The sequence below is a fragment of the Vipera ursinii genome (assembly GCF_947247035.1).
Source record: "Vipera ursinii genome assembly, chromosome: 4".
Taxonomy (NCBI): Eukaryota; Metazoa; Chordata; class Lepidosauria; order Squamata; family Viperidae; genus Vipera; species Vipera ursinii.
In genome coordinates this window covers 119,501,493-119,641,311 of record NC_139514.1, presented here as the reverse complement: position 1 = coordinate 119,641,311, position 139,819 = coordinate 119,501,493, and the positions used below count along the sequence as shown (strand labels likewise).

The 139,819-nt window shown below is 47.4% G+C and overlaps 6 protein-coding genes across 15 annotated transcripts in view; 4 read left to right on the top strand and 2 right to left on the bottom strand.

The window, feature by feature from the left end:
• The window catches only part of MTG1 (mitochondrial ribosome associated GTPase 1), an 8,554-nt gene extending 947 nt beyond the window's left edge, over positions 1 to 7,607 (top strand). The window contains exons 3-12 of one of the 6 annotated variants that reach the window (XR_014492537.1): positions 712 to 814; positions 1,218 to 1,298; positions 1,572 to 1,628; positions 3,544 to 3,634; positions 4,146 to 4,207; positions 4,911 to 5,007; positions 5,920 to 6,001; positions 6,088 to 6,200; positions 6,408 to 6,580; positions 7,166 to 7,607. Coding sequence is in view for 4 of the 6 variants with exons in the window: in XM_083362777.1 (XP_083218903.1) it covers positions 712 to 814; positions 1,218 to 1,298; positions 1,572 to 1,628; positions 3,544 to 3,634; positions 4,146 to 4,207; positions 4,911 to 5,007; positions 5,920 to 6,001; positions 6,088 to 6,200; positions 6,408 to 6,526 (805 nt within the window). In the remaining 2 variants the exon portion in view is untranslated. Of the gene's footprint in view, positions 1 to 711; positions 815 to 1,217; positions 1,299 to 1,571; positions 1,629 to 3,543; positions 3,635 to 4,145; positions 4,208 to 4,910; positions 5,008 to 5,919; positions 6,002 to 6,087; positions 6,201 to 6,407; positions 7,129 to 7,161 lie in introns of those variants that run through there. The other 5 variants (XR_014492538.1, XM_083362778.1, XM_083362779.1 and 2 more) reach the window with 5 other exon arrangements.
• Positions 7,608 to 15,138: 7,531 nt separating this feature from the next.
• On the top strand, positions 15,139 to 28,592 carry CHUK (component of inhibitor of nuclear factor kappa B kinase complex). The gene is made up of 21 exons (XM_083362078.1): positions 15,139 to 15,322; positions 15,462 to 15,556; positions 16,015 to 16,129; positions 16,718 to 16,787; positions 17,060 to 17,148; positions 17,870 to 17,959; positions 18,067 to 18,191; positions 18,651 to 18,758; positions 19,141 to 19,276; positions 19,679 to 19,873; positions 20,406 to 20,508; positions 20,910 to 21,033; positions 21,453 to 21,604; positions 22,165 to 22,226; positions 23,093 to 23,202; positions 23,949 to 23,998; positions 24,708 to 24,804; positions 25,871 to 26,018; positions 26,948 to 27,081; positions 27,562 to 27,661; positions 28,227 to 28,592. The coding sequence occupies exons 1-21, from the start codon at positions 15,188 to 15,190 to the stop codon at positions 28,251 to 28,253; spliced, it is 2,265 nt and encodes a 754-aa protein (XP_083218204.1). The 5' UTR covers positions 15,139 to 15,187; the 3' UTR covers positions 28,254 to 28,592.
• On the bottom strand, positions 23,103 to 36,334 carry ERICH6B (glutamate rich 6B; the record flags this gene model as incomplete). 4 transcript variants are annotated; one of them, XM_083362080.1, is made up of 9 exons in its annotated part: positions 36,017 to 36,334; positions 35,429 to 35,568; positions 34,594 to 34,658; positions 34,277 to 34,404; positions 33,814 to 33,902; positions 33,077 to 33,225; positions 31,846 to 32,074; positions 29,254 to 30,388; positions 23,103 to 23,200 (listed from the first exon to the last, which is right to left on the bottom strand). In XM_083362080.1, the coding sequence occupies exons 5-8, from the start codon at positions 33,871 to 33,873 to the stop codon at positions 30,158 to 30,160; spliced, it is 669 nt and encodes a 222-aa protein (XP_083218206.1). In that variant the 5' UTR covers positions 33,874 to 33,902; positions 34,277 to 34,404; positions 34,594 to 34,658; positions 35,429 to 35,568; positions 36,017 to 36,334. The 4 variants fall into 4 exon arrangements, with proteins under 4 accessions (XP_083218206.1, XP_083218205.1, XP_083218207.1 ...); XM_083362079.1 differs by having other exon boundaries at positions 36,021 to 36,334; XM_083362081.1 differs by having other exon boundaries at positions 31,933 to 32,074; positions 36,021 to 36,334.
• A 9,341-nt stretch (positions 36,335 to 45,675) lies between these two features.
• On the top strand, positions 45,676 to 65,300 carry COG3 (component of oligomeric golgi complex 3). The gene is made up of 23 exons (XM_083362243.1): positions 45,676 to 45,847; positions 46,975 to 47,121; positions 48,164 to 48,225; positions 48,617 to 48,782; positions 49,464 to 49,538; positions 50,389 to 50,481; positions 50,981 to 51,106; positions 51,815 to 51,895; positions 52,604 to 52,647; positions 55,508 to 55,634; positions 56,298 to 56,389; positions 56,575 to 56,714; positions 57,249 to 57,409; positions 58,212 to 58,317; positions 59,033 to 59,157; positions 59,817 to 59,906; positions 60,135 to 60,255; positions 61,704 to 61,792; positions 61,894 to 62,028; positions 62,279 to 62,354; positions 63,071 to 63,198; positions 63,413 to 63,511; positions 63,751 to 65,300. The coding sequence occupies exons 1-23, from the start codon at positions 45,713 to 45,715 to the stop codon at positions 63,778 to 63,780; spliced, it is 2,448 nt and encodes an 815-aa protein (XP_083218369.1). The 5' UTR covers positions 45,676 to 45,712; the 3' UTR covers positions 63,781 to 65,300.
• Positions 65,301 to 70,468: 5,168 nt separating this feature from the next.
• Positions 70,469 to 82,693, top strand: MXD4 (MAX dimerization protein 4). The gene is made up of 6 exons (XM_083361923.1): positions 70,469 to 70,616; positions 70,698 to 70,785; positions 72,466 to 72,495; positions 76,217 to 76,331; positions 77,992 to 78,151; positions 81,796 to 82,693. Exons 1-6 carry the CDS (start codon positions 70,553 to 70,555, stop codon positions 81,936 to 81,938), a joined length of 600 nt encoding a protein of 199 aa, XP_083218049.1. The 5' UTR covers positions 70,469 to 70,552; the 3' UTR covers positions 81,939 to 82,693.
• A 20,814-nt stretch (positions 82,694 to 103,507) lies between these two features.
• On the bottom strand, positions 103,508 to 137,585 carry NAT8L (N-acetyltransferase 8 like; the record flags this gene model as incomplete). Of its 2 annotated transcripts, XR_014492388.1 has the most annotated exons (4): positions 112,315 to 112,577; positions 113,492 to 113,543; positions 113,769 to 113,955; positions 124,947 to 125,132. XR_014492388.1 is itself a non-coding variant. In XM_083361589.1 (3 exons), the coding sequence occupies 3 exons, from the start codon at positions 137,583 to 137,585 to the stop codon at positions 103,626 to 103,628; spliced, it is 891 nt and encodes a 296-aa protein (XP_083217715.1). In that variant the 3' UTR covers positions 103,508 to 103,625. The 2 variants fall into 2 exon arrangements, 1 of the variants encoding a protein (XP_083217715.1); XM_083361589.1 differs by lacking the exons at positions 112,315 to 112,577; positions 113,492 to 113,543; positions 113,769 to 113,955 and adding exons at positions 103,508 to 103,993; positions 137,228 to 137,585 and having other exon boundaries at positions 124,947 to 125,111.
• Between the last annotated feature and the right edge of the window lie 2,234 nt (positions 137,586 to 139,819).

The window sequence follows — 139,819 nt, the reverse complement described above, 5'->3', positions numbered from 1 at the left end:
CCACAAGAGAGGCCGACTTCACCTGTCAGATGCTGTGGGTTGTGTTTGTCTCTCGGCTGAAGGAACAGCCACAAAACCCGGCAGGGAGACGGGCAGGATCAGAGACCACCCAGTTGGTCACGTGCCCCGCCTGCATCATCTCAGTCGTCCTCTTCCAGATACCCTAGATTGTCCACGTGGAATATTTTTGGGGGCCAAAACATCACTTCTGTACCAGAACCCCTGGGCCGCCTTAGCAGTGGGGTGACCGTGAGGTAGAAGCCAGGTCATGAGAACGTGCCCTTGGTAAACAATAAGTAGCACATCCTATTGTTGGGAAAGGAAGCTCTTTTTATGGGCTCACAATCCAGCATTTTGTTCAGTTCTGACTTCCAGCCCTTTGTTTTAGAAACACCGGCTGCCCTTTTCCACGGTTTCCCCAGCTCTACGTTGGTGAGGCAGGGTTTACCTTTGTGGGATCCATGCTGGTTTTCTCTTCTTCGGTTGTGGTAGTTGCTTTCTTCCATTGACTCCCAATTCTGCCACTTTGTTTAAAACAGACACGAAGCTGGCCAGCCTATAATTTCCTCTGTCCTTCCCAAGTTATGAATTTGAGAGTGGTGGGAGTTGGGCTGCGGTGCTGCCTTCACCTACCACTTTATTTTTCATTTGAAACGCAATCTTCATTGTGCATCTGGATTGTGGGCCTTTGTTTCCTTAGCACACGCACATTCCTCTTTCCGGGCGGAATCCTGCCTTGAACGAGGTCCTGGGCATCCGTCCACATTTGTTGGTGTTGAATAAAATGGATTTGGCAGATCTGACCCATAAGTCGGTAAGTAGAGTCTTGCCCGTTTTCCCTCTTACACAGATGCTGCAGGCTGCACCAGAGTTTGAAAAACGCCCAAATAAGAATGTGGGAGGGCGGGTAGTTCTTTTAGCTTAGATTAGACAGGGACGTTGGTCCTGCCAAACGGTTCATGCTACGGTAACTTTGCAGTAGGGAATCTGAACTGCTGCTGTTTTTATTTTGCGCCTGATGTTCAGATTTCAGGTCTGCTTTGGCCTGTTTGATAACACCTGGCTCCTCCAGGCTCTTGTCTTATTGATTTAATTAAGAGATTAATTAGCCTCTTGCCTTACTAAAACATTTAGTTAGGCGGGGGGGGGGGTATAATGTATCTAAATTATAATGGCAACACTAATACTTCTTTTGAATCTCTTTGATGGACTTTTAGAGAATTCTGGAGCTTTTGGAACAGCAAGGTTTGCAGCACGTTGTCTTCACCGACTGCTTAACAGACGAAAATATCAAGAAGGTACAATTCCAGTGGGCAACATTACATTCTATCACGATGAGGCTGGACAATGAGAGTTCTTTATTCTGGAACCATTCCCCCTATTCTGTACCTTTCTTGAATGAATGAATGAATACTTGACCTTGGCTGTAATCGGTTTTACCTCATGGAAGAGCTACGTAGGGGAGAGGGAGGCAAAGAGAGAAAGATAAGTAGGCATGTAGCCTTAGTTCCCCGCTCCAAGAGCGAAACAGACCTGCAGTTGCACTGAATCTGTCTTTTCTTTTATTGTAGCTTATTCCCATTCTCACAGGACTGATCAAAAACAGTCAGCGTTATCAGAGGGCAGAGGTGAGTTAAACTGGATATTCTGAATAACAAAAACATTGCTGTGCTTTTCCTGCATACTTAAATAACCACTTGGTTAATAACAAAAAGGATTATCCTGCTCTTTTCTCTGGCAGTGTTCCTGATGTGTGGAGCTGGATCATTTTTAAGGGGATTTACTACCCCCCCCTTGTCCCCTGCACGGCATATTTGTGCACCTCCCCCTTAGCCTTGGCGACCACCCTGGACAGGTCCCTGCAGCTTTCTTGGCCAGGCTCTTCAGGAGAGGTTTGCCCTGGCCGCCTTCCTAGGGCTGAGAGAAGGTGACTGGCCCGACTTCACCCAGCTGCTTTTGTGCCTAAACTGGAATTAGAACTGACAGTCTCTTGGATTCTAGCCTGATGCCTTCACCACTCTGCCAGGCAAACTGCCCTCTCTATCTCCTGTAACTTTAGATAATCGTGACCTGAAGATCGTGGGCTCACTTTATTCAGGACAACGCTTGTCCTGTCAGAAGGACTTATTTATTTATTTATTTATTTTATTATATTTATATACCGCCCTTTCCCGAAGGACTCAGGGCGGTTTACAGGGTGATTAAAACAAAAAATACAAAAGTTAAAAACAGTTTAAAAAATTATATCCATCCCTGAACAAATAAAACCCCAGTTAAAATTAAAATTAAAATTCTCAGGTCTTCAGGTCCCGGCGGAATGAGCGAAGGTCGGGGGCAGTCCTAAGCTCCACTGGCAGCTGGTTCCAAAGGGCAGGCGCACCCACTGAGAAGGCCCTATCCCCGGGTGTTGTCCGCCGGCAATCTCTTACCGGTGGTACCCTGAGAAGACCCTCCCTGTGGGAGCGCACTGGACGAAGGGAGCTTGATGCCGGCAGCAGGTGTTCCCTCAGATATCCCGGACCCAAGCCATTTAGGGCTTTATAGGTCATCACCAGCACCTTGAATCTCACCCGGAGGGCACCCGGGAGCCAATGCAGCTCGCGGAGAAGAGGTGTTACATGGGAGTATTGGGAAACCCCCATCACAACCTGCACGGCCGCATTCTGCACCAGCTGAAGCCTTTGAGTGGTCCTCAAGGGCAGCCCCATGTAGAGAGCGTTGCAGTAGTCTAAACGGGAGGTCACGAGCGCATGAGTGACTGTGCGTAGGGCATCCCGGTCCAGATAGGGTCGCAACTGGCGCACCAGGCGAACCTAGGCAAAAGCCCCCCTGGTCACGGCTCCTATGTGGTCTTCAAAATTGAGTCGTGAATCCAGGAGGACGCCCAAGTTGCGAGCCCTATCAACGGGGGGGTAACACCTCACCCCCCATCGTTAGAGGTGGACTTGATGATCCTTCTTTACTTTCCTCCCTAAAATTAAATAAAATGGCAAATAATTGCCTGGATGAAGACAATAATGAATCAGAGCAGACTTTCTTTAGAGGACCCATGTGCTCTCTCTATAATATATGCACTTATTAACAAATTCCTCAAGAGAAATTCTAAATTTTAGGTTAACAAATTATTGAGTATTTTCCTGCATTATGCTTTAAAAGATTAGCCCCCTCAGCTTCCATCTTTTCCAGCACCTGGGAATATCTCTTTTTGAAATGCAGATTTCATTAAGAACAGATATTCATGCCTAACAGTTGTTCAGTGCAAAGGCTCCGGTACATACAGAGTGGGCTTTTGTAGGTTGCGCCTTTCCAGCCTCATAAGCATCCCAAAAGAGAGAAGAAATGTTTCCTAGGGGTTGGTACAACCCCAGGTTTCAACGATCATTGGCCTGAAGTTAATGGGATCCTAGATATTGAGAAGGATGTTTCCATATATGTCCCTCTGTAGAAATCTGTCAACAATTTGGGCTGCCACCCCTGTTTCTTTTCTTGCTCAGGCCAAATGTGTTTTCAAGGGTACTTTGAGCTGTTTCTTATTGGTTCCAGAATGTGGATAACAACATCATGGTAATCGGCGTGCCAAATGTGGGGAAATCCTCAATCATCAATTCACTGAGAAACCTTCACCTCAAAAAAGGTATTTCCTGTGGCCTCTGATCAAACAAATCGATACACTTAAATGGAGCATCCAGTAGAATCGGTACACAAGAAGAACCATCGTGGGCACGGTTATAATCTGAAAACAGTGCTGGTCTGGTTCAGCTTTGTGGAATGCTTCACATTAGTGATTAAGTCTTTTGAAAGACCTCTTTAATAACCTGGTTTTTAAAGTAAGTTCTTGGAAGCCAAGGAAAGAGTTCTTGGAGCGCTGCAGTTTTTCAGAAGTCTATCCTGCAGTGGTGGAAAAAACAGTCTTGACATATGGACACAGAGGGTGGGGGGGGGCATCCCCACTTGGTTGCCAGGGAAGAAATGGATCACTGGGTTGACCTCAGTAGCCAAGTTCCGCTTTTGGTCGTGGTCGATTACTGACCTAAAGCCAGGGGAGAGTAAGTTCCTCGGACAGTGACCAACAGAAGATGCTGGGCGCTGCCATCTTCAATGCACATAATTGTGTTTTTATCTTCCTTCCTTTCCCTGCGACAAAGGAAAAGCCTCACCAGTCGGTGGGGCACCCGGGATAACCAAAGCGGTTCTGACCAGGATCCAGGTAATCCAATAATTTCTGCGCCAAATGGGGACAAAGGTACAGATTTGGGTTCTTATCTGAAATATTGATTCTTAAGTGACGAACACTCGAATACAGTACAAGGTGAATGAAGGGTGCCCGAAAGAGCTGGTCATTTTCCACAAAGCTTGGGAGATGGACCTTGTTTGCCATCCCATCTTCTATCTCGCCACTGACCGATAACAGGGTTGATGTTCTTAGTTGATTGGCTTCTCGCTTCCTTCCCACTGGAGAGGACTATCTGGAAGGGACAGTGGAGGTTAATAACGTGGCGTACTCCCAACACCTTGGACTGGGAGGTGCATGTCTATATAATTTTAAGATTAAATTGAGCCTATATTTCAGGCTTTCATGAAAATAAAGAATTGCAATCAAATCTGGTAACCAGTTTCTGGATTATAACAGTTTTTAAAGCAATATGTCTCAAATATTGGTACCATAGGTCCTGAGACCCACTTTGATGTAGTGATTAAAGATTCTAAATGCTGAGAGTTTAATCCTGTTTTAGGCATAAAAGTTGGTTGAGCGACCTTGCTCTTATTAGTCATGGTGGGTAACTCCAAAAACGCAAAGGAAATCGATGTCTTCAGTCATCTCTTAAACACATAGCAAACCACCGTGTCCCGTGATTCTCTGGGGCGGTTTTTGAGATTGTAAAACTGAATCTGATATCTTCGTATTCCAGGTGTCTGAAAAGCCCCTCGTGTACTTGCTGGATACTCCTGGGGTGCTGTCTCCCCAAATTGAGTCCGTTGAGACAGGGCTGAAGCTGGCGCTATGTGGTGAGCGGACTCTGTGTAGTCTTACAGTGTGGGGCACCCCGTTTGGGAGGTGGCTAGTAGGCCGGCACAATATATCTCACCTCCACCCCATCTACGCCTTGGTTTTTAGCTATTTCAACATTAATGTTAAGGTTCTAGTTTGATTCCTATAATTGTTGTCTTCTGTTATTTAGAGTATCGTAAGCTGCCCAGAGCTGCTAGGTAGAGAGTCGGGTAGCACACACATTTCATAAATAAATCAGATTAAGGACTTGGACTGGATTCGAGAGAACTAGATTCAAGTTCACCCTCAACCACGAAACCTCATTGGGAGATGTTGGGTCGGCCCTCCTCCCCTCGGCCAGATTGTAGGGAAGGTTGAATGAAGGGGAGCCCCCCCCCCGGAAGCCATCCTGAGGCCCTGAAGAAAAGGCAGGCCAGGCAGCTGAGTGGATTTCTGGGAACGGAGAGGTAAAGCGGTGGGGCTGGTGAGCGAGGGGGCCCTGCTGGAGGAGCCCAGGAAGGCAGAGGAGCCGGTTGGTTGCCAAGGGAGTAGACCAGTCAGCCACCGCCTTGCCCGGCTCTCTTGACTCGGACTCCTCTTTCCCTGTGGCGCTTCTGTGCAGCGTCTGCTCCTTCCCGTAGCCGAGCGCTACCCTGGGTGAAACTTACAACGCGGAGGGTGGGGCGACGTTTGCCGTTTCCGCAGCCCTGGGAGCCCAGTTTTTGCAGTCTCTGCTTAATGCCTGTAGAGTTCAGGCGTGCTGCATCCTCTCCAAATTAGCGTCCACCTTAAGAAGTCTGATCTTCCGGCTCTGCCGCTCTATGCCTGGAACTCTTTGGGTGTCTGCCCTGCTTTGCCGGCAGGAACGACCTGCACGTCTTCCTGCCCTGCTGGCTGACTGCCTGCCTACCTGTTTTCCCTCTGCCCAGGAGCAATTCTCGACCACCTGGTTGGAGTGGAGACCATCGCCGATTATCTTCTTTATGTACTGAACCAGCAGCAGCAGTTCAGGTGAGGGGGACCCTGGGCTCGGGCGTGGGGGGCGCTCGGGGGCTCCCTCCGCAAGCCTCAGGGATCTTCTCCCTCCCGTTCTGCAGTTACGTGGAGCGATACGGGCTGAGTGGCCCCTGCGATGAAGTGGGGAGTGTACTCAAGAGCATAGCACGGCACCTGGGCAAGGTGCAAAAAATCCAGGTGCTGACTGGCACGGGTGAGTCCTGTCCTCTTGTCCCTGGGCAGCTGGGTGCGCACGGAAACCGGGCGCTCTGAGCAGGAAGGGCGGATTCCGCACGAGTGCTGAACGGAGCAGTGTCAGCTTTTGGGAACCAGACTGGTCTGGGCCGACAGAGACGGGAGGGGTTTCTCCCCCCCCCCCTTTGGGAGGAAAGACTAGACGGGCTTTTCCTTCTTTCGGCAGGGAACGTGAATGTATTGGTCCCCAATTACAACGCGGCAGCCTGTGAGTTTATCTACACGTTCCGCAAAGGGCTTCTGGGGAAAGTAATGCTTGACCAAGTGAGGGAGATCCTTGAGTGACCTCGCTCTGGAGCTTTCTTCTGGAAAGTTCCAAGGATCTACCAGGACCAGGAGGTAGGAGCGACCCTTAAGAAGGCCAGTGTGACCTTGCCGATACCTCTGGGCTGTAGATGTATGCAGATGTATACAGCTGCCTGTGCTGCTCTGTGAAGATGTTTGCTTCCTCCAGAGGCTCAGCTGGGTTGGGCCTTGCAATATCAAGGTGGCTCTTACAGCCGGTCCTTTTGGGGGCAGGAGGTTTTGCAAGCTTCCCCTGGAAGGCTCCCCCCTCGGACCTTTTCTTCGCTAATCCTAGATCATTTCCCATCCATTTCCCAATCCTCCCTGGCGTGTCTTCAGTGGACGGGCGCCAGCTTCTCTTGGATGACGAAGCAATAGCTGGAGAGATCTGTTGTTTGTCTCCTGTTGCTTAAAAAAAATTGAAGCAGACTGCATCGCTTTGGTTCAAACCACATAAGCCACGGTTCACAAATGCTACTATTTTAAAATGAAATTAATACGTTGTTGCAAGTTAAATGATTGCTATCCCATGTTTTGTAACAAAGCTGCGTTTTGGCTTCCCTTTTTGGATATTGTGAATAAACAATTTAACTTTGCTCTTCCATTGTTGTTGCACCAACTTCCCTCCTGCTAAGGAAGAAAGAACAGTATAACTCCACCCAGGATGCAGAAGACAAAAATGGATAAAACGATGAAGTGAACATGTAAAGTGACTTATGAAGGAGAGAGAGCCGTGTTCCGATTTCTGAGGGGCTGCCCCAAAGAAGAGGGGAGGGGGTCAACCTGTTCCCCACAGCACCAGAAGGCAGGGCAAGAAATAACAGGTGGGAACTAATCAGAGAGAAAAGCAACCTAGAACTAAGGAGGAATTTTCTGACAGGCAGAACGATTAACCAGTGGAGGGGCTTCCCTCCGGAGGCCGTCAAGAAGAGACCGGGCAGCCATTTGCCCCAAACAGTATAGGGTCTCCTGCCAGAGCAGGGGGTTGGACTAGAAGACCTCCAAGGTCCCTTCTGACTATTATTCTATTTTCCTAATTGCAGCCCTTTTTATCTCTGATAAAGTCTTAATTTGTATCAAGTCAGCTTTTTGATTGTCTTTTGCAAGACAGAGACCAATACACGGTCTTCTAATCAACAGCGGAATACTATAAAGGTTGCATAAAACAGATGGCGGCTTCCATCTCATGATGCTTCCTGTACACATCTTCAAATTGTACAAATCCGCCCCCCCCCATTCAAAATATCATGACAAGCAGTTGCTGAAGTCACATCCCAAGGTCCTTCCTCAAAGTTGGAATCCAAGTTGAGACAGACACGGCTAATTTTTTCTTTGCCAAGAATAACTCAGATTGCTCCCGATGACTCTTGTTCTGGCTCCTGTCTTTCAACAGTTGCCAGAAGACAGGCCGTCTCTGGGGGCCTCTCCTGTATGAATGCAAGGGGGGGCGAAAAATAAGGCCCTTTGGCTCCCTGCACTGCAGCTGTGAAGATCAAAGCGTCGTCCCATCTTTCAAGAGGCAACTGGACTTTCGTGTTTTTTTTCCCTTGAGGATGTTTCCCTTCTAATCCAAGAAGCTCCTTCAGTTCTGGAGCTCTGAAGTGCAGAAACTTCTTGGATGAGAAGCAAAACATTTTCAAGGAAAAAAACCAAGAAGTTCCAGTTGCCTTTTGGAAAAGCACCTGTTGCACCACCGTGACCTGGATGGTTGGGAGTCTCCACAGACATCAAAGCGCTGTGGTGGCACAAGGGATGCCTGGCTGGGCATACGGATTGTGGAAAGGATCTTGGCATCGTCCCTGATCATAAGCGGAATAACCGTCCCCAGCGCAGAAAGGTGGTCGCGTCGGAGTGGCAAAGCACTTCTGCAACCGCCAGGATGAGTCCAGGCGCTCACCAGGAGTCAAAAACTGACACGAAGGCACACACGTACACCATCCGGTGCAAAAAAAAAAGTTTACATTGGCTGCAGCATCTTCACCCGCTCATCATTGGAAGCAAAACCTGTATATTTTCCCTTAGAATCCAAAATATCATACGTACAGACCAGGCTATTGTAGTGACTTTTATTAAATGAACTGAACACCAGCAAGTAAATGAACATCAGGAACCATTCCTAGTTCTCTTTGCGCCCAGACATCGCAGGTGTTGAAATGCATGAAAAAGTTTTTCTTACATCATTTTGGAGTTGGGGAGCGTCTCTTGATGAATGAGATAAATTGGGGCAAAGGTCTATTCAGAGCAGCATTCTCTGTGACCCAGCATCCATTCAGCTGCATCAGGAAAGTTCGTTTCCAGGGAAAACCGCCTTGCCTCGTTCTCTCACAGCTGGCATTTTAAGATACCTCTCTTGTACGCAGTTCAGAATGCCTGGCCTTCGAGCCTTAATAGCTCTGCAAAATTGTCTAATCCATTTTATAATCATCTCAAGAGCCTTCATAATATCTGAGGGCAGCAAATGTCATATTAACCATGGAAAGCTGTTTATTGGAATTGAATCTCCCTACTGAATTTCTGAAAACTCTGGCAAGTTTTCAAAAACGTGGCAGTCTGGCTCAAGGGACGTGGCCGACCCAATTAGCTGCTTCCCCAAAATGATTTTTTACTGGACTTTGAGGGCAGAAATAGCCCAGCCAAAAGGAGAACAGACATTTTCAGCATCTTCCAGCTGTTGCAAAGGCATTTGAGAAGATTTTCCACAGGAAATAAAATCACATTCATGACAACAATAACAACAAAAATGGCAGCCTGTCCAGATCAATGCCCATCCCAACCCTTTCTGCCCTTGACCATCGTCGCCTTCTGCCTACTTGGAGAACGTGGCTGCCTCTGAGCAGTTTGGATGTTTGCACCAATACGGCAGCTGCCCCTTTCGGCCAGTTCAAAACACAATGCAAGAAGAGTGTTGTGTATTACACGTTGGGCTTCTCTCCGTTTTGGCCAAAATAAGAGCCACGTGTTACATACCAACCTCTCTCAGTTAAAGGAGGATAAGGAAACAGGCTTGAATTACAATTGATTTTTTTTCAATAGCAGCCTTGAACATGATACAGCTGATAATATTTAGCTATTGTCCCCTCACTTGAACCTCACAACTACCTTGTGATTTATAAATTGGGCTCTAAGAGGAATGGGTAGCCAAAAATTGCCCATAGCTGAATCCGACTTCAGTCGGACTCTTCCATGTCCGACATATTCTCTATGTTGCCACACCAACTTCTGCAAATCCATGTGGGTGGATCTGGCGTGGAATGACTCCGAAGTTAAGCTCCTTTGCTGTACAAGGCACCGGAGGGAGAGATTGTTCCCTAGAGATCCACTGTATAAAAATAGCATTAAATTCTTGGCAGAAGGTCTGAAGGCCTTTATGTCTTCGTCGTTAGAAAAGAGCTGCATAAAGAATTTGAATATGGTCCACGAAGAGTGGGTAGGGATGCCACATCTCAGAATGTCCACCAGCAGACACTGACCATTAATTAACCATTCTCCCCTCCCCTTTGGATTGACTTTAGGATAGCAGTCTCAATAAATAACTAAAAACGGGAAAACAGCCAGGACAGGAGTGGGTTGTAATGTATTTTGGCACCGTTGAGTAAATCGTGGTAGGGAGACTCGGGGGGGGGCAGGTCACTTGTGGGGGGCTCAGGGAGAGGCCCTGAGCGTCAGAGGGCCCGAGGCACCAGGGCCACACACCAGAGGGAGGCTGAGACGCAGAGGAGGGGCCAGGGCTGGGGGTGGTGAATGCTCCTTGCCGTGTTGTTGCTGGGCTGCATCTCCCCGTATGCGGGGCTGTCCGGCCCCGCCATGCTCATCCCAGCAGCCGCAGCAGCTGCTGCAGCTCCTCCCGCAGCAGCGGCCGCCACGCGCAGGGCTGTCCCTGAGGACCTGTAACGGGGCGCGGACTTGGACCGCCGGGAGGTGCCCCGCGCACTTCCCCGGGCTGACCCACGAGCTCCACCCCGGCCCCCTTTGCAGGCAACGCTGTCCATGAAAATGGCCAGCAGGAAGAGGAGAGTCCAGCAGACGGCCGGGCTGCACTTCACCCTCATGGTCTCCAGGAAGCGGGCCGGATCTGCAAAATGAAGGGGAGAGAGGGGGTCTTGTCAGCACTTGGAGGAGAACCCGGCCGGGGCTGCCCGGGGCCCTCTGCTTTTAGATTTAACCCCAGAAAGCCGGGAGTTTCTCTGCCTTTGTGTAGACCCGGCATAAAGCGGGAGGGCTGCTGTTGCTTGGAGACTGGCAGCCCTCGGTTTGCCTCAAGAAATAATCTAGAGCTATCCAGTTTCTCATCAGACAAGGGTGGACAGGATAACAGAGTTGGAAAAGGGGCCTTGGCGGAGCGGTGGTCCAGCCCCCTGCTGAAACAGGAGACCCCATACCATGCCATCCCAGAAAAGTGGCCGTCCAGTCTGTTCTGGGAAACCTCAGTGATGCAGCACCCACCACTTCTGGAGGCAGGTTGTTCCACTGGTCCGTTTTCTATCGGGGAATTCCTCCTTAGTTCCAGGTTGCCTCTCCTTGATTAGCTTCCATCCCTTGCTTCTTGTCCTGCCTTGGGGGGGGGGCTTTGGAGAAACAGGTCGGCCCTCCCCTTCTTTGCAGCAGTCCATTAAATACTGGAAGGGGGCAATCGCATCCCCCCCCCTCCTTTTCTCTAGACTGGCCAATCCCTGCAACCCTTCTTCATACGTTTTAGCCTAATTGTCTTTGTTGCTCTTCTCTGCACCCTAGGGTCTCGGGGTCGTTCCCCCCCCCCTTTTCCTTCTAACCTGCTGACCAGAACTGGGTGCAGAGTCCCGAGGGTACCAAAGCGGTCCAAGGGTTACTGACAGCTCGCCCGATCTTGGGGCTGCAAGCTCTCTGACTGCCGTGAGGTTCACCTGTCTGCTAAGGCTGACACGGGGTGATTTTTTTAATGCAACCGAAATATGGTGGCTTGTTTACTTGCGGCTTGGCGTGAAGTGTGAACGCATCTCTGTGTAGCCTATTGGGAAGCCACGGTTAAAGAAGCCGATTTAGAGCCGCAAATTTCACCGCAGATTCCGATTGATTCAAGGGATCGGCCCCCTCCCCCCAAGGAGCAGCAGGGCTGGGGAAGGGTTGCCCCCCACCTCTTTCCCCGAGGAACCCGCCGCCCCCTCCCCAATGGAGCGCTGCTCCCGGGGGGGCTGCGGAGGAGACGGACCCCGAGAGCCCCCCTCCCCCAAGGCCGGAACCGGCATTTCCTTCCCTCGCCCAGCAGGGGGGAGATGACCCTCCTCCCGCTCCCAGCCCCCCCCCCGCCGGCTTTAGCGCAGAAGAGGCGCCCCCTCCCCGAGCCGCCCGACGGGTACCGCGCTCGCCCTCCGTGGCTCCGGGCTTTGCCTCCGCTGCTTCGGCCGCCTCCCTCCGCCCGTCCGCCAGCAGAAGAAGCCGCCGCCGCCCCGACAGCCCCGCGCTCGGCCTCCTGCGCGGCCCCGGCAAGGCGGCTCTTCGTCACTGCGCGCCGCCGCCCCTCGCGCCCCCTCCCCTCGCGCCCCCCCGGGGGGGCCCAGCACGCATCCCCCCCCGCGCCCCGGCAAGGAGGGGGTCTCCCGAGAGGCCGGGGCTGCCCTCCAGGCACGGGGACCCTCCTGGGGGAGACCAGGAAATCCTGAGAAATGGAGAGCCCCCCCCCCAAATCCTTGGAAAGGCTGCCGGATGGGGAGGGAATCGGGGCACCCCCAATAACCAGGGAGACGGGATCCTTCTCCCTCTGGTGTGGCTTAGGGGGAAAGCAGGGACCCTTCGCTCTTTCAATTTGAAGCCGGTTCTCAGCATTTTAAAATGTGCATTTATTTAGTGTATTTTTTATGCGTTGGCAATTCTGGAAGCGTGCCAGCAGCCCAGCATCAAAACCAGCATTTCTAAAAGCCCCCCAAAATAAATACCGTGAGTAAACCCACCCGTAAGGGCCCAAGGAAAGCAACCCCTTTGTCACCAGTGCACCCCAACATTCCCAGCCAGCCTCCATCCTGTGCTGGGAGGGAGGAGGGAGGCAGCTGCAAAGGGAGGAGCAGCGACTGCCCCCTTCCAGAGCCCCCCCATGGCATTCTCCAATGGGGCCACCCATTCTACTCAGGGCACCCTGCTGAGGATAGAAAAACAGGGTTGCGATGGAGGCCACCCTTGTGCTATGAAAGGCAGGGTTTTGCATCATTGCAGCCGACACACCCTGACCCTACTGTGTGCAGAGGGGAGGGGTGGTCCCTCAAGCGGGCCCACGCAGGGCCTTAGAGGGGAGGACCGTCTCTGCATCTTGAGCCACATTTGGCAGCAGCTACAGGCAACCAGGACGGCAACCGTGGGAGCCTTCCCGGGAAGGCAGGAAAACTATTCCGGCTTGGATCAAATGCAGCTTTCGCATGCTCAGGAGCAGCCCCACCAGGAGCAGAGCTCTGAAGGAAAAGATCCCCGTTTCATTTCCCCCTTTGTTTCTCCCATCACCCTTTTCGCCCCCGGAAACCTGTGCCCCTCGCCCTGGACCTGCTCGTTAAGCTTTTGAGCTGTTGCCTCAGTCCCAGTTTATTTATGAATGAGACCTTATGCAAGAAGTCAATCAAAACAAATTGCTGCATTTAAGGACAGCAGCATGTCTATTTGGGTGTTTGGCGACGAGACTGTCTCCCAGAGTGATCGCTTAAAGATGAGCCAGCAGTGTGCAGCGGCAGCCAAAAAAGCTAATGCAATCCTTGGTTGCATAAACAGAGGCACAGAGTCAAGGTCACATGAATACCACTTTATGAGGCTGTGGTAAGACCACACCTGGAGTACTGCATACAGCTTTGGTCACCACATTGCAGAAAAGATGTCGAGACTCTGGAAAGACTGCAGAACACAGCAACAAAGATGATTAAGGGCCTGGAGGCTAAAACACAGAAGAACTGGGTTTCAGGAATTGGGTCTATCTAGTGAAAACGCGGACGCAGTGGCTCAGTGGGTTAGGACGCTGAACTTGTCGATCAGAAGGTCGGCAGTTTGGCGGGTCGAATCCCGAGTGCCGCGTAACAGAGTGAGCGCCTGTTACTCATCCCAGCTTCTGCCAACCTAGCAGTTCAAAAGCACGTAAAAATGCAAGTAGAAAAATAGGGACCACTACGGTGGGAAGGTAACAGCGTTCCGTGCATCTTTGGCGTCCAGTCATGCCGGCCACATGACCACGGAGATGTCCTCTGACAAGCGCTGGCTCTTTGGCTTTGAAACGGAGATGAGCACCGGCCCCTAGAGTCGGAAACGACTAGCACGCATGTGCGGGGGAACCTTTACCTTTACCTTAGTGAAAAGAAGGAACTAGGGATGACATGACACGGGTCTTCCAGTATTTGAGGGGCTGCCACAAAGAATAGGGGGATCAACTTCTTCTCAAAAGCCCCTGAAGGCAGGACAAGAAGCAACGGATGGAAACTAATCAAGGAGAGAAGCAACCTGGAAGTAAGGAGGAACTTCCTGACTGTTAGAACAATTAACCAGTGGAACAGAAGTTGCCTCCAGAAGTTGTGGGAGCTGCATCACTGGAGGTTTTCAAGAAGAGACTGGATTGCCATCAGTCTGAAATGGTCTAGGGTTTCCTGCTTGAGCAGAGGGTTGGACTAGATGACCTCCAAGGTCCCTTCCAAGCTCTATTCTCCGTAAGTGGTGAGTAGAATATGCAAACAACGAGCGACATAGAGTTTGCTTCAACCTCGACTCTGGTTTAATTAACAGTCGGCTTTTCAAGAGTTACGAGGCAAGTAGCAAAAGGCAACTCTTTATGGCTGCCCACTCAAGTTCAGTGACTTTAGACGGCTCTAAAAAAATGGTGCACTTCCTGGTCTTTCCCCAAGTAGAAATAAAAGGTAAAGATCAGGTTTTTGGCTTTGAACCTTAACACGCGAGCACGCCTCGCTGAGAGGAAAAGGACCCGGAGCGGCCGGAATGATGGCGGGGAGGCAACTTGGCAAAAGGAAAAACTGAAGTGCTGGACAGATGGACTAAAGCGCAGGATCCGAAAGGCCGCCAGATGGCGCTATTCCGCCACGATTCAAAAACAGAATCCGCCGAAGATCTTCCAAAGGGGATCGAAGGTGGATTCCCAATCTGGGCTACGCGTGGAAACTGTTTTCAAAAAAACCCCACACGAAAAGCAGAATTTGCACGCGGGGGGGGAGCCCGCTCTTCGGGTCTCCAGAGACCGCCCTCCGCTTCTCCCCCGAGCTGCTCGGGAAGGCGGGCCCGCCGGGGGCGCCCTAAAGCCCCTCCGGGAAGGAAAGGCGCGCCGGGACGGCCTTGGCGGGGGCGGCGGGCACGAAACGCTCCTTCCCGCGGCAGCCTCAACCCCCCCCCGGCACGACCCCCGGCGCTGGAGGCCTCGGGCAAGCGGGGACGGCGCCCTCTGCCAAGGAGAGCGGAGCCCGGACGGCCAGCGGGCTTCTCGGCCTCGCCCCGGGCTCCGGGCTGCGGGTCCCCCGCGCGGAGGGCGGCGGCGGCCGGGAGCCCGTCTGTCTTCGGAGAGCGAGGGCGGCGGCTGCTCGGGGCGCCGGGCAGGAGGCCGTGCCGACGGGGCGTGGGGACGACCGCTCCGCCGCTGCCCCGGGAGAGCCGGCCCCGGAAGAGGCGGAGCGGCGGCGGCGGCGGCGTCGGGCCTGCTGGGCGTCGGCGTCGGGCATGGAGCGGCTGCCGGCGGGCGCGGCGGTGGCGCTGCGGGGCGGCTGGCCGGGGGCCACGGGCTGCGGGCCCTGGGAGATGCGCGAGCGGCTGGGCAGCGGCGGCTTCGGCACCGTCTCGCTCTACCAGCACCGGGTGGGCGCCGCGGGCCGCCTCCGGGAAGGGCGGGGAGGGGGGAGGGCGGCGTCCCGGGGCCGCCCCCGGCGCGCCGAAGCCCCGGCCCGCTTTAACGCCGCGCCCTCCGGCGCTCCCTTCCCCTCCGCCCCGTCTGCAGGAGTCCGGCGCCCGGATGGCGGTGAAGGCCTGCCGCCTGGAGCTGAGCGCGCAGCAGCAGGAGCGCTGGCGCCACGAGCTGCAGATCCTGCGCGGGTCCGTCCGGGGCTGGGAGGGGGGAGGGAGGGAGGGGGCGGTCGGGGGTCCCCTTCCCCCGCCGCCTGCCCCGCACCTGCCCCGCGCTCCCTCTGGCCCCCTTTGGAGGCTCCGGATGTTAGTCTGTCCCTGACCCTTGTTTGTTTGCATCCCGCCTTTATTATCTTTACCAATAACTCAAGGCCGGGAAGACACACCCGCCCCAGCCTGCCTTCCGCCTCCTCCGCCTCCTCCCCGCACCCTGCCAGCCGGGTGGGGCAGAGAGGGGGGGGGCTGGCCCAGAGTCACCCAGCCAGACCTTAGGACTGAGGCAGGACTAGAACTCGCCACCCCCCCTTTGCCCTGCTTCATGAAGCGCTGCCGGGCTGCTCCTGGCCGGAGCCTTGGGGGTCTCTCTAGCAGGAGGAGCCCCTTCCCGGAGGCCCCTCTCAGGGCTCCGCTCCCCTTCCTCTCCGCAGCTTGGACCACCCGAATGTGGTGAAGGCCCAGGACCTGCCGGAGGAGCTGGACTTCCTGGTGAACGCCGTGCCTCTCTTGGCCATGGAGTACTGCTCCAGAGGAGACCTCAGGAAGGCAAGCCCCCCCCAGCCCCCCCCCCCCCGAGGGTGGCCGAGCTGCTGGATCCGCCCGGGGTGCTCGCCTCCCGCTCGGCTGCTCCCTGCAGAAACCCAGGAGAGAGCCCGGGCCCCAGTCGGGAGGCCGCTGGAGCCCCCTTCCCACTTGAGGACGTCCGGAGGGGGTCCCCACCAATTTGACCGTGAGGGAAGAGAGCTGAGCTTTCCTTCTCCGGTTCTCTCCGTGGCCTCTAAATCGTAGAAGCAGATAAAACTGCGCTGGGCTTCCGCTCTTTCGTGACCTTCCGGGGCTTAAGGAAATCCCTCCTTTGAGGTCGTTACCAATTTTGGGGCCCGGACGTTGAGCCACAGAGCCGAACTCTGATGGCACCGGGGGTCTCCCCCTCTTTTGTGCTTTGCCTTGTAATTGTTCATTATTTCGCTTCATTGACAGTCAGCCCTCGTTTTCTTGGCCCAAACGTGGGCTGTGTTCTCCAACACAGAGCTTGCTAGTAACGTTTTTTGTCCTCGGAGCTACGTATGCGTCGGTTATTAAATAGAACGGTTTTTCTAACCTTCGTATTATTACCACTTTTTGCTCTTGTAGCTGCTGAACGCTCCTGAAAATTGCTGCGGTCTTAAGGAAAGCCAAGTCCTTTCTGTGCTGAGTGACATTGGTATGTCAGCTGTGCTTTTCCACGATAAAGTGATTTAAAAGTGTTTTGTTTCCCAGTCGTGTTATGGTGCCTCCAAGTTCATTTAAAAAGCCCGCCAGTTCTGAATACACACCAATAATTAATCTTTATTTGTTTAGACCACGGAAGGGCTTTGGGATAGAGCTTAGAGCATCTTCTGGATTTTCCACTGTTGTCAAAAGGATGAAAGCCAAATCAGAAAGTGTCTCTTATTTTTTTTTTCTAAACGTGTGCTTTTTTCCTATAATTTCTAGGATCTGGCATCCAGTATTTACATGAAAACAGAATAATTCATAGAGATCTTAAACCAGAAAATATTGTCCTTCAGGATGAAGCCGGGAAGGTAAGTGAAACGCTCGCAAGAGTTCAGGAGGCTGTGGTCGGATTCTCCGTCCTTCTCTCTTTCCAGGAAACGGGCCACGGAAAGGGGAATCGTATCCCTTGGCAGGTTCCCCCCCCACCCCGTCCTGACCTGCCCCTCCCCACCTCTGCCAGGAGGAGACCCCGAGTGGTTGGGGGAGCCAGGCCCTCCTGCCTTTGGGGCTGGGCCTCCCTCGCCTTCTCCACCCGCAGGTCCTCTCCTCCTCCCTGCTCCTTTGAACCACAAGGTGCCCTTGACTTTGGCTCAGTCACCAGGAGACCCCGAGTTCTAGTCCTGCCCTAGGCACAAAAGGTGGGTGACTTTGGGCACTCCCCCCTCTCTCAGCCCAGCCCACCTCACAAGGTTGTTGTGGGGAAAGTAGGTGGAGGAGGGAATATTAGGTATGTTCATTGCTTTTAATTAGTTATACCGACAGTAAAGGTGGAATGTAAATAAATACGGGTCCACCCATGGTGGCTGGAGGAGCTGGTTCTCCAGCATCAGAACAACGTCTGAAAGGGCATTTCAGCTGCTCGCTCCTTCCTTCCTTCCTTCCTTCCCATCCGATCAAAGCAGAGGCTCTCCCTGTCTCTCCCCCCCCCATTTCAGAGGCTCGGCTAGGGAAGAAAATGGAGAAAAACAGCCACTTCTCAGTGAAGAAGCTCGGGTGAAAAAATGACTTGCCGTGTGATTTAATTGCCAGGTAACCTACAAGATCATAGACCTCGGATATGCCAAGGATCTGGATCAGGGAAGTTTATGCACGTCTTTCGTGGGGACCTTACAGTACTTGGTGAGATTTAAGCACAAATTGCCGTGTGTTCTGTTCTTCACTCTCCAAAGTGTGTGGGGGGCGCTCTGTCGTTGATTCTTCTCCCCATTTCTGCTGTTTTGTTTAAGGCCCCCGAACTCTTCGACAACAGCCCTTACTCCGTGACTGTGGACTTCTGGAGCTTTGGGACGCTGATCTTCGAGTGCATTACGGGCTTCAGGCCTTTCCTGCACAACCAGCAGCCTTTCACCTGGTACGTTTCTCTGGCTCAGTTGTGTGTGTGTGTGGGGGCAGTGCGGACACGGCCAGCGCGTTTGCCAAAGAGCGGCTGGTGTCGTTTCTCTGCATACACGGGGACACCCAGGCAGCCTCAGGGGAGGCAGGAGGGAAAGAAATTCAGCTCCCTGACAAATGTTCTTTCTCCACCAGCTGTAGATCCAGGAAGAGCTTTTTTAGGGGAATCCCAAGCTGGGCATGGCTCTTTTGGGGAGGGGGAACCATTCATAAGCATTTTGAAGGGTCTCAAGGGCTCTTCTGGAGGTCATCCATCCTGCTAGAGGCATCATAGGCTCTGAGATACCAACTATTTTTCCTTCTATTTATGTGTAGATAGATAGAGAGAGAATGAGAGAGAAAGAGAGAATATATGTAGGCACAGCTGATTATTACTTTCTAGTCCTTGATCTCCATCTTCCTTGCTCTTTTCCCGGAGGCATGAAAAAATCAAGAGGAAAGACCCCAAATGCATTTTTGCATGGGAGGAGATGACTGGGGAAGTTAGATTTAGCGCTTATTTGCCAACTCCAAACAGCTTGTGCAGGTAACATTCTATCTTTTCTCCTTAATTAATAGAATTCCTTCCTGCATTAAACCATCCATCCTTCCTTCCTTCCTTCCTTCCTTCCTTCCTTCCGTAAGAACCAAGTCCTCCAAGTCCTTTGAATCTCCAACAGGTCGGGGTCTATTCCACTTTTGGGGGGGGGAAATACCTCATTCCAGAAGGAAAAGCTACAGAGGGGGTCCCCGTAGATGCCATTGTTTAATCGAAGCGAGCTGGGGCACACCAGTCCTGCCGGATCAAACCCCCAAGGCAGACGCCGTGAGAGACGGGCGGTCCTTCCAGCAGCCAGGCCACGTGGTGAGGCGAGGATGGAGGTGGCCCGTCTGGTGGGCTTATGCTCTTATTTTGTTTTATGGCTTAGTACGATTGTAGAAACCATGGAGCACTGGCTTCAGCTGATGCTGACTTGGGATCCACAGCAAAGGGGAGGCGGGATCGATCCCAACACCAACAGCTACAGATGTTTTCAAGTGATGGAGCAATTGTTAAGCCTGAAGGTAAGAAGGGGCCACATTACAAACTTCAGTCAAAAAGATTGATTACGATTACAATCGTTTTGTAAGCTTTCGTTTGCTTCTTTTATTGAATTTCAAAATATTTAGAGCTGGTAACACCAAGACAAAATATTCCTTCCTTTCTGAAAGGAAGGAAATTAATTAAATTAAGTAAACTTTTATTTTTAAAATAACACTAACATGATTAGAAATTTGGCCAAGAAACTAGTTGTTACAAAAAAAAAACACCCTACTGCTTCGATCATACTGTAGCTTTTTCTTTTTTTTTAATTTTATTTTGAGCATCTTAAACCTGTCTTCACGGGGGCTGGTAAAAAACCTTCAAAAGTAAACGTTTTCAAATATGGAGTGCTTTGCTGTTTCTTTGTGGCATTTTGTTTTCAGATCGTCCACATCTTAAACATGACGTCTGCCAAGATCCTCAGTTACTCTCTGCATCCAGAGGAAAGTCTTCATTCCCTGCAAGTTCGGATTGAATCTGACACTGGAATAAGCTCAGGAAACCAGGAGCTTCTCCTTGAAATGGGGAGCTGCTTAGACCCCCGGAAACCGGCCTCTCAGTGTGTCATCGACGGCGTAGTAAGATTTCTGATAAATGGGATCTCTTGTGGGGACATCTTGGATAGGACCGTTCACAGCAGCCAGGCAGAACGTGAGGATTTATGTCACTCCAATTTCCACAAAGTCCAGTTTGTGGAAATGGTTTGCTGCCACTTACTTTATTTCCTGTGAGGCTTTTCATAAATAGCTCTGGTAAAATGCATCCTTTTCTTCCGTTAAATTATATTTTTGCAAGACTACGAAAGGCTGCAAAGTTTTGACAGAATAAGTTAGTGCTTGCAAGGCGGAGGCACCTTAGCCCAATAAGTGCTTGTTAATCCTTTAAAGAAAACGCCTGGATCAGAACTAGCTTCTTCCAGCTCCTTTTTTAAGACTTGTAAAATAAATTAAGTCGTTACAGAATTTTTTCACTCCGTGAGCGTGTATATATCATATATGTATGAGTTTATTCATCTATTCTTGCATGTTGTTACTGCTTATCTGGATTATTGGTACTTTCTCAAGGTTGGCAAGGAAATGTTTTGATTTGATAATTTCTCTTCTTTGCCAGAAAGGCTGGGATAGCTACATGGTATATTTATTTGATAAAAGCAAAACTACATACGAAGGCCCTTTCGCCTCTAGGACGCTTTCTGATTCTGTAAATTATATTGGTAAGTTTGTCCCAGTTCAGTAATAATTATTATTCTAAGACTCAGCTACAGCATATTTAGGAAAAATATTCTGCAATTGTCTTTGAGACCTTATTAAAATATCAAAGTATAAAAAACACTAGCACTCAGTCGGAAGAATGTACAAGCTTCTGTTCCTGACCCATTCATCGTTTTCTTTGAATTTGTAAACAATTGTGTGCAAATTGTAAATATTGAATTCCAAGATGCAAAAGTATGTCGTGTTCAACTCAGTAATAAGCAGGGATTGTGTCAGCTTTGGTTACATCACAAATATTCTTAAATTCAGTGTCTCCCTTCCCTTCCCTTCTTCTAACTTCTAGTTCTTAGTATACTAATAAGGGTAATATACTAATAAGGCAATTTTTTTCCTTTACTTTCAGTCAAGGACAGCAAAATTCAGCTGCCCGTTTTCCAGCTTCGAAAGATCTGGGCTGAAGCCGTGCACTACGTCATTGGCCTGAAGGAAGACTACAGCCGCCTCTTCCAGGGCCAGAGAGCTGCCATGTAAGTCCCAGCTGCCCCTGAGAAAGCGCTGCGGTTGGGAGGGGCTCGGACGAACGAGCAGATACAATCAGCAGCCCTTCCGCTCTTTTCTGTGGCCCCCAGTGATAGGTAGGGGTGTCCATTGGGGAGTCCCAAATAGCCGTAGCACTTAGGCTTATATACCGCTTCACAGTGCTCTACAGCCCCCCTCTAAGCGGTTTAGAGAGTCAGCCTGTTGCCCCCAACAATCTGGGTCCTCATTTTACCGACCTCGGAAGGACGGAAGGCTGAGTTAACCTTGAGCCGGTCAGGATCGAACTCCTGGCTGTGGGCAGAGTTAGCCAGCAATGCTGCATTCTAACCCTTGCTCTCTACCCATGTATGTTTATATGTAGTTATGACAGAGATTAACGCAAACTTCTCTTTGTCCCAATTTCCAGGTTGAGTCTTCTGAGGTACAACACCAATTTAACCAACAGGAAAAACAACATGATCTCAGCATCACAGCAATTGAAAGCCAAACTGAATTTCTTCCAGCAAAGTATCCACTTGGACCTGGAACGATACAGTGCCCAAATGACCTTTGGAATCTGTAAGCCTGGTTAACGTTTAGGGATGCCACCCAGTCAATGTCATTTCTCTCTCTCTCTCTCTCTCTCTCTCTCTCTCTCTCTCTCTCTCTCTCTCTCTCTCTCTCTCTCTCCCTCCCCCCCCCTCTCTCTCTCTCTCTCTCTCACACACACACTCACACACACACACACACACAGCTTCTCTGGTGCTGTCCATCCACATTATCGGGATTGAACAGGATCTTATAGCTGAAAGTGTGAGCCGGTTCATCATCTTAACCATCTACATCCTATAACTTTCCTAAATCCAGAAATCTAGATCCTTGTTTCCTACCTCTTTCTTGTCTGAAATGTACAAAATATGTTAAAATAGCTAAAATCTAATCAAAGGGATGAAGGAATCCAGGCTGAATAAGGGCATGTCAGTGAAGATAAGCTGTTGATGGTGGAGCATTTATTGGCCATTTGCAAAATTCATTAGTATTGCTACTTCTGTTGTGAAGCATTGCTTCTTTCACAACAAGCGTTGCTCATTTTCAGAGAATACGGTGTCTTTAAATTAACTCCAGTGTATTTCTTTAAGCCTCAGAGAAAATGTTAAAGGCTTGGAAAGACATGGAAGAAAAAGCTTCGTTGTGCGAAAAGGTATGGGTCAAAAGCAGAATGTATTGTTTTAAACCTATTGCTCCTATTGTTCTTGTCCCCATCACCCTTATTAAAATGAATTTTTATTTTTGAGGTAGTACCTTATCCAGGTACAGAAAAAAGATAGGAATTTAATCCAAATTAAATAATTGAAAATGAAGATAGGAAAGTGATCAAAAGCTTTCCATTATCCAAAGAGGAATGCATTGCTTTACATCCAAATTTATGTATGTATTTTTTAATTCTGAGACAGCAGCTCGTGAATAGGGAAAGAACAGGAAGCTAATAAAAATTAAGCACCCCTTTCTCGTTCTGCGTTTCATTATCACTAATCTGGCACTATCCTCAAATAAACCTGCCCTTTAGAGTGTGCTCAGCCGTGGGGAAAATCTGATCAAAGTGGTATTTAGAGGCACGCTGCCTCGAACTCAGAAATAACCTTCAGTCCGTGAAGAAGACCTCCTGTTTTCCCAAGGTCTCTTAAATTGAGAACATTCAGATCTTTTCCATTTTTACTGTTTATTATTCAAAATGTAGTCTATCTAGCCCTAGGCGCTACTTGGTGTGGATGTTTCTCTACCTAAGCAACGGTTAAGACCTGTGGACTTCAACTCCCGGAATCCCCCAGCCAGGAATCCTGGGAGTTGAAGTCCATTCATCTTAACGTTGCCAAGGTTGAGAGAGGCTGCTCCAGCCAGGGAGCATCCAGCCTCAATTGGAAACTCCAGCGAAGGAGGCGCCACGTGGCAAATCCTTTTATGGTGCCCGTGGGGCATCCAGCTATGTGATTATATTCAGTGTGGGGGAAAATCCCCACAAGATCCTTCAGTCTATCAGAGAGAGGGAATTTTACTTCCCCTGTGCAGGTGGCAGATATCGGGTCCCTGGATGAACAGATCATGGCGCTGCACACTGAAATTGTGGAGCTGCAGAGAAGCCTCCACGTGCGACGTCAAAACGATGTCATGGAAAATCTGTAAGAAAACAAACTCCTCATTACGCAACTGACTGAGCAGCGGAGGCTTTTATTGGTGTTAAGCTCTCCAAAGCATCGTTAATGGCACCCTAGTTAATAAGCCTTGCATCTGCCCAAAAACATTATAAATAAAATTTCTGTCTCTTGATTTGGCCACTCGGAGTCTCCTCTGGCCGGGGTCACCCACAAATACCGCCCCCATAATCCCCTGCCTCTCGTGCGGATGCACTCCCATGTCGCCAGTCTCCTCTGCTGGGTTCCACAAAACAGGCCATCAGTCACGTGGGTGACCCGCCTGACAGCCGTCACGAGTTACAACCCTGCTGGGCAGGCTCCATTAGAATTGTAACTCAAGGACTACCTGTATTTTTTTTTAAAAAAAAGGATACAGCATTTATATGTTTAGCACAATTCTTGAATTAGAAGTGGAACTCTGTGCCCATGGATTCCTTTTCCGGTGAGTTGCAATGTTAAAATCCACCATGGTACTTACCAGGTGGCCCACCGAGCTGGCCTGAGTGGAAAGTTTGGCTGAGTTGAGTGTGCTAAACATTTACAAACAAAACATCATCCAGCCTTAAGAGCATCAATGGTGGTTTTGCTGCTGCTCCTGTTGCACAAGTGTTCCTGGGCAGAACGATAAAATATCCTGCCGTTTTATTGAGGGTAAACACCTTGACGCTCCCACTCTTACTGACAAGTTAATCTCTCTCTCTCTCTCTCTCTCTTTTCTCTCCCCCCGCCAGGGAGCAGAGAGCCATAGAACTCTACAAGCAACTGAAGTCGAGGCCTCCAGGTAGGGCAAAGTCACAGGGAGGCACAGAAGGGATGAGGGGTCTTAAGTAGGAAGTCGGCCAAGGGGCCCGACTGGATGGGCTCAGCAGACTTGGGAACACAAAAGACTTAGTGCACAAAGTGAAATCGCTGGATCCTCTGCCTCTTTTTTCGCTCTGTGTCTTTCTTCGCTGGTTTTCTAACTTCGTAATGGTCATTTCTAGCTGTTCCTGCTTTGAGGGTGAAAATTTAGAATATAGAGGCTGTTCCTACGCTGATGCTACTGACTCCTATCTGGTCAGATAATTCATCATTCCCTTAAATGGAGCTTTAGCAGTCTCTGGAGCACTTTGGGTTGAGGGAATATTAAAAGATACAATATTGGAAGTCTTGTTCGATGTCAACAAAATTTTATAGTCACATTTACTAGGATTTCTGATGTATCTAACAGTTACAAATATGTTATTCGTGTTATTAAGGGTAATGTAGAATAGAATGGAATGGAATAGGAATAGAGCCGGAAGGGACCTTGGAGGTCTTCTAGTCCAGCCCCTGATCGAGCAGGGGAACCTAGACCATCTCGGACAAGTGTCTGTCCAGCCTCTTCTTAAAACCCTCCAGGGATGGAGCGCCCACGATTGAAAGCGTTTGGCTTTTCTAAACGGCACCTGGATTGCCCGTGCTTTTGTACATGGAGGAAGTTTCCTATTGGGAGAGATCTCTCTTTTCAGACCACGTCTACAGCGACAGCACAGAGATGGTGAAGATCATAGTCCAGACGGTTCAGAGTCAAGACTGGGTCCTCAAGGAGCTCTTCAGGCACCTGAGGTAATCGGCCGTAATCACACCTGGGATCCACCACAACTTTCCTTCCCCCCCCCCCCCGTTCCGTGCCCAGGTTGCAGGGTGACCACGATCCAATTGGACGATCGCTTGGACTTCGTTACCTCTTCTCTGTCAATCTGCTTCACCTTTTGCCTTTCTTCGTTAAAAAGATACTAAAAATGTGACACTCGCCCGTTCCAGCTGTATTTCTAGTTGATCAAAGCTTGTTCAAAGTTTGAAAATACGCTTCCTTGAATTGATCTGCTGTTTCTTGCGAAAGGAAAAAGCCTCCTTGGAAAAGGCGGGCTCTGAAACCCCAGTGGACAGTCCAGGGGCCAAAATTGGCTCCGGAGAATGCAGGACGTCCAGGGTGGCAAGGCGGCCGTAGCGTCTCCTCTCAGAGGAACGGGTAAAAAACATCCTTGGCATATTTTCCATTTGATTGCCAAAAGGGGGAAACGTTGCTGGAAATGACGGACTGAATTTATTGTAGTGTGTCATAGTGTATTAACTGTCTTTGTTACTATTTTTAGCTCAGTTTTAATAATGATTTTAGGTTCTTTATGTGGTTTATTTATTACTAATTAATGAATTTTAGAAAGTATCGCTTGCGATTTATTTTAATTCCTGATTTCCTTAGCTGAATTATTAATTTGTCCTTTGTTCTTTTTTTCATGCGTTCTCTTGTATTTGTTCATACGTTTTCTTTAAAGCGTTCAATAAAGGGGGGGAAGCAAGTAAGCACCGAGACGCAGGGCCGCTGAAGCCAGAGCACTTTTCCCCCCACTAAGAGCTTAACGTCTCTTCAAGAGGGCGGCAATAGATGTTACTGTTTCTCTGAGGGAAACTGAGTCTGGGAAAGTGTTTTATTGAAAAGGTGGCTGAGCGCTGAGCCAAAACATTTGTGTGAAAACAGTGGGAAAAGAAGGGGATTGAAAGGAGATAGCTAGAGAAATTACGGTTGTTACGGAGGTCGCATCGTCCCTAGAAATATTCCTGAATTTGTCCTTGATTTGCCCCGGGTGGCCTCCTACCACCGTCTCCTCACTCTCTTCTCTTTAAACCACAGCAAATTGCTGGGCTGCAAACAGAAAATCATCGACTTGCTTCCCAAGATCGACGTGGCTCTGAACAGCATCAAGGAGGCCGACAACTCAGTCATGCAAATGCAGGGGAAACGGCAGAGGGAGATCTGGCATTTGCTGAAAATTGCTTGCGTAAGGATTTGGATTCCCACCGGGGAATCAACCGGCCACGTGGATGAATATTTAATACAGCCTGTCGATGTTACATTATAAACCAGCGTTGCATTTGTGTATCGGTTTGCCGACATCGCTAACGTATAGGCAGAATTTGGTACAAATGCTACTTGTGTCTGATGGTTAAGCGGAGAGACATTCTCACGAGTCTGTCTGTTTCCAAAGCCTGTCAGAAATATTTGGCTAACTTCTTCCCTAGAATTCAGAGGCTTAGCCAGAAAAGCTGAGTACAGATTTGGGCAGGACAGGACATGTGAGGGTGACTCTTAAGACCCCATTTTATACCCCTAGATCAGGCAGGGCCAAGATATTTTGGCACAAAAGATCACGTCTGAAAATTTGGGTGGCGCTGATTCTGACGACATTCAGATGTCACCAGCCACACCCTTGTGGGTTGGTCACCTCTGCACCACCTGCTAAATGTCAACCCTGACTGGGTTTGCGCCGTCCTGACCGCCTCATTTCCCACAGCTGTTTTAAAGCTTGAGAGCCACACCGCGGCCACTAGATCAGCTGCGTTCGTAAGACAGAGCTGGCCCCGCAGTCCCAGTCAGTCCATTCACCCTTCGAATGCCAGCATTGCAACGTTACACAATTTTTCATTCTTGAGTGGCCAGAAGAGGGAAATGGGGCACCATTGACGCCCCTGACGGGGGAAAAAGGGTCCTCGGCGTTCAGGATGCCGCTCTCCAGAGTGCAGTGAGTGCCAAACGATGGCAGAGAGCTCGGTCACCTGGACCAGCTTTTCTGCTGACACCACAAACCATGTTCCTCATGACCCCCATTTACAGCATCTCCCAATCAGGGTCATTTGAGAATAAGCGCAGTAGCCTTGCAGGGTGCAAATCCTCCGCTAAAGGCAGGCCTCTCTTTCCTTTTCCTTGTAGACACAAACTGCTGCGCGATCGGCCAGCTCCAGCGTGGAGAGTCCCGTCCCGTCTTCGGTGCCTATCTGGCTCTCCCAGACTGCTACGGCAAACATGCTGCAGCCTTTGCCTTTTGCGGAAGCCTCTAGAAACACGTAAGAGGAGGGGAAGGCGGCCCTTCCTTCCTGCTGGAAACCCCCCCCCCTCCCTCAGAGCTGCCAATTGGCACCCCTGCCAGGGAACGCCGTACCTTAATTAAACAAAGAGTTTAGTGAAGAGGGCAATATACCAATGCTTCACTGTGTGAAAAAGCCATATGCTCTGAATGCACAGTTAGTAGAATAAAGAATATCTGTATGATATGAAACTGAAGTTTAAAGGAGAAAAGAACGCTTGAAAATAGGGTCACAACTTAAAGACTATCATTGCGGACTTCATTAAGGTGGTAAGTCGAGGACTAATTTTAATTCATGTCGCAAAATATCTTTTCATCCTCCGGAAAGAAATACCTGGAATTGTGACTGCTTAAGAAAAGGAAGGTCCTGATTTTAATTGGTGTGTTTAAGTAGTTTCCTTCATGGTTAGGAGTACTTGGGATAGACAGCAGCCATTTTTGTTTTGTTTTTTCCTGGCAGGTTGAATTTTGCACATTTGTTAGAAGAAAATCTAAGCTACCTTGACAGTTTTAGCGCTGTTATACAAGAAGCAAGACACGGCCAAAATAGCAGCGTGATGGTGAGTCCAGGCTTCCCTTTGACACGCCTACTTGCAATATATAATTCACTTATTAGGAAGAAAAGACAGCCTGGAAAGTGGGTTATTCGCTAATTCAGCAAGAGAATCTCATCTAGAAATACCCAAAACTTTTCATGAGTATTTTTAGAGGGGGTGGGGGTAAATAAAGTTGAGGTGATTTTTAGCAAGTTTTCCCCCCAGTTTCATCCTATTAACTACAAGTGGGGTGGATAATTGATGCATCACTTGATCTTATGTGACGAATCCTCCACTAATTTCCTCAAAGGAATTTTGAGGGTCTCTGAAGGAATTTTGGAAACACACCAGCTCCGTGAGATGCAGTGGGGGGGACGATGAGTCCCATCCTGTGAGTAAAAAGGAATAATACAAGTGAATTTTCCAGGCTCCGGTCCTTTTAATAAGGCCAGCAGTGGGAAAAACACAGTTAACTTTATTTGGTATTTTAAATGACCTCTTCTGTGCGAGAGAACTGTAAGAAAACACAGAGATTGTTGCATAACAATGCCAAGAGCACTTCGGATTATTGCCCTGTTTTCTTTTGCAGAGTCTCGACTGGAGTTGGCTGAATTAGGGCGTCTAACGTTGCACATCCGTATTTGCAAAAATGGGCCTTTTAACCTAAAATACCTCTTTTTAATTAAAGAAGGACCCAGATCGAAGATCTTGCATCATTATCCAGTTCTGGAGGTTTGGGGAAAGTGGCCTTGCTTCTGCCTCTAAAGCGGGGGTGTCAAAGTGCCGCCCCACGGGCCGGTTGCATCATACGGAGGCCGCGCCCGCCCCATCTCTGGCAATGGAAAAAACGCGTGATATATCGCGACACGTCACGTGACGCGGCGAGTTTGACACCCACGGATAGAAGGCCTTTAATCATACGGTCCGTAATGCATTTTAAATAAATACCCCCCCCCCCCAAAAAAAATCACATTGTAGTGTGGAAAATTAGGGAAACGTGTTAAAGCAGAAATAATGGCAAATGCAAAATAAATTATCTGTTATATACTGTATTAATAAAAGAGAATATATGTAGCTCAGGGTTGAACTGTGAAGTCCTTGGTGCTCTCTGAGTTTGGTTGTTTTCTTGCAGGCATTTCATGACCCAGCTAGGCAATATTGTCAGTAATGCATTGATGGTGTTACCTAGTTTGGTAATGAAACATCTGCAGGAAAACAACAAAACTCGGAAAGCACCAAAGACTCCATATGGTTTATTACACACCTCCTGAATTGTTCTCTTTTCTATGGTCCTTATAGAAAATATTCATAGTGTATTTCTAATGAACGACATTGGGAGTATTTTTGTAATATATTAAGCATTTATTTTTTTGTTTTTACTTTGAAAATATCTGACACATACCTTCCACTTAAAAACAATAGCTTACAAATGTCACAAATAAAATAATCTCAACAAGTAAGAAAGTCTTTTATGTTTTTGTTAGAAAATTAGAAAGGGTTTCGAACCATCTGTGAATAAAGTTAATAGCTTAATAAGCTAAATAATTCTCTCAACGTTGAGAGTAATTTTGCAAAACTCTTTGCCATTTTGACTTAATGGGAAGTAAGAGTATTACCTGAGGTTCATGTCGTTCGGTGGAGCTAATCCGGAGGTGGTAGTAATTAAGGCACTGGGCTAGAAAGCAGGAGACGGTGAGTTCTAGTCCTGCGCCTTGGGTGAAAAGCCACCGCTCTCTCCGCCCTAGGCAGGAGGCAGTGGTGAACCGCTTCTGAGAAATCTTGCCAAGAAAACCGCAGGGATCTTTTCCAGGCAGTCTCCAGAAACTGTGTGTAAGGGGGGGGGGAGGAAAAAGCTGAGTCACCCATGCTGTGAACTCCAATGAAAAAGCAGCTTAGGGCATGTTTGCGACACGACTTCTCATGTTACACTTCGTGACCAGGTGGGGTAGGAGGGGCAGCACGCAGTTCCTAGGCCAGAGAGGGGCTGCTGGAAGGAGCCCCCATCGGGTCAGCTTGCGAGGTAGGCCAGCCAAGCAGCACACCCAGAAAAACTGTCTGACTTTACTGTAAGGTTACATTAACAGAATATCTGGCAAGCTTGAAAGTACAAATCCTCCCCCTTCGCTTTTGCAACCCAAGAAACCAGGCGGTGAATCCACGTTGTGGAAGCTCTCCGGGAAGGCTGTCGGTGGCATTTGTGCCATTGTAAATACCACTTGCCACGCACCCAAATTCTGATGACGTGACTGCAACGGTCACAAGTGCGAAGGCTGGTTGTAAAGTCGCTGTTCATAGTGCCCTCTTCATAACTTTGAACAGCCGTTGAACGAAACGGTCTTTTAAGTAGAGCCTCTTGGTTCAAGTGTGATAACGCAGCCTTAAGTGTGTTACATAAAGAGACACGAAAAGATAAAACTACAGCATAGATGGAGGGAAGCTTTAATGCTTTCTGTAGGAAGCTTCACTTCACGTAGATTCTGTACCACTGAACTATTAGATTGGCTTCCCGCAATTAACAGGCTAATTTCTCTCCTTGGGTTGTATCTTTCTGTGCTGTCCTTGCATCCTTCTGTACACCTTCGATATAAGATGCAGGTCTGCAGCAGCTTTTGAGGGATCCGAGTCCAGTTTCTTGAGCAGCTTCTTCACCCGGGTCAAGATGCTGCTGATCTTCTGAAGCAAGGCAGGACTCACGAGGTCCTCGGTGGTTCCACATCGCTGGAGAACCCAAAGCATCCTTGAATCCTTCAGCTGCAGAGGACCATTAGGAACAAGACAACATGGGCTGAGAGAGAACGCAGGGACCATGAACTCTATTCTTACAACGTTATTAACCCATAATGCTTCCTTGGTTCACGCGCTTGCTTATACACATCCAACAAGTTACCTTCTACATTCAGAAGAATAAATAACGTGTACCTTCTTTCCATCCCCAAAGCTGCCTGCCAACCAACTCGTTTTATCTTTTACAACTAGGTTTTTCGCACTGATCAAAAGAAAGACTTCATTTCCAAAAGAACTGGAGTCCGTGACAATCTCTTCCTGTGACCTTTCAAAGGTGAATTTCTAAGAGTGAAATACAAAAACCCGCAACATACCTACATACGCAAACCCAAATGATGGCTATAAAGTGAAGAAAGAAAAGCTGAGTATAATTGTAGTGATTAAAAGAAGAGTGATGAAGAAGAAAACAAAGACCCATCGAATAACAAAATAGAATAGAAGTCAATTCTTAAGTTCATTTCCGGAATTATGAAAGGCAGCCTTGGGACACAGAGAGACATCCAGAAATATTTCCATTTCAAATAGGAAGGAAAGATCATTTTTCTCTGCCTCCTTCATAGGAGGTGTGACTCCCTTGTCATATTATTTATTTGTGTGTTCATTAAACAAATTTATAGAGCCGTCCCACTCACGTATAGGGACCCCAGGCAGCTCACAACATTTAAAAATCCCACCGTGTGACAAAACCCCCTTAAAAGAAGCCCCCCACCCCCAAGGCAGCAGCCGCACAGTCAAATCGGTCTCTGGATCGGCACTCTTTCCACTCGGGGTCACCACGGAGAAAATCAGGTCTTTAGGGCCCTGTGGAGGATCGACAGCAGCAGGCTGGGGGGGGCAGCCGTGCCTCACGGGATATGATGATCCTTAAAGAGGGGGCCACCACCGAGAAGGCCCTTTTTCATGTATTTGTTGGTTTATTTCTTTGTAAAATTTATTGGTCGCCCATCTAACCCCTGGGTAACTCTGGGCAGCTTACAATTATGTATACAGTTAAAACATAAAAATTGAAATCAGACATTGAAACCTAAGGACATGGGGGGGGAGAGAGACTGGGGGAGGGAGTGGGATTGCTATTACTTGATCAACTCCCTCCGTGCGCTGATCCCCCACTGGGCCCCCAAGCCTGACTGGCAAAGCCAGGCCATGAAGGGCTTTAGAGGGGGCCCGGGGCCCCTTGAACTGCCCCCAGGAAGCAGACTGGCCTCTTCACGGCCCCACCCGATGGCCGTCCCTGACCCGGTGGAGGGGGTCCTTGCCCTCGTAAGAGGGGTCTCCCTGCCCCTTACGATGCAGGCAATGCCGACCCACTTTCTAGGTCTCCACCCGTAAGCAACGCTTGCTTTTAGTAAATGATAAAAAGAAAGCGCTCCCCACGGAAGTTGAGTCCGCGTGACCTCGCACCAGAAAGTGCCCCCCACACTCACTCTTAGCCGCGCACCAACGTTGAGGCGGAGACAGTCGTGAGCCTTTGCAAACGTGAGGAAAACCTGATCCTGGGCTTTAATTTTCACCTGGATGTAAACATTGAGCTGCAGACGGACAGGCTGGAAAGGAGGCGCGTGGACGTGAGCCCCGTGGTCCCACCAGTTCCAGAACTTCTGCCGCTGCCCTTTCTCATCAAAGACGGAGCCCTTGCAAAGGTCCAGGCTCAGCCTGAGGCGGAAAAGGCAAAATTAAAATGTGGCCGAAGGGTGTGTGTGTGTGTGTGTGTTGGATTTCCAGTGGGGGGAGGATGCGGGCAGCAGCAAACACCCATCCCCGTAGTATTTATCACCATCCTACACCTTCCATAAAAAGCTTCGTAAACATTTTTAACAGTTGCAGGTAATGCTGCCTCACCTTGCTGAGAACATTAAGGTCTGCATTAAGCTCTTACATTAAGAAACGTCCGCAGGGGACTAAAAATCATAGTTTGGCTCTCAAAGCTTTGTTCCACACCTTCTCCATGTTGACAGTCCAGACAATCTGAATTCTGATTTAAGATCTATAGAGGCCGTTTCAGCTTATGCCCCCTTGTGTAGTGACCATTTAAAGTTGCATCTGCGCCGGTCCTCATACTTACAGCGGTTGCAGCGTCTCCGTGGTCACCTGATCAAAATTCGGGCACTCGGCAACTGGCAGGTCTCTACCACGGCTGCGGCGGCATCCCTCTCACCCTGGGACGAGGTGACGGCCACCGACCACCCTCCCAGCCGGCTCCCAACCCGGGAAGGCAACGGGAGAAGCCGGGGTTCGCTTAAGGACCGCCCAGCTCGCTTCACAGCCGCTGTGTTTTCCTCAACGACCAGGGCAAGGAAGGTTGTAAAGTTGGGCGACTCACTTAACGGCTGCCTGGCTTAGCCATGGCTAGTAAGTCCGGTCCCAACTGTGGTGGTAACTTGAGAACCACCTCCTGTCCGTTCTGGGAGGAGGTTTCTGCTCCCCTGTGGGCACTTACTTTACACCTGGCCCTTCAAGAAGGCCTGGGGATACGGCAGGATGGGAGACTGGCCGGGGCCAAGCCTGCAGCTCCCCCCCCCCCCGGGAGCCCCTTGCGGCTTTTCCTTTGGGGTCGCCCTCCTTGCCCTGCGCTGTTCCACGCTGCTGGAAGCTCTTCCCTCCCTCCCTGTTACCTCTCCTTCCTTCCTTCCTCCCTCCCTCCCTCCCTCCAATCACCTGAGCTTTCCCTTCTGCTGGTCGTGTGCTGCGTAGCCCTGGTTCGTGAAGAAGGCCAGAATTTCGTTGCCCTGGGTGTCACGAAGGACGCTGTAGGTGAACTGGGTCTCGCTCAGGTAAGTAATGAGGATGGCCAGGCGGCCTGACGGGTAATTGAGTGGGAGCTAAGGAAGGATATTGTTCATTCAGGGTGCCGGATAGATTCATGGCTTAATAACATACATTTACCTTAGTAACACGGTCTTCCTTTTTATTTTTGTAATTTTTATTTCACTTACATTTGTTTTTATTGACAAAACTATTCTTGGTTGCTTATGCTAAAACGTCCAGCTGAATGGAAGAGCTCAGCAGCAAACGTTACAATTGGGGACAATTGTTAGAGAGGCAGCTCAAAAAGGGGTCGCCCTGCCCCCCCTCCGCCAAGCCCAGGGCTGACCCTAGAGATCAATGAGGAATTGCCCTCCCCCAGCAAGGCTCGCTTGCGCCAGGCACCCCGGTAGCCCTTAGACACCTCACTCGGATCCCATCCGGCGCTTTCGTGCCCCCGAGAAAGGGATGTTCAGCTAGGCCCTCTCCTCTTTCTCTAAATCAGGGGTGTCCAACCTTGGCGACCTCGAGGCTTGGGAAGTTCAGTTACCGGAATTCCTTGGCTGGAGATTGCCGGGAGTTGAACCCCACAAGCCTTAAAGCCGCCAAGGTTGGACGCCCTGCTCTAAACCTGGTTTATTGGCAGATATTAGACTTGGCCCGTTCCATCTGGGAGGAGGAGCAAGAAGATCTTTCCATCCTGATAGCATCTTTTCACAGGCTTGGAGTGATGGCAGAGCTGAGGAAGAAAGCAGAAGAAACAGGAAAGGCCAGAGTCCTCCAGAAACGGGGTCCTCGCCTCCGACCACGCGGCCTCCCGCTGCCAACACGCGGCACAGCCACCGAAAGGAATGAGCCCTGGGAGGACCAGACATTAACACTCTGTGGTGGCTCAGGACTGGAGGAGGGGGCTCTCCCGGGGGCTCCTGGGCAGGAGAGGCGCCTGCCTAAACTGCCAGGCGGCCGTGGGGGTGGTGTCGGCATGCAGAGCGCAGCCCCCCGATTCCCTCCCTTTGAGCCAGAGAAGAGGGACCCAGTGTGCCCCATCCGCCTCTTGAGTGAGCCTTCAGGCTCCCAAACGGGGGGACCCCGTCGGGGAGGAGATCCGCCCACCTTTAACTGCTCAGCTTTGAATTCGGGGTCCACCTCCAGCAGCTCTTTGGGGTCTGGATAGCGTGTCTCTAGGTTCGTGGTTTCTGGCCGGGGTGGGTGGTCCGAGAACTTGAAATGAATTTTGATGCCTGAAATACGTTGAAGAGCAGATTAAACAGTTTAGAGCTTCAAGAAGTTCAGGATTTCACAGGGGGGGGAAGGAAGGAAAGAGCCTTTCCCATTTTTCCACTGGCAATTCTGGAGATGCGGGGGGGGGGTGGTAATTTGGAGAAATGAAATGATGGCAGACAGGCACCGAAGGGTTACAGAGTACTCACATTGGCCCAATTGTATATATTGCATAAATATCTTTCTGTATCTCTCAAAGCCTCGTTCTTGTAACCTAGGAGAAAAAATATTTGAAAATGAGCCATCGGTAGGCAGACTAAGATGTTTATGCCATAAAAGCAGCTGAAGAAAACGGGCATGAGGACAGCTAAGCAAAGAAATGAAATACGTTGATCAAGCACATCGGAGAAAGCCCGTGGCTCTCGGTTTTTCTACTGAGCCAAAGAGCAGAGACGGGCAATTTTCCTTCGACCTCTTTGCGGCCCTTCCCCGTCTTACTTTATGGGAAAGGGCGTTTTTCATTCAGTAGGAATATGCTAGTTTGCAAACTTAAGGCCTCCACAACTGGGCCGCAATCAATCTGCGCGTCTACTGAAATTCCACATCTTTGCAGCCCTGATCTGATAACATCACTGGAGGTTTTTAAGAAGAGATTGGACAGCCATTTGACCAGAATAGTATAGGGTCTCCTGCTTGAGCAGTGGGTTGGACTAGAAGACCTCCAAGGTCCCTTCCAGCTCTGTTAACTCTGTTATCTGGAAACATGTCGGGTTTATTTAAATAAGTCATTCCCCAGTACACTGCTTCTTATATAGACTATTCTTACCTCGCCAGACTTAAAATGTGGCCACACCCAGTGCTTTATTTTTGGAATTGTGTCCACCTGACAAAAGCACACTAAGATAGGGGAAAAATATTTTGCAGGGGATGGTGGACATTTTAGCATTCGGTGTGGACTGCAAGAATCTAGATGACCACTAGAGGGTAGCAAGGAGCTAGAGTTTCAGAGAGGAGACGGAGCTGTTCAGCTAGAAGGCGGCCTACTCTTCCATCAGCATCCTTTTAGTCTTGCTCTCCAGCGACCCCCGGTGGTGAGGACGGATGTCGATCTCACTGGCTCGCCTCTCCATCAGCTCCTGTATCACAGACTGGAAAACCTCCTTGTAGGTCCTGCAACACAGAAACTGCAAAGGGGTCCGAGGTTCAGAGGAGGGAGGGCCGCCCCTGGCCCTACGGGGGGTCCGGCCTCGACCTTTTCAGTATTTAACCATCTCCAGGAGAGGAAAGGCTTATTTTGTCTCCCAACGTGGCTCTGGTTTCGTTGGTTTTTGGCAGCAGTCGTTACGTGGATCAATAAATTGCTAACGGGTGTGGTTTTACCGAAAACTGGAAATAAGGCCTCTGAGGGATCAGGAGGGATACAGGCTGTGAAAGCCAGCGTGCACAATTTTGTCTCCTCCAAAACTAACGGTCCTACAGAGACACTTTATGCCATTAACAATGGATAATTGTACAGTTTTACACAGTATAAGGTTTCGTCCAAAGTTTTACCAGGAAAAACCCGGTTCTTTGAGCAATTGGTCCATCAGGAAACCCCAATCACCATTCAGATAGATATTTAGAAAGACAGACCTACATGATCCATTTTCTCTGGTGTCTCCTCCAGTTCCTCTGGGGAGGGCAAAGGCTTCAGGAGGGAGGTGCAAAACTCACAGCAACCGATCAGGCACAGGTCGGTGACCGAATGTTCCTCAAAGAAACAAGGCGTTAATCAAGGTTTAATCAACAGTGCAAAAAGTTTTGTAGGTAAACCTGATTATACCCAGGTCACCCAGTATAACACACCGCTTCTACATTTATGAAAATCATAGTTTTCATTTAGCGAGAAGCTCACATTCACAACTGGGTAGAAAAACAGTCAATGTTGTGACTGAGTAGGATTTCTTTTCAGTTGTGATGGTGTGCATAGAGGGTTATGGAGGAGACCCTGAGGGAAACACGCAGCAAATATTAGCAGAACGTGAAATTAGCCCTGGAGAACAGGAGGCGGTGAGGGAGAAGCTGAAGACGGCCCCACCTTGACTGTCTTTGGTGAAAAGGGAAGGGAAGGGGGCACCAGCATCCAAGGCCGAGGCCAGCCTTCTTTCTGGACAGGCGGGGATGGACATCGCAGGGCTTGCTACAATTCTACTTTATCAGAATAGGCTATAATAACAAGACCTTGTAGTAACTAAGGGCAGGTGGAGAAAGGAGCTGACGGATCAGTGCTTATTGGAAAGGGACCTGCCTGAGACTCGGCTAAGAAAGTTTGGGGGCTTCAGGCTTCATGGTGGCACGTTCCTCTCCTCTCCGTGGACACGGCTGCCCCCCGCCCCAAATGCCCAGGATGGAGAGCGGACGCTGTGGCCAGAGAGGAGGGGGGGCGTGCTGGCACTCTCAAGTGGTAGTCAACAGGACTGCGGACTTCGCCTACATCGAACTGAAGTGTGGTAGAAGAGCTGCCTGGCCAGGCTCACCGCGGCAGAGGCCAGAAAACGCGGCTTTTGAAGTGGAGCAGGGAAGTCTAGTGGCAGAGTCCCCCCCGTGGCAGATGAGGTCAGCCAGAAGGGGGGTCCTGCCTGCCTCAAGCCCCCTCGGTGAGAGCACCAAGCATTGCCTGCCCACCGTCAGCTGGTCCTTGCAGAAGAGCTCAAGGCCTAAGAATCGCTCCGCTGCATCCACCAACTTCCTGTCTCAACGTCTCTACCAGCCGCCGCCGCTGCTGCTGCTGATGATGATGATGATGACTCTGCATGTATGCTGAGGGCTTATGCACCGCAGACAAAGTCCTTGCGTGTCTCGGCACACTTTGCCAAATAAAGCTATTCTATACTCTACCCTGCCCTACTCTATCCTGTTCTATTCTGGAGTTTTTTGAGAAGACCTTGAACCACCATTTGACCAGGATGGTATAAGGTCTCCTGCCTGAGCAGGGGGTTGGACTAGAAGACCTCCAAGGTCCCTTCCAACTCTGCTATTCTATTCTATTCTATTCTATTCTATTCTATTCTATTCTATTCTATTCTATTCTATTCTATTCTATTCTATTCTATTCTATTCTATTCTATTCTATTCTATTCTATTCTATTCTATTCTTAAATAATTGATTCCTCATCTGCTCCCCTGACACCTGGGACAGTATTAGCATTTAATGAGACTCTTTTAAAACTGTTTTTTTTATCTACCAGCCATATAAATTCTCTTAAATAAAACTAAATAAATAAATAATTTTCTGGGGCTTGGTTGTTTTGCCATTGTTGAATTATTTGGAATCTTGAATAGAAATGCTGGGTTTTCTTAAGCCTCGGATTTATCTCTTTGGATAATTTTGCAGAGGTAAGCCCTTGCATCTGCTTTCCATACAAAAAGCTTTGAATTTGCTTGGTGTGTTGTGTTATTTTTAGCTGCAAAATGTCCTGAATTTGCAGCAAAAGCTGGATAATCTTGCTTCAGGGGAAGAAATAATAAATCTGAAATCTCACCTCATCTAGGACAAAAGACTTTATCTTCTCCTCATCTGAAGTGCTTTCTTTGAGGTTGACAAAGCAGTGCATGAAAAGGATTTCATTAGAGAAGAAAAAGGAAAAAAACAACAAAGTCCCCATAGAAGAGAAACCCCCACTCACTCACCAGCACTGATGAGGTTACCTGGTCGGGTTATGAAATGTTTGCAAGCAAACATCCAAGCTCAGACAGCAGCAAAGACTCCAAAGTTTGTCTTTTTTCACAAAAGAACATGCCAGGTAAAATGAAATATAAAAACTATCTGGGAAATATTCTGACTAAATCAGAGTTATACTTACTCACATAACCATTTTAAATAGAAAACCAAGCTTTCTAACTCTGGAAAAAAACCCACAAAAATAATGAGAAATATTTACCAATTTAGGATCTGAACACTCGGCTCTAGGAAAATATAATTTTAAAAAAATCCCCCAAAACATATAAACCTTTTGTCAACTTTGAAAATGAGCGTGGCTGCAGCCATTTTCTCTACTCATTTTCGGTTGACACGTAGCACGGAGGGAGGGGGGTTTACTATGTGCTTCGCTAGACAAAACATATTTTGTCCCGTGGGAACCAAGGTCATCGGCCATTCCCAGGACTGCAGGCTGGGCGTTTTGTGAAAAGCCCGCCCAGAAGATGTATTGGGGGACGTAGTAGCTTGCATAGGTTTAGGGGTGGGATTTCTTAACTTTGTACTGGGGAATATTGTTACGTGTCTATTCAGACTTGTTTTCACTTTTGAAGTGTTGATACTTTATATCAATAAACATGCTTGATGAAGACTTTTCCTTCAACAAAAGTCTTCATCAACATGTTCTTTGAGGAAGTTCTGCTTTATTTGTCTCTGTCTGTCAGAACCATGACTCCCCTTATTTGGCTTTATTTGGATGATCTAATTACGGTAATTAGACACAAGTATCTTTTCACCTCTATCATGTACACATTCCTACTCTAGCAATTATGAATGTTGTTGGCTATACTCTAGTAGTACAATGTTTTGAACCTTGGCCATTTTAAGATGTGTGGACTTCAACTCCCAGAACTCTCCAGCCAGGAAAGCAAGGCAAAGGAATTCTGGGAGTTGAAGTCCACACCTCAAAATGGCCGAGGTTCAGAAACACTGCTCTGGTATGTAATGTGCAGCGATTTATAAAGCAAAGAATGGATGTGACAGATTTTGGTGGTACTCTAGAAAGCCCGGTGTGGAACAGCTCAGGGTTTCAGAAGACCTTTGAAACAGGCAACCGTCAACTTACAACAGCTCATTTAGTGACCGTTCCAAGTTACAACAGCACTGAAAAAAGTGACTTATGACCATTTTTCACATGGCTGTTGCAGCATCCCTGTGGTCATGTGATCACAATTCGGACACTTGGCAACTGGTCCAAATCGGTGACAGTCACCGTGTCCTGGCGTCACTTGATCCCCTTTTGCGACCTTCTGACCAGCAAAGTGAATGGGGAAGCCCGATTCACTTAACAACTGTGTTAGTAGCTGAACAACTGCAATGATTCACTTAACAACTCTGTCAAGGAAAGCTGTAAAATGGGGCAAAACTCACTTAATAACCGCCTCACTGATAAACAGATATTCTGGGCTGAGTTGTGGTCATAAGTCAAGGACTAGCAGAACACAGCCTACCTTGAGTCTCCAGCTCAGTCTCACATACTCCTCCTTCTTCCGAGTGACACAATACTTCTGCTGAATAACAACAACAACAACAACAACAGCAAAGCTATCGGAGTCCTGAAGAGATATCAGTCAGAAAGGGAGGCCTTCCGGAGAAGCCAGGCCGGCCCTGGGGCCCGAAAGGGAGCTTCGAGACGGAGGGATCCCTCGCTCGGTCCTTCCTTGAGCCAAAGGGAGCCTCGGGGATCCTTCCGCCTGAGCGTGGCGGCCCTTCCCTTCTCCGCTCTTCCTCTCGCGATGCTTGCGGGTGAGCAGGGGGAAAGGAAGAGGCTGCCTCTGCCATCCGGAGAGGGAATTGTCAAGAAAAGGAAGCCGAAAGCTTTCAAAACGTGGCAGGAGCTACTTAGGAAACTTCCATCTTTTCTCCCCGTGAACTGCCTCCCTTCCGGGCAAGACAGGGGACAGGTGGCCAGAGCAGCTATTTTTCCAATTCGCCCTGGATACTCTAGGTTCCAACAGATGCCGGCAGCATTTTCAAACAATGGCCTGTCTGGATACTCCTAAAGACTTCCTTCCTTCCTTCCTTCCTTCCTTCCTTCCTTCCTTCCTTCCTTCCTTCCTTCCTCCCTCCCTCCCTCCCTCCCTCCCTCCCTCTCTACACAATTGGTTATTTTAATATAAAATTTATTATATCTGTTAATGTTTTTAAATCAGATGATAGATGGCACACATTAAAAATGAAATTTAGTTGCTTGTTCTCAAAGTGTACACATACACAACACACATTGAAACATATTATATACAACACACATACACACACACACACACACACACATATATATATGTACACCCTTACATATAAGTAACATATAAATATAAAGCCCTGTCCATCTTCAATACATAACGGAAGGAGGAAGCTTTAGAGTTGACGACTATATGGGGAAAAACCTGTGACCGAATCTGGATGTTCGACTTCGGGTACCACGGAGCCCCCTCCTCCCAGAAGGTAACAAAGAAAATAGGTTGTGAAGAGGGTGTGTGGTGTCACAGACAATCCTGTGGACCCTGCTCAAGCAACGCTTCTGTGCCATGTCCTGGATGGGAGGGAGGGGACTGCCAATGATCTTTTCTGCTGTCCTCACCACTCTCTGCACTGAAGCAGGGATGCTTCCAAACCAGGCTGCGATGCTGTATGACAGGATGCTCTCGATCGTCCCTCTGTAGAAAGTGGTGAGGGCAGGGGAAGGAAGACGTGCTTTTCTCATAAATCCTAATGGGATTGGAATTGATACCGTACCAGCTTCAGGAATATTAAGGAAATACCGCCATTTTTTTGCAACTTACTGGTTTCGGTGGTCTCACTTTCCTCTTTTCTATCTGTACTTCTCGGCTCCTTCTCTATTTCTACATGAGAGATATTATGGCAAGACTCAAACTCAACGATTTATCAAGAGAATTGCATTAATGTTTGCATACTGGAGGCCACCCAGCCCATCTTTGAACACATCTATGGCAGAGAATCAGCCTCTTCTCCAAGGCATCAATTTCCTCGCTGAATTGCTCTTCCTAACTGCAGGGGGCAGAGGAGGGGGCTCTGCCCATCACTCATTTCCTTGTTCCCAGCCCTCCCCTTGGAAGCCCAGACTCTCAGCCCAGCTTCCTCCAGAACTTACCCGGCTCACTAGAGTCTTCAGAGCTGACGGAGTAGCTCCATTCAGTCTGAGTCTCCAAATCAGCAACTTCTCGTTTTCTGCAGGAAAACAAATCCAGGAAGAAATTTCCTATCAGGAGGCATCGCACGGATGTCCTGTTGTTATCAGAGGGACTATTTATTCACTTAACTGTTATACTAATGTATGTTGTTGTTGTTAGTTGCGAAGTCGTGTCCGACCCATCGCGACCCTATGGACACCGTTCCTCCAGGCCTTCCTGTCCTCTACCATCTTCTGGAGTCCATTTAAGCTCACGCCTACTGCTTCAGTGACTCCATCCGCCCACCTCCTTCTCTGTCGTCCCCTTCTTCTATTGCTCTCAATCTTTCCCAACATTAGGCTCTTCTCCAGTGAGTCCTTCCTTCTCATTAGGTGGCCAAAATCCATATTTAATTAATATAAGTGTACATAATTATTAAATAACAAATTGCACCAAAATACAGTTTTACAAGTCCATGAATTAACTAAATATATCACAATCTTCTCTGTAAAGCAGTTGATACTACTGTAATTAGCATGCCTTATACCAGAAGAAACCAGTCTGAAATATCAAATCAATCTGCAGCAACCAAATCTACAAATGTTTTTCCAAAATATGCAGTTATTTATTAAATTTATATGCTGCTCATCTTTCTATCCAATTATAAATGGGCAGAGCTTCAGTTATACTTTTGGGGCTACCATCTTGACTTTGTTGTCCTTATTCTGCAGACATGCCAGTGAAATATATAACTTGATAACATTATCAAGTATAGGATGGAAAGAGAGAAAAAATGATGCATATTAGTGTTTATTGTCTATTCCATTTCAGAATTACTTCATCTGCAAATGTTTTCAAAATGCTTAGACAAATATATTAAATCCATTTCACAAAAATAAATTATTTAAAAAATATATGTGTACATTCCTGGAAGTAAGGCCAATGAGAACAGCTGAAAATGTATACTGTATTCATTCATTCATTCATTCATTCATTCATTCATTCATTCATTCATTCTATATATTATAAATCTGTCAAATTAGTGTGTGTTGATGTATTTATGTTGGTAACAATGCCAAAATAAGCACTGCCTCTTACTTGGGTAACTGAGTTTCAGGAACTGGAGTCGACAAAGGTCTTGTCTGGAAATCTACATGGAGGAAGAAAAAATTGCTTTTCAAATCATAATAAAAGTAGGAAAATTGCTTTCATTAGCTCTATAAGATACAATATTATCCACTAATTTGTAACTAAATTCTAAAATACATTAAAGTTGTCACAATCTGATTTTTGATTAATTTGTTCGTTAGATAGGATAGGTATATATCAGGGGTCTTCAAACTTGGCCCTTTTATGTCTTGTGGACTTCAACTCCCAGAATTCCTCAGCTAGTGTATCTGGCTGAGGAATTCTGGAAGTTGAAGTCCACGAGTCACCAAAGGGCCAAGTTTGAAGACCCCTGGTATATATAAAGAACATAGGCTACAGCTACCTTTTCCTAAAGTTTGATCCGCATTTTCTGGGTAACCTTCATGAAGAACTCCTGATTTCTCTTCATTTGACGCCCTCTGCTCCTTCCTGCTCCCACTCTCGTTCAAAAAGCGGTTGCTCTCTTCAATGTAGGTTTCTATTGACCATTGAGCAAGATTCGATTTTGCCACAGGGTTCTCCTCTTGATGCTTTTTGACATTTTCAACCGTGAGGAGAGAGCCGGAGAGCTTGCTGCTCTCTGCCTTGGGTGCTGGGTCAGGGGATGCCTCTGAAGGCAACTGTTTTTTACTACCAGTTTTTGTGGGGTTTGGGGTCTTCGACATATTTCCAGTGCGTGAAACAAGACTGTTTTCTGAAAGAAAAAAAGCATTGGTATATTATTTCTTCAATTAAGATAAATGTGCTTTTCTAAGAAAACATACAATATTTGAATCAATATTATTATATTTGTTTAATGCTGTTTTTGTTAGATGTTTTATGCCAGCTATGGCAGTTCCCCAAAAAGGTCATCAGATGGGAGCAAAGAGGCTTCTTTGCTCCCACTGGAGGGTCAGGGGTCCCTGGCCCCTGCAGCTCCATTGGCGAGAGAGTTTTATGGTTAGGGAGGGGCTGAGACCCCTCATAAATACCTCTGCTCAAGGGGCTGCTCTTTTTCTAGTCTAGTCATGCTATGCTTGCTTGCTCTCTGTTCTCTCTTCTGCTAGCTTACAATCCAGGCATGGAGGCCTCCATGCCAGGAAACTCTTTCTATTTACTTTATCGTTAAATAAAGCTTCATATGATTGCATCTCTGCGTTATGCCTTTCACTTGGAAGCACCTTAACGATCCATCGACCTCGTGAGACCACCTCACAGTTTTTGAACTGAGACTTGGCCCTGAGCATCAAAGATTCCAGAAGACATTACAAAATACATCTGTCTGATCTTCAGCAAGTTTTATATTCTCTATCCTTCTGTAAGCCTGGGTGAAACTTCTTTGCATCAGAGGCTTCAGAGCTGAAATAGTGTGCGTATAATTCCATCAAAATCAGCTTTTTCATGTATTGTACTAATAAAAGAATTCTGTTACAGGGTACTTGATCTCCTATGTTTGCTGGAGGACCCAACCAAAGTATGAGTTATAAAGCTGAGCTGGTCAGCATATTCTTTATTAGTAACCCTCCCCAAAGGGAAGAAGAATTGAAGGGAAATAAAGTAAGTTAGAGTTTCAAACTGGACAGTAAAACAACAGAATTGGTAGTAACTATGATGGCAATGAGGAAACCGCTTTTAAAGGTAGGAAAGCATCAAAGAAAAACTCTAGATCACAGTTCTATCAATTTTGTTCTAGCTATGGAGAAAGGGTAAAGATTGGGAAATCATTCAAATTCAGATTCAAACCATTGACTGATTGATTGGATTAGACTGGATTCGTTTGATTGAATGATTCAGCTATTGGTGGTGCAGTTTTTACCTGCCACTCTGCCACCACCCTGCTGGCACTAAGGAGGGTGGCAGAAAGCTCCCATCACTATGAATTTTGCAGAAGTCCCTGTTCAAAATGGATGATTCAGCACTCATTCAACATCCTTCTTAAAATGCCCTGCTGGATGCTATCTGACAGTCCATGAGAAGGTAATGAAGCCCCTTTTCACCCTGTCTTCCTAGCAACTGGTATCCAGGTCTAATATTCAGAAGATTCCATGCAGCCATTGTGACTAATCGCTCCAGATCAGCTTATCCTCCGTGACATGATCTTATCTTGTCACTTGGTCACGCCTTAGACCATCAGGATTCCATACATTCCATACTGCAATTAAATATACATATCAACATTATGCATCGTGAAGTCACTGAAGAAGGGTTATAGTTTGGTGGTGAATTCTACTCTAATAAGATAAAGGGAGAATTTTAGTAGCAATATACTTGGTGTTTTTTGCGTCTGGAAAATTCTGGATGGAGTGGCTTGGTAACACTTTTTCTTGTTTGCTATTAATTAATATTTATCAAATGTAAACATTTTATCAAACATAAATACATTGCATTTCTTAATAGTATTTAGTATTTAGATTAGTATCAAATGACAATCCCCTTTGGAGCATAGAATGCTAAGATGGCTTAGCTGGTGTCTTCAGCTAAGTAAACAGCATTAGCCTTGAGATTCATTCCCTTGTTTAAAAAAAATAAGTAAGTAAACAAACGCTATTGGCCCTGAAACTTATTCTTTCCTCTGTTTGTCTTTAAATACCCTTCACATTGGGGCTTATTGTTTCCCATCAAACAAAGAAACGTTAGTTTATTTTGAAAAACAAAATAAATACGACTTGTTTCCTACTTTGATAAGTAAATGAATAAGTGTTGCTAGCCTTCAGACTTGAAACTTTTCTCTTTTTTAAAGCAAGATTTTAAAAAACGCATAAAAACGTCATTACTGTAACCGCGAACCCGATGTTTCCTCTGTTTTTTACTAAATTAATAAACACCTAAATAAATGCGATTTGCCTTGAGAGTCTCAGAGGTGATTTTATTTTAAGGACAGCCGGGATTTCTGATTTTTCTTTAAGAACATTTTTCACTTTCTTTAAGAAGCATCAGAACGCCCAGCTGCCTTCGGGGCACCAGGAGCTGCTGGGGCAATGGGAGCCTCCTCCGTCGGCATTAGCCTCGAGACTCGTTCTTCTTCAAGATTTTGAGGCCACCCCTCCTCCAAATGCCAGCTGGAGGGAAAAACAATGTCGGGGTGCTCTGCGGGCATTTTGGGGCGCGAGAAAACAGCTCCCCGCGGAGGGAAGGCAAAGAACTGCGGGGCGGGCTTGGAATCGCCTTCCACGGGTCACTCTAACGCTCGTAAGTCTAGGGTCCGCGGGCCACCCACTTCCGGACCCCCGCACCGGAAGCGGCGCCGCTCTCGGCGGATGTTTCCCCGTTTCGGCTTCCGTAGCCCGCGCGCCCCTCCTTCCGCCTCGTCGGCGCTGCTGGCCGCGGGCGAGGATGGCGGCGGCGGCGGCGGAGCGGCTGAGCTGGTGGGAGCGCCCCGAGCGGCCCTCGGCGCCTCTCAGCGAGCGGCAGCGGGACTCGGTGCTGGAGCTGCGCGGGGCCTCGCCGGGGCTGCCCCTGCCGCCGGAGGTAGGCCGGCCCCTCCCGCGGGAGTCAGGGGGCGGGAAGGGCGGGAGGAAAGGGGGCCACGCGGAAGCCCCGCGGGAGGGGCGGCGGAGAAAGCCACTCTCTCTGGAGGAGTTAGCGATTGAAGGAGCCCAGGCTGCCCCAAAACGCGGGCCGGCCGGCCGGACACACCGTCAGGCCCATCCCCGCCCGGGGCAGAAGTGGGGCGAGCAGCCGGGCCGGAGGGTGGCCCAGACGGGGGGGGAGGGGAGGGGTTGGCTCTAGCAAAGCCTCCCAGCCCTGCTGATGGGATCCGGTATGCAGGAAAACCTCCCAGCTGAAGAGACCAGCCGGGGCTCTACAAAGGTTCTCTTTTGCATTGGCTGCATCGTGTATTAACCTTCTATTATTTTGGAAGCTTAATGTACCGGAACTAGGGAAAGGAAAGTGAAAATTCTACCCGTATTACAATTTAGGATGTCAAGATTACACGGGTAAACTTATGTGTGGCTTGGCTTTTTAGCATGATCTGAATGTTAATTGAGGCCTTTGAACTCTGGTGCTGGAGAAGACTCCTGCGAGTCCCTTGGACTGCAAGGCGATCAAACCGGTCAGTCCTAGAGGAGTTCAACCCTGACTGCTCTTTAGAAGGCCAGATCGTGAAGCTAAAACTCAAATCCTTTGGCCACCTCATGAGAAGGAAGGACTCACTGGAGAAGAGCCTCATGCTGGGAAAGATCGAGGGCAATAGAAGAAGGGGACAACAGAAAAGGAGGTGGCTGGATGGAGTCACTGAAGCAGGAGGCGTGAGCTTAAATGGACTCCAGAAGATGGTAGAGGACAGGAAGGCCTGGAGGAATGTTGTCCATAGGGTCGCGATGAGTCGGACACGACTTCGCAGCTAACAACAACAACAATTACAGTTTGGCCCTCGGACCGTGTGATTCTTACTGCTACTCAAGGATTGTGGTGTGTTTGTTAAGGCCCGATTCTCCCTTGGTATTTAAATAGGGCTTGAATGGGTATATTGTATGTATATTTATAGTACGTAAAGACCTCGCTTCAATAGTTTATCACTTACAAACCAGATACAATGTACAATATTGTCAACTGCCAGGAGACTTATTGAATGATTTTTTTTCTTTTAACAGCTACCCATAGAAGATTTAAATAGTTTTGTCCAGCCATCATTAACTGTGACGCTGACCGCCACATTGCCGGATTCCACAGAGAACATTCTCTTGAAAGGATTCTCTTCTTTTGGTATGGAAAATGAAAGAATTGAAACGGCGCAGCAGGTAACAAAAAGAGGCAAAGAAACAGCAAACTCTTCTCTGGTTCTGGAATAATACAAAAAACTACAGATGACTACTTGTGCAGAGATTCAGTTGCAAAAGGCAAATATGATTTGGAGCATACAGGAAGAATGTCTGTCTTTCTTTGACCAGCCGGAGCCAGGAAAAAAATGCATTTGATTTAAAGAGGTTCAGATGGCTGGAACAAGCAAATTATCTTTTCCTTTTCAAATTCATATCACTGCATAGCTCTAATTACTGATTTGGCCATTAGCTTTCCAATTCCAGTTGGGACTGAAATAACCAGTTCCTGGATAGCTGGCAATGTTTGCCTCTCCTTTCTTCAGTTGGGTCATTTTGAGGGGTCTGCTGATGTTGGATTCAATGCATCTAAAGCAGACCTGTCAAACTCGCAAAGTCATGTGATGTCGTGCAACGTATCGAGACAGTTTTGCCATTGCCGGCAATGGGGTGGGCGTGGCTTCTGGACGATGCGTCAGGCCCGCAGGCCGGGTGTTTGACACCCCTGGTCTAAAACCACCTTAATTTGTTACCAGAACTGCAGAGTGGGCTTTCAAGTTACATTGGGTTGACGTAGTACATTTCTGTCTTTTTAGCTTGGGTGAAAATCGGAGGGAAAGTGAATGCTGGGATTTGGGAGGGAAGAACCCACAGGTTTATGCAAATAGAAATAATAACAGCGCTTGAGAGCCAGTTTGGTGCAGTGATTAAGGCATCCTGCTGGAATGCAAGAGATGGTGAACTCTGGTTCAGCCTTCGACACAAAGCTGGCTCATGACCTTGGGTTAGTCGCTTTCGCTCAACCCTAGGAAGGAGACAGTGGCAAACCACTTGTGGAAAACCTTGCCAAGATGGAAGGGGGAAAAAATCTGTGCAGCTCTCTTCAGATTTTGGTTAACATTGATAAAATGTTATTTTCTTCAACAACATTTTTAGAGCAACGGCAAACAATGCAGAGAATGAATTGTCTGCTTCTTCTGAGTTAAGGGTGATATTTAAGAGCTTTATCCTTTCACTCGTCTAGTTCTTCTCGTGGTTTGATCAACTTCGTGCACAGATGGATCAAGATGAAGAGACCAAATATCGGTCTGTATATGTTTGTTTATGTTTATGTATTTATTCCCTTAATTGTAATTTGAATAACAATGTATAGTAGCCATCAATAATAATTAAAGCAGCCGATACAAACTTGTAATTCCTCGATCTTGTACACCATCATTCCCCAGCCTTGAATCTTATTTTGTATATTCTGTTATTTCTCCAGTTTACCCAGAGCTATTTTTTTTCAGTGAACTTCTTTCTTTTTGACCGCCTCCCCTTCCCGTGGGAGTGCCTCAAATGAACCACGGTACACACAGAACTACCGCATGTAATTCTGCGTGCAGTAGCTATTCAACAGGCGGCCCAAAGGTTCTGCATCGTTTCATCAATGCCCTCGTTGCTGCAAACCCTTAAAGGCGCTCTCCTGTTTCTCCAGGTTGACCAGGGCAGCTTATTCCGGATTTGAAGAGCAGTGTGATGCCATACTGAGTGACGTGAATTGTGCTCTTCAGCACCTGAAGTCACTGCAGGAACAATACCTCTTTGTCTCGACCAGAACGGGAACCCTGCATGAAGCCTGCGAGCAGCTGTTAAAAGAGCAGGTAACGAGATCGGCGTTTGCGTTCCCAAGGCAGGAATTGGATGTTCTGGACTCTAGCGTCACATGCCTTCGCCCTCGTGTGATTTGGCTGTATTTCCCCCCTCTGACGTGTAGTTGCCACAAATATAACTCTTGAAGAGATGGAGGTCTGTAACCGTGAGCCAGTGTTTCATAAGTAAGAAGAACGGTTATTGTAGCTATTATCCTGCCTTGTATCTATAATTTAGATATAGGTAAGGTGGCATAAATACACCTAATACTCCTGCTTCCTATTTCCCACACAACAACAACCCTGTGAGGCAGATTGGGCTGTGTGGGAGGGGCTGGCCCAAAGACGCCCAGCCGGCGCTCGTGCCGAAGGGAAGCCTAGAACTCACCATCTCCTGGTTTCTAGGCCAGCACACTGGAACGAAGACACCAGAGTGATGTCATCGCAGTACAACTTGCTCCTTAATTATGAATTAAAAAATAATCAGTTAACTTAGTTCGTTACAATAGCATTATTGCCCTCTGTATATCACTGCCATATCAAATGTATATCCAAGTGAAATGTTAGGAAATATACTAAAATGCTAATATAAATAGCCTACAAATATTTTATGTTTTTAAGAGGCAGCTAAAGACTCCATGTTGCATCTTATACCATGCTTTTAATTACCTGCTAATATTTCTTTCTAAATAGTCAGAGCTGGTGGACCTGGCAGAAAATATCCATCAGAAACTCTCCTATTTCATTGAACTGGAAAATATTAACACAGTAAGTCTGTTGCTGCTCAGCCTCTTACCATCTCCAGAACAGCCCAGTCTTTGCATTAGAAGCTCTTTCTAAAAAGCACATAACGAATGCTGACGATTAGCTGTTCTTAGTTAATAGTTGCCGTTTTAAGCCTGAAACCTAGTAAACTCAGAAATATACATAGAACTCATTAAAATTTTATTCCGAGTAATCTTATTTTCATCCTGAAAGACAGCAAAGGAGGAAAACTCTGTAAGATGTATTAAAATGGTAGAGTAAAAACAAGACAGTAGAGGAAGGTGGAGCATATACACAAGCCACCATTCAAAGTTAACCCTGGTGCTGAAAGAGGGGGCACTCACAGCAGGTCCCCAGCGTGGGGTCAGGTGATTGTGATGGGGGCACTTGGCGCACAACTTAGAAGGCCCCTTACGACCTTCCTTCACTGCCACAACCGTGCAGGATTCACCTAACAACGGCTGCCATGCGATGCTGCACTTTGCTTAGCAACAGAAATTTCATCCAGGGGCCCAGATCCCTCCACTTCCTCCTCCTCCCCCAGTCAGAGGATCCTTGATTCTTCTCCTCCTACGGAGAACCGGCTAGCATTTTTTCCAAGCCCGTGGAAAGGCTGTGGATTGAGCTTCCTAATTCTTCTCTGTTAATGGAACTGGGATTAAAAAGACGGTCGTTCCAAAGAGAATTCTCAAAGTGTAAAAACTGGTACAAAATAATGAGATAATGTTGCTAACGAGATACTATTTTTGTGAAAGCTGGAGAGTGCATCGTGTAGCAGTTGTACTGAATTGAGATTTCTTTGGTTGTGCATTTTTATTTATTCTATACTTCGGTCTGTTTTTGCCCCTGTCAGAAACTGAATTCACCTACCCTGTCTGTCAGCAGCGAAAGTTTCATCCCGATGCTGAACAAACTGGACGACTGCGTGGCCTACGTCTCCTCCCATGTAGGTATTATTCATGTCCTTTGCAGGGCTCTCTCTAAAGGGCACAACTGCACCGTTCTGGTGGCTTGAGGGCGCTCTCCCCCCCATCTTTTTATTTTTATTTTTGCACGGACTTTGTGAGAGAGAGAGATGGGTGGTGTATAAATTCAATTAATAAATAAAGTTATTAATTTCTGTCTGAAAGCCAGAGCAATATCATGAATAAAAGATTATGTTCTTTCCCCCCCCCCCCCAGTAGTTAAGTCAGGGGTGTCCAACCTTGGCAACTTTTAAGACTTGTGGACTTCAACTCCCAGAAGTCCACAAGTCTTAAAGTTGCCAAGGATGGATACCATAACAGAAATGGCATTTTTGCTTGCTTTTAATTTGGTGCAGAGGGTGCTTTGATTATCTAAAAAGCTTCTGCATGTTCAGTTTGAAGCAGGAGATCCATCATTCCCTTATTAATTATTTAACTTTTTTATTTGTTCTTGTTTAACACACTTTCCTTCTCTTGCAGCCAAATTTTAGGGACTACGCTGTGTATTTGGCAAAGTGTAACCAGTGTCTTTCTAAAGCAGTACATCTTATGAAAACATATACTGTGAATACCCTACAGAACCTCACAAATCAGTTAATTAAAAGGGTATGTTATTAATTAATATATATTAGTGTTACATGTGCGCTGAATGAAAATCATCTGCAGAAATGTCCTCAGCAGTGTCTTATTGGTGATGCAAGGACGGGCAACTTTGTTTTGACCAAGGGTTGCATTTTCTCTTGGATGAAATAAATACCCGCCTTTGGTGTTCTCTGTTCAGCCAGCCCCCCCCCCCCTTTTCCATTTCGTTAGGACTTACGTTCAGGGACAGAGAGAGAGAAAATTGGATTCAGAAAACCCCCAAAGAGGACAAACACTTTTTCACAGGACTTGGTGTCCCTAGTTCAGTCCTCACTGGCTCAAGGTTGACTCAGCCTTCCTTCCGAGGTCGGTAAAATGAGGACCCAGATAGTTGGGAAAAGGGGGGGGGCAATAGGTCGACTCTGTAAACCGGTTAGAGAAGGGCTGCGAAGCACCGTGAAGCGGCGTATAAGTCTCAGCGCTCTTGTTTTGCTTCCGTAGCCAGATTTTGCCCTCAGCCGTTGGCTGCACTTTACAGTTTGTGCTTCCAGGTGTTGATTCTGACAACTTCAGCAGATCTCTTGTATTCTAGAACAAGGGTTTGCGTGTGGTTTCTACTGCTTGTGGTTCCCCAGCCTCCTTGGGTGCCTGGCCCTGGTCCTGAATACGTCGTGCATATTTCCCCCCGTTGTGCAATAATACAGCAGGGAGATAACTTTCTGTTTCTTTTAGGATCCTTTGGTTGCTCCAAATTCAGACAACGCCTTTACTTTATTTTATTTGAAGTTCAGAGCTGCTGCACCCAAAGTCAGGGTAAGTCAAGCGGTGGAGGGCGATTGTCAGGAGGAATATAACATCATTATGAAAGGTTATTTACTTTATACTCAAACAAAACTTACTCATTCTGTTTATGTATGCCTGTCGGCCTACGAGAATACATTAAAAATTGACAATTGCACGCTTAGTGCTGAGATCCACATTCTGAACTTGGGTCTGTGGCCAAAGCTGGCGGGTGGGTGCCGAAGACGCTTCCGCCGCATCCTGGCCGTCCAGGCTTTGGCGCTCACCGAGAATACTGCCGTATAACTCGGATAAAAGCCAGCTGGACCAGCAGATTGTTCATTTTGCAAGATCAAAGATGACATCCAGTTAATCCTCTTTTTATATAATTGAACCAAACTTTTGTTATATTGGCTTCACTTCGGTATCTCTTAGTCTCTGGAATTGACTGCTTTACCTGAACGTGTCGGGATTTGGGATTTTATATTCTTTCTCTACCGGGTCATGAAATTATACCTGACTCTTCATTTTTTTAAAAAAACATTGGGAGATTTGAACTAATAGGATTGAAGAGGAAAGGCACTTACTCTAGTCTAGCAGGAGAGAAAGGTGAGGTGTTTTCCACTCTCTTGGAGTGTAGAGAGGATTCTGGGGAATTAATGAATGGGATTAAAGAAAAAATTGGAACAGGAAAACCTTATTTGAGGAACCATTTACCTTCATTTTCCTCTGTTTCCCTAGACGCTGTTTGAACAAATCGAGCAACGATCTGAGAGGATGCCAGAGTATGTAGAATCTTATTTATTGCATTTTATATTAAAATTAATGCAGAGTACTATCCTGTGGATTGAGGCCCAAGAAGGGGCCACCTGATTCTCACTCTGCCCTTGAGCACAGCAGGCCTGGTTGGGGAGGCCCACCTCTGGCCCCAGTGGGGCAGCCTCTGGGTTCCCCTCCTCTGGCCCCCTCGGCTCAGCTCAGCTCAGGGCTTCGGGACGTTGCAAGCAGCTGGAGGCGGGTGAGGATCGGTGACTCTGGCAGGCACGCAGGAGGCCACCTGGCGGGGGAGTTTGGGGATCCGCCTGGCTTTTCTGCTCTCGGAAGACCCCGACAGCTCCTTCCCTTTCAGTTCGTCTCCGTCATTCTCACTGCACTTCTTGAAGTCACATTTCTGTGGTTTCTTCTTTGGACTGTGCGTAGCACTGGGGGTCCTTTAAGTCCAGGATAACTTCAGTCCATCGTCCTTCCGTCCTGGAAGCCTTAGAAAGAGAGCGACACGCCTAAGACGTTCTCAAGAGTGGCTGCATTCTGCCGGTTTCTTTTTTTAAAAAAATACCTTTCATTAAACAGTTTTAGAGTGGTGGAAGCCAGTGCAAACTGAAATCGGAAGAGAAAAGAATAAATACAAAGTGCAAAAAGGAAAAAAAAGAAAATGGAGAGAAAGGAAGATAAATGGAAAAAAAGGACGGAGCACAGCACGAAGACGGCATTGGTCGCGCTGGTGAATGATCTCTGGAGGGCTCGGGACAGGGGGCATTCCTCTGTCCTAGTCCTATTAGACCTCTCGGCGGCTTTCGATACCATCGACCATGGTATCTTGCTGCGGCGTCTCAGGGGATTGGGAGTGGGAGGCACAGTTTTACGGTGGTTCTCCTCCTATCTCTTGGGACGTTCGCAGTCGGTGTTGGCAGGGGGGCAGAGGTCGACCGCGAGGTCTCTCATTTGTGGAGTTCCTCAGGGGTCGGTCCTCTCGCCTCTCCTGTTCAACATCTATATGAAGCCGCTGGGTGAGATCATTCGTGGCTTTGGAGTTGGGTATCATCAGTACGCTGATGATACCCAACTTTTCTTTTCGACCCCAAACCACCCCAGTGATGCCCTCGACGTGATGTCCCGTTGCCTGGAGGCGGTTCGGGTCTGGATGGGGAGGAACAGACTCCAGCTCAACCCCGACAAGACTGAGTGGCTTTGCATATCTTCATCCCGGGTTTATTCGGACATTCCACCTCTAACTATGGGGGGTGAATTATTACCCCCCGTAGATAGGGCTCGCAACTTGGGGGTCCTCCTAGATTCACGGCTCACCTTGGAAGATCATATAGGAGCCGTGACTAGGGGGGCCTTTGCACAGGTTCGCCTGGTGCGTCAGTTGCGGCCCTATCTTAGCCGGGATGATCTGTGCACGGTCACTCATGCGCTCGTGTCCTCTCGTCTGGACTACTGCAACGCTCTCTACATGGGGCTGCCCTTGAGGACCACTCGGAAGCTCCAACTGGTACAGAATGCAGCCGCGAGAGTGGTGTTGGGAGTCTCCCGATACTCCCACGTTACACCTCTGCTCCGTGAGCTGCATTGGTTGCCAGTTGTCTTCCGGGTGAGATTCAAGGTACTGGTAACGGTATTCAAAGCACTCCATGGCATGGGGCCGGAGTACCTCAGGGAACATCTGCTGCCGGCATCAAGCTCCCGGCGCCCTGTGCGTTCCCACAGAGAGGGCCTCCTCAGGGTGCCACCGATCAGAGAATGTCGATTGGTGGCCCCCAGGGGGAGATCCTTCTCTGTGGGCGCTCCGGAGCTGTGGAATCAGCTACCGGTAGAGCTCCGGATGGCGCCCGATCTTCGCTCCTTTTGCCGCGATCTCAAGACATTTTTGTTTGTACAAGCCGGCCTAGCCTGAGGGGGAGTGTTGGGGTTGTTTTATTTTTTGTTTTTTAATTTTTCTGGGGGTTTTTAGCGTTGTATCATATTGTTTTTAACTAGGGCAATTGTTTAATCTGTTTTTAATGTTTGTATTGGTTATTTTATTCTGCCCTGTGAACCGCCCTGAGTCCTCAGGGAGAAGGGCGGTATATAAATGTTATTAAATTAAATTAAATTAAATTAAACTAACTCTCCCCGTCTTCTTTGCAGCAAGGAGAGGCAGATGGATGGCTCCTCCACCCCCTAGGGCAGGGGTCTTCAAGCGTGGCCCTTTTATGACTTGTGGACTTCAACTCCCAGAATTCCACGTGTGCCTGGCTGAGGAATTCTGGGAGTTGAAGTCCACAAGTCACAAAAGGGCCAGGTTTGAAGACCCCCTGCTCTAGGGGATTACTTAACATAGCTCCCTTCATCTCCCCCTCCCAACCATTTACCAATCCAAAAATTATTGTTTCTGTCCAAATGTTGGCAAAAATCCAGAATGTTCAAAAACTATTCCATGTTTTAGCCACAATCAAAGAAGCCAACTTCATATTCCTTTTTTTTGCCTTTAACAACCGACTGGAAGCAAGCAATCTTTTGATAGTTTTTTTTAAGCTGAAGATTTGCATAGTTTTCTGGGCTGAGAATTATTTTTAAGTGACTGGGCAAGGCAGCCTCTTGTGGGTGAGGCCATAAATGGTTGAGTATTTCCAGGGTTGTTTTTTTAATGGACATCCCTGAACGATTTAAAATTATACCTAACGTTGAAAATGGTACAATAGCTGCACTCTTGTTTCACAGTGGTTGTCTGCGTAATTTCAGGCATGCAAATGACTGCAGCCCCCCTCCCCCACCAAATCGTTCACTTTTTATTGCCTATCCTTCGCAGAGAAGAAAACAGAGAACAGGGATATAAAAAGTGATTTGTTTACTATCTCTAAAATTGAATTTCTCTCTGTCTAGATATCGGCAGCTGTTAAGTGACGTCCACCTCTGTTACCTTCATCAGAGGGAACACCTGTTGGGGCCCAGCATCACCAGCACTGTCACAGAATTAACAAATCGAAACAACAGAGATCATTGTGCTCTGGTAAAGTCGTGTCTTTCACCGTTTTATCTTTCTGCGTTTTCCTTTTTTTAATCAAACGTTGGTTCCTTTTGAATTTAATACAAAAATACTTTCTATTCTACTCACATAAGAGTATTTTTTTAGCTTTCAGTGAAATGTATTTTTCTCTCTCTGTTTTATCATGCAGCAAGCCGTGATTTTTTTTTTAACAATTCCAAAAGAGATCAAAATTGCCTGGGGAACTTTGATTTTATTTGGCCAGTTTTCTTACAGGCAGATATGTTTTTAAATTCATTGTGCTCTGAGAGATCCTAGAGAGAGAGAGAATTAATTAACTAAGGTTGGCTAAAACCCGAATAGCGTGTGTTGAGTAATTGTGCTTCCTAATCTGACTTTGCAATAGTCATTTATATCTTGACTGAAACTGCAAGCAGCGCTTCTTTCAATAGCATTGGGTGACCATCCAGTCCATAAATTAAGGGCCTGGAAAGCGGACACGGAGAAGCTGTGGCTCAGCCGGCCATGTGACACTCCCGCTGCTCTGGTCCGACAGCTCAGGGAGCGGCAGTAAAGTGTTCCTGACTGCCAAGTCATCATCCTTGGTAGATTTCAGCAGTAGAGGAAGGAGTTCAGGGATCATAGCAATAGGTCTGTGCATCTGTTGTTGTTTTTAATTGATCTCAGGTACGAAGCGGCTGTGCCTTTATGGTTCACGTGTGCCAGGACGAGCATCAGCTGTTTGACGAGTTCTTCACGAAGCCAACACCCAAACTGGAGTAGGTGACTTATGTCCTATTATCATTTGTCGTACAAAATCCTACTAGCAGTGTGGAGAGGAATTGCCCACTTATCCATCCGCTTTTAGCTGGATGCATTAGGTTTCACTTTTTTGTTGGAAAGGGCCAGCCACTTAGTAACACTTCCGATCTTTTGATTGATTGATTGTTCTCCTCTCTTTTAGTCAGCTCTTGGAAAAGCTGTGCTTGTCATTATACGACGTCTTCAGGCCGCTGATCATCCACGTAATTCATTTGGAAACTTTGTCTGAACTCTGCGGGATCCTTAAAAATGAAATGCTCGAAGATCACGTGCAAAACAACAGTAAGTGGAGCAAATAAGAATGAAGCAATCGAGGTAAGAGGGAGCATTTTAAACATCACTGGATGGTGTGTGCAGGTAATCCTCCACCAGCAATCAATCGCTTAGCAACCTTTTCAGGATTACAATGGAACACACACACACATACACACGCTCCTTAAAACCCAGTTTCAAAGTTTTATGGCTGCTGCAGTTATTCACCCTAACACAACTGACTGCAAGGATGTTGTAGTTCACACACGCACCACCAATCTTAACATTAGTAATTAATATTATGTAAACGTATCAAATAAAATTGTTCTGGTTTTATTCTTGGAAGTCTGTCCATCCTCTGCAGAGTCAGTACTCTGTTCCGCTGTTGGGAAATGAAATACAGCGGCAAGTAAAAAATGGTTACAATGAAGAGATCGATCCTAAATTCAGTTCAGGGTCTTTATAGCAATACTGTTTGCACCTGGACAGAATTAGTGGATAGAATTTTATTTATCATCACTGGGAGAAAGTAGAAGAGAGGGGTGACTTTAATTTTTTTCACAGTGAAACAACTGGGCGCTTTCGCTGCTGGAGTGAAGCAGATGTTGGAAGATGTTCAAGAGCGGCTGGTTTACAGGACCCACATCTACATTCAAACCGACATTCTGGGCTACAAGCCTGCCCCCGGGGACCTGGCCTATCCTGCCAAGTTGGAAATGATGGAGGTAAGGGTTCGGCAGAGGAAAACGAAGCGTTGTCTTGACAGGAGGAGGCCGTTAAGGATGACGAGGATGTCGGACACCGGCTCACTGACTGATAATGTTCGTACTTTTAAAATAAAAATTATTGTTATTTTGAGGAGTCAAACATTGCCATGCAGTCCCTGAGTTTGAGGCATTGAACTGTGTTAAGCTGGTGAGAAGATAATGGAGAGGGCACAAAATTGTCTCCATTTTGCCCCTTCCCTTGCACGTCCATGTGCACAACTTCCTAACAGTGAGGACAATTAAGCTGTGGAACAGCCTGCCACCAGAAATCGTGGGTGCTCCATCACTGGAGGTTTTTAAGAAGAGACTGGGCAGTCACTTGTCTGAGATGGTGTAGGTTCTCCTGCTTGAGCAGGGGGCTGGCCTAGATGACCTCCAAGGTCCCTGCCAGCTCTATTCTATTTTAAACTAAATCTGTATAAACATACAGTCCTCAACCTATGACCGCAATTGAGCCTGCAGTTTCTGTCATAAGTTATTAAGCAAAATGCCCACTCGGGGTTGAGGGCTTTCTTGTACAACAACACCGACTGAGGTTGAACGAAAATGATGTCCTATAAATAAGATTCAGTTTTATAATATCAATCGTCTGCTATACCAGACTCTATTTTTGCAGGAAGATTTTTAGCTCCAGAGAATCATTCTGTATCGAGTGAGATCAGCACTGAGGACAGAAAGAGAGAGAGATAATTATAACAAATAATAAAATAAGCAAAACGTTTTTCATGGGCTTCTTCACAAAATGGGTTTTCCCTGGCAGAAAATTGCCCAGAGCTTACAAGAGGAGGAGAAGAAGCTCCCCCCTGAGGCTTCTTTGTCAGCTCCAAAGCAGGAAGATCCAGGCGCCTGCAGCGAGGTGAAACTTGGTATGTATGTGCAGTTGTGCAAAGTTGTGTCCTTGAAACAGCTTGCTGGTGATAATTGTATTTGGACCCCTGATTCTCGGTATCTAGAAATCTCAGGAGGAAAACAAAGGCAAACCACTCCGTTGGCTTGTGTGGATCAGTCTTAAGTCTCTCTTTGAAAGATTATACCAGTTGTTGCTTTAGGACGGTTGTTGTTTTCTGAACGTTGTTCGGTTTAAAGGATGAGGATTGAGCCTTGCCCTGCCTTTCAAGAGCCTGGGGCTTCAGCCCAACAGCTCTGAAAAGCTCAGAAGCTTCCTTCGGCTCCAAGTACAGCGGATGGTGTAATACGGTGCAGTAGGGAGAGGATCCCTTACGATCTAAACTAGAAACTTTACAGTTTCTCAAACTTGGCAACCTGAGGACGTGTGGACTTCAACTCCCAGAGTCCCCCAGCCATCTGTGCTAGCTGGGGAATTCTGGGAGTTGAAATCCACATTATCTTCAAGGTGCCAAGCTTGAGAAACACTGATCTAAACCATCTCACAGAAGGGAATAGTGTAGATTACACAGGGAACGTGTGACTGTAAAAGCTTTTGAAGAATTTTGGGTTTTAAGACCTCCTTTGTGACAGCTTTGAATGCTTTTCATGGGCCCAGCAGGCATTCGGTTACCTTACCGGTAACCCTGCAGAATAACTGGGTGTCCTTAAATCTGCTACCTTCTGCGTTTACAGACACGGCGGAGCCTTGCAGTCCAAGAGCCCACAGCACCGTCTCCCCTGCCGACCTCCACGGGATGTGGTATCCCACCGTCAGGAGGACCCTGGTCTGCCTCTCCAAGCTTTATAGGTGCATGGATGTAAGCGGTTTTCGGCTCACGTTAAAACTTTTAAAAATATTTCAAGAATTTTAGAGCATGTGCATGTAAGGCCAAAGCTGGCACACTGAAATTTTGTCTTCTGTGCATACAAAAACAAAAAAACAGGCTTTGTTTCACCTCACACCGCATAGGATTTTCGATGGTTAACCTTCTCTAAAGTTAGAATTAAGACAGAAAGTCAACTCCTGGGTTATATCTGATAGACTTTTAATAGCTCTGGCATTAAAAGTTTACAGCAGCCGTTTCACAGAAATATTTAAAGAGTTAAAGTTTATCATTTGATAATGTATATTTCAGTTTTAAATGCGTAATAGTAGCCTAATGATCCTTTTGCAGCTGCAGAATTACAAATCACTTCACTTCTGAAATATGAATTTCCTCCCACATTTGTATGTTTTGCACCTCTTGACTTTACCTCACACTTATTTTAATTTCCCCCAATATGTTAAAAATTAGAATGGCATAGACAAATGTAAATTTTTAAAATTAACTTGGCCTGCTGCTTCAGGTTTATTCCCTGCTAAGTTAAGGTAAATAAATCACAGTTAACCAGGCAAAATGAGGGTGTCGGCTGTATCATCTGTGCTGGGTGAAATTAAAATGGTACGAAAAGCTGCCTTTTTTCCCCCCTCCTCCAGAGAACGGTCTTCCAAGGGTTGTCGCAGGAGGTGCTCTCGGCCTGCATACAGTCCTTGTTGGCGGCTGCGGAGGCTATTGCTAAAAACAAGGTCCGGTATAAACACTGGTCAGAAACAGGAGGACTGCGAGGGGGAGGGGGAGGCATTGGTGGCTGGATTCAGGGAGGGGCAGGGGGGTTTGCCCTGATGGGACGGAGGCCGTCCAGTCTGCCAACATTCGGTCTGTGTGGCCTCAAAAGCGCTTCGGGCTTATTTTGATCAGTTACAGGCCGCTGCTCTGTGTCCACCTGCCTTGACCTCTGTTGTTGTCGTATTTAGACACAAATCGACGGTCAGCTTTTTCTAATAAAGCACCTTTTGATTCTTCGTGAGCAAATTGCTCCCTTCCACACCGAATTCACCATTAAGGAAATTTCGCTGGATCTGAAGAAAACCAGAGGTATTGACTTGTATTGAAGGGCTGTAGTTTAAGGTATCCCAAGCGCAGCAGGGGTGAGAAGCCAAAGTTCCTCCCCCTGACCGATGGGAGTCCGGCTGGGCAGAGCAGGCAGGAAACAGGACTAGGTCAGCTAAACGTACTTTAGCTTCAGGCTGCAGGAACAGAATCTTGCAGGCCTTCCGTTGTCCGTAGAGGGCGTTCTTGGTCAGAAATTGGAATGGGTAGATAACGAGTTGTACCCTGTACGGTTTGAGTACAAGATGCATTTCAATAAAAGCTTTATCATAGGCTGAATGTCCTATGGAGAGTCTCGGCCATCCAGCTCTTGGTTGTCCAAAAGATGCTTTTCTGCAGTTCCAAGAAGGCTCCGCAAACATCCTGCCGAAAGCACAGCTCCACAAGACACGCTCCTTTCAGCAGTTCCAAGGAGGCTCCACACCCATTCGCACCACTCAGGTGATCTTGAGGACTCCAGGTGGCCGCAACGACTCTCTGAAAGAAGGCAAATGCCCAGCTGTCTGCAAGGAGTATAAATCCTGCCATTTCCCCCATCATCCAGTCAGAGCTGAGGAAGCCTCTTGGATGAGAAGCGAAACGTCCTCAAAGAAAAACAGGAAAGCCCAGTTGCCTCCCGGAAAAGCACCTTTGGGACAACCAGGACCTGCAGGGCGGAGAATCTCCCTGGACCTTTAGCCAGGCACTTTGGGAAGAACACCCTTCTGGTGGTGTGGGAGTGTGAATGGATTTCCAGGGGGACTACAGGAACCATTTGCACCACTCAGGTGACCCTGTGGACACAGATAAGCCTCCAGGTGGCCTCAATGACCCCCTAAAAGAAGGCAAATGCCCAGCTGTCTGCAAGGAGTATAAATCCTTCCATTCCCCACCACCCAGTCAGAGCTGAGGAAGCCTCTTGGATGAGAAGAGAAACGTCCCCAAAGAAAAACAAAGTCCAGTTGCCTCCTGGAAAAAAAAAACACCTTTGTTTTTTCCTCCTACACAAAATTTAAGAAAACTCAATATTTTGTCTTTGGCTTTTCTTGCCTGTCGGAATTTTATCCAGTGTTATTCACTATAAAAGCAGAGTCACTGATGAAATGAAAGGGATGGCAGGTGGGGGGGGTGGATATGTGTACGAAAGAGAGGGGGAGGAATAGTCCATCGATTTCAAAGGAGGAGAAGAGAACTTGTTCCACATATTACTTAAGATACAGACTTCAAAGGAATTACAGGAAAACCCAAGAAACTCCAGTTGCCTCTTGAAGAAGCATCTTTGGCATTATCAATAGGCTGGATATTACTAGGAAAACATCACTACTACATACCGCATGCATATGATTTCTATGTGATCTTCAAAATTCGCATGAGTATTCTTACAAATTCCATTTCATTTGAATGCATAAGACAAATGTCCACAAGTACTCCTTAAAACAGTTCTCTTTTCACAGATGCTGCCTTTAAAATCCTGAACCCCATGACCGTTCCCCAGTTCTTCAGACTAAGCAGCAGCAATGCAATTATACAGTTCTTACTGGAGGTAAAGGAACACCTATTGAAACGTGGACGGGCGTGAGAAAATGATTTTGGGGGTGTGGCAATTTCCGAAGGCCCCGCCCCCCCACCGCCTTTCTCTCGCAGGGCACGCCAGAAATAAGGGAGCATTACATTGACTCCAAGAAGGACGTGGACCGGCACTTGAAGCTGGCCTGCGAGCAGTTCATCCAGCAGCAGACGAAGCAGCTGGTGGAACCCCTGCAGGAATTCCTGTCAAAGGTATTGAAATACTGGGAATCCACCATCGTCTCGATCAGCCAGTCTGGCCAGCTTAGGCTTCAGACTTTGTTTTATGTTTTGCGTTCTAAGAAAGAAAAGGACGACCTGCGAATGGGCAGGTTCGCTGCTGGAGGCCAGTGAAAGGGCTCCGGGACATTCGAAGCCTTTTCAGCCCACCCAGATGCTATTTGTGAAATATCATACACCTATTTAACACAGTCCGTGTATTTCCTTTTTCTGGTTCCTTTAGGTTTCGGCCTTGACCGCGGTGGTTTCTGCCAGGGGCCCTAAGTACAATCTCTCGCACCAGCCCTGGGCGCAACCAGGTAGGTTTTTCCAACAGTGACAAACTCTGATCTCTCTAGCACAAGGTTGTCAAACTCGCAATGTGGAGCTGTTTATTTTGAAGGCTTTTTAAGTACAATCACCGGTGCAAGTTTTAGTCAGTAGGTGCAAGGGGGGAGGGTTTGATTGCTCTCCAGTCAGTTGCAATCTGTTTCCAATTTAATTAGGCAAAATTTAACCTTAGTGGAAGAAATCAATGTTGTATTTTAAAGTGGAACCACTCTTAAGACTGCTTGGTCCTTTTTAGCTACCATCCCACAGAAGGGATGATGGCACATGACTTACAACCGATCGCTTAGTGACCTGTTGAAGTCACAACAGGTGTAACAGTTTTGTAACTGTTACAAAACAGTGGGTTTGCTTAACAACTGCCCTGTCCGCTTAACTCTACTAACCCTGCAGAAAAGCTCATAAGATCAGGTCCAGTCACAGGGTGACTGGCTTCAAAACTATCACAACTTGCGACTGAAATTGTGGGGCTCAACTAGAGTTATAAATCAAGGATTCCTAGTAATCGCATTCTTAAATGTATTATTTGTTCCCATGCTTTGTTGTTGATTTTGGAGTGATTTGCCTACGTCTATAAAAATGTAGTCGTCAAAAAGAAAAGCATCCTAAAACACAAAGAGATATTTTCCAGAACTGTTTCGGAAGAAATTCTGTAGCATGAGCGTCTTTGTGTGTGTTTTATTTACAGTGAAGATCAGTGATTTGGTGTCATCAACATACAAGAGGATAAAAACAAAACTGCCGCCAACCTTACAGAGTATGTCACTTTATTTGTCCAACAAGGACACTGAATTCATCTTGTTCAAGCCCGTTAGGGTAAGTCTTTGGTAGCATCAAACGTTATTTGTAAACACATGCATAACGCCTTCACCTTTAGACCTAGCATACGTGAAATTCCTGTTTTGCATTATCATGCTTGGCATCGTTATTGCAAGATTGAGTGGAAGCCCATCGCGCAACCTTGGAGCCCAGTGTTTATACACGCTGCTTTTAGGATAATGGAAGTCACAAGTATTTTTTTCTCTTTAAGAACAATATCCAGCAAGTGTTTCAAAAGCTGCATGCCGTCTTAAAAGAAGAATTTAGTAATGAAGATCTCCAGATCATAGCTTGCCCATCAATGGAACAGGTATCTAACAGCTTATTTTCTTCTCTCTTTTTTAAAAAGTTTCTGTTTGTAAAACTATTTGTCCTTTATTTTGGGAGTGAAATTTTAGGTACAAAAGTCTACGGGGAGAATGTAGAAAGGCTGGAGAGAGGACATGGGTAGTTTTAATTCCTGAAGAAACTGCAAATGGACATCTGCGTTATAAATTTTCAAGGAAGTCATTTGTGCTTCTAAAAAAATAAATATACTTTGTCTTTCAGGTAAATCTCCTTTTGTCAGTAACAAAATAATGATCTGGTAGCCAAACTGCACGATGCTGCTTCATACCATCCAGGGTGGTCGGAGGCCACTGGCCTAGTTGTGCCTTTCCAAAGGCCTTGGCCTTTGTGCATCCAGCTTCTCATCCCTCCAAGGAGGGGAAGAGTTATTGTTGCTGTTCTGCAAATTCAGAAGCATCCCTAAAGATCCATAACGCGGCACCTACCAGGATGAAAACAGCTCTGGTCTTTGAATTCCTCTGCTCTGTTTTGTATCCAGAGAAGATCTGCTGTCCCAACTTCCTTAACAGAATTTGGAACACTCCAATTTGGAGAAGGGATGCCTTTTACTCAAAATCTGTACATCAGGATCACTTTGAAGGACATATCCAAGCCTTCCCAAAAAATCCTTAGTAATAGTGTCCAGTAATTAGCACTGTTACATTATTCATACATGTCAACAAATCGTCAGACTTTGTGGAATGTAAGTGGTAATGGTGAATTTATGGAAGATGCCATATAATCAGCTTATTGTATAGGTACAGCACTTAAATGTAATCTACTTCGATACATCAGTGGGTTGTTTTTCCCCAAAAAACTTTATACTGATGAATGCTGACATTGTTCTGTTTTTATTCATTGCAAATAGATTGCCTTGCCTTAAAATTATGTCTACATATTATGCAGAAAATATGGTGTGGTGATAAATTCCCATTTAATAGGTTATGACTGAAGTATGTGGAAAACGTGATGTGGAAAGATTGGGAGAATGGAGTATGTAATTGAAGTGTAAAGCTGCAAGATCTAGTGCAAAAATAGAAGCAAGCTCTTTTTTTTTCATAATTAAATTTTACTTGAATTAGAGCAGTGTGTGTGTTGCTGTGAAGTTACAAAAAGACATGCCTTTTCTATAAATTGATTGTTGTGCATTTCTGCCGGGCATGGAAGTCTTGAAGTTTGCATTTTGCATCTAGTATATATTGTATTATAAATAAGATAAAAAATTTATATTGTTCAGGGAACATAGGTAATTTTTAATGACATGTGTGTATATAATCTTTCGGTTTAAAATATTGGCATTTAGAAAACAGTTTAAAATACTAAAAGTTTTACAGAATCCAGACTGTTCTGTATTGCTCTGTTTAATATTAGCACTCGTACTGTTTTAAAAAAATTATGCTTCAATTCTTTAGGGAGATAAATTAATTTTAAAGAACTTTAAAATAACTGAAATTAATGTAAGTATTAGAATATCAATGACATCAGATTTCATTATAAGCCAGTTATTGGCACCCTAGTTAAGTGAAACACATATTTAAAATAATCTGCTGTGAATTTTGAGTAGAGAGATTTTCAGTCAAATAGAATGTGAATAAGTGTATTGTATCTTTAAAAAGTCGGAACTAGGTAATTTAAATGCTGTACTTTCTAAAACAGAATATCTTCTATTACGAACATAGATACTATTTTATTACTCAGTGATTTTCCAAATCACAGAATAAATATAACCTGTACAGGTAATTACCGTAGGTAAATAAACTGTATATAATTTTCCTAATTTTTCCGTGTGTTGTTCTTCTCATTAAAATAGAAAGCTTTGCTTTCTTATTCTGGGAGGGTTTCGTTTCTTCCAATATTCCTTAGGAAACTTACCTCGTTAAAGCCGTGTAGATCGTAATTGCAGATGCAGAAATTATTCTTCACGGCATAGCTGTCCCAGTTGAAACTTCTCTTTAGGTCCTTTTGAAAAGCACCTGCTGGTGCTTTAACTGGTGTAAAGAAAGCAAAAAAAATAACCCTTGCAAGTTCTGTACTGGAAACAAAGTACAGGGTTATTTTATGTGCATGTAGCTGAAGTGATTAAAAACAAGACTCAGAAGAGATACAAAAGGAAGTCTGGCGGAACATCTCGGAAGGGCTGCCTTTTAAAGAGATTTAGGTGGTAAATATATTTGGGCCCTTCAAGAAGAGGATAAATTCAAATAAATCTCTAGCCAGGATCTGGTTCTTTCATTATTTACATTTTCTTTATTTAATTTTTTATGATTATGTTTTATTTATGTATGTTTGAGGCCTTGTTGACTCCTGGCAAGTACCTGAACTCATCCTCGCCCTGCAGTTTTCTTGGCAAGATTTTGGGAGTGGGTTGCCATTGCCTGCTTCCTAGGCTGAGAGAAAGTGACTGGCTTAGAATCTCCCAGCTGCCTTTGCCATACCAGATGTTTTCCTGAGTCTTCCCTCAAAATGTCACCGATAGCAGCACTGGAGCCTGAGATGACGAGAAAAGAACTGTTGCTGCTGGAATCAACTCTTGAACTAACTAATGCAGGTAATACTCATATACATCCTCCCAAGGAAAGAAGGCGTGAAGAGGGTGTGTAGTGTCCCAGACAATCCTGCAGACCTTGCTCGAGTATCGTTTACGTGCCATGTCCAGGACGGAAGGGAGTGAACTGCCAATGATCTTTTTCTGCTGTCCTCACCACTCTCTGCACCGCCTTCCTGTCTGAAGCAGGGACCGCGATGCCCTATGACGGGATGCTCTCGATCGTCCCTCTGTAGAAATCGGTCAGGACGGGAAGGAAGATGCGCCTTTCTCGTGCAGCGCAGAAAATGCAGGCGCTGCTGTGCCTGCTCCACCAGCGTCTCCCTTGTTGAGCAACCAAGCCAGCCTGCTCGTCAACTACACAGCCAGACAATTGATGCTGCTAACCACCTGCACAGCTGAATTAAAATTCAACTCGCATCGTAAATAAGTTTGAATAACACCCTGATCTAATAGGAGGCAGTTTGTTTACTTTTAATAAAGTTTACAACACTTCCTAAGGTAAAATCAGAGAGCAAGGGGAACAGACCAAGATGTTTCCCCCAAGCCTCGAGAATATTTGGGGTGGCAAGAACTCTTGTAAGCAACGTTTGCATCCTCAAACTTCCTTCTTGGGGAGGAAAAACCCCTCCCTAAAACCAGTTTGCAAACCATGTTGGGGCGCCGCCTGGAATGGCTGGGATTAGAGGGCAGTTCATAAAGCACCAGAAAGGAGCCGTCAAAAGGTCACTCTGGGAAAAGAGCCAGTCCAACCATCGTGTCCGGCCCTCCGAGCGGAATGTGTCTGGCTCAAAGCTCACCCTCTGCCAACAGCAGCCCATTTACTTAGCATTAAGGCTCTCGATTGCTATGGAAACCCTCCGAAGAGCTCCTGAAATTGACCTGGAAACAAGGAGGGAGGCAAAAGAAGGCTGCAGAGCTCAATCTAAAAAAAATAAGGGGGGAGGGGGGGAGTCTCTAGAGAGGTGGAAACTCACCTGACCTTGCAAGGTAAACAATTGAGAAACCCTCCAAACTGACCTGACTCTGAAAGGCAGAAATATTTCAGCACAAACCAGAGGCAGCACCTTTTCTTAAAACTGGTGTAGAAACTCAAAAGCAATTATACACATGAAGGTTTCCGAAGCTTCAGCAACTACCAAATGTGAGATACAGGCACTCCTCGTTTAGCAAACCCAATTGGGACTGGCAACAGGGTTGTTAAGTGAAGCAGTTGCAAAGACTCAGGTCTTTTAAGTCAAGTGCAGGTGTATCCATCCAAGGGCAGATGAAATAACACCTTTATGAAGCTGGAGACGAGTGCGCAGTGAGGCCAGGCCTCTGGGACGGATCCGCCCCCTGCCTAGGAAGGAGACGGGTTGGCAAGTCTACCCCGGGCCAGTGGGCCCTTTCAGAGTCGGTCCCCAAGCTCTGCATCTTCACTCAGAGCCAGAGAATGAGAATGCCCGGATTATGCCATCCCGAGCCGTTCACCCTAGAGCCGAAATCTCACAACACAACGAGTTTCGGACAATGCAGCAGCCCCGCTGGGCCCTTAAGGACAGAAAGGCAATTAGGATTTTGTATTTGTAATGGAGACCCAGTAGGGGGACTGAAATATAGTAAAGGAAGGACGTTGAAGCATACTGTTAGTCCCAAACGTACAGAAGGAATAAAGAAGGAGGAGGAGGAGGAGGAGGAGGAGGACAACGATAGGAAAAACCTACGGACAGTACTGTTGATGAAAAACACCCATTCACGTTCAGAAATCTAGAATGAATGAGCTTGGGACATTTGCAAGCAGGGTCTTTCCGGGAAATTCCCAGTGGTCTTGGGGGTAAACACTGCCAGAGGACACAGGCAGACAATGGGAGGATCCGTTGTCCTTGACTGGGTTCTTCTCACCTAGCCCAGGCGTCTCCAAACAAACAAAAATAAACCAGAAGTTGTTACATTTGGTGGCTGGGAACGAGGGCCAGGTCACCAAGGACGGATGCAGACAGCCAAGAACTGTAGATCTGGTGACAGGAAATGAAAACTCGAAACGAACAGAGGATAGGAAGCAAAGGATGCCAAGAACAACGCAGAGCGCCTTGAGGCGTTCAGAGTGAAGAGAGGAAGCTACCAACCGCTCAATAAAGAAGGCAAAATGCTAAAGCGCTATCGAACCAGAGACGGCGGTTCTAAATTCTTGTTCTGATTCCATCTTCTCTGACGAGATGCCATGCAAAAAGCAGGACGAAGAGCCAGAAAGAAGAATGAGGCTGACCGAAATATGCTTGGGGAAGAGCTCTCTGCATTAAATGAACGGCTGCTGGTTTGGACGACCTACTGCTTAGTCACTGAGAATCCTGCAGAACTGGCAACTGCCAGATGACAGAAGGGTGTGTGTGTGTGGGGGGGGGGAATCTGCAAAAAAAGAGAAGAAGATCCCTTAAACTACATACAGATCAGTATTAAAATCTATAACTTGGAGGATTCTGGAGCAGATCATAAAGAGGTCAATCTGAAGCAATACAGCTCCTGCCAGATGTTAGCATGGATTTGCCAAGGACAAATCTTGCCACATCAACCTTTCCTCATGTGGAGCGATCTCCTTAGTCGATCGTGTAAATGCTGTTGACATCAGATATCTTAATATCACAAAGGATTTGGGGGAAATTATCCTGTGTCGTGCTGATTAAAGGGCGGGTGCTGGAGGGCAAACAATCCAACAGATGCAGCGCTGGCTTCAAAATTATCCTCCCTTCTTTATGCTTGTTTCTGGCTAAAAAAAAAAAAGGCAGGTCCCAATCCTGGGTGGTCGAAGGAGGCAGGAATGTTGGGGAGGGAAGAGGGCCCTTTCAGAAGGGACCCCGAGGTCCAGGGGGGAGAAGGAGGCGTGAGAAAGAGACTCAGAGTAACTCCACCTTAGTTGCACCACGTATAAGTTGATCCGGAGACTGTTTTAGTAGACTTCCATAATTCTATTACATCACCCTCCTAGCCATGCAGATTTTTCCAGAAAACTAAGCGGTTCTGGTTTTCTGAATTTGCCAGCCTAGGATGTTGGGTACTGAAATATCTGCAAGAAAACAACCAAGCCCACCTGGCAGCAAGGACTCCACTTGTTTTTTCTTCCCTTCAATTGTAAGTCCAGTTCTGTGACAATATTTCCACTCCATTCCGGGCATTGACTAACCTGCATTGTATTGCAAATCAGGGCTGTTTCCAGAGGAGGCAGAGGAGGAGAGGACCCGGAGCTTACGGAGCCAAGGAACTGGATGGGGCTGTCGGCAGGCCCAGAGGAAGAGAGAGGGGCTTTCGGGGGAGTTGGTGGCGGCGGCAGCAGCAGCAGGTGCTCCAGGGGAGAAAAGAAGCGAGGCCTCTTTAAGGAAAGGGTGGAAGAGTCAGGATCAGAAAAAGGAAAGAAGGCCAGGTGGTCGGAATACAAGCTAACTTCGAGGGCTAATCCACACGGAGCCCCGTTTCCATCTGTCCTGTTTGCCACCCTTCACTCCCTAGAGACTAAAATGGACAATGTGAACGAGGAGCGTATGTCGGAGGCGGTGACCCTTGGAGAGCCGCGTGCAACGAAATTTCACTTGGATGTGTGCCGATAGGTGCACATTGGAAGCGACCCTAAAGCCGCCCTCCTCCTCATGAGCCCAGCCTTCCTCTGCAAGGCCATCCCAGGGCCGCCCCGGTCCTCGGCTTCCAACCCATCACTCCCCAGCTCGTCCTTTTCCTCGCAATTGGGTCTGCGGGGTGGGGGTGGGGGTGGAAACACCGGCAGAACCCCAGGGCGCTTCCTTCCTTCCTTCCTTCCTTCCTTCCTTCCTTCCTTCCTTCCTTCCTTCAGCGCAGGCGGCGGGGGGGGGGGGGCGGCGGGGGGGCTTTCCGTGAAGTTGGCGAACTTCCGAGCGGGGCGACCGCGCGAGGAACCGTCCGGCTCCTTCGGCAGGGGGAAAGCAGCTCGGGATAACGTCCGGGCTTTTCTCTTTTTTTTGGCAGAATCCCGAATCCCGGCGGAGCGGCTGCAGCCGGAGAGGCGTCTCGGGGGGGGGGCCGTCCCGGGTTTGGGGGCGTCGGGGGCAGCCCCTCCCCCTCCCCCCCACGCTCCCCGGAGGGAAGCCCCGCCCCCCGTTTCTCCCAGGCTTCGCGACGTCAGCGTCCCCGGCCTCATTTGCGTGGCCCCCCGGCGCCCAATCCCGCGCCGCGCCCTGCTTCGCACGCGCCAGCCCAGCCACTCAGCGAGCGCGGGGCCGGGCCACCACGTGCTGTTGCTAAGCGTCGGCTTCGGAGTTGTTGCTATAGCGGCCGGCCTATGAGCGCCCGCGACGGCCGGGCCGTCCCCGCCCTCCGCCTCCCGGGGCGGGCCGAGCGTCCCCGCGCGAGCCGCGATTGGCGGCGCGGCGGCCCCGCCTCCGGCGACTGGCGGGCGCGGCTGCCCGTCGAGCGAGCGACCTGCCAACCGGGGCGGGAGGCGGCGCGCCCGAGCAGGCGGCGGCCGAGGCGGCGATGGAGTGGAACTCGCTGCTGCTGCTGCTGGAGGCCGCCGAGTACCTGGAGCGGCGCGAGCGGGGTGCGCGGGGAGCCGGCGGGGCGGGCGGGGTGCTCCGGGCGGGCTCCGGGCCGGCCTTGACGCGGCGCTTTCTTCCCGCAGAGGCCGAGCACGGCTACGCCTCCGCGCTGCCCTTCGAGCGGGCCTGTGCCCGGGGGAGGAGCGCCGCCAGGAAGGCCCCCGGCAGCCGGTGAGTGGACGGGGAGGCCGCCGCCATCTTCCCCCCGCGGGGCTCCCTCCCTCCCGCCGCCGCCACGTCGCCCGCCGGCCCTGCCCAGCCGGACCCCTCCCGGCCGGAGCCCCCCCAAGGCAGCCGGGCTTCCGTGCCGCCCCCCCCGAGACCCTCCGCGCCCCGGCAGCCGAATCCCGCGGGGGGGACGGGAGGTCCGTGCCTGGAAGGAAGCGAGCGCGGGAGGGGCCCCCGGCCGGCCCTCCTCTCGCCCTGCCCGCCTGTCTCCGGCCGGGAGGGGGGCGAAGGGAGGGCGGGAGGGAGGCCAGCGGCGCCCGGGCAGAGGGAAAGAGCCCCGGGGAGCCTCCGGGAGCCCCAGAGGAAGGCCAGGAGGAAGGCCAGTTCCGGGGCCCGGGGGAGGAGGAGGAGGCCCTGCCCAGCCTGGACTCCGGCCCGAGACGGCACCGCCGGCCGGAGGGATCCGCTTTCAGATCCGCTGGGAAGAAGCTGGCGGCTCTGCTGCTCTGCCGGGCTCGGGCGGTCGGGACCCCGCTGCCCTGGAAGTCGGGCCCGGCCCGGCCCTGCGTTCCCTGCCCGCTGCGCCCGCTTGAATGAACGTGGCAGCGCCCTAAGTGGATCTTCGCAAAGGAGGACCTGGCCGTCCCCCGCTCGCTTCTCGGGCCTGTTTTGATGTCTCCGTTCCGAAAATAGCCATGGGCTGCTTAACTGCGTGGAATAAAACGCCAGATAGCCTCTGTGTGTGTGTGTGTGTGTTTGTGTGTGTGTAGGTGTGTAGAAGAGCTGCAGGTCCCCCCTCCCAGGGGTGGGATTCAGAGACCGGTTCTCTTGCGTGGCTTCCGGAAGTCCTTTCTGGGCCTGGGCAACAAAAAATGAGCTACGCTCCTGCCAAAGCGGAATCCCACCGCTGGCCCCTTCCCCACACTGAGCCCACTCTTAGCATTGCGTGTCTGGTACAATCTCATCCCAAGAAATGGCTGCCCAAGAAGGAGGCGAGCGTTTTTCCCCCTCTCTGGCCACGGGACTGAGCCACCAGCCTTTAAGGCACGGTGGCCTTTTTGCCTTCTGCTCCTCTGTTAATTGGTGCTGGCCTATGAAACCTCGGCTGTTCCCTGCCGAGTGCGCTGCACCAGGGTTGAACACCTGCGGTATCTTTGCTGTGACACGGTGGTAATTGCACTTTTACTCATGGGAATACTTTTCCCCACGTAGATTCCCAAAGGTAAGGATGAGGTAATATCGGTTTATTCTGAAGGGCCCGTGAGTTGGCTTCCTTCCTCAGGATACGGTGATGGTGTCCTGTAAGGTTTGCTGTTTGTGGACCTTGCTTCTACGTTTAGCTTAAGCCCTTTAGTCAAGAGGAGGAAAAACATACCTATTAGGGTAATTGTTTTCTGCCACGGTCCAAGTTCATTTAATCTTCAGCTGGTCCTGTGACTGAGTTTTCTATTATATCCCAACCATCAAATGTCAGTTTGAGATATTACAGAAATTTAAACTGATTCGGGGTTGATCTTAAAACCGTGTTAAACCTGAGAAAAACTAAGCAATGGTCTTCTTTGTGTACTGAGATAAGTGCCTAAATTCTTTACAAATATTTCCTGTTAGGAACGTTTAAAATAAATGTTTCTATTTGACTTAATACGTAATATTCTAAAGTATCACATTTTCTGTTTTTAATAGGTCCTCGCATAATGAATTAGAGAAACATAGGTAAGTAATAACAGAATTGGTAGAGATATTAATATACACAGATGGCAATTCAGATGTGGTATTGATTGATAATTATTCATTTGCATATGGATAGAATAAAACAAGCTTTTTAATGGAAATCAGTGAGTTAAATGTATGCAAATTTTAGTCATTTGCATATTTATATATACCATTTATATGTGGGTAATTTTATACGTACATATTTCATCAGGAGTTTGCAGCAAATTTGGAAGCTTTTAGGAATTTGTTTTAAAACAGAACTCTCTGATTTATATTTCGGTTCCAAATTACATTTAATAAATTCTGATTTCATTTTAACGAATTGTAACTGCTTACGGACACATGACGTTTCTGGAGATAGGATTAAATGAATTTATGCAATTTTAAAAGAATTAAGCTGGAAGAGAAAAACAAAAGCAACTTCCCATCCCCAGAAGGTTAAAGAAGAATTTGGTGGTCTGCCGAGATTAACAGTAGCACAACCCCTTGAAAGAGTGGGAAGCAGAGGCGGGCATAAGACATACTCTGCGAGTGAATATAGCATTTATTTGGGGGGGCTTTCGCTGCCTCAGCGCCTGAATGTGTAGAGACAGCCTGGGACAGATTGACAGAGCAGCAGCCTTGTCAATCTGGGGAAAGATCTGCCTTCTCTGCCCAAATGCCCTCCTCCCTTGAAGAACCTGCAGGGCCTAATTAACAAGAAGAGGCTTTCCACACGGGTGCCTTTTTATGTTGCTTATTCACGTGTTACTTCCCATCTTTTGCTGATAAAATCAATAAAAAGCTGAAATTTTGGCTAGCTGCTGCTAAAGATTTGGAGAATTTATTAAAAAAGGAAAACTTATTTTGGGAAAAATAATGAGCTGAATAAGATGCCGTAGATTCAGCTCTCAGGCCGTGCCACAAAAAGATGTTAGTTTTAATAATGAATATACGCTAAACTATATTAAAGTGGAGGAGTGCAGATTTACTACTACCAGCTTATCAAGCTGAGCGCCAATGACCTAATAGCCAGCCATCAACACCCCCCAATCAACACCTAACCCCCCCCCCACAACAGGCACCCTATAAATGCCACACAAGAGCCCCAAACCCCCACACTGCCAGGGAGAAACTTGCCCCGGAGGATGGGGGCTTCGGCACCAGTCCAAAAGCTCGGAAGACAAAACCTCTCGTGGCAGTGAACGAGCCAGATTGGATCCTGTATTCAAATTTATTATTATTTTTTTTATTTTGTCATTTTCCTTGTTAGGGAACATTTGTAGTGCTTGTTAGCTGCCCAGCGTCATTTGGCAAGTGGGTGGCCGTGTAAGTTTATTACATAAAATAAATGAGATATTGCAGAATTTCAGTTTTCAGAGGCTGAGAACGCGGATTAAACTTTGTTTTCCAAACACGCCTTGCTTGGCTCCGTTTTCAAGTATTGACTGTTTTTTGCCCACACAGAAATGTTAAAGGCCTCTTTTTCTCTACAGGAGATGCTTGAGGGAAAAGGATGAAGTAATCCGCGATCCTTTCCTTCAGGCAGATTAGCAGTTACAGATTTCATCATTTACTCTTAATTAGAAGGCATAATTAGCTAATGAAGTTATTGAGTAATACGTACATTACAAATTTGAAAGAACTATTCTAATTTTCGATCCCTCCTTTGAAATTTGTCTTTGGGATTCACCCGGTGAAGCAGACCACACAGCATGTATCTCTGCTTAGCATAAATCTCCACGTTATAAATATTTGAAAGAATACGCTGCTAAGGGAAGAGAAGGCCTCTTTCCTCTCCATTTCTTTGAATTGGGACCGCATCCCACCCTGGTGCTCTGGAGCATAGATGGGTGTGTCTGTGTGTGTGTGTGTGTGTGAATGGAACATGGGCTTGACACTTTCCAGGGATGCCTGGTAGCTCCAGAGGACAGCACACACACACACAGACACCCGCCCCAAGTCCTGGGAAAATGGGTAGCTGCTCTCCATGAGCCCCATTCAGACGGGAGCACCCTGTTTGGAGCCAGATCTGAAGCCCAGCACTGCACGGCTTCAGGCCCCGGAGGGCTGGACTGGGAAGGAAAGTGGCGAGGGGAGGAGAAAGGGCAGAGGGAAGATCAAGGAAGCAGCCATCCCTTCCGTAGATACGCACTTCAAAAACTTTGGGCTCCACCCTCACTTCGTACGCAGGGAGGGACGGGCTCTCTTAATGACCACGGGGGCCAGGTAGGCGCCTGCTGTTTTCTGCATTACTGGAAACTCACCAGACGAGTCTCTGGCCTTCTACCCAAGGCCTTTATCACGTGAGAATCGTTAACATCAGCTCACCACGAGGCTCCAGGATGTGCTGGTGAATGTAAAAGCCAAGTTTCAGAATCCTGTGACTGACTCTTTTTAAATCACACAAATGTACTTGCACTGGGAAAAAACATACTTTAGTTAGGTGCTTCATTTCACTTTAACGTTAACTGAGTTTAAAGGGTAGGCAGACCTACGTGGAAGGAATGGCTCTTCTCTTTTCTCCAATAACTTGGTCTCAAGCTTTTCAAAGCTCTGAGAAGCACGTTTGAATGTAGCAGCCAGGAAGGCACCACTGTTCCCAAGCAGAGCCAGTGGAAGATTTGAGGAGCCCCAAGTAATACTTTTTAGGAGACTGCTGGGAAGATGTGCTGGGGACCGCATTTCAGCTTTTCTGCATCCAACCGATAGTGGGGTTTTTTTTGTTCTTTTACCAATAACTCTTTGTTGAATGCTCCCTCTTTTGTTACAAGTGAGAAAATAAACGTGCTGATGGATTCCTGCATTATTTTGTGTTGTTCTCAATGGCAAATTGTTTCTCCTCCCTCCAAATGGAACTCTTTGGGCTTTGGTGAATGAAAATAGCACTGGGCCAAAAAATCATAGCTCAGTGAAAATATTGAATTCAGCCAGTGAGGAAAGAAAATTCCCATGAGGAAAAGCCTAAATGAATTAGTACAGAGTTTACGATAGAAGAGTGCCCACATTTCAGCTCACTGCGGCACACCTCGGCTGTCCTTTGTAGATCCTGGAACAGCTGAGCCAAAACTATCCAAAGACCAGAATTTGATTGTAGACGGAGGGAAGCAAGTAAGAGATCTAATAGAACGCCTGGTTTGGAGGAAAGGCTGGCGATCCTGTCATTTTTATTTTCTCTGCCTCAAAAGAGAATATTGCCAAAAGTTAGAAAAACGGAGATAAAGAAAAAGAAGAACTTTGTGTATCGGTAATTAAAATTGTTGAATGAGTTACTCGTCACTCATTTGGGTGCTTTAAGAGCATGTCGGCAGAAAGAAAGAGAACAAGCGGATGGCTTCCAAGAAAACGGCAGGGGTTCCATCACCAGGAATCCTGCTTGGCCCAGGGGTGTCTTTGATTGTCGGCTTGGCCTTCAGGGTCGACAGACCACGTCCTGATACCGCACTGCAGTAGTCTGGTTTGCTTGGATTGATAGACTGTGTTGTGTGGATCTTACTCTGGGCTTTTGGTTTTAACGTATTTGGTGAATCGAATACGCAGAGTCTGTTTAGGGCCCCTTCAGTGTCCAGTCAGCCTCCAATGCGTCACCTCGAATATTGGAGGAGGTCTCTTGCGCGTAGTAGCTGTGAGGCATAAATGCTAGTGAAATATAATTTATTTGCCATTAATATTGTGTGGAGAGTAGGGCAGATTTTGAATGCTGATGACACTAAAGCAGATTTCTAATTTTCGATCATTCCAGGCGAGCGAAGCTACGGCTCTACTTAGAAGAGTTAAAACAGCTGGTCCCTTTAGGAGCCGAGAGCACGAGGCACACCACCCTCAGCCTGCTGAAAAGAGCCAAGGTGCACATCAAGGTAAATCAGAAAGAGGCTCGTTTTGTTTTAGCCCTGGCCTAAATCACTCTGGGAAACAGCTGCTGTGTAGCCTTCGGCAGGGACCCGGCCGGCTGGAGCCGCCCGCTACTCAGAGCATCGTGAAATGCCGGTAGGATTATTTTTATCGCCTTTTTACACACCCTTTTTGTGTCCAGGACAGACGCTGGACGGGGCCTTGCAGGAGTATATAAGAAAAGGTTTTAACTCCAGCCTTGACTACTGGTCTCCTTCATTTCTTCTGATAGTTTCAGACTTTCTGGCTCAAATTATTATTTTTTCCCCAACTTCGAAAAATGTTGCTGAAATAGCTCAGAAATTGCACGACCTCATTTGTAAACCGGCCCTGAAGTTATTTAAACTTTTCAGTTCCCCCAAATTCTCCGGGCACTTTATGCTATGGCTGCCCTTGAGGAACGGGCAGAGCGTCACCCTGCCACCACAAAGGCCGAGGCTTGTGCCGTTGGGGCCCCAAGCAAACCCAAGTAAGTCCCACAAAAGAAGCCCCCCCCCCGGGCTTCACCACCTCGGGGCCATCGGTGCAGCCTGCACCCACAACTGGGAATGTGTGAAATGGGAAGAAGTCGCATTTTAAAATGTATACCTCTTTGCTTTCCTTAGCCACAAATGAGCATTTAATCAGGGACACTTCTAGACAGTGGCTTCGATATCTAGGAAACAAAAGCATCCCCTCCCCCCCTCCCTTTTTTTTTTTTTTTTTTTTTGCTTAACATAACGTGCCTGCCAGATCACTCTGGCTTATTTCAAGTGGTTTCAAGAACCCTTGATTTACCGCTAGCGGTGGGCTCAGCCCGTGAACTACCTGCCCTTGTTTGAATTACGTGCAAGCAGACCTCCGGCGCAGAACCTCTACGGGAGGGCCTAATATTCCCATAGAGAAGAATTGGCAGGAAGAGTCGAAGACTCCCTGGAGTCCAAAGTTATGTTTGCCTCGGTGGGGAGGGAGGTGAGGAGGCCAAAGGTAGCTGAAAGAGAGAGGATTAAGGGTTCATTTTTCACCTGGTTCTCCTCCAGCGCAAATAGATTTACTATGTGGACGTTGCAGCAGAGGCTGTGCAGGCCTCAGACGCCCCTGTGCCCTTCGGAAACATCCATTTTAACGAACAGGAAAAGGGTTCTGAGTTACAATCTCAACTTATCCGTACAAGTTGCTTGTAACACCCATTTTGTACTCAGCTAAGCACTTTCCCTTTCTTTGTGGCTACCTCTTGGGAGAATGGTAAAGTCAGTTTATGTGTGCATGAACCCAACCAAGGATTGTTGTTGAGGGGGGAACACGGTTAATTGGGATTATATTCCCCGTTGTCAGTGGCAGCAGGGATTTGGGTCATTTCCGTAGAAATAGTTGGGGCAGCAAGTATTTGGAGCCCCCCCCCCACTTCTCTACCCCCCATCCTAATCGGGGCTTCTGGGAAAAGTCTCCAGCTTCCTTGCCTGCCACCACCCTTTGCAAGAAAGGTTGCAGCCGCTGTGTCACCCAGGTGGGGATAGTGACAGTCTGGACATGGCAGTCCTCTTCAGGATCCTTTCCCTGCAACCCAGGGGCTACTCAGATGCGAGCAGGAGATGGTTCTCTTTGTTAAGTAGAAGGGGGGGCGTTTCATTGGTTCTTTTTCTGTAGAAATTGGAAGAACAGGACCGGAAAGCTCTAAACATTAAAGAACAATTGCAGCGAGAACATCGGTACCTCAAGCGCAGATTGGAGCAGCTGTCCATGCAGGGCCTGGAGCGAGTCCGCACAGACAGCCTCGGATCAACGATATCGACGGATTCAGAGCAAGGTAGGTGGTTCGAATTCTGCAGTCTCTCATCTAAAAGTAGCCACAACTTGAAACGCACGAACAGTGTGTGCGGCAGGAAGACTTAAGGCCATTCAAAGCTATCCAACTTCTTTTTGAAAAACAAAGTATCGATAGCAATTTGTGATGGGCCGGAAAATAAATTGAATAAGCAGTTAGAGAGAAAACCGGTTGCTGCGGAGAAGAATGAAGCATTAATGTCAGAGGTACAAAGCATCAAGATTCGGCATGTTTTTTGCAAAACAAATTACAGCTCAGGCTGTAAGCCACATCTTGTTCCAATCCAATTTGAGGTAATCCTGCAACAATTACGATGTTAATGTTGGACCATGTCCCAGGGCCTACTGAGGCGATGGTTGCATTGTTACTATTATTGTGCAGAATGAATACTGGACTTTATTCTTGGTTACTAAAAGATAAGAGCTAGTTTGAGAATTTGGAGTTGCCCATTAAGTGCATTTACTGCAAGCGGAAACTCATTTGTACAAATATCCTAACCCAGGAAGGTCCAACCTTGGCTACTTAGAGGCTTACGGACTTCAACTCCCAGAATTCCCTAGCCAGCCATTGCTGCCTGGGGAATTCTGGGGGTTGAAGTCCAGAAGTCGTAAAGTTGCCAAGGTTGGACACCTCGCCCTGATCTGAATATTGATAGAATGAACAGATTCCTCCACTTCCCAAAAAAAATGCCCTCACTATTGCACACTGCCCAGCGGATAGATTCAGGGTGCCTATCTGTCTATACTTGGCCATAAATAAATAAAATCCTTCAGATTTTTTCAGACTAGGAAGGATAATGGCTTACGACAACTGAACTGGGGAAAACTCTTCCCCGCCCACCTTTACAAGAAAACTCCCCGTCTTCCTCTGCATTAATTTGAACATTCAAAGTGAGTAATACGATTTTTTTTTAAAAAAAATGCAAATGCAATGTTGCCTGGAGGCGGTTCGGGTCTGGATGGGGAGGAACAGACTTCAACTCAACCCCGACAAGACTGAGTGGCTTTGCATACCTTCATCCCGGGTTTATTCGGACATTCCACCTCTGGCTATGGGGGGTGAACTATTACCCCCCGTAGATAGGGCTCGCAACTTGGGAGTCCTCCTAGATTCACGGCTCACCTTGGAAGACCATATAGGAGCTGTGACTAGGGGGGCCTTCGCCCAGGTTCGCCTGGTGCGCCAGTTGCGGCCCTATCTTAGCCGGGATGATTTGTGCACGGTCACTCATGCGCTCGTGTCCTCTCGTCTGGACTACTGCAACGCTCTCTACATGGGGCTGCCCTTGAGGACCACCCGGAAGCTCCAACTGGTACAGAATGCAGCCGCGAGAGTGGTGTTGGGAGTCTCCCGATACTCCCACGTTACACCTCTGCTCCGTGAGCTGCATTGGTTGCCAGTTGTCTTCCGGGTGAGATTCAAGGTACTGGTAACGGTGTTTAAAGCCCTCCATGGCATGGGGCCGGAGTACCTCAGGGAACATCTGCTGCCGGCATCAAGCTCCCTGCGCCCTGTGCGTTCCCACAGAGAGGGCCTCCTCAGGGTGCCACCGGTCAGAGAATGTCGATAGGTGGCCCCCAGGGGGAGATCCTTCTCTGTGGGCGCTCTGGAGCTGTGGAATCAGCTACCGGTAGAGCTCCGGATGGCGCCCGATCTTCGCTCCTTTCGTCGCGATCTCAAGACATTTTTGTTTGTACAAGCTGGCCTAGCCTGATGGGGATCGGTGGGGTTGTTTTATCTTTGGTCTTTTAATTTTATCTTGGGGTTTTAGAATTGTACTTCTATTGTTTTTAACTAGGGCAATTGTTTAATCTCTTTTTAATGTTTGTATTTGCTATTTTATTCTGCCCTGTGAACCGCCCTGAGTCCTCAGGGAGAAGGGCGGTATATAAATGTTATTAAATTAAATTACATTAAATTAAAATACTGGAAGAGCTGAAAGATAAAACTAGAAATGGCCACCTTTTCAGTCCCCTTGCTAAAATGAGGATGGGGAGGTGGTGGTTCCTGTGAATCACGGGGCCTCTTTTTTTTCCTCACCCTGTGGCAACATTTTCCACTCGGTGGACTAGCCCAGTCGAATCCAAGACCAACTTGTGCCTAAACGAATCGCTTTTGCCATTTTCTCGCAATGCAGTTGGATGTTTCAGTTATATTGGTACGTGGTGTGTCCCCAGTCTCGTTATTTTCTCCTTAACCTGCCTGATTCTGAACCGGTCGGTCTGAAATGGCCCGGGGGGGGGTCTCCTTCCCGAGCAGGAGGTTGAACTAGAAGACCTTCAGGGTCCCTTCCAGCTCTCCTCGTGATGGATTTGGGGCTTTTAGCTGCAACTCCCCATTGGTTGCAGCTTTTTATGCTCACAAAGATGTTACTCGCAGGCTGATCAGGAGGATTTACCAGGTCCCTTGCAGGGACATGAGAGCTACTACCGAGTGCAAGTCCCTTGTAAGTGTGTGCTCCTCCGGGGCGTTTTGTGAGGTGGGAGACCGGAAACCAGGATCAGATCGGTAGACGCAGCAGCAGCCTCGTTTCCTCCTGGTGCTGTTTCCTTTCTCATAGAAAGAATGGAATGAGTTAATGCTAGCAGGGTTGAATCAAAAAGTAACAGAGACAAATCACAAATAAATAGGAATCTTGATAACTAACTTTAAGGTCCTTTATTTCAGTTTAGGGTCTCTGTATTAATCAGCTTCGGTGGCTTCAGTATGTAAAATGGCTAGACAGAATAGACAACAAACAATCAAAATTCCAAGAAATAGCATAAGTATCAGAACTAAAATGTTTTTAGAAACATATTTATTTCACATTTTCAAACTGCCCATCTCTCCCTCGGCTAACACCTAACGGTGAATAATCGTGTTGTTTCTCAATTCGTTTCCTTCATTTGGTGACTGAACTGAGGGGAGCATATCTAGGAGGTTGCTAGCAACCGTCAAAGACGTACAATGGGAAGGGGCTAGGATGATCATTTTCGAGGATTTTCAAGCTTGCACACCTCCTTGTACAAGTTTTGTAGAAAGTATTGACAGAAGGTGGGTGTCCTTCGTCTTCCTCTCAGTTTCCTCCACGTATTTATTTCTCCTGCTCAGAGAGAGAGAGAGAGAGAAAGGTGGGGGGGGGCAGAGGGTGCCATTGAAACAAGGCGAAAGGAGTCAGCTCTGAGGTAGCGTCTTTAAGTACAGGTAGTCCTCGATTTACAACAGCTCACTTAGTGACCGTTCAAAGATACAACGGCAGTGAAAAAAAGTGACTTATGACCGTTCTTCACCCTTACACCTTTCCAATGTCCCCAGGGTCACATGATCAAAATTCTGATGCTGGGCAGCCGGTTCATGCCTAGGACCGCAGCTGTGTCCTGGGGTCACGTGATCCCCTCGGGCCACCTCCTGACCGGCCGAGTCAGTGGGGAAGGCCAGGGTCACTTGGCAATCCGGTTCCTAACTTAACAACTGCAGTGCTTCACTTAACAGCTGCGTCAAGAAAGGTCGTAAAGTGGGGCAAACTTCACTTAACAAATGTCTCACCAACATAAATTTGGTCGCACGTCGAGGGCTACCCGTACTGTTTACTGTGTGCTTATAACCCCCCACCACCGCTCTGACGCTCCCCTCCTCTTCCCATGCAGAGGTGGACATCGAAGGCCTGGGCTTCACCCCTGCTGAGACGGACAGCAGCGGAAGCGGCAGTGAGGCAGAAGACAGCTTGCAAGGCAGCTCGAGCGACAGCGGCTACGCCCGGCCCCACAGACGCCACGCCCGGCTCCTGTAGCCTCCGGCCCGGCGCCCGGAAGCCCTTTTCCTCCGCCTGGAGTTGCCATCGACCGCCACTCTTCAGAGAGCGCCCCTGGGGAGGAAGCCTCTGCCTGGGGTTGCCTAGGCTGTCGATAATATCGCCCGTAGGAATCCTGGGTTTGGGGTATTGTAGATAAAATTTGGGGTTAAAGTTTCTTCGCCTGCCCATAATGCGAGCGGTGACTTATTGAGGGGCCCGGTCGATCTCTCCCAGAAGCTTAGAACTTCCGCTTTTGAATAAATTGCTTGGACCCATTTTGATAAATTGTTCTAGATATTAAAATGCGAAGGGACGCTGCCTGGAACTAACACATTCGCACAAAGTTTAACAATGTGGCTTGGCAAATGAGTGGGCACCAGACTTTTAACCTTGCAGACGTCAGCCGACGTAACTAACCCAAACTGCAAAAATTCCCTTTTGTGTGCGTCGCCTGGCCGGCAGCTGCTTTGGGTTCCTTGAAAAAGGAAAAGGCGAAGCTTTTAAAGCAGGCTGCCTTTTAAAAGAAGGGTTTGCAAAGGCTGCCGCGGTGGGCTCCTCTTGGTCGTCCCGAGGCAGGGGTCACTACGGAGGAGGGCGCGTGGCGGTTCTTTAGGAGAGGAAGTGGGAAACCAGGTTCTCTTAACCAGGTGACCCACCACGACCCACCAGCAGCTCCCCCCCCCCCCCCGTTTCCGGCTCTTCCTCCAGCGGCTCCCATGGGGGAAAGGGCTGGGCAGGAGGAAGCCCCGGGGGCTGTCCACCTTCCAGCACCAGCTGCCCCTCCTCCTCCTCCTCCTCCTCTAGATGTCCAGGTGGAGCCTCCGCTTTCCTAGAACCCTTCCTGGGTGGGACGGAGGCCCCTTTCTGTGCCAGGAAAGCAGGGAAGCCCCAATAGGAGCCAGGAGGCAAGGGGGGGCGGGTGCCTTTGTCTGCCTTTGGCCAAGGCCCCCGGGGCGCCACGGCTTCTCTCCTCTTACAGGCCGAAGCCGCCCGTATGAAGGAAGGCCCGGCGGGAGCTCTTGGTTTCTTGGACTGGATGACAAGCACTCCTCGGCTTGTCACCCTGATGTGACCAACCTCTCTTGTGAACAGCTGCCACAGTCATTAAAAGTGGTTGTTAAATGAACCAGTGAGTAGCTATGGGCACAGTGTCCCGTCTCTCTCCCCGCCCCTCCCCCCCCAAAAGCAAGTAAGTGCTACTTTTTTTACAAAGCTGTCATAAAATAGAGGTGATTCACCATGGGATGCTGCAAACAGACATAAATGCCCTGGTGTTGCCGGGCACCCCAAATTTGGTCATGTGGCTGCAAGGGGAAATTAAAATTTGGATCTTAAGTAGCCTCAAGATAGGTCCATAGTAACTGAACGGTTGCTAAGCGACTGCTCTTAAGTAGATTATACATTAAATATTTCAGTATTTTTATTGGAGGATTTTGAATCGCATGACCCCGGGTAGGATAATTAAAGCAGCGTTGCTTGCTCGGTTTTGTGCTGTTTCTCTGTGTGGAGTTGCCAATAAACTTAAAGGAAAGTTTAGCTTTAAATTTCAGTACTGATACTGTGATTTATATGCTATACCGGCAGTTTTCAAAATAACAAAGAGCTCTTAAGATTGCCTCATTCATTTAGCATTCATCAAGCGTTTTAGAATGTAGTTACTCCACTTGTATCAATATTGCACAGTTGTAATTGAAAGCAGTTTAAGCTTAGTGAAGTAATTAGTCTGGCTTGCTGATAATTAAAAATGGACCAATCTTTGCATTTGAAAAAGGTCTTTTTTAAAAAAAAAGTGATAAAAAGCTATATACTCCCTAGCCAACTGGTTTATTTCCTGTAGGTATATTTCCTATAAAATAGTCTGTATTGTATTTTCCTAATTCTTCTGAACTACTTAACTAGAGAAAGGAGATATTGAACCCAACCAGAGTCTCAGGGACTCTTCACGCTTATCATATTGTGCCTTGTTAACTATTTCCTCCCCTCCCCTCCCAGTCAGAATTCTTGGCGGTGTCATTTTGCCTCAGATGAAATAGTGAGCTTATTTTTACCTTTCCGCAGGTGGGAAAAGAAACCCCCATTCCCATAATTCTCCCTCCCCCCCCTTAGTGGAATGCGTAATACTTGTGCCTCTTTGAGAGGTGGGCCGCAAGAACCTCCCTGCTCCAGAAACTGGCGTCCTTCCACACAAGCGTTCCGTCAATCATGGCGGTTTGACTGGATGGATCCAATTCGGATGCGCCCCGAAGGCCCCAAGGGGAAAAGGGGAGCTTGACTCTGGGGCAGGGCCCGCTCTTGAACCGATCAATTCAGTGCCTTTGGCTATTAAAATCCAAAACTACAATTATGTGCTTTTCAGCATTGAACATTTTTAATCTTAGAGAGAAGTATAGCCTGCTAGGATGGATGGAATTAACACGGTTGGTTTCTTCCTGTTTCCCCTTTGGTGCTACAATAGAGAAAATTAGGAATTCAGTTCTGGCAGCTGGTTACGACTCTCGGTTTGCTTCTGAGTAGCCTCGGATTCGTCCTCGAGAACGTGATAGATTAAATTACCTCTTGAGGCCATCCCTCCTTTGTCCGGGGGGGGGGCTCTAAGGTTATTTCTGGCAGCTGCATTTAAGATTAATAAAATCTGTTACGTTACTTTGCTATTTTTTAGCATTACGAGTATGCTAAACTCATTGTATATTTCTGAAGTCCCCACGGGGAAGGGTATACAGCAATACAAGGATTGTGTGTGGCTGATAAAAACAGCATTAGTTACTAATTCCTTTTGATTATTTTTGTTCCAATTTCCAAATCAGTGGTTTTTCTTCTAGAGGCTTTAATAACCATTAATAGGAAAAATTGCTAGTCATGTTAGTTTCCTATTACAATATAATGAATTTACTCATGGCTTTTAGAATGTTTGTCTCATGAAAAGCAATTCTTGCACAGAACTTTCCGACCGGAAAAACGACATGGGAGAATGGAAAAGAGACTTTGTGAAAAACATCATTGACTTTCTGCCATTCTGATGTTTTTAAAAACATGTGTACAGTTTAACGAACTCTTCCATGCTGAGTATCAGTGGCTTTGTAGATCTTTTATATTTTCAATAAAGATGATTCAATATTCTGAGCTGCAAAATGGTGGCGGTGGCTTCTGGTTTTCACTTAGTCATTGCTGCTTCGGCTGGTCCTTCCAGGAGCTTGGCCCCATGAGCTCAGCTCACTCCTGTTTTCTGCACACAAGGGGGACTGTTGAGAACAGTTTATGTTCAAGCCAGTTGCTTAGATTGTCTGCTGGGTCATTAAGGAAGATGCCGAATGTTAAATCAATCTTACTTTTAAAAAACACAAAAGAAATTTGATATCGGCGCAAGAACAAAAAACACTTGGCAGAGTGAGTATATGGTATAAAAAGCATGCCGACAGAAATTTGCTGGATCTGTATTTTGATTCGGGCAGTTGAGGTGTGATTTGGCAGTGAAGACGTCAGTCGATTGCCGTGATCGGATGCCCCTCTGCTTGCCTTTGGATTGACAGGTGCCAGCACGAACTGCAGGGAGATGGGACCTGTTAGATCAGCCCACCCTGGGGATCGATGGACCCATCACGTTCTGGGAGCTTGCGGCTTCCCTGAAGGATCCGGGGGCTGGTGCAGTCCGATTGCTACCCACAGGGAGTGGGTTGGCTGGGCCAAGGATCCCACAGCTCTCCCTGTGTGCCGGTCCTAAGGCGGACCTTGGTTGACCTTGGGGGTGTTTTGGGGTGGAAGTGCCAGAGGAGCTGCTGGGGGCCCCACTGGAGGGCGAGGCGAGGCGAGTCTGACACCCCTCCCCCATTTTAGCCCTTGCCTGGTGGCCTTAAGGGCAGCGGGATGTCTTTCTCCGCCCTTGCTGCATGTGCGGACGCTCGCTCACTCGATCCGTGGCTCCGATCAGAGTGGCCCAGTCTCTGCACGGTAGAGAGGGAAGCCTGGAATCTGTTGGGCTGCCTGATGGATAAAGTCACCTTACCAAGTTAACCATTTTGTTAAGCATTTTTTCACAGTTTATTTGAACAATCAGCCAGTTGGACAGCTTGCCTTCAGCAGCTGTGGGTGCTCCGTCACTGGAGGCTCTTAAGAAGAGACGGGACAGCCCTGTGTCTGGAACGGTTATGGGGTCTCCTGCTCGAGCAGGCGGTTGGACTAGAAGACCTCCGGGGTCCCTCCCGGCTCTATTCTGAGGGACTGGTGGCTTAGCTCCAGTCTAGGCTCTTGACCGGGCAGGGCAGGTCGAGCTTGTCCAGGACATGGCCTGGAGGCGTCTCCCGAGGCCCCCGGGTCAGCTTAGCCCCCCCCCCCGTTTATTGGGTCTGGGCCACTCCAGGGGGAGGGGGGACTAAAACACATGCAGTCCTGTTTCTTAATTTCTGTTAAGGGTTTTAATCGAAAGATAAAAACAAACAAGAACCAATGTAAAGTTTCTTAAAAGGAGGGGTGGGGGGGAAGAAAAAGAGAAGAAACCAGAGGTGGGTACATGTCATATTTAAAATCACAAAAAAAATACAGAGCAATGTGTAAATTCATAGCGCATTTTTGAGAATAATTTGATCCCCGATGCCTAGAATAGCATTTTCTCACAAGTCGACATTAGGAGGTGGGAATAAAACCTCTTTTCACAGCCACACTTGTTAAAGTAATACCATGTGTAACGGTTCCTTAAATAAAGCTGAAAATAGTTGTAGATAATAGAGAATGAATGCAGGGAATTAAAATTTGAAAAGCAAATTAAGTATATTTAAGATTAAGGGTAAACCATAACATTAGGGACGCGGTGGCTCAATGGGTTAGGACGCTGAGCATGTCGATCAGATGGCAGTCGAATCCCGAGTGCCACGTAACAGTGAGCGCCTGTTACTCGTCCCAGCTTCTGCCAACCTAGCAGTTCGAAAGCACGTAAAAATGCAAGTAGAAGAATAGGGACCACTCCGGTGGGAAGGTAACAGCGCTCCGTGCACCTTTGGCGTCTAGTCATGCCGGCCACATGACCACGGAGACGTCCTCGGATGAGCGCTGGCTCTTTGGCTTTGAAACGGAGATGAGCACCGGCCCCTAGAGTCGGAAACGACTAGCACACACGTGCGGGGGAAACTTTACCTTTTAGATTAGATTAGATTAGATTTATTGAATTTATATGCCGCCCTTCTCCCTAAGGACTCAGGGCGGCTCACAACAAAAAATTAAGAAACATGGAATACAAAATTTAAAAAAGAATTAAACAATAAATGTAATAGGTACATGACATTTTAACTCAATAAAAGCCAAATTTTAAAAACAGTCCAGACCCGCTTGTTGGAATAACCAAGTCTTCAGGTCACGGCAGAAAGACCGAAGGTCAGGGGCCGTCCGCAGCTCCGGAGGCAGTTCATTCCAGAGGGTCGGCGCGCCCACAGAGAAGGCTCTCCCCCTAATATTAGAAGCCGCCTTATCATCTTCTTTATCCCCCTCTTATTGATATTACGAATATCGTTATTCTGTTGCTTTTCAGGTACACAGAGCTTCTGCACCGGACACAAATTCCTTGTGCGTTGTCTAATCACACACTTAGACAAATAAAGCATTCAATTCAAATACAGTTCAGTATGTTGAGTCTTGGTACCTGGCCTGTATCTCCTAGTGCTATTCAATCTAACACTAAGACTACCGTAGTAGCTTCTAGGGAAGGGACTCCCTTTGTGTTCACTCGTAGTAAATCCATGTTTGGTTTGTGCCCTTTCTTTCTGCAGCCTTGCCACTAGGTGGTGGTAATAATAATAATAATAATAATAATAATAATAATAATAATTATTATTATTATTATTATTATTATTATTATTATTATTATTATTATTATTATTATTATTATTATTATTTTATTTGTATACCGCCCTTCTCCCGAAGGACTCAGGGCGGTGAACAGGGCAATAAATACTAAAATACAAAGATACAAAAATTAAGAGAAGATTAAAGAAAGTGCCCAATGCCTTAGAACAATAAGTTAAAATACATTAAAAGCAATAATAAAACCCAAACCCATCAGGCCAGGCCGGCTTGTTCAAACAAGTAGGTCTTCAGATCCCGTCGGAAGGAGCGAAGGTCCTTACATTATGACGGAGGAGGAGGAGAGAAAAAAGCTACAAAGGAAGAGTGAGTGAGCTGAGAAGGAAAAGACAGTGGAAGTTGTGCTTAGATGGAGTTGATGAGTTTCTCAGACATGTGAGGGGTTTATGGGGCAAAAGAAAAGATGTGAGATTGTGGAGGGACACGTGCAAACAAGGGTGGTGCGCAAGGTTAGAAAAAAAGTCATAAGATTTCCTCTTTTCTCCCCTAAGTTTTTTTGCCCACTAATTCTTGCCTTTCTTTTTTTTGGGGGGGGGGGGGCACTTTTCAGAAAATAGTTTGCCCTGAACAGGAACAGCATATCAATCGGTGCTTTCTGAATGGGGGGGGGGCAGGAGGGGAAGGAAAAACTAGAGCAAGGAAAGGTGGGAGACGGCCCTGGAGGCGTTCTTGCATTGTGGTTCTCACATAAAGTGTGATTAGAAAGAATGGTCTCGCTTTGTTCTGAAATGTTTTGTGATGTTTTCATGAATTCCAGCCCAGGCTTCTCCATGAAAGAGCTCCTCGTGGAACTGGCCTTTCCACTGAATGTATTACCCTGAATATTCAGGGGCTGCGGATAACACCAGAAGCTTAGTCGAGAGGAATGAAATGGCAGCTGAAAATTCAGTGGATGGGGGGGAAGAGCAAATGGTTGGAAACTCTGCTGCAGAAAAATGCAAGTTTAACCTGAATGTTTTTGGGGAGGGGGCTGCTTCCCTATTGAATTTTAAACTTTTTTCTTTTTGCCTAGGTCGTTTATTTATTTGGTCAGGTGCATACAGTATATGTATAGCATATCTATAGAGAGTGGTGGGATTCAGCTGCACTGCTTTGCACCACTTTGGCAGAACCGGTAGCTAATTTTTTGTTGCCCAGGCCCACAATGGACTTCTGGAAGCGGCATCCACACACAGAGAACCGGTTGTTCACATATGTGAATCCCACCACTGAATATAGACATACGTACCTTATTTATTAAATTTATATGCCACCCATCTCAATCTCTCTCTCTCTCTCTCTCTCTCTCTCTCTCTCTCTCACACACACACACACACACACACACACATGCACGCGCGCACACACACACACACACACACACAAACGTGTCACATGCTCAATTTATTGGTGTGTGGAGGAGTGGAGAGACAGAAAATGCCCTGGAGGGAATGAAATGGACAGTCATCAGCACTTAAGGATCTTAAATAACACTAGGTATGATTCTTGTGATACAAAGATGGGGCTATTTCAACAAAATATTTTTGGTTCGTTTACCAGACACCTCAGGGAAGATTGAAAAAAGGATGGCTGTAAATGTTATTATGCTGGAAATATGCAATGATTGAGTGGACCTTTATACAAATGATTTAAGCTTCCTCCACCATCACCCTATTTTGGTTTAATATCCATTGGGTTGTTAATATGGGTTTGGGAACATTGATACCACATTAAAATGTGAACGCAATGTTGAATTATATACAAAAATTTGGAATTATCCTATATAAAGCACTATGGATTTACTGAGCATAGAATGTTGCAAAAACGTTTCTCAGTTACAGTGGAAAGACAAGGCCAGCCTAGATCCAAACTCCTGTGTCTCCTTATGAACTTCGCAGGTCCAGATTGTATCCTCACCGAAGTCATAATGTAAAAATATACTGAAAGATCTAAATAATTCTTGAGAAAGCATGAATGGAATTTCAGGATGGCTGAATTGGTAGGGTTGTTGCTTCCTCATGGCCAGGCTGGTGAGATTGTGAACAGCTGTGTTTCGGCAACATGAGGAGGGCCACAGAGTCTTCACGTCTGTTCTGAAAGGACTGTGATCCTGGCAGAGCTTAGATCTCCTTATTCTAGGTTGGAGATCTCTCCTTGATACGTTCCCATACGTTGCTTCTTGTCCTGCCTTCAGGTGCTTCAGCTTGACCCCCTCTCCTTTGTGGCCACCCCTCAGATATTGGAAGACTGCTGTCCTGCCACACCCCCCCCCCCGGTCTTCTCTTCATTAAACTAGACACTCCAAGGTCCCTCAACCGTTCATCCTATGATTTGGCCTCCAGAACCTTTATTATCTTTGCTGATCTTCTCTGTATTTTTTCTAGAGACTCACCTCCAGGGCTCTCCAGCCCACAGGTCCCTCTGCTGCTCTTGTCTTTTTTTTATTTTATTTTTTTCATGCCATGATCCATGGTGCGACTGTTTGTCAGTTTCTGTGGGGCCCTGGTCCATTTCGTGATCTTTCTGAGCTTCTCAGATGCCTGGCTGGCTGGCTGGCATTTTTACCTGGAAAGCACTACGACTTGGTTGGCAGAGGTCCTCTGCCCATTTCGGTGAAGAGCTTGTGCCCACTCCGTATCCAGCGATGCACCCCTGTCTCCTTATCGCCCTGAAGGTACCTCTTGCCCATAAGCCGGACCAATTTCCATATATCGATTTGAACCACAAAATGTGCGGCTTTAATCATCCTTGAAAAATGCTCTAGCCTGCCTTACCGGCTTGCCCCAATGCCTTGCCGGATTGCTAAGCAACAGCTCTGCGGGGCGTTTCGTAAGTATTTATAATCTCCAGCATGTGATTCATTTAGTTTTCTCTCCCAGCCGGGTCTTCCATCAGCTCGCGCCATGCTGCTTCCGCCCAATAATAAACACGGAGACGCTTTTTCCACAGGCTGAATGGCTGTTATGTCAGAAATGACCCGTAACTGCATTGACCCGGGAAGACACGGAGGCTGCCCCCTCAGAGGCTCCTTCCCGCGTATTTCCCACATCTGTGGGTGCAAACTGACAAGATCTGCTTTCATTCAATGACCAAGGGACGATCCAGCCTTCCTTTTACTATTTTATTTATTTATTTATTTTATTTGTCAGATGTGCTGGTTGCCCATCTTACCACAGAATAACTCTTGGCTTGCAAAATTAAAAGATAAAACTCAATACGAAATACACGAGCTAAAAGATAGGGAAGGAGGGAGTAGGACGAGCGGGGGCGGGGAGGTGGGATCTGATATTAATTATCAACCACCCCCAGCGTGAAGCCCCCCGCCCTTGGAGCCCCAGGACAGCTGCAGAGCCGCTCTTGAGGCTCTTACAGAAGGTAGCAGAAGTAACGGCTGTCTTGCATTTTTGTTAGGAAGGAAGGGTCTGAATTGTTCCCAGTCAGTTTCCCTTACGTGTGTCTGCAGCCAGAGGGTCATAAATGAAGAGAAAGAATACAGTGCTGACCACTCACCTTGATGGTTTCATTTATTTATATACCTGCCCCTCTCGTGGAAACAACAAGCCATCAACGCACACCCGGGCAAAGGCGTACTGTGAAGCCATATCGACAATTGAGTTGTGAAAGAGTTGTAGGCCTCCTACTCGCTTGCTTGATGCTCCCCTGGTTTAGCAAAACTCCACGCCCCAGGAACTTCCTGGAAAAGCTGTTGGGCCTGCTCATCAATCAGCCAGATGTGGAAAGAGGGTGTGTGCCTAGGACTGCAATGAAAGATTTGGCTGGTGGAATCTTTTCAGCACAACCTACTATAGTTGGGCCCTGAAACCGGGGCTTCTGCCAGGTAGAAGTCTATAAAGACAAAGAGATGCCAGCCCATCTGCCCGCCGCAGTGGTAATCTTTGGATGTCCTTCCTTTGATTGGGAGAAGCTTGGAAAGAAGGGGAGGCAGCATGTGCAATGCACCAACTGCTTTTCTTGTAAGATTTCCTATTATTTTCCTACACAATACAAACCAGAGCTGAAATAGAAGCAGCAGGGCTGACAGTCTAGCGGTGAACATTGTGTTGGCACAATCTTCTGGTGACTCAAGGATGGGGAGAAGCACCAACAGCAACCCACATGGGCCCTGAGCTCCTTGTACCCATTACTGAAGAACGGATCTGGCCCCAGGCCTTGAAGGGGCATCCACAAGAAAGCAGCTAGAGACAAAGGCTCGCTCTGTCTTCTTTCCCGGCTTGAAGTTCCCAGTTAATAGTCCATCCTCCTTCAGAGTTTAGCAGCTCCATCAGCCACTCCCTCACAGAAGAACGGGATGCTTCGTTTGTGGCCCGTCATCTCAGCTGCCTCTCTTATACCCGTCTCAGGAAGACCCTTCTCCCCTGTTCTGCTCCGTTCTGCTGCAAGACCCTCACCCACGGAGACCCTGAGGCTGGGGCCAAATCCACCGCAATCCTCATCCCCCACAGGCCTGCATGACCTGCTCCTGGGTGGAAAGGTCAGGAGGACGGGCATGATGGTGCAAACCCAGGTCTGGCCTCTTTGTATGCGTGTTGCTGCCTTCCATACTTTTTTTTTTAACCATATCCTGCAGTCTCCCTGTTTAAAAGGTTCAGTAGGCCTGGAAGCCCTTTTGAGATTGATGTAAGTGTATTTAGAGAATACAAAATAGCAGAGTTGGAAGAGACCTGGGAGACTAGCAGTTCTCAGTATGCCTCAAAAAGTGATCTACAGCCATCCAGGTTCTCATCAGACTAGAATATATAGAATTGGAAGGGACCTTGGAGGTCTTCTAGTCCACCCAAGCAGGAGAACCCACACCATTCCAGACCAATGGCTGTCCAGTCTCTTCTCGAAGACCGCCAGTGTTGGAGCACCCACAACTTCTGAAGTCAACCCATTCGACTGATTAAATGCTCTCACCACCAGGAAATTTCTCCTTAATCCTAGGCTGGCTCTCTCTTTAATGACCTTCCACCTGTTGCTCCTTCTACTACTCCTATCTCACCTCCCATAATCTCAAGCATAACAGGCGTTATGTATTGGGCTCAGCAACCCAGACTCCAGGTCTCCAGTGCTGCTATTGGCTGCCCCTAGGCGACAATGGTTGCTTTAAGCCTATTGGCTGCCGCCTAGGGGCCAGGCTATAAATTGCTGCAAGCTGCAGCCCAATTCTCAGTTCAGATCCTGCCAGCAATAAACCATGAGCTTTGTTGAACTCACTTGCCTGGTCTCCTTTCCTGCGTGAAGAACCCGCTACACAACGACAGGGTTACTTTCCCACAGAAAGGAAGCTGAAAAAAATGGGTTAGCACGACAACCATCTGCAAATGAAGCAGGAAAAAAGATCTGGGTTTGGAATGGGCTTCACGGTCCCAAAACCTGAACATTATTCAAATAGAGATCTCTCAAATTTGCAAAGTACTATGTAAGGAGGCCGAAGAGTATATCTGAGCCAAAATTGTTTTGCAAAATAGACGGGGGAAAACTCCAAAAACAATGACAAAAAAACCCGTTAGCTAGCTACAAAAAATATTTGAAAGCTGTTATTTCCACCGAAAGAAATGTTAAAAAAATACTGATTGGAAGGTTGTCCAAATTTTTGTACCTGCCACATTAATCCTTTTCTTAATTGGAATCTGTAAATAATGTCATTTAAGTAGTAAGCACGCGTTCACATTTGCAGAAAAATGTGTTTCTAACTTTCTAGCACATGGTGGTTGGGTCAACATCTACTTACTTAGAAATTCACCGAAAGGAAAACAAATGGCCACGTCTGCCGAAATCCTTGCATGCGCTATAGATTTCCAGCATGTAGCCTGGCAATAGAACTCACTGACCCTATCGCCCGGCTTTTTCAAAGTCTGGTCATTTGACCCTCGACTGGAAGGGTCAGCAAAGCCACCACATGAACCCTCAGTTCGTCCACCTACCCTCTAAAGCAGGGGTCTTCAAACCTGGCCCTTGTATGACTTGTGGACTTCAACTCCCAGAATTCCTCAGCCACATGTGCCTGGCTGAGGAATTCTGGGAGTTGAAGTCCACAAGTCATACAAGGGCCAGGTTTGAAGACCCCTGCTCTAGAGGCTCAGAGACCCTGGACATCTGCTTCCTTCTGCCAGTAGTTTCTTCGTAATAAAATTAGCTGGCTGAGTTACTCCACAGGAAGCCTTTGTGTAAAGAGGGTGAAGAGAGCTGTGACACATCTGTGGATCTCTTGAGGATTTGCAGTCGAAGGTTACAGATTTCGAACTTCCAAGCGACCTTAGAATAGCAGCAAACTATGTTAATCTGCTCTAATAAAGAAAGTTTAAAATGCAGAATGAAGAATGCAGAGGGAATTTTGCACAGAAGGTTGCAGCTTTCCTTCAGTTTTGGTATTCAAAACAACCACAAGGATTCAGCATTCTTGCCTTTATTTTATTTATTTATAAAATTTGATACCCGCATTTCATTTCCATCATAATAATCCAAAAACATAGGCTGTGTTTGCTTAACACACCCACGGTTAACAATCCAATTTTGGGGATTCGTGGGAACACACCGAGCCATCAGCTGCCTAAGTGGGCTGGGTTCACCAACAAACAAGGCTAAAAGGGCAATTTTGGTGGATCCCATGGAAAAGCAAAACTGATCCCACGGATCTGATCAGTGCGCCCATTGTACCCTGAAATATAAAGTAGTCCCCGTCTTAACATAAAACCATGAGGCCTGGGTATCGCAGACCGAGAAAATATACGAGAAAATACACAAGCTGGCAAAATACGTTGGGGCTGCAGAAGAAGAAGAGCAAAAGGAAGGCAGTGCTGGGTGAAGCGGGAGGCCGAGACGGGCTTCCAGTTTGAGCTACAGGTTGTCAGATTAAACGTGGAGCTAAAGTCGCTAGCTCAGAGGGGGAAAACAAACTTTCCCTAGATTAATCTGGGTAAACCACAATTGAGTGTATATGCATGTACCGTAGACACACACACGGATACAAACACAGACAATTTAACCCAATGGCTTGGATTTTTCAGGGCACCAGATCCCGCACTGCCCCCGGCGGTGGCCAAGGCTTGTGCTAGCCAGCCTTTCCTTTGATTTAGCTAATACAGGTAGTACTCTACTTACGACGACAATTGGGAGCAGAACTTCCATCCCTAAGGGATACAATCATTAAGTGAGTCAGACCCAATTTTAAGCCCTTTTTGCCACGGTTGTTAAGTGAATCGCCATGCACGCTAAGTGAATCCAGCTTCTCTCATTGACTTTGTTTGTCGCAAGCTGGCTGAGAAGATCCCGTGAACCCAGGATGCTGCAACTGTCATCAATGCATGTTGGTTGCCGAGTGCCCAAATTGTGGCTGTGGGGATGCCGAGATGGTTGTAAGTGTGAGAACCGGCCATAAGACACTTTTACGGTGCCCTTGTAACTTGGAATGCTTGCTAAAGAAACGTTCGTAAGTCAAGGATTTCCTCTATTAAAACTGGCAGCTCACTGAAAATCTGCAAAGGTGGTTGGGGGAAGATAGTTACATGAATTCACAGACCACCCCCTGGAGGAGCCAGTTTTAGGTATATAACCAATTATTTTTCATCATGGTCTTCTAAGCTGATGGGAAAACCCTTTCTCTAAAGGAAGCATCCTGAACTGATTGAAAACTAAGCTTAGAATTTCAACGGACGTGGAACATTATGCCCTGGTTGTAGGATATAATATTGATATTGACCACAAAAGAATATCCCTTTTAATAACATGTTTATTTTGAAAGGCCTTGTTGAGAGGAGTCTTGAAAGCTCTTCTTTGGAAGCTAGAGCCTGCACGAAGGATGGCGGCCATTCTTTGGGAAAAGATACAAGTCAGATATTAAGCTATTGTGATGGAAGCCAGCCTTCTCTCAAGCACCAACTCCAAAATAATTGCCACAAGGAAGAATGTCTGCAGTGAGGGAGCACTCTTAGGACAAAAACTTTTTTGCACACATTGTCATCACAAGGAGTGGGCTTCACATCAGTACCAGATTTAATATGGTGGGCAAAGATCAAGGCGCCCTTTCACTAGACATCGAGAGGCTGAGAAGCAGCCAATGGGATATCGGTGTGATGCTTAAACTGGGAAGGAACATCCTTACGATTCAAGAAAGGGAAGCGATCCTCCCAAATTCTGAATGGGCAAAGGGACAGGATCAACATTTTTCTTGGAGATCAAGTCCCGGTAGCCTTCGTGGTGCAATTAGTATGTCCTTAATATTCGACATGCAAGACATTTTGTGCAGGAAAGCACAGAGCAGTTAGCCTTGGGTTAGCCAGCCACTTCCCAAAAGAAGCATACACGCTTGGTCTGGCTACAGACTGAAACAGGGTGTGTGTCTGGGGACAAATTTTTCTAGGGAGGGGCCGATGACAGTGGAGAAAGCCAAGGACGTTGACTGAGAGGGCCGCTGAGAAGATTCAGAAGGAAAAGACGGGGAAGATTCCGAGCAGGAGGGGAAAGAAGAGAGGATGGGGCAAGGTCCCCAGCCTGGCCCAGCATCCCCTTAGGGGTAGCCTGAAATCCCTTCGGAAGGCCCGGGAGGGGAGGGGGAGCCAACGGGGGAACCATGGGAATGACCACTGAAGGTGAGGACTGTCTCTGAGAAGGTCAACAGTTGTGGGCAGCTCTGAGTTTTCCATGGCGCCTGTGCAACAACCTGTCCTGTTGAAATAAGCTATAACAACACTTTGATGAGAAGAGGTGAGCGGACAGGTAAGTTGAAGAGGAAGATCTGCAAGACCGGAGACAAAAGCAATGGAGATGGCCCATAAACAGCAGTAGTATGCAAAAGAGCAAGGGGTCGAATCAGCTGCAAGGATTCTGGGTCTTGACCTTGAGAAGGACCAGATCACAGGCAGCCCCTGGAGCAAAGGAGAGGCGCCTCAGAAGATCTCAAATGCCAAGGCCAGATATAAACGTCCTGCGTTGACGGGTCTTTGAGTGATTAGGGGAAGGCTGGGAAAGGAATGGAAAACAACACGGACCTAAACAATCACAAGAGAGTGAGTCAGTTGACAGCTTATCTCATAAACTCAGATTGGAGGCTTCAGGTCGCACGTAAGCAAGCTGAAGGCCCTCTCTGGATCCAGAACCTTGAATCGGGATGGCCTGACGGATGCATCCAGGCAGTTCTTTGCAGCAGCCGTCCTTCGGCTTCCTCTTGCTTTTCTCCATGGCTTGAACCCAGCTGAACATCCTTACAGAGCAGCTGCTCAGTTCTCAAGCTGCCGAGTTGCATTACCGAGGCCGTTCTTAAAGAGATGCACCGGGGATGATTCAGGAAAAGCTGGCGCTGGGAGCAATTGTTCACATGTCTGTCCTCTAGACCAGGGGTCTCCAAACTTGGCCACTTTAAGACTTGTGGACTTCAACTCCCAGAATTCCCCAGCCAGCCATGCTGGCTGGGGAACTCTGGGAGTTGAAGTCCACAGGTCTTAAAGTGGCCAAGGTTGGGGACCCCTGGTCTAGACAGATGAGACAGGACGGTCGTGAGAAAGGGGAAGCTTGCGTCCAGATTTTCAGAAAAGGCCTTTTAAGGTAACATTATCTCTCCGTTCCTGAAGCTGGAAAATAGACACCTCTTTAAGAGGTATGGACTTCAACCCCCAGAACTCCCCAGCCCGTCCGCACATTTTAAAAGTTCCCAAGTTTGAGATACAATTGCTGTAAAACATCCCTTCTGGGACTGTGCCTAAGTACCAAAGCCATATTTAATTTAATTTAATTTAATAACATTTATATGGGTCACTCAGAAGGGCTGTGGTCAAGACCCATTTCTGCCTCTTTGGGAATTAAAAGTGTGTGTGTGTGTCTTACGAAATATATTAACCTTGTACAGTAAATAGATAAACAACAACAATGGATGGAGTAGAATAAGACGTTACTATACAGGCTTAAATATAGGACTCACTCTAAACCCGGAGAATTTTAGGGTTGTTTCTTTTTGGGACATATTCAAACCACATACAAATATGCTGTTCAATCTGAGACAGCACTTACATACGGCATATATGATAATCTCACCATAGCTAGAGATTGGTATGTCATCTGACAACTGGTGATGCGAAAGCAGAGGGAAGACCCCTGCAGAGTCATTAGATGGTTCACTAATAAACAGGGTTTTTTTTGTGCTGGTATCTATTTTTTATTTTTATTTATTTATTTTAATTCCATTTATATCCCACCCTTCTCCAACGACTCAGGGCGGCTTACAAGCTATTAAGATGCTTGAATTTGCAATACATTTTTTAGAATTCAAACTCCAGTGTTCAATTTGTTCTAAAAATGCTTGGCTGACCATAATTTAATTTACATATTTTTCAAAAAGCTGGGCTGGTAAATAATTAAATATCCATGCCACCTAGCTGTAGAGGAATCCCATCGGATGAATTAAGCCACAGCCACAGCTTTGTTTGGGGAAGCTCAGCTGAGCCACAACCTTGAAAGGAACATTGTCTAACAGCCATCGGGGAAGATCTGGCACGTCCTGCATCAAGGAAGCAAAATTAAAACTCGGATGACAGTTTTAGCAGAATCTCGAGTGATCAAATTTGGAAGAAGCTCAGATACGTCACACGTTATGACAGCAAGAGTTCTTGGATCAGAAAGGTAGAAAGATTCGTGTTTTTCTAGTGATTGCGAGAGAAGTGGGCTGCTGGGTCTAGGTTTAGAAACTCAAGAGGACAAAACGCATCAAGCTAAATACAGGCTGAAAAGCTGTCTAAACTTGTATTTGGAAAACATGGTGATTGCCCAGGGCAGCAGATGAAAGTCTTTTATTTAAGGTATTCTCACTTTGTGCGATTTGAGCGATGTGCCCCAGTTTCCATCTTGAGAGCAAGTGGTAGAAACAAAAGCGAGAACTGCTTGGAACCGTCAGAGGCCTTCAAGAGCTGCTGACCGCCCACCTGTCACGATGCACGGAGCTTTTAGTCCGTGTTCACAGCAGCCTTCCAGGCCTTTCTGTGGGTGAAAGCCACCTGCCCTGCTGGCCTTGGGCTTCAGGGAGGCCTCCCTCTGGGTCAGTGGTCAATGCCGATGGCTTCAGGAGAAGTGCTTTGCAGCGTGTGAGCACATGTCCAGACTTGCACAGAAACCTCAGTAGCGAATGCACACAAGAAGTGAATGCACACAGGTGTGGAGACAGCTGGAAACAGCATCCAAATCAGCTACGGCTGATTTGAAAAAAGGGGCTTCACGAGGATCCTCCCTTGTTGTGAAATATCTTTTTCCAAAGCATTGGTGCATCTTTATCAAGTCCATAAAAAAGATACATAGAAAATACTCTAAGAATACAGTACAACTGCTTGGTTTTATATACCTGGATGCAAGGCCAAAAAAAAAAATGTATCCGTCTGCCGGATGATTTTGGAGTTATGCAGCTCGTGACAGCCACAGAACAGAAACTCAGCGGGGGTTGCCTAAGAGCCTCAGGGCTCTGCAAGTGAAATTTCCATAATGCAATACATTCCGGGAAGAAATCAATTAAGAGATTAAGTATTGATTAATTAAATAATTAAGTGTTTGTGAACATGATAAAGCAGAGGGGTCCCTGGGAAATCAAGATGGGCAGCCTCGGCCATGAGGTCAACGCTCGGTCTCTTTTCTGCACCTGTTGTGACCCACCTGGTGGGTCTCTGATGGAAGGACTGTGGCCGCCATCTTGCCTTGGCTGACAGTCCCTCACCTCCCTAGCAGCCTGTTCTGTGATAAAGATTTTAATGCCAGAACTCCTTGCCCTCTTGCTCCAAGCCATAATTTAAGAAGAAAAAACTTCCTTACTCATAAAAGAAATCCCAATTTAAGAGAGATCATTTTGCCTTGGTTTTACAGCCTATAAAAATGGGGGTCATGCACTGGCCACCATAAAATCATCCACATAAATAGCAAGTTTGCTCTGTCCTGTTGTAACAGGCAGGTCTCATTTTGGTTAGGGAGATATTTCCAAGCAGTGGCTGGAGAAACGAGGCAGCAAAAAAGCCTGCAATGTAGAAATCTGGGGGAAATTCCAGATATCTGACTCCAGGAGAAGACCCAGAATCAGCCCCATTCAGTCAGGGGTGGGATTACCCTTCGGCCTAGGGGCTGGGTCCAGGCCTCGTAAAGTTCTTTTTAAAAGACCAGCCCAGGTCACGTACCGCATCAGGGGTCTATATCCCCCCCTCACAAAAAAATATCTGCAGCCTTTGCAGGGGAAACCTGCCTGTTATAAAGTCAGCCCTAGGAACACGTGTCTGTCATATGTGAAAAATCATGCCACTTGGGAGACGTGGCGCTGCTGATGCCAGAAAGTCTTTCTAAAGGTCCTCAGCCCACGTGCTGCTGGCTGGAAACAGGCCCACGGAAGGTAGCATGATGGGCTTGTGAGGTAGGACACATATTATGATCACACGACTAGTCCAGATTTAAGCTGCTATTGGTTGTGCCGTCTCTCTCTGGGAAGTGGGAAAAGGGTTTGGTAAGTCGGTATGCATCTGTATGGGCATCATTGCTTCATCCCTTTCAAAAACATATACAGTATACCTAATTTTTTTTTAGAAAAAATCAGGCTGAAGATGAGAACATGGGCAGATTGTGCTGGGTAGTTCACTGGGGATTACAATTGGCTGCACTTACCATATCCTCTCAACAGCTCTAAAATGCAAAATGCTGTAAAAATCCCTCATCTGTGGCCTGTTCCTTCGACTGATGAAGATTTGATGGAAAACTTTGTTTCCTGCATCCTGGATCTCTTCCCCTCCAAGGTAAAAACCACCTAATAGAGTATTGTTCCTTCTAGATTTCTACTGAAAAATGTGTTTCCCATTATTCCTGGATTAATGATACCGCCACGCGTTGAATGTTACAAGATTCCCTCCCAACAGCTTCTCCTTTCAGATTATTGCCACCCATGTCCATTAGGATAATAATTCCTATGTGCCTACCTAAGGTGCCCCGTCCTTCTTTCACGCTCTCCTCTCCTTTTTAGCATACATTCACATTCGTCAGAGTCCGATCTTCCGTAACTCATCATTCACTGCAGAGATTTAACACTTCTTCCCTGGTGGGTTCCTCATAGGTCCCCAAAGCAAGAGGAGGAAGAGGGGAAAGATGTTTCTGATATGTTGTAATTTAAAGGAAGCGGAAAGAAGATACACCTAGATGGACAAGAGACCCCTTGGAGTTCAACTAATTGCATGAATGAATTCAGCAGAAGCCAGGTAAGCAACACTTCAAAACCCATGTATTTTCAGAAACTTGCTCCCATGTGCAATCGTAAAAATGTTATCATACAGTTCAGTCAAGGTCTTCCAGAGTAGACTTCGCAATCTGGTGTTGGGTCGCCCAGCTACGTCAGGGGATCTCTCCACCGGTACAAGCATTAAACCATTCACGTTCTTAAAGTGCCTCAATAAAAATCACTCGTAGTCCATAGGAGTCACGTACCACTCATATCCTTTCATCGTCCAATTCATTAGGCTATATAGTACAATTAATTTTCCAGAAATCATTTAGTGCAAGGATAACACAAAAGGAAAAACAAATTAAAAGGCACAAGCAGTTCTTTCCTTTCCCTTTTTCCCCTAACGCTTTATAGTATTCATCTGGGTTACGCAGTTTAATGTAATCACCAAAAACAGCTATAAAATATCGTACCAATTTCTGTACACTATACACCTCTGTCCTACATTTCCCCTCCTCAAACGGTACACATTTGAGCTTCAAGAGAAATGTACAGCATAGAATTCTTTTTTTAAAAAAAAATACATTCTACACACACACACACACACACACACACACACACACACACACACTCGTTTCCAATAAGTACATTCTGTTCATCAGGTCAGTCTTTCGTACTGATCAAGTGTTTTATTGCTGGGACACAGTTTGCTCTTGCCATTTATAGCTCAGGGCCCTGTCTGAGGCCAGCGGGCGTTCGCCACTGGAGCAGAAAACCAGGGTTTGCGACCCGCCTTTCTCCTTTTATTTGGTCATCAGCCTGAAGGGACTCTGTGGTCCAGGTTGCCCCACGCTTGAGACGGGAGCAATGAGGAAGCCCCTCTCCCATCATCAGTGGCCTTCCTGGGTAAAGATGGAGCTACGGCTGGTCTTCAGGAAGCACAGTGATGGGGAAGGGGCTGCAGGCTCCTCACCCGGGCCCTGAAGCGAGGGAAACTCAGGGCAGCCTCTTTATCCTCAGCGGGGCCTTTGCTACCTTTCCACCCACTCCTCGTTTTGAGACCCAAACAGGACACAAAGTGTCTCCCTACCACCAGATGGAAACGCAGCTTCTGTCCTCTCTTGTCAAAACGGAGAATGGCCCCCCACAAGCGGCCAGACCAAAGGACCGGCTTGGCGGGAGTCCTTCCGCTCTCCTCTCCCCTCAGCCTCATCCAAACGGGACCTTCTCCCTCCAACCCGGTGGGGTGGCCTAATTTCTATCGTAATTTTTTCAACCGGAGGAAACGTTGAATGAGAGCTGCTCTGGTCAATCCGAGTCCTCCACCCCCCACCCTCAAATAAATGCAACCAGACTTCTTCCGTGCTTCTCTGATCTGTTGCCTTTTAAACCCCAAAGCTGCCCGACTTCTATTCAGACATAATGAATGCAGAAGTTGCTGTTTCTTGAAATAAAGGTTGGTATTTCAAGGCAGAAGAAGCTGCAGCATGGGCTCCAACAGACAGCATGCCACATCTCTGTTGCGTTGCCTTGCTTTTTGCATGGAGCTGTACAACTCACAAATGTGACGTTGTACGGCAGCTCTCCTAAATTTGTTATCCCACTAGCAAGTAGCAGCTGATTAAAATAGTATCTTTGCTTTCCTAGCCCTCTTCAGCTGAACTGGCAACTCCAGCCGTCTCTCTTTTGCATATTGCTTTTTCTGAAGCGTTTAGAATTGGCGCACATTATTAGCGTACAGGTGTGTTGCCATAGAAACAGAAGTCTCCGTTTTGCCTCTGGGAAACCAGTCCACAAAAGCGAAGAGTTTGGATCGTTTAAGCAAACATAATAAACAAAACTCTTCAATAAAGGAAAAATAACACTGTGGATGGAGATATCTGCCAGGGGACCTCAAAGTCTATCTACATTCACATATTTGATATTTTGGTAATTTACATATGTTACATTGGGCTCAGGGCTCGTAGTTGCTGGCTTAGGAAGAAAATTAGGATCAAGGACCAGGTCCTGGGTGTGAGATGCACCAATATTCTTGAGAATTTGGGCATGAGGGAGGTACATCCAGAAAGTGCATTATTATTATTATTATTATTATTAGCGCCTACTTGGTAGTGTGCTTGAATGCATGCAAATACTTCCTCTTCATGCATTATAGCAAGCAGGATTTTCACATTTTTTGTCAGCATGATTAACCAGCATTGTATCATGAGGACATGAATGCATACGACTTCATAAGATACTGAGAAATGCATTCACATAAAACTTTTGCACTGAGCTGTATCATGAAGTATCGCTTTTTTAATACTTGGGGGGAGGGGAAAAGGTGATTATTAATTGTTATTATTATTATTATTATTTATAACACACGTCAGACAAGCAGCCTTGTTATGCATTGACATTTCTGTGCTTATGTAGGCAACCAGGATAAGACTGGGAGAGTGAGCGCGCGTCCATCCTGACCTTGACCCAGGCCAGGCCAAGGGCAGCAGTCCACCGTATCTCCAGCATTAGTGCCGCCATCACCCCACAAGCACTTCAGAAAAGAAGAAGACGGGCCCTTCGCTTGTACAAGGACTTGTACAAAGCTAATGAAGAACATGAAATGAAGAAATGGCAAAGGAACCATGATGGGAACCCCCACAAAACATTGGCCAGGAGGCTCTGGGGAGGACCACTGTGAAGATGAGGTTTCCTCACTCTTCACGCAGCTGCAGGCAATAGCGGTGGTAGCGAAGCTGGAAGAATATTTGCTCTACAATAGAATGGGTCATTCCAGGCAGGGAATAGTGTTCGACTACCCCAACATGCTTGAACCCTAAGGACTCGTACAATTTGTGGGCTGCCACCTTCACTGCCGTGGTCCCCAGCACCACCGAGGAGTAGTTGTTGACCACGGCAAACTCCAGCACCTTGCGACCCAGAGCTTTAGCGATCCCTTTACCACGGTATTTAAAGTCCACAGACATGCGGCGCAATTCCACCGTGTTGTCCTCCTCGTTGCCTCGGGCCGCCACGATGCCCACCACGTTGCCATTTAGCACTGCCACCCAGAAGCAGGAACCTGTTGGCACAAAGCAGAGCGTGAATTGGAAGAGAATCAATATCCTCCTTCTAAGCGCCATAAACCGAGAGGAAACCCCCAACACAAGTTCCCCTTCAAAACCACAATTAGTCCCAAATTATCATGTCAGACGCCTTCCTATAAAATTTCTTGCATTATACCCAAAAGATAATTTTCTGTTTCATTGCATATTGTCTCAATATTGGAAGCGCTGAGTAATGAAAATGAATTACGTTTCGTGAGCTTTGCCATCTGTGAAAGAGCAGTTTATGAATGTCTGCCTTAATTTGCCCACTATTATTTTTATTTTTATTTTTTTTAATTCCATTTATATCCCGCCCTTCTCCGAAGACTCAGGGTGGCTTACAAACTTAGCAGTAGCCTTCATTCTATGTATATGCCTGCTTATTAGGGCTTTCACACACACCCCAAGCGGCATTATTACAAAGTCAGCTTAATTGCCCCCAACAATCTGGGTCCTCATTTTACCTACCTCGGAAGGATGGAAGGCTGAGTCAACCTTGAGCCTGGTGGGATGCGAACCTGCACTAATTGCAGGCAGCAGGTGTTACTTAAGGAGGCATTAGCCCACTGCTCCACCAAGGCTCAAAGCTGGTCCAGAGGAAATTGGCCGGTTCTCCATTGTTTGGAACCCACAATTTTAAAAAGCTTTGGGGGATCATCGGCCTCATGAAGTCTGGATGAAGCAGCCCGTGAAGGAGGCCTCTTAACTTCATCCAGAGATGCGTTGCTTGTCAGCAGGTTGGTTCACAAACAAGCCCTTGGCCCTGCCCGCCATCTCTTCCCAGCCCAATATCAGTTTTCATAAGTATGGGCAAGTCCAGACTCCACAAAATTTGTTGGAGACATTATTCTGTCCTTTATTTTTTTCCTGATGGCTTTTAAACAACTCCGAGGCCAGGTGTGCACATCTGCAGCCAGTCCCATTTTGGCTACAAAGACTGGGGCTTTGACAACTTAGGGGGTTGTGCAATGGGATCACCACCCTTCTGGAGGTTCGTGGCCACATTCTGGCATGCTCAGGGCCACATTCAGAAATAGAAACAGGCGGGACAAGGGCGAGGAAACAAAGCAAAGCCAACAAAGAAATATTTAACAATTTGGATTATGGATATGCATTGTGTACTACTTCCAGCAGTGCCAAACAGATACTTCCTGTGTTTCAGGGAAAAGACAGGAAGTTCTTAGCATATTTTGGCCTGCAAGGATAGAGAGGAGCATTTGGGATAAGGTGACATCACTGGAAGATCAAAGGCACTTTAACCGTCCTTCTGTAGGGGTTGCCAAGTCTGGGATCAGGTTTTAGACGCCAAATAAGTGTGCTGCCTAGCAGAGGTTAAACATTCCTACTTTAACCCCAATTTTAAAAACCACAAAAATGTAATTATGAAAATGGGCAGCTTGCTACCAAATTTTGATGTTGTGATCCTGGAGGCATGTCGAATAGAAAACTCTGATGCACACCGTAAGAGTATTTCATGTACATACATACCTACATACAGATTCACACACATATACCGTTATGTATTACATATTTTACAGCAGTATTTAGGTAAAACACTTATTTCCTTGGATTACATTCGGATTTAATACCACCACCTGGCAAATATGTCTAGGGAGATTCTCAGTCTTCCAGGTCCCAAAGATGATTTTTCAAGAGGCAACTGGACTTCCTTGGTTATTCCTTGAAGACATTTCACTTCTCACCCAAGAAGCTTCTGAGATGTGAAACGTCTTCAAGGAAAGACCAAGGAAGTCCAGTTGCCTGTCAAAAAAGCACCTTTGGGTCATCTGGCAAGTACATTAAACTTCATTTCTCTTTATTTTTCCTGAGACCACAAACCTTTCTTGCCATAATCTGGAGTGATGAGTCAAAGAGAAGATCTCCTATCCTGGTAGGAAGAACGCAGACAGTGAAAGAGAAAGAAATAAAACCTCCGACTGGTTTCCTCATTTTATCCCAAACTTAACAGAGCTGACCCCTCCCATCTCAAATCATCTTTGATCGAGGGCACCATTAAGTGCATGGTTCGGCAGGGATTTTAATGACTTAATGAGGTATTTTCTTCATAGTTCAGTCTTTGTACCTTATTCATGTCTTTGTAAAGCGTGATGGTTCCACTACAGCTTCTAGGGATGGCAAAGTCTCATAGACCCACATTGTGCTGAATGGAATGACATTGGAAATAATGAGAAACTCTTAGCAATTAAGGTTAGATTTGGTGATATTTTCTGAAGCGGCCGATGCGATTTTTAATTCCCTCAAATGGTTTAGAAGTTAAATCAGAGCGGATTAGCTAGTTATTGCTCTTCTCCCATTTTAATTTCAACAAAACTCACAGACATTCACTCACACAGGCATAAATCATTTGGTTAAAGAGTACTTCAGAACGGGAAGGGAAATAGCGCACTATGCTTATCAACTAAAGTGTTTTTGCTGTCAGGTGAAGACAGCCAGTCACAAAACTGGGACCAAATTCACTGTATTTTTAGAAGACCCCAGTCCCCACCTTTAGAACCGGGATCACACCTCGGCCCACCCAAACACTGTATAAACACTCCCCAGGCGCCATCCTAGTATTTCTCTTCGGCTAGTCCACATTCTTCTCTAACTAGGGATGTAAACATTGAGCAGCTGCTGCTGGCCTCCCTCGCTAGATCATTGGCAGGCCAGGCCTCTAAGAGTTCCTGATAATTACAGAGCTTCGTGAAACAAACAGGCTTGTATTCATGAACTGACATTTCAGCCTGGACTTCCATATAGACAACAGTTCTCAATTTGTTATTCCCACCCTTAAGAGATACTTGCAAAATGAATCTGCGAATCTGTGTTATATTGGTCTCTTACCCTTCCTGCCTGGGTCAGTATCTCACTGCCTTCCTCTTCACCCCGACTCCACAAATGCACCTTGCATTTTATTGTTCTCTCCTGGTTCCTAATCTGCCGCCCCAAATCCCCCACTGCCCTGGACTCACCACATCTTTCTTTTCCCTTCCATCAGGAGTAGCCAGTGGCACACATGTTGAACGTAAGGGTTGCTCTACAGATCCATTCTTGGAAAAATATTGATGTTATCTATATGTCCACCTTTGACCCCAAGAAACCAGTTTGCATTAATTAGTTGAAGGGGGATCCTATAATGGAGATCCTCACCAGAGGAGTCTCAGTTCCCAGAAGAACTTGCCTTTCTGAGACTTTGAACCAAGATCCAAGAGGTTAAGATTCTCTGGAACAATGACTGGACCCTTTCCGAGCAGATCCAGACCGCGCTGATGCCTCGTGACTGTAGTTTTAATTAGAAAGAGAGGCCGAAGACTCCCCAAGACTCAAGGAATTATTAAGTGACCAAGGGTTCAGTGATAGTTGTGACAAGGCCGGAATAGGACAACTTGCCACAGCCAACTCACTGTGGCCGACAGGATAATTCAACAATTCAATTACTTAAAATAGTTTTTAAAATTGTTTCAGTTTTTGTCATTCACGTTTTGTCCCTCCTTTGGCATCCTTTCTTTAATGATTCTATTCCACCATTTCTTCAATGTTACTGTAACATAGTTGTCGCACAGCCAGTTGTCCTAGACCCATGGCAGGTACTTCAATGAAACAGGGCTTTTCATACGCGCAACTTCTCGGCTGAAGGTCTACTCCAGAGGAATTCCTTCAAGAATGTTCTAAGGTGGGTCCGGAGAGCCTTGGTTCCCTACCAAAGCACATGTGGGGATATCCATGGTTCCTCCAGAACAGACCTACTCCATGTAGCTCATCCTGGCCCTGTTTTTCATAGCAGCCTCACGAGAAGGCAAAGTAACCGATGCAGAAAACAGAGCTGCCTTATGCAGCCACCCAACATTCCCAGTTAGCTTGGCATCAACCGCCAAATCCGCCATTCTTTGCAAGTTCACATCATTTGTGTACTTGCTGGCCTGTAACTTTATCCCGACAGTTTAGTGGGTTGGCTTAATCAAAATGTTATGTGGATGCTTTTAACATGTTGAAAACCTTTGGTGTTGTGCATTTGATGATTCTGTGTATTCAATGTTCAATGTATCAATGCATTACAAAATAAATGCTGTATAGGAAATTTGCTTTTAGGCTAGCCTACAGATAATGGCAAAGAACAAAATCACAGAAAGATCCATCGGAATTTGGAATGTGATTTCCCATCTCTTTCCGGTTAAGAGAGAGAAAGCTAATTTGGGGTCAAATCCAACCCCCACCTCTAGGACATACCAAGAACGGAGAGTAAAGTGTCGTACTTGATGGTCCTTTTCCAAAGTGCTGTAAGAACCAGGAGGTTTTTTTTAATGGAAATGTCAAATAATTGTGAAGCTGAGGCAACGGGCTACTCTGCTCTCCGTGAGGTCCAATTTAAACAGACTGCGTGGTCATTAAGAAGAACTTACCCTTGCGGGGTCACAAGCATCTGGTATGGAATGCATTTCATCCCCCAAAACAAGGCCTGTGTTAGGTTGCTGGAGATTCGTGGTTTGGTTTAGCACGATGAGGCCTATTTGACTACAGCAGCGATGGGAACACCTCTGGATGTCCTGAAGGGCCAAGGTTTGTAAGCAGACCCTGGAGAAGTCCTGCCCTCATGGTTGTTAAGAGGGGACTCCAACTTGATAGACAGAATCAATGGGAGATACCGTCCCTTGCGTTCATAGAGGCCCGCAGGGAAAGGTTTACGACAACCAGGCCAGGTCGCCTGGAAAGATTCTGCTTGCCTGCCCAGCAATAATTTTAGACTGAGGCAGGGATGACATCAGAATAAGAGGTCTTAGTTTATGATGGGAAATTTGTTCAACCAAAATCAAAGAGCTGAAACTTCTGAAAATCAGAAACATCACTAAGTGAAAACAAAAACTCTTCAGAAATAATAAAGCCAGCCATAGAACACAGTAGCAAAATTATGCAGAAAGAAAAAAAATAGAAAAAAATATATCTGCCAAATTCAAATCCTCAGTCCCAGCACGACTCCCTTCTGTGCCTGAAACTCAGAGGGAGACCAGATTTTAAGAGGGAGGGGATTCGAGGGGGGATCAGAAACGTCCCTTTCCAAGGTCCCGTCGGACAGCCTGCTTGGGGCCGGGGGGAAGTGATCCTGAAGGATCCTCGGTGCTCTCTGAACTTCAGTAACATCATCACTGCTACTGCCTCATCTCTAGCACTGAGGACGTTACCTAGTTGGGTCAGGAAACGTCTGCAAGGAAACAAGCAAGCTCAGAAAACACCTCCACGTCCTCCTCCTCTCTGCAAATCCCTCCTGGCACTGATGACGTTACCTAGTTGGGTCAGGAAACGTCTGCAAGGAAACAAGCAAGCTCAGAAAACACCTCCACGTCCTCCTCCTCTCTGCAAATCCCTCCTGGCACTGATGACGTTACCTAGTTGGGTCAGGAAACGTCTGCAAGGAAACCAGCCAGCTCAGAGACCACCAAGCGTGCTCATCTCAACCCTGAGCTACAGACATCCCCCCTTTACTGCAACTGGTCCCATCCGATCTGACCTGGCAGGCAGACTCATAAGGCAATGGCTGCCCCCCCCCCAAGACTGCAGCCAGACCCGGAATCTGGGAGGGGGCAGGAATTGTTCATCCTCTTCACCCTCCCCTTTTCCAGTAGAGCAAGTCAACTTTGCTCTCCAATCTATAATTAAAATGGTGGATGAGAATTTTTAAATTATTATTATTACAGGTAGTCCTCAACTTACAAAAGTTCACTTAACGAGCATTTAAAATTACAACACCATTGGGAAAAAAGAGACATATGACGGTTTTTCACTTAGCAACCGTTGCAGCATCCCCGGGTCACGTGGTCAAAATTCAGACGCTCGGCAACTGACTCGTATTTACGACAGTCAGTCGCAGCGTCCTGGGGGTGGTGGTCACGTGATCCCCTTTTGCGGCCTTCTGACAAAGTCAAGGGGGGAACCAGATTCACTTAACAAACGTGTTACTAATTGAACAACTGCAGTGATTCACTTAACAGCCAGGGCAAGGTCGTAAAATGGGGCAAAACTCACTTAACAAACGTCTCGCTTAGCAACAGAAATTTGGGTTTGGAAGTGGTTGTAAGTTGAGGACTATCTGCATTATAGACAAACCGGGCATTCAGCAGCATTTATTTTAAAACAGTCGGTAGCAGTTTCTTGCAGTTTAGCAACTTTATAGCCGAGTCTCACCATACTTATTTTTCCCCTACTGTTAAAAAATGGGGGGGGGGGGAGTTACTATTTTCATTTTATCTCATGTGTAGCACCCACCAACACAGCTTCCAGCTTTCCTGGCAGATTTCCTCCCATCGCATGTTACTTTTATTTTAATACAATTCTTCTCACGTGTGACATATGTAAACTCTCTTCCCATCTCAATTTTTCCAGCTTATCCAAGTTTGAGCAGGTATTATTTCCTTACGTCTTGAGGAAGTAAAATACTTCTGAGATCATTGCAGACCAAAGTTTGTCTGGTGGCTTCATTTAACCACATCTCCTCTTTAGCTCTTCCCTTCCGTTTTTCAGTAGGTCACCGTTGCAAGGCTTAATTTCCAAATGGTTTTAACTAAAGGATATTCTTTCTTTTACTTCTGTTTCTCCAAGACTGTGCTTCTCCAATAGTGAATTAAATCTCAGCTAATCACCAGTGTGTGTATTGGGAGAGGGGGTGTATTTTAGGCTGAAGAAAGTTCAACAATGACAATTCTCATTATCTAATCCTTTTATACGTAGCCTCCGTGTGAAAAGAGGAGGGGGGAAGTGTTAAAGAAAGACTTAATAGGCAAATCCCAACTTATCTTGGTCAGTTTCTTGCAGAGGTGAGCTTTGCCACCCAGGTAAGTGGAGGACTCCCCTCCCTTTTTTTGAGGATGGGGACACTATTTTGGGTGGAAGAAGTGAAGAGAAGAAATGCCTGCCTTAAATGCTGTTCATCCCCCAAGAAGGCCACTGCATCTGACAACTGAGCCCATTTCCCCATTTTGGGAGAGGGTTTTTTCCCCAGCAAGGCTGAACCCAGGCCTTTCCTTGCCACAGGTCGCTGGACACGCCGTCCCTGGTTCTCAAGGCCCAAAAGGTGTGGTTGGAAAGAGTGTGTGGGTCCCCAGGCACAGAGAGCCCCCCCTCCCTCTCCTGGCGAGTTACCCTCTTGCTTCAGAGTGAAGCTCTGAAGTGCTAAAACCTAGGAAGAACGGCTGCGGGACTTGGGTCTGGCTAGTCTACAGAAAAGAAGAAAGAGGGGAGACACGATAGCAGCGCTCCAGTATCTGAGGGGCTGCCACAAGGAAGAGGAGGGGGGTCAAACTATTCTCCAAAGCCCCAGAGGGAAGGACGAGAAACAACGGATGGAAACTGACCAAATAGAGAAGCAAGCTGGAATTAGGGAGTAAGTTCCTGACAGTGAGAACAATTAACCAGCGGAACAGCTTGCCACCAGAAATCCTGGGCGCTCCATCCCTGGAGACTTTTAAGAAGAGACTGGACAATCACCTGTCTGAGATGGTACAGGTTCTCCTGCTTGAGCAGGGGGCTGGACTAGAAGTCCTCCAAGATCCCTTTCAGCTCTGCTCTACTCTACTCCTACTCCTATTCTGTTCTGTTCTATTCTATTCCTACTTAGCGGACCACCTTTCATTTAATGACCATTCCAACTTACAATGCAGAAAAAAGTAACTTATGAGCTTCGTTACGCGATCAGAATTTAGGCACTTGACAATCGCCCCATGTTTACAACGGTGGTGCCGTCCCGAGGACAAACATGATCACCATTTGTGACCTCCTGACAAGCACAATCCAGGTAGGAAGCCAGATTCGCTTAGCGAATACGAGAATCACCTAGCATGGTGATTCTTTTAACAACTGTGGCAAAAGAGGTTGTAAAATCAGGCACAACCACGGCCACCTTGCTTGGCAACAGAAGTTCCTGCCACGTGTGGCCATACACGTGTGGCCATACAAGACTACCTGCGCCCTTGTAGCTTCATAAAGGGAAGAACCGAAGGCTCCCGAGACACCTGGCCTCACCTGGCTTCATCCACAGCAAGGCAGATTGATGGCATCCCTCTTGGATCCAACTGTCCCGGATCCTGCTTAAGGGTATGGGCAATGTGTGTCTCTCTCTCTGTCTCTCTCTCTCTGTGTGTAGGGAAGCTTAAGGATTTTGCTGCAGGTGCTGACAACCCATTTATTGGGGTTCAAACAGAAAATGATGAATCTAACCACACCACTGCTGGGGACCTGGGACAATAAACAGGGTGTAGGACAAAACACACACACCACCTGGAACATTAGGAAACCCCCCCACAAACTTCATTTATTTCTGCAGTACAAAAGGGAAGCCAATTAGAAGAACTTCAAAAATACTGAAGTGGCTGCCATTTGGGGAAGACCTGAGAGGCAGAAGGTGCACGCGTGCATTGCCTTTTGGCTGAGAGAGTTGGCCCTCTGAGGGGAGAAAGTCCCGTCTTCCGATAAATGTTCTGGATATTTCCTGTAAGCAACGACATTTCTGCAGGTATTCCTGGCCCACTACCGGCACGAAGACTGTCACATTGCTTCTTGGGACTCCTGCTTCTGTGGAAATTAAGAAAGGAAAAGCCACAATATTGTCGTGGCTGCCATATCGAAATGCATCTTTGAACGTTTCTTTCACATTTTTGATTCTTGTTCCAACTTCTAAGCTCGTGTTGTAGAAAGCAATTTGTAAAGTCCTTTTAGCTTTTATACAAAAACTGCACTATGCTGCTCTTAGTCCAGTTTTTAGTGAATTGATAGCATAACTTACTCAACCAAAGTTTTCTTCATGTGACTCTTTAAGGCAGTGTGTGCCAAACGTGGCAGTTTTAAGATGAGTGGACTTCAACTCCCAGAATTCCCCAGACAGCATGACTGAAGTCTTGAAGTCCACCCATCTTAAAATTCTCAAGAATTTGAGAAATATTGCTTTAAGAACTGAAAGTGACATTTAAGTATTTTGCAAGTCTGGCTGCACTTACAAAATGAGAAAGGAAGAATGCTCTCTCCCCACAACGCTTTCTGAATAGTGTTTCTGTGATCCAGGAGGAGATTTTGGGGTCACGGCTGTAACCAGGAGAAGCAAGGCTTCTTTCTCAAAACAGGGGAGGCTTCAGGTAGCCCCATCACCCAAAACCCCTGGTGCCAGGATGAAACATCAAAAACACTAGCTGGATTCTACCTAGGCTCAGATGCTTAAAAATATGAGCCTCTGGACCATGCAGTCCAGCATAAATCTCAATGAAGGAAGGAAGGAAGGAAGGAAGGAAGGAAGGAAGGAAGGAAGGAAGGAAGGAGGGAGGGAGGGAGGGAAGGAGGGAAGGAGGGGAGGGAGGGAGAACCAAGATCTTCTCCTGCTCTGGCTGCATGTCCTTCCCACCCAAAGGGATGCTGGACAAAACCCAAGGAATCCCATCCTATGTCAGTTGATGTAAGATTCCCTCCACCAACAACGCTCATTGACACAGGCCTACCTTGCTCCTCATCTCCAGCACCTGAAGGCCTTGAGGTTATTTTTTCCTGAGCCTGAAAAAAGCAAGAAAATATGAATCTGTACATATTCGAAAAAGCATACCCCAAATTTCAATCGCCACTGCCCCACCTCTCTCCTCCTCCTCCTCCTTCTAGACCCAACTCCAGCCTGACGCCCACCTTCACTTGCAACTGCCCTGTCACTTCAAATTCGTCCTCCTGTCAAGCCTCCCACTATATGCTCCATCAACACAGCAGGCAACAGCACAATGCACTCACCAAAGGAGAGCTGGCGGACGCTGTGGTTTGCAGGAGAAGCCTTCATACTTGCCAGTTATCCCGGATGGTCCGTGAGGCGGAGACCGTTACGGCGGCATTGCTAGGGAGAGGCCAAGGGCCTGGGTAGGGGGGGAGCCACTACCAGAGCTGCTGGGGTTATTGTCTCATCCACCAGGGCTAATGACCTCTGCAAATAAAGAAAGTCTCTCTACGCAACCAATCTGATGCAATCAAGGCACAGCGTCCAGGCAACAACAGGCACACAAGTGAGGCATGTGATAAATAGAACACTGTTTGTGCCCTACAGTGGAATGAGTCAGACCTCCAAAATGTGGGGAGGACAGTCAGTGGCTAGAACTAATTTACCCACAAACAGTGAAAGTAAATGGTTTCTTGCAAGCCTTAAAATTCAATATTGGTTTATGACACAGTCTGTAGGTGATTGAAATGCACCAATATTACATGGATTAAAATAATGTGTTCCACACCCCAAATCAGCCCCCTGTCCTGGTTGCAAATATACAGCGAAAGATTAAAATGGATGGTCAGCCAAGTCAAAGGGCCACAGGAGTATATCAGACTGGGTGGTCTTGCAGCACCAAACATTGATTAAATTCCTTTCTGGGGATCAACATGATTATAGGATAACCTGCTGTAGCAGAAAACCACATACTTAATATTCTGAGCACTTATCAGTTTAAGAAGAAAGTCGATCCACGCTCAGTGAACAATTAGGATCATTTATTCTCTCTGCAACACCAGTTTCCTGGTTTGATTAATATTGTAAAATGCCTGTTTATCTTTAAAAACACATGCCAGGAAATTCAAAGTGAAATTTCCTCTGGGATAATAAATGCATTTATAAAAATCATACAGGAATATACAGCATTGCTTAAGAGAAACAAGAAACCATTTCAAAGATATACTTGGAAGAATTGAGAAAACTATGAACATCTGAGAGATGGCTACGTTAATAGGGGGATTTATAAAGATTTATAAAGTTATTGCATATCCCGAGATATCCAAATATGATTAAGAACAGTATTTATGCATTTACTTGGTATGATTTACGTTAGCCTTATTACAGAGTTTAATATTACAGCTCCTGGGCCTTTGATCTCAGAGTCACCCTTGATTTAACATCTTCTGTTCTAGGAAACTTCTAGAGAAAAGTTTGGTATTGGGAAGATATTTCAATATATTTTTGAATCTAGTGCATTCCAATCTTTGTGAAGATTTAGAAACTGACCAACTTGATCATCTGATTAATTATTTGCAGGCAATTTCACATAGAAAAAGTAAGCCCCATTCCTACATTTATCAAGACCTGAAAGGCCTAAAATTGAAACTGGGTGCAACAGATCAGCGGGGAATGAAATGAAATGGAAATGGGGAAAAAATTGATTAAAGCCCATTGTTAGGCAGAGCTGGGAGGAACCTCTTCAACTGAAACCTCAGACGTTTGGTGTGATTTGCTCTTTATTGTTGAAGTGTGTGGTATCACCAGACCTAGACCAAAGGAGCTGTCTGGGGCCTTCAGAGAGATGAAAGATGTCCCTGAGTTTGGAAAGAAATTTTAAAAGATCACCAAACAATTGGATGCAAATCTTTCCGAGGTGCAAAAGATCATGGAGAAGATTTCAAACAACTTGCCAGGAGACTGAAGGGATTTTATTGTGCTTATGATTTTAGTGTAAGTTTGACATTATCAGCCATTTTATATATACTGTATAGTAACCATTTTATATTGATACTTGTACTGTTATTATGTAATCATTGTTTTGTTATTTTGTAATCGTCATTTTGTAGTCAGATGCTTTGTGTATTTTGGAAAAGTAAAAGCCTCGTGTTAAAGGGGGGGGGGAAGGAGCTGTGGTGGAGCCTGGGTTGCTGTGAATGAGTCATCATCTAGGAATTATTTTTCTGTACCTTTTGCTTCCTAGTACCAAGGCCAGATCTCTTTGTTCTGAAGGGGTATAAAAGGTGGAAGACATCTTTCCTGGTTGTTGCCTTCATCTCTGTACCAGCCGCGAAGAGAGATGTGGCCACCCGACTCTATTCTGATCAAAATAAAAGTTGTTTGCTTGCTGAAACCCCGGCTCAGGCATTTCTTTTGCCTCTTTTAAATTCCTGAGTAACGCTGGGGCGATTGTGAGGCTAAGTGGAAAACCTTACAAGTCGCTGCCCCACCTCTGAGTCCTCCAGCCTTAGAGCAGAACACAGACTGACTTTCCTCCACTGGCTGGGCCAAAGCTGCCCTGGGCAGGTCAGCAGAGGAGACCCAGGACTCTGCAACCATCACCAACACATGGCTGGTGTTGACCTCTCATCACCGTCAGGGAGCTGCGATGGCCATAAGTGGGGAAACCGGTCCTAAAGTTACTTTTTTGAGCACCGTCACATCTTTGAATGATCATTAAAGGAATGGTTGTAAATTGAGGACTATCCCTATCAGTTCACATGGTCTGAACTGCTTCAGTTAATGCAGTCTAAAACCACAGGAAGATTTTTTTTAAAAAAATAAATTAGTGGCATCACACTACAGGTTAACGTTTAGATGAAGGTTAGTTTTCTCACCCATGTGAAGCTGTATTTGTAGCCTTGTTTTTTAAACACCTATATGAAAGTCTACGTTAAATTCTAGATAACCTCAGACTGAGAGGCTGGTCCATTTTCCCAGCCTCTGAAGGAGCTTCCAGAGGAGAAACTGTTTTTGCCAATCACGCTTCTTTCTCCTTGAACAGAACTGACAGCCCCATCCAGTCTTTTGGCAGCAGTCAGAAAGCAGTTATCTAACGACGGGCAGGTTTTTAAAAAAATTGATGTTAGCTGTTTTTGTTCTTTTTAAAATCAAGCCTCAAAAGCATTTCATTTGGTTTTTGCATTGCAAATTGAGTCGCAGTCTGGGGAAAATTCATGGCGAGGATTAGTTACATTATTCACTTAAATAATCCAAAATAAATATAAAGTTCACCAGAGAAAAACAACTTTTCATCTGAGTCTTAACAAACACGGAATTTTTAAACTTAAAAGTCTGGATCAACACAGCAATCCTTTTGCGATCCATTTTGGCAGAGGTTTGCATTTCAAAGTTCAGTTCTGGGCCTTTCCTGAATCTGGGACAAGCACAACTAAAGGCCGAGAAGATTCTTCGGCAAATTCCCTGTTAGATGTTTTATGCCAGCCTTTGGCAGTTCCCCAAAAAGGTCATCAGATGGGAGCAAAGAGGCTTCTTTGCTTCCACTGGTGGGTCAGGGGTCCCCCGGCCCCTGCAGCCCCATTGGCGAGAGTATTTTATGGTTAGGGAGGGGCTGAGACCCCCCATAAATACCTCTGCTCAGGGGCTGCTCTTTGTTCTCCTTCTTTCTTTCTCTTTGCATGCATTCTCTCTCTATCATACAAGCATGGATGCCTCCATGCCATATAGCTCTTTCTATATAGCTTCATAATGATTGCATCTCTGCATCCTGCCTCTTTTACTTGGAAGCACCTTAACGATCCATCGATCTCTCGTGAGTTCATCTCACATTCCCTTCGCCAAATTCAACTTCCCTCCGTCCAGTGCGCTCCCACAGAGAGGGCCTCCTCAGGGTGCCGCCGATCAAAGAATGCCGATTGGTGGCCCCCAGGGGGAGGGCGTTCTCTGTGGGCGCACCGGACCTTTGGAACCGCTTACCGGTCGAGCTCCGGACGGCCCCCGACCTTCGCTCCTTCCGGCGCGATCTCAAAACATTCTTTTTTGAACAAGCTGGCCTGGTCTGACGGGATGGGGTTGGGTTTTTATAATTAGTTTTAATTTTTAATATGTATTAATTATTACGGGCATAATGGTTTAATCACTTTTTAATTTTTGTATTATGTTTTTTATTATGTATTGCCCTGTTCACCGCCCTGAGTCCTTCGGGAGAAGGGCGGTATACAAATTAAATTATTATTAAATTATTAAATTCCTGTTTTGTCGCCTGTGAACCTCCCTTTGAACGCGCCTCGCCGAAGGGCGGCTGCTCTCGGTCGCCCACTGTTCTCCGGAGGAGTTCACACATTGCCACAAAAGGGCCTTCGGGTCAGCATGCCCATTCCAGAGAACGGGCTTCGAGCAGTGGTGGGATTCAAATACCTAAACAACCGGTTCTCTTATTGGATGCAGGCCTGGGTCTCCAAGGCCTAGAACGGACGTCCGGAAGTGGCATCCACGCACTTCCAGCGGGCCGTTCTAGGCCTAGCAGGCCTCCCAGGCCTAGAATGTACTTCCGGAAGCAGTGTACATTCAGCTGGTACCGGTTCTGCCGAACTGGCGCGAACCGGCTGAATCCCACCACTGGCTTTGAGCTATGAAAACCCTAATAAGCTTCTGCCCTTCACTCACAACCGTTCATCCTTCTGCCAAGGGCAAAGGCTCTCCTGCTTTCCATCCGCCCTGCAAGGCACCCAGCTACTACCGAGGAAAGAGGAGCCTTGGTCTTTGGCGCTCCCAAACGGCTGATTGGAGGGGTCTCTCTCTTCTGGCCGATTGGCCTCCCTTGCAATGGATCTCCCATCATAGTGCAGGTGGTCCCCGACTTACAACAGTTCATCGGGGGACTGCTCCACGTTACAGTGGCATTGAAAAAGGTGTCCTTTGACCATTTCTCACACTTACGACTGTTGCACCATCCCTGCGGGTCACCTGATCAGAATTCAGACGCTTGGCAACTGGCTCGTATTTATGACGACGGTCGCAGAGTTCCCGGGATCACATGATCCCCTTTTGCAACCTTCTGACCATCCACGTCAAAGGGGGAAGCCAGATTCACTAAACAACTGTGTGACCAACTTAGCGAATGCAGTGATTCAGTTACAAACTGTGGCAAGGAAGGTCACAAACTGGAACAAAATTCACTTAACCGCTCTCTCACTTAGCAACAGAGATCTGGGGCCCAGTTGTGGTTTTAAGCCTCTACCTCCCTCTGGGCTTTGGACATGAAAGAAAGTGCAGCTGAATAGAAAATAGGGCATTTCTGGGAGGCAATAAATTATCTGCACGCCCAGCCCTCCTTTGCCATTTTTGCGCCACCCGCCCAACCCACGCCACACCGAAAACTTCTGCTGCCGCCTGTGATTGCGAGGAAGAGGGGGCCTGAGAGGGAGGGAGAAGGAGGATCGCCTGAAGGGAAACGGCCTCTCCGCTGCCTCCTCGCCCAAGAGGCAGGAAGCAAGTCAGGGCATCATCACCTAAGGAGAAAGTTCTGACGTGGCGGGAGCCCTGCCTTATCCCACAGAAGAAGCCGAAGGGGCCGGAGTGGGGAGGGGGCAGAAGACACCCCAATCCCCATGGAGAGGGAGCTAAGGGGAGAAACCCACCCTGCTCTTCCTGGGAGGAGGAGGAGGAGGAGGAGGAGAGGGTTGGTTTTTGACCTACTTAGAAGGAGAGGCAGTAATGAGCGGAGAAGAAGACCAGGTCTTCTCAAGCTGAAGTGCCATTTCTAGCACCAGCCAACAACTGTTGGGCTTCGAAGGAGAAGCAGCCCTCTGAAGGGCAGAAAAGCCAAGGGCGATGGCCTTTCCCCACCCCACGCAGGGGCCATTGCCTAGGACCGCCTCAAGGGCGCTGTGGGTCCTAGACCAACCCTTCCCGACTGAAACTGTGAGGCAGTTGCCAGCTTAGGCATAGCTCAGAGGTCTCTGACCTCTGTTAAGCCTTGTGGACCTCAACTCCCAGAATTCCCCAGCCAGCACGCCGTAACATTGCTAAGGCTGGAGACCCCTGGCAGAGCTGATCAGCAGCAGAAACAGAATTGACAGCACAAGAACTCTCCAAGGCCCGTCAAAAGAGGATTATTTTTTTTTTAGAATTCAGAGCCCACCCTTCCTTCCTTCTCTTTCACCTTTACCTGTCACTCTATTCGAGGTCTCATTCTCGCTTTTCTTGCTGTTTCGTGTCTTCCTCTCCCTGCTTCTCCTCTTTTCTGCACTTCCCCCATTTGTCCTCCCTCCCTCCCTCCCTCTTCTTCCACTCTCCTTTCCAACTGTTTATGCTCTCTGGGTTTCTGTTTCTGCTCCTTTCCCGGGAGCTGACTTCTCGTTCCTGCCTCTGCTCACCCACTCCCCTATCTCTTATTCTGTCATCACTCCCACTTCTCTGGGTTTGCATTGTGTTAAGTGGCACCGTGAGCTTCCAGGCCCTCCCAAAGAGGCTTCTGTTGTGCAGACATCCCGCCTCGTTCTCAAGATTTGCCAGGAAGCCTCGCAGAGCCCCTCGCTTTCCATTTTTAACTCCCCCCCCATCACACCTCACGTTTCTTTCTTTTCCCTCCCTTTGCAAAATCTCTGGATTCGCTTGAAGGTAGTTATCAACTTCTCAACGCTTCTTGTTGAGCACAAAAATGCCTAAGTTGTGTTTTTAAAATAGTAATCGAAGTGTCTGATGATTTGTTGAAAACAACCTACACCTACTCCCTGCGTCAGTAAAGTCTGCATTAGCCGAGTTCAACACGCTCAGGAGAGCCACAGAGAGGAAGGGAGGGTTTGTGTGTCTGTGTGCCAAGGGATTGTGAGACGGCCACAATTCCACCTCGACATTTCTCCAGCCTCTGCTCTAAGCTCATTCATGTCTGCATTGCTTTGTAAGTAAACTCTGCCTTGCGTAGCAAGAGATCTGTTTAAAGACCAGCTGCTTTCGGCCGTGTGTGACCCTCAGCAAACTGCCCACATGGCCCACAATGGGAGAGACACCATGACTTGTAGCTAGCAACACATCTCTCTCTCTCTCTCTCTCTCTCTCTCTCTCTCTCTCTCTCTGTGTGTGTGTGTGTGTGTGTGTGTGTGAGAGCCTGTCTTAGAAAGAAGACACACCTCTTCCCTTTAGTCCAGCAACCAACAAGGCACACTTCAGGCTTAGCTTCAATTTGTCGCTCTCCCTAAATCAATTTAATGAACCAAATAATGACTCAACACTCCCTTTGCTTCACAAAACCGAGGGGAAGGATCCAGGAGGCTCCCCGGATCCCAGAAATTTGCACGCTTATGGTTCATCCCACCCAGGTATTGCTCAGTTGTACAGGTGCATTCACCTCAGTGCCTCCCACATGAGGGTCTCACGGTATCACCCTAAGTAGCTTCATTTTTAAAATTTCACACCTTGGAATTGTTTCCCAGCCATCCTCTCACTTCGCTTCAGAAATGACTAACAAAAAATATTTTTGCTGAGCATTTCAGGTCTACTAAAATCTCAGCTTCATAAAGCTTGGCACACACAATATGAATCTGTCTGCTCCAGATCAGAATCTGCAAGCTGGCAGGCCCTGAATCACAGGAGTGCCCAAAAATTCACCCCTTTCGCCTCCCGGACGCAGACGGACACAAGGTGTGGAGCTGCACCCGCCAGCCCCCCCGTTTTTGGCCCTGTCACTCCATGGCTTCCTTTCATATTTTTTCCTCTCTTTCCCCCCCCCCTCACCCACTCTCGGTAGAAAAGGGCCAGTGCAAACAGTGTGTGTGTGTGTGTGTGTGTGTGTGTGTGTGTGTGTGTGTGAAGCATTGTGCTATGAATGAGGACTTGTTCCTTCTCTTCTGCTGCTCCTACTCTAATTGCAGTGCTGGGAAAGAACAGCCGACCTCGGTGGACCAGAAATTAACTTTGCAAGGGGTTCCAAATTCGCAGCTGACAAAGGGGGGTGGGTTGGGAAGCCCCCCTTCTCCGCCTCCTGCAAACGCACTCGGCTCCCCGGCCATTCAGTCCGTTTCCCAAGGCAGCAAAACCCAAGGGAGAAAACCTCCGCTGTGCTTTGCAAGGTGATCCTGTTCGTTATGCTCTTCCCCAGCACTTCCAGCAAGTCCTTCGGCCAAGCCTCCGGACGAAGGACAGGGGCAAAGCCTGGGAACTCTTTGAAACCACACAGGCGGTCCTCGATTTAGGACCACAATTGAGCCCCAAACTTCTGTTGCTAAGCAAAGCTGTTGCTAAGTGAGTTTTGCCCCACTTTACAGCCTTTATTGACACAGTTGTTAACTGAATCACTGCACTGTTAAGGGACTCCGGCTTCCCCCGCCAACTCTGCTTGTCGGAAGGTGACGAAAGGGAGCCACGTGAGCCACAGGGACACTGTGACCGTCGTAAACATGAGCCGGTTGCCGAGCGCCTGAGTTCTGATCACGTGACCCTGGGGATGCCGTAGCGGTTGTGTGAAAAACGGTCATAAGCCACTTTTTCCAGTGCTGCTGTAACTTTGAATGGTCACTAAATGAACTGTTGTAATTTGAGGACTACCTGTCATACTGGAAGTTCTGATTACAGAAGTTTTCTTGAAACAAGATGCCGTTTATAGAAATCTTTAGAAAAACTTCCCTGAAGTTTCCCAAAATATCTGAAATATATTCCAAATCCATTTCCCCTTTTCTGCAAGCAACGGCTCCTGAACTGACTTGATTAAAAGCTGATTGTTACTGCTAGCTAACACAAGAGCTTGGAATTACACAGGCATAACCATCTTATTTTTCGTAAACCTTCACAACCTGAACAGGGGTCTCCCCCTTTCAAATATATTCCTTATATGGATCAATCAAAGCTTTCCAATAGGCTGGAATGTAGAAATATTTTTTCTGAATCAGCAAAGCAAATTACAAAAGCATATTAACAGAGGGAATGGAAGAAGGTCCCAAAAGCCTAGGAGCGCCTGATCCGCTCAGCGACAAGTGAGAAATATTCAGTAATTGGCATAAAAGATCCGGACCCCGTAAAACAGGGTAAATTCGACTGATTTTGCTCAACCATTGTGGTCAATCCAGGGGGTATACAAACAACATTTAAATATGGAACGTCCCACCTATGGATCTCAACATAAAGAGCCAGAGATTCAATATAAATCGGAACGCCATCTTTCTATTTGTCCAAAGGCTCTATGGAACCGTTGTACAGTATATTCTGGAGAAACAGACTACATTGGCAGCAAAAGCTGGAATTTCACTTCCGATAGGATTTATTTCCTAGTTAGCAATGAAGATAATTTGTTTTTAAATTGCTTTATGTGTTTATTTGAAGTTATTTCCTCCTCCTTCACCACTACTACCACATTAAGCAAAAGTGGCTTACACGATGTTGCAAGGAATCTTGTAAACGCACGTTTTTAAGAAACCTTTCTCAGTGTTCCCGAAAGTCAAGCGGCAAACGAGCCCTCCTGGCAATCCCCGTTCAAGCGGGAGTGCGCCAGCCTGCACCCACCACCACATTTGGTCCTCCTTCAGCTTCTGCTGAAGGGACTCCGGATTTTCAATGTGTCTAAATCAAGACATCCACACTCCGAAATCTTTAAAGGGCAACTTTGAAATCCCCCACCCACTGAGATACCCTGCTCTGACGTCAAAGCCCCCCAAATGGCAGAGAGCTGAAGTGCTGCTCTGTCTTCAAACTCATGGAGAGAAGGGAAAAGATGCTCCAAACTGGGATAACGGAGACATTCCACTAATTCAGGAGCATTGTAGGCTCTGTAAATATGCAACACGCTTTTACTAACACCCTTTTTTCTTACTAACCCCTGCCCTGAAGAGATCTGGAAGCTTCCTGAGGCACAACCAGGGTTTGGCCACGCTCTGCCAGAGAGAGGCCTCTCCACTTCTTCTGCTGGGGACGGGCATCCCGAACTGCATTTTAAGGATTGACCCCTTCCTCATTGGACATCGACAAACGCGGTCAGCAAATCAGTGCCAGCCTTGGGGATCTGCCTTTCTTCCCTTCAGATACTCTTTCAGGCACCCAAATAGTGATGACGAAACTCACATATCGTAAACCGGGGCAGCCTTCTGCCAGATGGAAAGACACGGTTCAGTCTCCATTCAGATAGATTGAACTTATATCTTGGTTCACAAATCACTTGAACAACATTCCTAGATTTCAAGATGAAAGACAACACTTACACCATTTTTTTTAAAAGAGAGAAACCCTATACAGACAAAGAATTGATTAGAAGGATACTTTGGGAGCACACAAAATACTTCACAAATGGACTACAGGGGAGATATATATATATATATATATATATGCACACAGATCATACAGAAAAATTTTACTGTATGTTTTTTCTCTGAGACAGAGCAAAATACAGTATTGTGGTTAAGTTGCTGGCTGAGAAACCAGGAGATTGTGAGTTCTAGTCCCGCCTTAGCCATGAAAGCCAGGCTGGGTGACTCTGGGGCAGTCATTCTCTCTCAGCCCAACCCTACCTCACAGGGTTGTTATTGTTGTGGGGAAAAGATGAAGAGGAAGGGATATTGGTATGTTTGCTACCTTGAATTACTTATAAAATAATAAAGGTGGGATAATAATCAAACAAATATATAAATATAAGTACCAAGCGCTCTGTTTTGACAAGGTTTTTAAAAATACACACACAAACAAACCACACAAACACACCCCTCTCAATAAATTAAGAGTGACAGATCTGTCTTACAAAGTTATCCATGCCGTCATAGAGGAATTTCTGAGTCTGGCTGGTCTTGAAAATGCTGAGAAAGGCCAGACAAGGTTGATGCTTGGGCAGGGGTCAACGCAAAGTTCAAGGTTCACCCTGAGGTGTTGGATAAAAGATCTCAAAAGAAGGCAGCGAGGGACCCTCCTCCAAGGCCCACCACGTCTTGCCAAGATAGCTACCTGGTGCCTGTGTAATTACCAGGGATTGAACTCAATTGGAGCCACACTTTCCTTTTCACTTTACAAATGCATCTTCCACATATCCTGAATTTGGATGGTTTTTCAAATATGTACAAACCGATTGGTTCATTTTTTTTGTGTGTATAGTTACCCAATATCTCCAATAATACAATCTCTAAACCTTTACCCAGATTTCTTTTTTCTTTTTGCTACAATACTTGAGATATACAGGAGATTTTTACAGGAAAACCAAGTAAAGTCCCATCGACTGGATTGCCTGTAGCGTTACACACCTAATATGGTGAAAGTGGAAACCAAGGAAATTCGCTAAGATGCAACTCTCAACTCTTGCATGTGAACCTGAGAACCAGTGTTTAAAAAACGGCAGAATATTTTCCCATTGTTTACATGTGAAGGTTTGTCCAGGAAGCCAATAAGCCCGATATTCTGGACACACGACGGGCCCTCCTGTTCTCTGCCTGTCAGGAGGGCACAAGGGCAGATGTTACATTATTCTGGGATGGCCGGCCAGCCCCTTCGTGGGTCTTGTCACTCACCTGGGGATTTCATGTAATATTGCTCAATGTCAGACATGTCCGTATTCAGGGCGCATTCGAGATAGTTGAGGATAACTTTCCTGCTGAAGTAGTACCTCAGGCCCATCAGAAAGACGGGCAAGCAGCAGGTCAACAGCAAGGACTTGGTCACAACAAAGCATATTACTGTGGAGATGAGGGAGAGAAATAAACAACACCTGTCAGAAAAGAGAATGCAGCGTCCATTTTGGAACACAGAGCCCCAAAGCCACACACGTTAACTTGATTTGTACCCACTATATGAAGGTTGCTTATGTGACAGTGTACATTCCTTTCTGTCTTTCTTTGGCTAATAAAAGGATGTTCTATAATAAATATGCAGGTTAGTCCTCCACTTACAGCAGTTCGTTTAGTGACCAAAGTTCCAAAGTGATTTAGGACCGTTTTTCTCACTTAACCACCGTTGCAGCATCCCTACGGTCATGTGATCAAAATTCGGACGCTAGGCAACTGGCTCACATTTACGACAGTCACAATGTTCAGGGGGGTCACGTGATCCCCTTTCGCGACCTTCTGACAAGCAAAGTCAACCAGATTCACTTAACAACCGTGTTACTAACTTAACAACTGCAGTGATTCCCTTAACAACTGCAGCAAGGAAGGTCATAAAACTGAGCAAATTTCACTTAACAAATGTCTCACTTAACAAGAGAAATTTTGGGCTCATTTGTGTTTGTAAGTGGAAGACTGCCCATATTAAGATCTGACTTCTCTTTTTTTAAAAAAAACCCAAATATTTCAATCTTTGCAGCCAGCAGTGAAAAATGACTATTCTTGATCTGCCCTCACCCCTGCTGAAGGCCACCCACTGCCTTCAGGGAAATGTCTGTTGAGATTTCTGCATTGTCAACTACTAAAGGATCTGGGTGTCGGTAGTGGCCCATGCCATAGAGCAGGGGTCCCCAACTCCCGGTCCGTGGACTGGTACCGGGCTGCGGCATGCCGGCAACCCATCTGCCCAAAAAGCGAGGCCCCATCCGCGGGATGCAGGCAGCACACAAAACCAGTGCCCCGCCCCAGTCCGCGGAAAACCTCTCTCCACGGAACCGGTCCCTGGTGCCCCAAAGGTTGGGGGCCTCTGCCATGGAGGGAGCTGGGGGAACTGACCGCCCTCTCTGTTATCAAATGAAGCTTAACCATGGCAAAATTCAAATTCAAATTAACATGCAACACTTAATCCTGTTTCTTGCTATTTGATCCACGCTACTTTATTGGGACCATCAAATTTCTTTAATGCAAAATCTTTAATGCTAAGCTTGTAAGCCGCCTTGAGTCTTCGGAGAAGGGCGGGATATAAATGGAATTTTTTTAAAAAAAGTAGCCGGCCTCATTGATCTATAAAGCAGCAGAAATATACGTATCTGTCTCAATTTTTGATGACATAATGCAGCTGGGAATGCATTTAGAATTTTCTTCTATTTTTCATTTATCTTTCCAGTGCTGAAAAGGAAGTTTTTTAGGCATTCAGTCATTCAAGGGCGCATATCAAATCGATTCATCGCCAACAGAATTTTGCTAAGAGCAACTGTCTGAGGTTCCCTGTCATCAGGTTTACGGATCGCTTGTTACGGAGCAGCTCCCATGAAGGGCCTCCAGGGAACGACAAACAGTCCTGCCACCTCCCACGTCTCCCCCCCCCCCGTCTCAGCCGGATTTCAGCTCCCTTGGCTGCTGCCGTCACTGCCGGAAGCTTCCCAGAAGGCCACTTTGACCCAGGGCATCTGTCCCTGCCCTCCTCTGGGAAGACACACACACACACACACACACACACACACACACACACACACACACACACACCAATCCAAGTGGGACTTCCGAGATTCCTTTTTGCCTTCTACAGGTAGTCCTCAACATATGACCACAATGGGGCCAAACATTTATGTTGCTAAATGAGACATTTGTTTTTGCCCCATTTTACGACTTTTCTTGCCATAGATGTTAAGTGAATCACTGCAGTTGTGAAGTTAGCGACACGGTCATTAAGTGAATCCGGCTTCCCCATTGACTTTGCTTATCAGAATGTCGCAAAAGGGGACCTCACGATGAACCGTCATAAAAGTGAGTCAGAGTATGAACTGCGTGGCCGTGGGGATGCAGAAGCGGTCGTAAGGGTGAAAATCGGTCCTAAGTCACTTTTTTCCCCAGTGCTGCTGTAACTTTGAACAGTCACTAAACAAACTGTCATAAGTAGAGGACCTACCTGTACAGCATTTCTCCAGAATGCTATCTTGTCTCCCTCCACCCTATAAAAATTCTCCCGACTTTTATTCTTAAAGGTTGAGTTTTCCATCAGTCACTGCCTTTCTTTGAATCTGAAGGTACCACTCTTCCACCTTTACGCTTCAAGGTTTGTCGTTGGTGCTTAAGGGACGTACATTAAAGTACAACTCCGACTTCTCGTAACTAAGAAATTGCTTCATGAATTACAGGAGCCTTTTTTTCACAGCCACCTCATATTTCTCAGCTGATTTATATTCAGTGTGTGATTGAGTATGATCTAGATGTAACCCAAAATCTAGCAGCATTCAGGATCCTTTGTTTTGTGTGTCTGTGTGTGTGTGTGAGAGAGAGAGAGATTGATTGATGCTGAGTCAGCCTTTTTGTCCAAGTGCAAAAGTTGTTTCTGTGCTGATGAAAAAGTGAATTTTGCAACCGAGCCTCTCATTTACCCCTTGGCAGGTCCGTAAAGCGAGGAAAGCTGATCATGAGCCGTGGTTTCATTTACTGACCATTCTGCTTAACCCCTGAGCTGCTAGTTCCGGTTGCAGTCGCTAAACAAGGACTACTGTGCTGGGGTTTGAATTATATTTCTGAAAATTTGGGTATTTTTCCTAAAGGATAATTGTTTTACCTGCAAAATGAGGAGAGGTTGCAATTTCCTGAGAACCTATCTGAATATTATGAATGCACTTATGCCATGTATTTTTTTTAAAAAAAGAAATCTTGATTTTGCAACATATCACGTGGAGATACATATTTCCTAACAACAAAAACCCACTACAGATCACCAAACACCCCCAAAGCAACAAAGCACCTCGAAGACAAGATAACATAGCAGCCATTTAAAAAACCCATAATCCTGGACAATTATAGGACCTTGGTTATCATCAACTTCAGCCTGAGGTACCAGTGTTTATTGCACTAAGAAAAAGCTGCTGTTTTTCAAAACCACCTTAGTTCCAGGCTGCTTCTCTCCTTGGTTAGTTTCCATCCGTTGCTTCCTGTCCTGCCTTCAGGGGTTAGGAAAAACAATCTGACACACCCCCCCTCTCTTCTTTCGGGCAGCCCTCAAATACTGGAAAGCTTCCAGACTCTGCACCATCCTGATACCCTACCTCCAACTTCCTCCACGTTTGTCCCCGTCCTTTCTGAACGGACCAGAGAAGACTAGATAATTACTCCCTGTGATCAAGACGGTATGCTCCTGTATACAGACCCAGGGTGGGACTTGACATTTTAGGATTATATTTCATATGGTCACCAAGGCCACCCAGATCTCTTTCAAGAGTGTCCGCCATCTTACACTTCAACCTGACACTTCTTACATTTCTTCTTTCTTCAATCTCATCCTATTCATTTCAGCCTCTTGTTCTATCCTGCCCAGATCTTTTTCAATCTTCTTCCTCTTCCAACACTCTGTTATCTGCAAACTTTTTAAAGCACCCCCTCAATTTCCTCACGTAAGTCATTAATGGGAATGTTGAAAGAAAGCTAAGGACAGAATCCGGTGGCGGTCCACGTTATATTTCCCCCCAACAATTTCTTGGCAACAGATCCATGCTGGCTCCTGTTATTTCTAGCATACTTATCCAAGCATTCACAAGCCTGCTGCTTGATGCTCTGTTCCAAGATCTTGCCCAAGATCAACACGAAGGAGTTGCCAGGATCCTTGTTTCTTCTTTTGAAGATGGGGGTGACATTTGCTCTCTGCCGTCCTTCGAGGACCTCTCTAGGCCTCCCGAGATTTTTGAAGATTGCTTAAAGTATTCTATGGTCGCCTCTGTTTCTTCAGCACTCGAGGATGTAATCCATCTGGGCCAGGAAACATATGGAATGGGAATAAATGGAATAGAATAGAATGGAAGGGAAGGGAATGTAGAATAGAAATAGAACAGAACAGAATAGAATAGAAAATATGGAATAGAATAGAATAGAATAGAATGGAATGGAATGGAATGGAATGGAATGGAATAGAATAGAATAGAATAGAATAGAATAGAATAGAATAGAATAGAATAGAATAGAATAGAATAGAATAGAATAGAATAGAATAGAATAGAATAGAAAATATGGAATGGAATAGGAATAGGAACAGGATAGAATAGAATAGAATAGAATAGAATAGAATAGAATAGAATAGAATAGAATAGAATAGAATAGAATAGAATAGAATAGAATAGAATAGAATTACTGAATGGAATGGAATGGAATAGAATAGAAAATATGGAATGGAATAGGAATAGGATTAGGAATAGAATAGAATAGAATAGAAAATATGGAATGGAATGGAACAGGAACAGGAACAGGAACAGGGACAGGGGCAGGGACAGGATAGAATAGAATAGAATAGAATAGAATAGAATAGAATAGAATAGAATAGAATAGAATAGAATAGAATAGAATAGAATTACTGAATGGAATGGAATAGAATAGAATAGAATAGAATAGAATAGAATAGAATAGAATAGAATAGAATAGAATTACTGAATGGAATGGAATAGAATAGAATAGAATAGAATAGAATAGAATAGAATAGAATAGAATAGAATTACTGAATGGAATGGAATAGAATAGAATAGAATAGAATAGAATAGAATAGAATAGAATAGAATAGAATAGAATAGAATTACTGAATGGAATGGAATAGAATAGAATAGAATAGAATAGAATAGAATAGAATTACTGAATGGAATGGAATAGAATAGAATAGAATAGAATAGAATAGAATAGAATAGAATAGAATTACTGAATGGAATAGAATAGAATAGAATAGAATAGAATAGAATAGAATAGAATAGAATAGAATAGAATAGAATAGAATAGAAAATATGGAATGGAATGGAACAGGAACAGGGACAGGGACAGGGACAGGATAGAATAGAATAGAATAGAATAGAATAGAATAGAATAGAATAGAGTAGAGTAGAGTAGAGTAGAATGCAGAATAGAATAGAATAATAGAATAGAAAATATGGAATAGAATAGAATAGAATAGAATAGAATAGAATAGAATAGAATAGAATAGAATAGAATAGAATAGAATAGAATAGAATAACAGAGTTGGAAGGGACCTTGGAGGTCTTCTAGTCCAACCCACTGCTCAGGCAGGAAAGCCTATACCATTTCAGACAAATGGCTGCCCAGTCTCTTCTTAAAATCTTCCAGTGTTGGAGAAGGGAGGGAGGGAGGAAGGAAGGAAGGAAGGGGGAAAAAAGAATAACACTCGGAAGGGAATTTGGAGGTCTTCTAGTCCAACCCACTGCTCAGGCAGGAAATCCTATACCATTTCAGACAAATGTCTGTCCAGTCTCTTCTTTAAAAAATCTAGCGTTGGAGCATTCAGTGTTTCTGGAGGCAGGTTGTTCCACTGTCAGGAAATTCCTCCTTAGTTCCAGGTTGCTTCTCCCCTTGATGAGTTTCCATCCGTTGCGTCTATGACTTGAATTGACCTGAATTCATTTAAACTAGCTAAATCCTTCTTTCTTTCTTTCTCCTAAGCTGCAGTTCCTGCCTGCCCCCCCTGGCATTATGAGCTATAGTTCTATTTTCCTTCTGAGAGACGAACAGAGTTAGAATTTTTCACCATCACCCTTAACTTCACTATTCTCTCGTTGGCTTTGTTTTTTATTTCCAAAGAACAATTTTTGTTATTTTTTGCATCTCTGGCAAATCTCAGCTTATTCGGAGCTTTTCCCTTCCTGACCGAGTTCCTGACAGTTTCTAGAGCCTATCCTGAATTATTTATTTGGTTTTGCTACTTTCCATCCATTTCCTCTAGGTATCCTTTTTCTCTTTTATTCTTTTAGTGAACTTGGCATGGATCCAGCCTGGCTTCTTTAAGTTTCCTCCATTTTCCCCCCCTTTCTTGCAGGGACTGTTTGCGATGGCGCCGTCAGTATTCCGTTTCATAGAACTTCCCGTCTTTTTCCACAGGGTGTGTTACAGCCACTAAACTTTACTGTCAATATGGTACACTGACCCTAGGGGTATATTTGATCCTACCGAGAAATGGCCAGAAAACTGTTACCCACAAAATTATTTCAGAAGTTGCTTTGATCATTGTAGTTGTTACCCAAAAAACTAGTAAAAGGCAGCTACAGAAAACTAAGCGTATCATTTCCAAGACAAATTAACTTTACCCAGAACGAACTCTAATCTGGTGGATTATGAACCCACAGTGCCCTACCATTCTATGAATTTACAACTTTCTTTCTCTCCTGGAACCGTTTTATTTCAAATTAAAGTTCACATTAACATACCAACATGCCAGCATCCTGATCCTTTGATTAATTATTCCCAGTTTTGCTTAAACTCTAGATTGGATCAGCCGTGCCAGCTTGGCGCCCCTGGCCTCCTCTACCCTTTTCTCAGCCAGTCCCACTGTGGCCTACCCTACAGGTCCACCGGCGTCCCGTCTTTCCGTGGTTTTTGTCCCTCCCCTCAGCTGCTGCTTATGTCTCTTAAGTGTTATCAGACCACACGGTCCTTCCTTCCTTCCTTCCTTCCTTCCTTCCTTCCTTCCTTCCTTCCTTCCTTCCTTCCCTCCCTTCCCTTCTCTTCCCTTCCCTTCCATCCTCCACCAGTGTTCCCATATTGCACACCCTTCCAAACTGCCCATCCAAATCTTTCTGGACCCTCTTCCTCATCTCCCTGACCACATCAATATATTATCAAAATTAATTATGAAAAATTAGTTCAGTACATCCAGGAACACTTCAGTCATGAATTATTTCAAGCGTGCAGAAACATTTGGACCAGGTTGAATTGACTATATTGAAAAAATTGACCAACCGTCCAGACTATCCTGGTAGTGGCTCAGTGTCCCTCATTCCAGCTGAGTTTTAGTTACCAAGCAGAAGTCACCAGCATCTCTGGCCGGGAGCCACCGTGTGTGGGCCAGCCTTGAAATGGTCCACAGCCTGCCCAAAGGGTCCCGTGTGGCTCACAGGCTGCACAGGCAGTTCAGGTCAGGAATTCTGAAGGCAACCGAGCGTGTTCAGGGGGGAGGGGGGGCTGAATCCTTACGTCAACTGGCTCTAGGAGAAGCAACAAGTGCAAAATGGAGCAGAGGCACCTGGGCATCTAAGGAGGAGACCTCTGCTGAAAGAGAGAAGAGCAAGAAAGCAGCTTTCCTGCCTGAAAAAGTCCAAATAAAAAAGGGAGCACCAGATAAACACATGGTCAGCAGGAAGAACTCACAAGCATAACTCAGTAGGGAGTTTAAAATAAACCACCGAATAAAGAGATTAGTTACACAGCAAAGATGAAGATCGGGACAAAGTTCCCAACTCTGCATCAGCCAAGAAACACAACGTCAGAACTCAAAGCTTCTTTCCCACGTTGTTTTCCACCCAAGGCTGCTTCAGTGGAGGAGGCTTTTTTCCCAAACGCTCTCCACCTTGTGCCAGTCCAACCCACCTTCAGAAATGATGGGAGCAGCTTTGAGAGCTTCAGATCTTTACCAAAGCTCTCATTCCCAGCCAAACCGAGGCCAAAAGGCCAAAAGGTCAGTCGCGATCCAAGCCGTCGCCTTTCCTGCCTGAGTTGTGGTGCCGCAGGCAAAGTAGGCAAGGGGCAGAGAAAGAAAGCTATGCCTCGTCTCCAGCCCCGTCTCCACCTACCAGGTCCGTGCCAGAAAGTCCAAAAAAGGGGGCTTATGGGAGCAGAGCAGCCCTACGAAAAGGCACGTCTTTAGCCCTTGGGAGCATCTGAAGTAAGCAGCCGCCCAGCAAGGGGGGGAGGGAGCGTGAGGAGCGTGTTCATAATACATCTGCCAGGGGCAGCACCGAAGGGGTGGGTGGAGTCATGTTCTTCCCCTCAGGCGCTGCTAAATTCAAAGGGGTCCATTAAAAGTAAACATGGCAAGATTCCGGACCGATTAAAACAGGGCAACTTTAAGACTTGGGGACTTCAACTCCCAGAATTCCTCAGCCAGCTTTGCTGGATTAAAAGACATATTTCCTACACACGCAAGATATAGTCAACTGCCATCCGATGCCGTAAATTAGATGCCAGCCAAATACAGATAGTCCTCGACTTATCACCACAATTCAGCCCAAAATTCCTGTTGCCAAGTGAGACCGTTGTTAAAGGAATCACTGCAGTTGTTTTAAGTTAGTAACACGGTTGTTACGTGGATCTGACTTCCCCCATGGGCTTTGCACATCTGTAGGTCACAAAAGGGGATCCCGTGACTCCGGGATGCTGCAGCCATCGTAAATGTGAGTCGGTTGCCAAGTGTCTGAATTTTGTTGACATGACCATAGGGATGCTGCAACCGTCATAAGTGTGAAAAAGGGTCGTAAGTCATTTTTGCAATGTAACTTGTAACTTTGCACCTGGAACTGTTGCAAGTTGTGGACTAACCTGTAACTGGTTAAATTTCTGGAACTTTCAGATTTCAGTGCCTACTAATCTCCCGAATCACAACCAGGACACTGTGAAAGAGGCAGTCATGCCTATTGGTTAAAAAGCTGGCTAGGATTGGAGAAATTCAGACTGAAACTGGATCACCAGTGGAGGCTCACTGGATGATTTTGGAGAAATCACAAGATCTCAGCCTCAACTACTTCACAAACTTGGTTTGTGAATTATTATTATTATTTTAAAAAACAGAAGTTACCATCTTGAGCTCCTGCAGGACAATCTAAACTAATAAATAAGCTTTGCACATCTAATGTATCTGACTGGCCTTTGGTAACGCAAAATGTTGGATAATATGGGCCGCCTTTGGCTTCATTCATTATCTCCCTTAGGGTAATCTAAGGAACCAAGGCATTTTTTTAAAAATTGTAAATTCTGTCTAAAAGCAAAAATATTTCTTAAATCAAAACAATAAAAGCAAAGTATCTCAACCTCAGTAACTTTAAGTTACATGGACTTCAACTCCCAGAATTCCTGAGTCAGCTGCATTAAAGCATTTTACTTCAAAATTTATTGAAATAAATTTTATTTACAGCTGAAAGGCCCAAAGTCATTAAAGTATGTGAAACTGGTACATCATCTCCTTCTTAACTCTCCAGTAGCAAAACTAAAACTTCCCTGTCTAAATTGATCAGTCCAAATGTCCTCTGTTTCTCTCAAAATTCCTATTTTTCCTGGTAATGCAGAAGTTTTTTTCCTGTAATCTTCATTCTATTCTTCAGCTTTTTTTTTTACTGCATCATCCTTGTCAGCACTTTTTGCCGCTGCTGCTGCGTATGTCTATGTAATACATGCCTGCCCTTTCAAAACTGTCAATGCTCATTTTGAGTTAATTTTCTAAAAAGCCCAGATCGTTCCTTGAGTGTCAACGCAGGCATATATATGCTGGCACCAGCAGTGTTTCGTAATAGTAAACTGGTCAAAATAAAATTCTGATACTGCCAATCATGCAACCCGCTGCTAACATCCATCAGAATGAATCCTAATTATTTACCTTGCAATATACTCTGCAAAACTGGCCTGTGTATGCAAACGTTCTTTTTAACTACCCAGCCTAGATAGACACAAAGTGCGAAGCTCATTCTGCAGCATCACAGCCACAGTAGCTGGCTCAATAAGCTGCAAGCCGCATTTGGACAGATTCATTATAAAACTTGCTCCCTTTGCCATGACAAAAATTCAGTGAATTTCCAAAGGTCATTTCATTTGGCGTTATAATGTTTAATTTATCCCTGGTTGGTTTTCAAGTCTGTCTCTTAGCGACTGTAAAACCCCTCCTATCTCTCTTGGTCAGGTTAAATTTTGTAGAGAAGAGGGGCATTGTGTGAAGCAGAGGCGTTGTGGCAGTTTGCTTATGAGGAACGCAGCGAAGTGGACTAATTCAGGGGGAAATTATTTACGTAATCATTTATCACAAGGGACTTGTTTGCTACCTGCTTCCATACACTCTAGGTGAACAGAATCACAAAATTCAAGCAGCCACAACAAGACAAGGTTCCACTCAAATCAGAAACCGGAAGCCCAGCTCAGAAGCAGAGCAGTCGTGCAGCCACTGTTGCTGAAACTTAATTAGACCTTCTTAGCCAAACAGCCTTTGGGGTGGATCACAGTTGTTTGGCTTGCCAATTCATCTGAGGAGGAGGAGCAGATCCTCAGAAGAGGGACTCTGCCAGGGGAAGGTCCAAAAGCAGCTTTCTCAAGAGCCCAGAGATGAAAACAAGCTGGAAAACCCGTCCCTCTTGTAACGAAAGCAATCTTCCTACGTGAGTGAGCAGCGTGGCATGCTGCTGAAGTGCAAAATGCTTATCTGAAATAGAGAAAGGCCCTTTTCTTTGTCCTTTTATCATCCGTGAATTCTGCCTCCGATCAGCCATTTAATTTAAGCACCATCACAAACACAGCATCTAGATTTAGGGAAGAAATCTTCGGTTCTGGCTGATAAGCGGCTCTATTGCTTAGTGGTTTTTTTTTTATCATTCCACGTTGGCACCAGTGTAGACTTCACTGGCGACAAGGCCAACCCAGAGCACGAAGGCTCAGCGTGGCTCTTTTGATAACCAACCCAAACTTCTTCTGGGCGTCTTTCATAGGGGTTAGCAGAGGGGGAGGGACTTGCCCAGAAGGCCTCAGGAGGACTTCAAAGCTGTTGCACAGAAGCTCCGTATAGCTCTGGCTACTTCTTTCCTTCCCGGTGGAATCCATTTTAAACCGCTTGCAGAAGCTTCGTAACCTTCTAAGATCTTTAACCGGTTACTTTAAACAGTTCACTCGCTTACGCTAAAGTTACAAAAAGAGTTCAGGGCAATATCCGAGAGTTCTGGCTGTTTCCTTCAAATGTCATTTATTTCAGAAAAAAACTGTCTGGAATACTATCATACCCTTCTCAAGGGATTCCTTCCCTTGTCGGCTTGCAAACTTTGTTGCTTAACAAAATAAAAAGGTTCATTTTTAATTTCTTTTCCTTTTTCTTGAAATGGAGGACCTGTGCCAAAACTTTACCGCAGATCCCTGGGTAATTTATTTATTTGCTACCCGTTAGCAGAACACACCGAAACTGTCCCGAATAGTAAGGTAAGGTATTTAAACAAAGCTACATAAAATCTTAAGTGCAAAGACTTTAGCTAAATTTTCGTGGGACCCTGAAGTAGTACGTGGGCGATGCACTAAATCCACAAACGGTACCATCCACATATAATTTTTAAACCGGTAACCATTAACGATCTTTCCCTGCCCATTAAGCGCACGCAGAGGTCCGAGCACGGTGCGGACGGGGCTTCCGGCAAAATGTCAACTTCTCCATAAGCTCCGCTGTGCTCCGGAGCATCTTTTCTCAACCTCCGCAGGTTGGAGAGGGTCGCGCTCCAACCGCCGCCCATCTCCAGCTTGTCAGGTTGAGAAAAGATGCCTTACCGGGCCGTCCAACCTGGGCCACGTTAAGACTTCCGGCTGGCTGGGAATTCTGGAAGTTGGAGTCCACGAGTCCTAAAGTCGCCAAAGCCGAACACCGAGGCGCCTTTACCGCAGCCGAGAGAGGTTCCCGGGCGGCGGCCTCGGCGCAAACTCAGCCTCTCGGCCGGATCTCGGCAACTCCGGCTCCAGCCTTGCCCAGCCCGCCCCGCCGCTGTCCAGGGTGCTGAGCCCGACGGCCCCGCCGAGGCAGCCGGGAGGAGGCGGCGGGGAAAGCTCGCCGGGCGCCGCAGCCGCTGGGCCAGAGGAGCCTCCGAGGGCCCGAAGCTCCCCGGCGCAGGACGGGCCGCTCGCTCACCGACCGGGCGCCCCCGCCCGCCCGCCCGCCTCAGCCGCGCCGGCCGCTCCGCCTTCCAGCCCTCGCCCGGGCCGCCCGCAGCCGCCGCAGTGCGAAGGGCGCCGCCGCCGCCGCCGCTCGGGCTGCCGGGGGAGGTCTTCGCGGGCTCGCCCGCCGGAGAGGCGCCGCGGGGCCGAGCGGGGAGGCGGAGGCGGCCCCGCGCCCCTCGCCAGCGACCGGCCCGGCCTCGGCGCTTTCCCGGCGGGCGCGAGAGGGCCCCGGCCGCCGCCGCCACCTCCTCCCGCCGGCGGGCGCCCCCAGCGCCGTCCCGTCCCGCCGCTGCCCCCTCACTCACCGGCCAGGGCGGCGTAGAGCAGCTGGGCCAAGGGCTGGTCCTTGAGGCCGCGGAAGGCGGTGTTGGGGATGCGCTCCAGGATGCCCTCGTAGAAGATGCGCCGCACCGCCTCGCCCTCCGCCGGGTGGAAGGGCCGGATGCAGAGCCCCGCCGTGCCCGCCGCCCTCTCCCCGGGACCGGCCCCGGGCGCGGCGGGCGGCGAGGCGGCGGCCCCGGGCGGCCACATCTGCGCGGCGGCGGCGGCGGCGGCGGGGGCGGCCAGCAGGCGGCTCTCCTTGGCGGCGGCCCCGCCGAGCGACTCGCGCTCCTCCGCCACGATCTTGGTCTCGCAAACCATCTCGGCGGGCGGACAATTCATGCAAACGGGCCGCGGGCGGAGCGCGGGCGCTGCCGAAGGACCGCGGCGGGGGCGGCGGGCGGGCGGGCGAGGCGGCGGCAGAAAAGAGCTCCGCCGCATTTGGGGGGAATTTATAAGGCAGCCGCGGCGCTGCAGTCGGGCCCGCGCTCCCCCCGGGTCCTAGCGCCCCGCTCACCGGCCCGGCCGGCCCCCCCCCGCTCCCCGCTTGGCCGGCCGGAGGGGGGCAGGCGCTCGGCGGGGGCCCGGACCCGCCCCCTCGCGGGCCTGCCCGGCCAATTGCTCGGCCTTCCTCGGCGCTGTCGGGCGGCTGGAGGGGCCGCGGGGGGGGGGGGCAGGCGGGCCGCAATTCGGGACCGGGGCGGGGTGGCGGAGGCGGTCCGCCCTGCGGCGCACGTGGGCCGGTTGCCTTTTGTGCCAAGCCCGCGCGGCTCCCGGCTCCTCCGCAGGAGCTCCGGGCTGGGCGGCCGCGGCTTCCCTCTCCGCTTCGGGGCGCTTCTCCGCTCTGCCGTCGCCAAACGGGACGCCGAACGCCCGCGGGGGAGGCTGGCTGGGCAGGGCGAAGGGCCGAGGGAGGCCGGCGGGCCGGGGAAGCGCCCCTCTCACGGGATCCTCGCCCGGCCCGGCCCAGCGAGGGCTCCCGGGCAGCCGTTAGGATGACGCGGCGGAAAGTTTTGCTTTCTGGATGCCGCAGTCCTGCGCAGCTTCCTTGCAACCCGGGCCCTGGGAGGCCGCCCCCCCGCAAGGGCCCCGGGCCCGACTCCGGCGCCTCCCGGCCTGCCTCCCTCCGCGGGGCCGGACGAGTCATTTCCCCCCTGCGGTAACTGCGCGGGGCCGCCAGAGCCCCCCCGCCGCCCTTGCTCCGCTCTGGCCGAACTGCAGAGCGCGGCGCCCCCGCCCCAGACGGCTCCGAGGGGGGAGGCCGCGGCGGGACCCAAAACGCTCCCGAGGGCTCCAGTCCTCGCGGTTCGCAACGTTGCGGGACCCCACCGCTCCCTCCCCCCAAAGGATCGGGGATCTGGCGGGATCTCCGCAGGATCGCCCCAGCCTTTACAGAAGCCCGACGTGCGCCTCTCGACCGAGGAAGTCGGAGCTTCGGGATTCGAGCGCCGGAACCGGCTCTTCGATCTGCTGCAAACCCCTCCCCCCCGGAAAAGTTGATCCTGGCCGGCCAGGGAGCCGCGTCTCCGGCCTCCTTCCCCGGGGAGTCTGCCCCGGGGTAGCCCCCCTCCCCACTGGGAGCCCCGAGGGGAGGGGGGCTCGGATGCTCTCCGAGCACGGGGGGGGGAGGCGGACGCAGGCGGCCCTCGCTTGGGTTGCAGCCTCTGGCGCAGACGGGACGGCCCAGCGGGCGACCTTCGGGCCCCCCGCCCCCATCAGCCCAGGCCTCGGCCTTCCCCTCGAGCCCCTCCCGGAGCCTTCGCAGGGAGAGCGGGTGACCGGGCGGGGCGGGGGGGGGTAGAGCAGCTCCGCCATTGGGCCGACGCTGCCCAATCAGGGCCGGGGTATTGCCCCCCCCCCGGGCCCGGCAGGAGGGAGGGGGCCGAGCGAGGCGCCGGGGCAGGTGCGGCGAGGAAGGCCGGCCGGGCGTCGGGGCTCCCCGCGGGCGATGGGCGGGCGCCACGCAGCCTCCCGGGCCGGCTGGGCCGAGCTGCCCGCGGAGCCGAAGGCTGGGAAAAAGGCGGCGGCGCCCCAGCCTCCAATCCGCCTCGCCGAGGGGGCGGCCTGTGAAGCCGGCCCCGGCCCTCGAGCCGTCGCCCGGGTCCCGCGGAGCCCCCCGGGGCAGCGGCGGCCTTTCCCGCTCGCTTTCTCGGCGCCGGCTGCCCCCGCCCGGGCTCGTGGGGGGGCGCCCGCCCCTCTCGCCCCCTCCCGCCGTGCGTGGCCGGGCCGCGAAGGCGGGTCTCCGGGCGCGCTTAGGGCGGGGGGCAGGAAGGGTCCCGCACTCGGCGCCCCCGCCCGCCCAGCTCTCCACCCGGTGGAAAGGACGGCCTCCCTCCAGGAGAGCTGGTGAAAGCCCAGGGAGGACGGAGAGAAGGGGCCACGGTCAACCGAGAGCCTAGAAGCGAAGCTCGGAAGCCAGAAAGAGACGGAGCCGAGGCTTCCTCTTCCCCGGTTTCCATACAGGGTCCCCCCCCCCGAGGAGTCCAGAAGGCCGGAGGAGGGTCTGTGGCCATAAGTAAATGCTTTTTTCTTATCTATCCATCCATCCATCTATCTACATACACACACACACACAC

Excerpts from the sequence above, each read along its gene's own strand:
- COG3 (XM_083362243.1), top strand. The coding sequence starts at position 45,713 with ATGGCGGCGGCGGCGGCGGAGCGGCTGAGCTGGTGGGAGCGCCCCGAG. Across the intron at positions 45,848-46,974 it reads GGCTGCCCCTGCCGCCGGAG|CTACCCATAGAAGATTTAAA; the intron begins GTAGGCCGGCCC and ends TTCTTTTAACAG. Across the intron at positions 57,410-58,211 it reads CCAAGTTGGAAATGATGGAG|AAAATTGCCCAGAGCTTACA; the intron begins GTAAGGGTTCGG and ends TTTCCCTGGCAG.
- MXD4 (XM_083361923.1), top strand. The coding sequence starts at position 70,553 with ATGGAGTGGAACTCGCTGCTGCTGCTGCTGGAGGCCGCCGAGTACCTG. Across the intron at positions 72,496-76,216 it reads AATGAATTAGAGAAACATAG|GCGAGCGAAGCTACGGCTCT; the intron begins GTAAGTAATAAC and ends CGATCATTCCAG. Across the intron at positions 78,152-81,795 it reads ATCGACGGATTCAGAGCAAG|AGGTGGACATCGAAGGCCTG; the intron begins GTAGGTGGTTCG and ends CTTCCCATGCAG.
- CHUK (XM_083362078.1), top strand. The coding sequence starts at position 15,188 with ATGGAGCGGCTGCCGGCGGGCGCGGCGGTGGCGCTGCGGGGCGGCTGG. Across the intron at positions 15,323-15,461 it reads TCTCGCTCTACCAGCACCGG|GAGTCCGGCGCCCGGATGGC; the intron begins GTGGGCGCCGCG and ends CCCCGTCTGCAG. Across the intron at positions 17,149-17,869 it reads TTCAGGATGAAGCCGGGAAG|GTAACCTACAAGATCATAGA; the intron begins GTAAGTGAAACG and ends TTTAATTGCCAG.